Source organism: Lytechinus variegatus, chromosome 13 (assembly GCF_018143015.1).
Source record: "Lytechinus variegatus isolate NC3 chromosome 13, Lvar_3.0, whole genome shotgun sequence".
NCBI classification, from domain to species: Eukaryota; Metazoa; Echinodermata; class Echinoidea; order Temnopleuroida; family Toxopneustidae; genus Lytechinus; species Lytechinus variegatus.
The window spans coordinates 3,425,338-3,562,040 of record NC_054752.1 but is presented as its reverse complement, the minus strand read 5'-3'; the positions used below and the strand labels follow the sequence as shown (position 1 = coordinate 3,562,040).

The following is a 136,703-nucleotide window of genomic DNA, read 5'->3' as shown; positions in this document are numbered from 1 at the left end:
AAACATGAATTGCTGTTCAATCAAATTTTTGTCGGTCATAAATATATTAACAAGATGAAATGCTGTTTGAAATTGCATCCGGCTACTCTGCAGAAAAATGGATGTTTAAAGTAGATTGAAGCAGACATGGTGGCTCAGTGGTAGAGTGCCTGCCTTTGAATAGAAGGTTGTAGGTTCGATCCCTGGGTGAGTCATACCAAAGTATTTCTGCCTCCTTGTCATGCTCTCGATGTACACAAGTTCAGAAGGGTAATAATGACATTATGTTATGCATGGCCCACTGGGAAAAGAGTTCATAAGAGCTGAAGTCACTACCCTGGGTAAATATTAAAGAATTATGATTGAACGCGACTATGTGACAGAGATCTCGATCGTGATTCTGCGATAGGCCTTTTTTCCGGGTCACTATCCCAAAGTGAAAACTGTTTCATGTTTATGTCTTGATTTGGGATTCCTGTTTGCGATCTTGACTCCAAAATTTGATTGAATGTGCCCCTTGAGGGTAGTGATCTCATCTGTAGTTTGTTTTGAGGGAAATTGGTATTTATTTTAATATTTATATTTTCGGCATGAGAGGAGGTTGAGGTTAGGAAGGTAAATACATGGACTGTTGACAGTCTCGAGTCTCGACAGTCTCTAGTATGGTATTTATGATGAAGTAGAATACAAATACACTTGGCTTTATAAACACCACCATCATCTCCATTAAGTCTTTGTGACATCATTAACTTCATTATCATCACTATCACCATATCATGATCATCATCACCATCACCACTACTGCAAGAATCATTATTATACCAAGTGCACTTCCTCCTTCGTATAAACACCATCATTATCATCATCCTCATTATCATCATCCTCGTTATCATCATCTTCATCACCATTATAGTCATTGTCATCATGACTGTCATTATCATCATCACCATCATCACAAATTCACAAGGATCATCTCCATCATCATTATCATCATCGTCATTGTCATCGTCATCATCATCATCTTCATCACCATTATTGTCATCAAGGCCATTGTGGTTGTCATCGTCATTATAATCACCACCATATCATCATCATCATTCATCATTCATCATTCATCATCATCGACACCATCATCACCATCATCACCACCAATAACATCAAAACTTATCTTAACAATATCCAGTGCTACTTCTTTTTGGCTCTGTGCCTTATGATGATGTTTACCAAAGGACGGCGGAGGAGGAGGAGGGGTATTAACAAATTGAGCAATTATGCTCAGGATGGGAAAGATTATTACACATGCTTTCCTGTTTCTTCTAGAAACCGACCGCATAGGTGTTGAGGTATTTCTCCTACGTCATAATCAAGCCCTTATTGTGCTTGCCTGTAGTATGTCGGTACAGAGGCAGTATTATCAGGGAAAATCCTGGTATTATAATACAGCAAAGTCATTTGCTGTACATGTAATAGATTTAAAGTGCTTTTAATTTGTATTTTGAGCCCCCTTTCCCCATGTACTAGTGCACCAAATGCCCAATCAGTTGATAAATCAGTTTATCATCAAAAGACTAAAGATTGTCACTAACATAGGATAAAAAAAATGTTCACTTTAATAGGTTTTATATTGAATCAGAAACATAATAGAAATTGGAAAGCAATAAATCAAAGAGAGAAAAAAATCAAGAAAAAGATGATTTCTTTAAACTTCAATATTCATGTTACAGATGATCTACATAATAAACAACATCTTTTTTTACCAGAGTTGTTCCTTGCTCAACTTAGTTTTTCAAGTGATAAGATAAGTTAATTGCAAAAAAAAATAGATGGCCATGTCCTTTTATTCACATTAAATTCTTATTATTGCTTTTGTATAAAATACTTTGGAAACCTCCTGTTTCTCCCTTCTTTTGCTCGGACTGGATTCAAAAGTAAATGATAACCGGCATTCAATGCAATCCGTGGACTTGTCATGAATGAATTAAGGACAGATTTAGCTTTCTTTGATTTGCTCTGTCCACACCAATCTATACTGAGGTGTGTAAATCATCAAATATGCAGTGCAGACTTTGGGTGTGTTCATACTTCCTATTGGAAATGTATAATGAGCGTTTTTGAAATGTTTATCGTGAACAGACTTCCATGGAGTACTGTTTAACCTGTTTTTTTTTGGCGAATACTGCATTGACTCGGAAAGACAGGTCTAGTTGGCACATACAGTGTATGCTTTTTGAAAAAGGACATTGTGTTGCTCTGATTTCAATCAAGCTGGAAACATGATGATGGCATTTAAACAAATCTAGAATTGATTGTGAGGACGTAGTAGTCGTCCATTACTTTACGACTCTCGTCTTTCAATCAGAGGGACGTGGGTTCGATTGCAAGCCATGTCTTCTTTTCCTACAGCAAGAAATTTACCCACATTGTGCTGCACCCAACCCAGGTGAGGTGAATGGGCGCAAATATAGCTGGGGTAATAATAACATTTAATGAGGGCATGAAGTAGGTCCATGATCAGGGCATATCAGTTGAACAGTTTTCAAAACTGAAGTGGCTAGCTACCTTGGATTAATTTGTTGTTATTATTGTTTGATGTTGCATTGATGCTTCCCCAGAAACAATCATTGTTGAGAAACGTAGAACATAAATGTACCTTTTTGTGAGTTTAGTGTTAACAAAATGAGAAGCATGAAAGTGAACGCACCCTTCCCCATCAAACATGCAGTGGTGACATTGTGTATTCATGAGACAGTTTGCTACCTCTTTTCAAAATCCTCTCAACACCTCTGACTTTCCTCTCAGAGTTATTAACATGATTTGTAGGTCAGTGATTCGTGATGGGGGTGCGTTCAGGGGTGCAGTTTCCCTGGCAAAGTCCCACCCTCCTCTGCAAAGGGGGTAGTTTTGTTCCAATGTTTGTGCAGTGCAATCTATAAAGGTATATTTGTTTTAAATGGATCTTGTTTTTAGTAAAAATAGTGATTTTCCTTTAAAAAATGGTCTTTTCCGTTTCTGAAAATCTGTAGTTCCGTTTCAACTTGATCTAAAAATGGAAATTCCGTTTTGTCACTGAAAATGTACTCGTAGCAAAAACCTGAATTCCCTTTTGCAAAGGTGAATTCCATGAATTATATGAAAAGTATAAAGAACCATTTTATTTTACCGGTAAAACGGAAAATCACTGTCTCTATTTTAGGTTTGTTTGTGAAAAATAAATATTTTATTTGCAATTTGCTGGCTACCATGTCCCCTTTATACATTATGAGTGCCCTCATGATGCAGGAGTCCTATTATAAATTTAATAGCAGGAAATGAAATTAAATGTTCCAAATTAATGCCGGTTATTTTTGTTAGAATTTTGTTGAAATGGATCCAAATATAATTGAAAGGAAAATGACAGCTGTAGCAGGTATATTGGTATCTCAAATGTAGAACTGTTGCACTCTAAATTTAAAGAATTTTATAAAAGACACCAAAAAAATGAATTTAGATTTAAACCTCACAAATGTGAATTTGATATTAAAAGATTTGGATTTAAATCCTTTTAGATTTGAAAGAATCAACCTTCAGGATTCAGATTGAATCTAATGTTCAGCTGGTCAGTGTTTTTAGCTTCTCTGGATTTATTTTCAATCCTTGAGATTTAGAACATAATGCTCTAAGGAAGTAAAAGAAAACTTTGTGGTTGGTGTAGAAGAAACCAACTTGGATGAATTATTTTTTCCCCCTACACTTGGGCCTACTCCACAAATTTGAATAATTCAACTTTGGCCGTGTTTATGCTTCCACTTTTGAGGCCAGAATCAGCGTTTCCAAACGTGGTTAGTCGAAAACACGGTTGCGTCCATGCTTACTTCCATTTAAACACTGTTTCAAAACGCCGATCGTAAACTCACAAAAAGGTGCGTTTGTAAACGTCGTTTGACCAGAATCAGGCTTTCTGGGGAAGTATAAACAGAACCACGATCGTAAACGTGTTTAAATGACGTCATTTGGTACATGCTTCCGGTGAGATGAAAATCCGCGGGCAAATACAGTCGTATTGCTCCATGTCATCTCCACGTAATAACAACATTCGGAAAAAAAACTTTCGAAAAAAGGCGCGCCCGATTTGACCTCGCTTTACGATGCGAAGCCAGCTGGATATCATGATTTGCTCTGAAAAGTTAAGCATAAACAGCACTCCCAGAACCACGTTTACGATCGGCGTTTTGAATCGACGTTTGAAATCGCTGATTCTGTCCTCGCAATGGAAGCATAAACACACCCTAAAATAGAATTTCCTTCTATTCTGTTGATAGGACCTAGCCTGATTGAATGCTATCAAGGCACTGATCAGTCCAATTTTCTTGACCTGTCCGAGTTTGCTTTGGATTTGATAAAACATCTTGCTTCAAAAGCTTCTGTAAGGATCTTTCACACTTGAGGTATAAACTGCAACTAGACTCGGTGAAAATAATATTTTAAGAGATTGTAATATGCATGGAAAATAATATAATGTCAAGTTCTAGTAAATGCCCTTTAAAGTCTCATTATTCAATCAACAGTAAAAACGAAATTAAACAACATGTATATACAGCCTTGTTTACAATATAAATTTCCAGTTCTTAACGAGTTTCAAACAAATGTTCCCAAAATTGCAACAACAATGTTCAAGTTTAAGCAATACATATTACAAATTGAATTTTGGTGTTGGGTTTTGAATATTTTATATAGAATATGGCATAAATTGTTTATTGTTTTTATTCATATTTATTTATTTTATTTTATTTCTTTATTTTTTTGGTTTTATTATAATAATTATTATTATTTTTTAAATTTTATTTATTTATTTTATTTATTAATTTTTTTTATTGGGGGGGGGGGGGGGTAGACATGAACAAGACTATAGGTAAGCAATCAGGTACACCTGTATCATTGGGTAGATCTATGCTTTATAATCAACCCTACTTCAAAAGCACTTGAATACTGATGAGATTGAATGATGAACCTCTGCTCATCTATGTATCTCAGTAGTAGGTAACACCTTGGCCAGGATGGGGTGATAAGAGAGCAATGGATAGATAGGGGAGGGGAGAGGGGTAGAGGGAGGGGGCGAGGGGAGAGGGAGAGAAAGAAGAAAAGGGGAGGGGAGAATGGAAGAGGGAATTTAATAGAGGGGAGAAAGAAATGAGGAGTGAGGAAAAACAAGATGGGGTGGGGCTGTGTATGGAGAAATAATTCTAATGATTTCTAGGAAGAGAATCTTACACTGTAGGTAGTTTGGGGTATGGAAAACAAAATAAAAAGCAAGAAAAAGATCAAGATATAAAAATAGCGGTGAGATGCAGTCAAGAAGAGCAATGCTTGTAGAATATGGCCGAACATGATAAATAATAAGGGGAAGACTAGGGTGAAGAATGAAGGGAGGGAGGATTTAGACACCTGTTCAGGAGAAACATATATTGCATTGAACTTGAAGTGATAAAAAAAAAAAAATGTTAATTGAAAGAAGAGATAGAGAGAGAATGAAATGAGAAATGAAGTGAAATGCCTGAACTTGATGAATAAGAGGAAGACGAGAGAGAATAATAGAGGGGGGGATTCGGACACCCTAGAAGCCTAGGAAATGGAACAGGAAGAAGGTAGCGAGGGGAGCACATATCACAGAAGCAAATACTCCCAAATAGGATGTTTAAGGGTAACTGAGGTTGCAGCTCGTATTAAGAGGAACAGGTCAAGTAGTGGTAGTGATGGTCCAGAGCTTTAATGGCATCTAATGGAAGCCCGGAGTGGTTTTTGACTCTCTAAAATCGGGTTGTAGGCCGGGTTTTGGTCGAATTCTTGCTTCTTTTGAGCTGATACTTGAAGCCAATTGAATTTGTTAACAGAGTTCGATTGAAAGCTATGCTTAAGTTAAGACACAGAATTCTGTTCTGCTGTGGTGTGGAGGACTATCCTAAATTCTAACACTGTTGTTCAGAATTTACATTCATACACAGCAAAAAATGTGGTGTTAACCGGTGTACATACAGGACCACACCAGTTATTTTACACCAGTGTTAAATTGGTGGTGTTAGTTTTACACCTATAGGTGTTATTACAACACCTATGGTTGTTACATTTACACTCTTTGGTGTTATGTTCAATCTCTAGGGTGTTATTTTAACACCTCAGGGTGTGGTCCTCTATTAACACCAATTGGTGCAGTTTTAACACCACAGTTTTTACAGTGTATTGATCATTGATGTATCAAAATCGTACTAAAATTCCTTACATGGATATTGCGATTTGATTGGATTATTTTCTGAATCTTTTTGAAGAAGAACCTCGTGATACGAATCTGCATAAGTCCTGTCTTATTGAAACAGGAAAAGTTGAGCAGAGGAGTATTTTTCCTGCTTTCTCTATTTCAAATAATATGCATAGAATCAGAGAGTTAATTAGAGGGTTATTCAGAAATTACGGGGCTGTTTTGGAAATTATTTTTTTTTCTTGGACGCACTGTATATTATTTTTTGTTTCTTGAAGATGGTAAATATCTGTAGGATGATCACCAGGACAGTCAACGTCCTTGCGTGGTTGAGGATGAATACATTGATTGGTATGCCAAGGAGATACATGCCTCATTCATATTTTGATAATGACCAAAGCCCCCCAGCTGGTTTTTTGCTGTCACTTATCCTGTAATGCATATGATAGATACTCCGAATGATATACTGGATGATGAAAATTTTGAGAAATTTTCATTTTTGTTACAGTTTGGGAGTTGACTCCAATTGACTGTTCTGAAATCAAATGAAATGTAAAATGTCAAACACTGAGCCGAAGTCCTTTTTTAACTCTCTTTTTATTAAATGAATTCACCTTTCATCGAATGGCACCATAAAATTTCCTCTATGATGGTTGTGCAGTGAGTAAAAAACAGCTGTTTTTATTTTTAATAAAGACTCTGATTTTTGTACCAGGTGGTTTGTGTTGAAATGCATAAATGTTTTAAACTTGCTGCGCAGTCTCCGCTTATTGCGAAATCTTACTGTGGTGTATTAACTCAAGTCAAATTTGGCCTTGCTTAAATGAAAGAATTTTTAAAAGTAAAAACTAATGCTATCATCTATTATAGAAAGGTTAAACAAAAAGGGAAGAAAATATTATCGAAAAATGTAACTTAAAAGATGTAGGAAGGCACGGCATCTGTGACCAAAATATTCAGACCAGGATATGCAAACAACATACATAGATATAAATCTTCCAAATTGATTTTCTTCTTTTGACGAATTTCCCCTTTTGTTGAACAGATATCTGTGGCACCCAAAGATTTTCCTCAGGCAGAATTGTTTGTGTAAGAAAATGTTATCAGAAATTTCAACTTGAAAGATGCGGGGCTACGCGGCATCTGTGGCCAAGAAATACTCAGGCATGAAGACGTTGATTGCTACGCCTCATTTTCATTTTGGCATGAGACCAAGGCACCCAGGTGGTACACTGTAGCAGGCTGTCTGTTCACGGTGATTCATCCGTAATACGTGAGGCCAATCAGAGCTCCCTCGTCTATCAAAAGACATTGCAAGAAGCGATCGGCAGCAACGAAACACGTCCTTCGAAGTCAGGATTGTGGTTTGATTTTATGTTGGGGTTTGATAGATTTCCTTGCCTGTTTTGAAATTGAGCATACATGTTAAGGGTCTATTTGGGTTAGTAGCACATTTTACTGAAGCCTATGAGGCCTGTGCTTCATACAGCTGGGGCCCGTCTTGCAAAGAGTTGCGATTGATCCAATCAATCGCAACTATGGAAAGCCAGCAAAGTCAACATATGAAATGCATGTTTGTTCAAAAGATTTTCTAGATATGAATGTTTATCCATGAATTCATTGTATGTTCTCCTTTGTTTACAGAGTACAGTTTGCAAATTTTTGTTTAGAAAAAATTATGGCACTGATGGATTTCCATAGAGTTACGATTGATTGGATCAATTTAACCCTTTGTAAGACGGGGCCCAGATGTGTAAATGACATTGCTGCATAGGATATATAAGATATGATAGAGAGAAGACATGTAGGGGAGGAAGAGACAAAGATGAAATATCAAAAAGCGAGAAAAGGATACAAAGGTGTGGGTGCATCGTGGTCTAGTGGTTCTGACTCTCGCCTTTCAAACAGAGGGTCGTGGGTTCGAATCCTAGCCATTGCATGTTTTCCTGCAGCAAGAAATTTATCCACACTGTGCTGCACTCGACCCAGGTGAGGTAAATGGGTACCGGCAGGAAGTACTTCCTCAAAAAGCTGTGTGCACCAGTATTGGTAGACTAGCTTAGCCAGGGTAATATACAAATACAGATCCTATATTATTTTATGATTATCCTATTATTATTATTTTAGATAGAGGAGACAAATTCACCATAAAAGAAAAGGTGGATGAGGAAGATCAGGAGATACAGAACAACAATGAAAGAAAAGGAATACGAATTTAAGAAAAATAGATACAATGAGAGATGAAAATGAGTATAGATATAGAAAAAAAAATGAAGAAAGCCTTTATAAAACAAAACAAAACATAGTTATGTGGAAGTAATTCACTGGTATTGGATGTTTGTGTTCATTGTCATTATAATAATGTTCCTGGAAATTGAATAAAAATGTTTAAAAAAAGATGAAGGAAAGAAAAAGGAATAAGTAATGAAGAGTGGAGAAGATAAGCAAGGAAAAAAAGGAGATTATTGTTAGAATTCAAAATTAGTTTTGCATCAGTTCATTTTAAGATAATTTGGCTATCTGCAGTAGATGTTAACACATTGCTCAGTTGATTCTGAAAGAAAGTGTAAAGTGCTCTCGTCCAACATGACATGGATGAATTCAGGAACAGATATTACATTCACAATAAAGAATGGAGGGGTGGGGGTGGAGAAAAGATATCTACATGTACTTGATGTCAAGAAAGGACAAATAATGCAGTCATAAATTGCATTAAAAGTCGCTGAAAAACCACAGCTGCAAAATTTGTTGTGAAATGCAAGCTAAAAGGGCACTCGGGGTGGGTTAAACAAACTTTCTGTACATCAGTGGTTCAATACATACATATCTATGTAACGATAGTCCCAATGCCTATACACTGATTCGATATAAAAAGTGCACGTTCCTTGTACGCTGTATCGACATATTTTATACTTGAAGGGGGGAGCTATTCTGGAGGTTAATTGTCGTGATATGGAATGGGCCTTTAGGGTCATTTTGAGCAATTTAGCCTCTGGTTCATACTTAGTCATCTTGGGAGCAATTTGTTTTTCTTATTGAAAGTACAGATACGCTACATTACAACTCAAGGATATCGGGTTTCAAGATGACTGTGACATTGAATGTTTATTTGGTTGCCATGTTGGCTGCTTGTTCTTGTTTAGCCTGTGTTTTGGAAGATTCAGCACAACACTTTGGCAAGCAAAGATGGTATTAGCATTCTATTAGAAAAACTCATTTAAATTAATTTAAAGATCTTTTTGATGATAATAGTAATGATGATAGTAGTAATGATAATAACAATAATAATGATAATAATAATGATGATAATAATGATAATAGTAATAATGATAATAATGATAATAATAATAATAGTTATAATGATAATAATGATAATAATGATACTAATACTGATACTGATACTACTACTACTACTACTCCTACTACTACTACTACTACTCCTACTACTACTACTACTACTACTATCAATAATAATGATAAAAGTAATGAGAATGATAAGAAGACAAACATTTTGTATAGTGCACTTTCCATCTTTAGAATGCTCAAGTCGCTTCAGACCAAATTACAGAAAGGGAGAAAAAATATTTTTGAAGTTGATATGAATGACTATGAATATGCCTGTTCACTAGTGATTTGTTCTCAGGAACAGCCTTTGTTTGAAAAGTTTGCATAAGATTTGAATCTGCCAGGTCTATTCTTAATAATCATAAGATCTTTGTTCATAAATTCAAGCTATTTTTCTTTAAAATACGAAGAGCCATGAGGCTAAAGGGGGGTACAGTGGCTATTTCAACCTTGAATGCTAATTTAATCTCTCTTATATCCCCAAGGAATGTTTGACAGAAGGCATCAGAAGATTTTGGCAACATTGACAACTCTCACTAACATTGCATATTAAAGCTGGTTGTATGCAAAATCAGAATATGGTTACAATAAAATATTCTGTTTCTTGTTAAACAGTTTGTATTTTGATACCCCAAACTTCTCCGTATCCAGTGAAAGGCTTAAGTGCTTGTGTTTATGGCTTGCATGCACAAGAAAGTGCATTGTCATTTTCACAAGCTCTGTATAATTTACAAGAAAGCTGTACTTGCGTCTCCAGGCAACGCTTCAAGTCAACCATCGTTAACATCAATTTATCTCGGTAATTATTGAAAAGAGACTCTCGTTCTTGCGTTCATGTTTTTAACATGGAAGATTTATGGCGACTAAATAGCCTGGAATCGATGTATTCATTTTCCCTTCCACACAATAGCTTGCTTACATCTAGGTGTTCTTCAATCTTTTTTTTAAAGAAAAAATGAATTCTTGGCTGGTATTCAATTTAATGCTAAAGCCAGAATTTTAAGTATTTAATACTCACCCCTGCTTTAAACATGGCTACCTTGATCAGGTGTTCAAGTACTCAAGGATTTCCTTCCTACCGGGTACCCATTTACTACACCTGGGTGGAGAGTGGCAAATGTAGATAAACACCTTGCGAAAGGATATGTTAAACCTGATACACCACTTATCAATTGAAATGAAAATTGCGCATGTATATGTAGTAGGGGGTGTATGTGTGTGGCATTATAGGAGGGAGGGGGGGCTTTATGACTAGTGTGAACAGCTCTTTATAAATAGCAAACACGTTGGTATCCATCCTTCTCCCTCAGGCTCACTGTACTCACTTACCAGTCTCCTTTCCAGTCCCTTTTAAAGATGACTCATCAAGCATCCATGTATCTTTGCTCTCACTGTCTCCTTCAACCCGATCCAACCATTTTCATTTCCAAAAGTTCTTAAGCCATCAAGCGTTGTTTGCGGTAATTAGCCCGGGGCTGAAGTTAATTTACGGGGGGAACGTAGCGAGAAGCGTAGAGATTCATGGCTCGGGCTTGCAGTGTTTGTGTAGTCTCCTTGTAGGCCTACACGTTGTAATATGGCATTTAAATATAATTCTGTAAAGTCTTGAGGCAAGTCTTATTCTGTTGACGTATGGTTATGTTGTATAAAAAGTAAGAGCAGCTACATGTATATAGCAGAAAGTCTATGGTGGTATAGTAGTACCTTATAGGTCAACTAGTCTCTCAGCTCAGACTCCGAGTTACGCTTTACGTGAGAAATGGGGTCCGTGTGTTCAGACTAGCTACGTGTGAAGGGTTGGTTTGTGTGATTTATGTTTCCACAAATCTCGTTGAGCATGGCGGAGATTCACTCCATAGCTGATTAACTTGCGAACATTTCCTGTGCATTAATTATTCACTTGTAGATTTTAGATTGCTGTTTCCCTCCGTCGCCTGTTATCAGATCGGCGTCTCACGACACAAAGTCTAGCAATTGATCATGCGCTTGATTTTCGCCGTAGATTGCACATTGTTGTCAATGTGATTGATCATAAAAATTTGTTTTAAGATCATTTCCAAGTCTTGTGTTATGCGCCTTTAATAAGTACATGTATTGGATGAACTTTCTATTGTACAGAAGGTTATTGAACCTATGATGTGTGCACTGAAATAGGAAGGAGGCGGCATTTTGTGACACAAATGGTCTTTTTTGGGGCTGATTTTTACGATTGATAATCAGTGCAATCTATCACGAAAATCAGTCCCATATAATCTTTATCTTACTTAAAAAGCCCTGGTGGGTGTTTCACAAAGATTTAAGTATGACATAAGTCGCACTTAAATGCCGACGCGTACATGATATGCGACGGCTGATCTTATTGATTGATACGCAGTGGTGCGCGTCCTCATGTCATGATCTTACCAATGTGGTCAAGCCTTTTATACCATACGCAACTCCGTATTTAAGTGCGACTCTAAGTCATACTTAAATCTTTATAAACAGCCTTATGAAACTCCCACCAGGGGGGTGTTTCATAAGGCTGTTTGTATAGTTACCCAAGACTTTACGCACGACTGGTGATCCTTTCTTATGCCACATTCTCCCTAAGTAGCTCACCTAGCACCTAAGATCATGTTCCAGTTGTGCATAACTTTACGAACAGCTTTATGAAACACTGTGTATAATTAACTTCATTTGAAAATATTGGGGAAAAAGTACTCGGGAAGCATTATCTATTCTTTCCCTTTTTATACTTCCTTTAACAAACACAAAAATCTATTTTAACAAATGTGAAACTATCAAATCTCATCTTAGGCTTTCAATTCTCAGAAAGTAGGCATGAATAGTCAACTCATGGGCATTTGAATCCTAAGAATAGACGCCTAATAGTGTCCTTTACATTATTCATTATCCAGAAATCTTCTGTGGATTTCCCCTCTCTGCATATCCCATTTATAATTACTCTCCTCAAACCTACACTCTTTGTGTGAAGTGCAGGTGAATACTCCCATAAAACCTAGACCATCGAGGCCCTGTTTCCTAAGGGTTGGCGATTGATCATGGGATTGATTTCTACCATTGATTACATTCATTATTGTGTATGATCAATCATGAAAAACAAAATCATCACCACAATCAATCGTTATTTTTATGACACAGGGCCCAAGATGCACTTGTAAACTGAAGTAACATAGAGCTTAGCATTTGATCATTGAGTTGATTTCAATGATTGATTGCATTGATTATTGTGTGTGATCACTGTAAAAACTGCAGTGTTAAAACTGACACCAATTGGTGTTAATAGAGGACCACACCCTGAGGTGTTAAAATTACACCCTAGAGATTAAACATAACACCAAAGAGTGTAAATGTAATGACAAATGTTGTTGTAAAAGCACCTATAGGTGTAAAACTAACACCACCAATTTAACACTGGTGTGGTCCTCTATGTACACCGGTTAACACCACAGTTTTTGCTGTGATTAATCGTCAAAAAGCACCACAATTGATCGCTAAGTTTTATGACACAGGGCCCACCCAGGATGGGCTTGTAAACTGTAAAGTAAAAGCAATTGATTGTGGGATTGATTTCAACAATTGATTAGATTGATTATTGTGTATGATCAATTGTAAAACCAGCCCCATAATTGATTTTATGTCACGTGGCTCTGGATACTTGTGTACAATTTATACCCTGCAATCGCAAAAGGAAGCAAGTGAAGGAAAGAACATACAGTCGAGAAGAAACCAATTGTGACCACCTCCCAGCTTGTAATTGAAATACAATGGCCCATATTCTGAAGTCAGGTTTGAAAGTTGTAGTTTAAGAATGGAAGCTAAATCACTGAATTTTTATTAAGTTGTATGTTTTATGTGTTTACTGTGCTCTTTCCTGATTCATCGATGGTGAAGACAATCATCTACTTATACTTCCTAGACAATCATGAATGATTTGAGAGCCAAGTTAGCTGAAGTATGATATCTCTACTGTTAGTGATTTATGGAACAATTGGCTATCCATACTTAAACCACAACTTTAAACCTGAGTTTAAGTTAAACCTGCTATCAGAATATAGGCCAATGTAATTTACTCAGCAATAAGTGATAATAATCACTTGCGGATTTGATCATAGATTACATGTACTAGTAGTGGAAAATTAGAAAGAATGAGTATTTGCTATCATCAGTAGACGTAGAAGTAGTTGAAGAAATAAAGATTTTTCTGCACTTATTTTTTTCTTGTCTGTATTCACTATATCATAATTGTATATGTTTTATCTTTATTTATTTTGACTGGAATAAAAAAATAAAGTAACTGAACTGGAAGTATGGAGTCATCAAATCTGTAATTTATACATGTGGAGATCAGTTATACTGCTGATATTCTGAAAACTGCCTGGATATTAATATAAAGCTAGTCAGAAATGCATGGCCTTTATATTTCATTATCCTACAACTATCGTACTACTACATAGATATAAATTAGTAAATAACTAACTAAATAAATGAATTTGTAAATAAATAGAAATTGAATAATAGTGAATAAATTAAATGGAATTAAAAAGATAAATGAGTAAAATAAAGAATTGAAAAGAATAATAATTTCTGATATGTATTGGAAAGAATTAGATATTATATTGTTGCAATGGCTATTTTCATCTTCCCATTAGAATTTACCATATCATCATGTAGGCTCCTCTTACTTGATTTCCACAAAGAATTATGATTAGTTATTTCACGTTGACTCTGCACAGGAATTGATACGGCCCATTAAACCTTGAAAGGCCCACTGTTTTAACCTCAAAACAAATGCATTTGCTTTTGTTTTTACTCCCTGCATGCTTCGCTTAACAATTGTTGAATATTGGAATAAATATTGCTCTCAATAATCATCCATCCATGTCCCTTGCAATATGCTGCAGCCACAACAACAAAAATGACCCCAGACCAATCAATGCTAATACTTAATTTTGAATGGCATGCCATGGTCGGGTTGGAGTTGGCTTCGTCGGTGTGACTGTCCCTTTATGAACAGTTTGAGGTCAGTCATCTTGATGATAAGATGCGCCCATTTAGAAGAGAAGTTGCTGTTAGATAAGTGTAAGTGACAGTTCGAATTGAGTGGTCAACCGCAGTCAGATAGAGGGGGGAGGCTGTAATTTGATAAGTTGCGCCCGTTTTGGTGAATATAGCAAAGTATGTATGACATTTGAGTGACTAGGTTGGGAAGACAGAGAGAGATGGGGGGGAGCTGTAATTTCATAAAATGAATCCATTTAGATCCATATAGCAAAGTGTATTTGACATTTCAATTGGACTGACAATATAAATCAGAGTGGTAAGGGGGGGGGGGTGTGATATGATGTTAAAATGGATCCATTTAGATGCATATAAAGCAAAATATATCTGCTATTTCAATTTGGACTGATGGCAATCAGGATGGGGGGGTAGTTTGATCAGATGCATCAATTTAAATGCATATTTACAGCAAAGCGTATTGGTCATTTCCATTGGACGGAAAGGACTTGAAGGGGGGGGGGGTATGATTTGCTTATGATCTGTTTAGATTCATACAGCAGAGTGTATTAGACTTTTCTCTAAACCTGACCCAGAGGTTAAGATGAGGGGGGGGGGGGGTTGGTAGTAACTTGATAGGATACGGTCCATTCTCCACCAATATAGCAAAGTGCATTTGATGTTTGATATGAATTGACCCATTAAGTGACAGGTTGAATTGGAAATGGAAGTGACATATGATATTTGTTTATCCCATATAGACTCATTTTCTATGGTGAAGATCTTTCCCAGGCCATCTCATTGAATAAAATGCACAATGACTTTTAAACTTAAGCATGTATTTATATTTTCATGGTACTCCAAAATCAATACCTTTTCTATTAGTTTCTTCTATTAATAGCTTTCTATTTTTACTTTACTTTTGTTTGGGTGTAATTACCTTTGCATTCATTCTTTTAAATTTAAAATTTAAAGAATCATTTTGAAATTTTGTTATTGTAAATGCGGTACCCCTTAAAGACATTGTGGAGAACTTTCCCATGTCAAGATGTCCCTCTTTAACCTGTTATGCAGATCAAATTGAAATACCATTAGGGCCTACACTTTAATTTATTTTGTTAAGATTAATTTTCCTATTTCAAATCAAGAAAATAAGTAGTTTAGGCCTGCATATATTCATTTTCAAATTTCATTAAAGTTAGAAAAAAAATCAATTTTTAGCTTCTGCACATGCATGTAGTTTGTCTTTGACTTTCCCTGTCCTGGATAGAAGATTCCTGTAGTTTATCAAATTCTTGCATATATATTTCATTGTCCAGTGAGTGGTCAGTGGCAGGTCAGTTTCCATCCCTGGAGCTGTCCAGACAGCAAGGCAGAGGTCAAGCCAATTAGTATATCCTTGACCTTTGCGCTTTTCATACAGTGACAGCTATTATTGAATCGAGAGATGAGAAATATTATTCCATATTTCGTAAATGGTAAGGGCAGGTTTATGAAGGGTTCAATGTCACTTTCCCTTTTTATTGAAAGTATTGAGAGAGAATTGTGTAGATCTCTTTGTTGAAAATTCCATACAATGTAATATATGACACAATGCAGTGCAAACACTCTGGTGTTGATTTAACACCAGCCCGGAATCTACGTCCAAACCAAAGAAATATTGAAACAACACCAGTTTGGAATCAAACCAATTTCGTTTTAATACTAATTGATGTTGTATAACACTTCTCTGGTGTGGACATATATAGATACCGGGCTGGTGTTAAATCAACACCAGAGTTTTTTGCAGTGTGCTTGATGTATGCAGAGGGGTTTGAGGGAGGGGAATCTACATGTATAGGAGGAGGCAGGAAAAGATGAAGAAAAATGCGAACAGAGCGGGACTAAGAAACAAAATGTTTAAAAATAGAATATAGAAGGAACAAGAGAAAAATAAAAAGGGGGAGGCCTTTAGAAAAGTTTGAACGAATATCGATTGAATCCTACAAAATATAGTTGATTTCACGGAAAGATGTTGCTATCAAAGGCTTATATGTGACAATTCCTTAATATTTATTTATTCCTACTTACAGTATATAAGAATAGTATTAAAACACAAGAAAATGGAATGGATGTTTCCCCTTAAATATTAATAGCTTTTATTGACCAGAGAACAATGATGATTTATTGAGTTTACTGTACATTTGATATTGAATAGAAATTAACTATATGACTCACAGAAATGGAAAAGATAATGCAACATATGGTATAATGCATATTTTCCCTCAAAAGTACAATGAAATTAAACTCCCTAGTTTTAACATATACAACATGAACCCATGTAGGAAAAGAAATTTGGTTAAAAGGACAATACACTTTCATCACCCTGACTTCCTGAACAGTTCCCAATCAATATCAGAGGTCCATGCCCCCTTGATTCTGTCTAATGTAAATGATTGATGGGGTCCCATGCTTTGTATTTGCTTTCTGATTGCTTCAGCAACATTTGCATGCCAATTTTCATTTCCACCATAGGTTGTGTCCTGTTTTCCAATCAGTTCTAAACACTGTTTAAATTGACGGCTTACGTGAGCAGCAGAACGTAGGAATGTTCATGTTTGAGAAATTCTGCAAGGAGCAATAGAGAATTTCAGTGATGTTTCTGACTTTCTGCAGAATTGCCTTTCAAAATGTACCTTAATATTCAGTTGCATTTTAAAAGACACTTTTTTTCTACCCAACAAATATAGCTTGAATAAAAAAGTGCTTTCAATAAAACTTTTTTGAAAGCCTTCGGTAATGTTAACTTAAAGGTATTGTTTAACTTTGTGAGCAGCCGATTTAAAAAATTCTCAAACCAAGATGAAACGTGTACAAGTGCATGTTCTAGAACTAATAAACCCTGAAAACAACCATTATTGAGGATGAAAAGCTAAAACTACAAGGCAAACCCCGATTTTGGAAATAGGTCTTATAGACACCTAAATAGTACATATAAGTGTATGGGATGAAATTAAGCTGGTGTTTCCGGTCACTTTATATTTCAATTTTTGAAGCCTTAAATAATTATTTCTGGGCTTCATTTTTGTAACATATCACAGACACAGGTGACAATTGTGACCTTCTAGCTTCGATTTTTTGAAAGTCAAACCAATGTTAATCAATCACTCTAATGCAGACTTAGACAAGTTAGACTTGCCTTGCTATTGATTCGCATAGAGCTCCTAATTTTTAAAATACTTTTTTAATGTTTTCTTTTTGCTCTTGATATGTCCAAGACATAAAACTCAGAGCAGGTCTTTATTCAATGTCAGTTTAGACATTTTCTAATGTATGCATATGTTCAAGATGTATTAATGTCTGAACAAGAAATATGAAACAAGGTTAAAATAATTACTGAGTCACCATTATTCCTTGTCTTCATCAAACTAATCCAATTCAGATTTGCATTAATTGGCTTCTATCATTGAGACGGAAATGAGTAAATCATTAGTGTGGCGTCTTAAAGCGGAACGATGCATTGTGGACCATTAATTGTAAAGGATCAAATGATTATAAGAAGATACAGAATGAATTAAAATTTGATAGTACGAGGAATGACCAGGGTCCTGCCTTGCAAAGAGTTGCGATTGATTTCAGGGTCCTGTCAATACAAAGAGTTACGATTGATGTGATAAACCTCAACTATATGGAATGCCATTAATGTCATACTTTACCTACAGGGAATTTGCATAATGTCCTCTAAAACAAAGAGAAGTGCATAATATACTCTAAATTTTTTCAAGAAAATGATGAATGTATGAATATACAGCATATCTAGACTAGATGCCTGTTGCAGAAAGAGTTGCGTTTAAACGCAAGTCAAAAAATCAAACGCAACTCCCAAATGCGCGCTGTTGATTGGTTGAAAATCAAGTTGCGCATGATTTTTAGAGTTGCAATCGATTGCAACTCTTTCTGCAACGGGCTCCAGAACATGCATGTATTTTGAACAAACATGCAGTTTAGAAATTGACGATGCTGGCTTTCCGTAGTTGTGGTTGATGGGATCTATCGTATTTCTTTGTAAGACACTGTCGTGATCACTACTTGAATTTGGTTTGAATTAATTGCAACTCTTTGACCGTACCTTGATATACAAGGTAATGACTTTTGGTGGGGTTATTGATTATTCACAAAGTTAAGATTGCTGCTCATGAATTATTTCAATTCTGATTAATGACAGTAAAATATTAAAGTGAAAGAATAGATCCTTTGCTTCTGTATTCGTGTAAACTGTACTAGGGCCATGTGATTATATGCCAAATCAAATGTTTGTTGAATTGTAATGTAATTTATGAGACATTACTTTGAACCGAAAAAAAAAGTAAATGAGTTTAGGAATTGATAAAAAGAGATGCTTGCAAAGTAAATCAAGAAATACCTATAAGGTTATGAAGTGAATTGTCAAAATATCTACCCCAATGTTTTCATTTGGGATAATTTTCTTATATATTTTCTTTGATTTAATGTTTAATTTATTTTTGATTGATCGATTTTAAATGCAGTCCCTTCTGTTGAGATATAATATTACATCAAATTCTTATTTTATTTAGTAAGCATTCACTTTATTTCAAATTAAGCTGCAAACATGTAATAACATCTTCAGTTATAAGCATCTTCACTCTTCATCAAGTATTTAAGATAAATTCCAGTTTCGGTAACGATCTCAAAATGACTTTTGACAGATTCTAATATAATGACCACCCAAGTGTTTGTTTGTATGAATAAAATATATGTGCCAAAGGATTCTGGAAGAAATTGTGTAATTGCTGAGAAATAAGCAAAATAAGCGTGGATTCGGTCACTTCCGTCAGGTCTTTATTCCAGCAATATAATATACACTGTCCCACGTGTGCCTATCTGTGTGGACATTTTTCAGCGTAGATTTCAAGATTACACAAAGTTCAGTTTATGTAACTGTACCAGATCTAGATCCTTGATGATATTCTGACAATTAAGCCTGGTTTTACAGACTTTCTCATGAAATCAGCGTTTACTGCAACTACTGGCATTTCGCTTTAAACACAGGTGTTTAGTAATAGTATACATGTAACCTTAGGCTCCCAATAGTATGTACATGAACTCTTGAATGGCTGCTATACCAGCTAGTGTTATGAACGGTATAATATTACCTCAAAGCTATGCCCTGTATAAATATACAATCGTGTAGGCCTACATGCATTTGACATTTACCAGACCTGTGTACTTGCATTGCATAGATGCAGACGCATTCATTTATCCATGGGCAATGATATGTCCATTTGAATTGAGTCATGAATATCTATCTTATTGGTCTTTCAATTTTTATTTTTTTCAAGTATTATTATTATTATGACTTATACAGCGCTTTTCCCATAAGGTACAAAGCGCTAATGATGAAAATACTTAAGATAAGTAATATCATGCTAAAAAGAAATATGTCCTCGATAAAAAATTGCCCCTGTCTTTAATAAAAATATTAACATTAAAGGGGCTGTTACGTCTGGATGATTTAGCTGGCCTATGCCAATGTACATAGGGTATATGGCAAGCCATTTTCTTTATTTATATTTGATTATTATAAATTATTTAAGGTATTTATATTTTGTGCTGTTATTAAGGGGAAGTTCACCCTGAAGAAAAGTTTGTAAAAATAGCAGAAAAAAAATAATTAAAAGCAAAGGTTTGAGGAAAATCATAGAAAAATTAAAGAAAAGCTCATAGAAATGTTATACTAGGGATTATATTTTATGGTGTATAGGCCTTGGCCTACTGATATACAGTGAGAGCACAGCGGGAATTCGTTAAAACGGGAGCCTGGTTTACATCATCAGTGGTCTACCAATACCATTTCCTATGGACATGTGCAGGTGTATTTCTAATAGTCTACATTTTCAGGCTATTTGTATGAGCTGCTGAAGATAGATGTTTGACAAATGTTGGTGCCCTTTTCAATTATTTCTTTGTTTGATAATTAAGATTCAAAGGATTTTCATAAGCTTCCACAAAATCATGGAAAAATTATGCAAGTACATTTATCTGTTTTGATGACTGTAATACTGTTTTGATGTTTTGATGACTGTAATACTGTAATAAATTTGCAGTGTCTGTAGGCCTATTCGGTCTGTATAGTGATCTTAAAGCTGTTTATAACAGTTTCTATTACCCGTGATAAAAAGAACACAATGAAAGTTTTTAGACATTTCTATAATTACATATAAGTGTTGATTTCTATTATTTTCATTATCATTCAGAACACTTGACCAAATTTGATGGGGTGTGGAAGACAAGACTACTCTTGAACTTCACTGTGTATGTGACTTTCACTTCCTTCACCCCCTGTAACCTTTGACCTTTGGGGTCAACTCAACTCTTCCTGTTGTTCATGAATGCAGGAAACACAGACAAAAGGAAGATTAAATGAAAACAAATTGAATTCGAGATCGAAGTCTCAAAATAAATCAGAATTGGTCTGCAGCTGTGCCAGCTAAAGTAGCAAAGATAACATTTTCCTTAAGAGTTAAAAACATTTTATGATTCGGATGTGAGAAGATAAGGCTTGGCGATTGGTCAGTAACGATGGTGTTCTATCTGCCCAATAACTCTCGGCAATCAGTTTGTTTTGCTTCAAAATGAGATCATCGGATTTGAATTGACATTAGAGATTGGGTTGTATATCAGGTTTTGAAATGAAGGATTGGATTGGGGATTAGGTCACCATGTGAGGAGCTTGTTTTTTTATCACTCTTTACTACAGACAGATAGTACCACCCATTCATATTCCTTTAAATTTTTTAACACCAATTTTAAGGCTATTTTATCTCTTCGCCATATTGAAGATAAGACTCTGAATTCCAAAGATTTAAAATAATCCAGATCGACTGAGAATAGTGACCAACCAAATATTGGATTTGTTTTTAATCTAAAAAGAATTAAATTCAAGTCTTTGTTAGCTTTAGATTAAAATCAGCAAGGTTAAAATCTAAATCTAATATTCAGCTGGTCACTTTGCACATCACAGCCAATCTAGATTTATTTCAAATCTTTCGAACTTAGAGAGTGTGTTTTCCAACGTGTATTCATGCAAGTTTTGCTGATCTTGTTCAGAATTTAAAGTGGGCAGATTGCACTCTTGCATTGATGACAACAATGGCTATACCATGATGGTCATCTAAGTTAAAAAATTTGTTATTATTTCAGGGAACAAAAATGAGTTAACCTGTCCAATACTGAATTTTGAATGTTCTTTGGACTTTTTGTACAGAGAAAATCTTGTTCTAGGAAGCAATTGCTCAGTACATGTACATGTAACTGCTTAATGCTTTGCGCAGACTGCGCAATAGTAAAAGACTCCTTATTCAGATGGATTATTTAAGCTGCAGGTAGTTGCTTTGCTTGCTTCTCAATATGAATAGGTCCTGTGACGTAAAATTGGACAAGATATCAAGTTCTCATGCTTATTATTAGAGCTACCTATCAAGTTTTAATTCAAGCAAACTTTAGCTAACGACTTTGACGTATGCCTCTGATGACGCTACGTAACCAGAGATTGCGTGTGTCTTTTGAGATGCAAAAACCAGACCCATCGCTGTTGACCATCAAACTAATATTGGTTTTGCGGAGGTCAACGTGGCCACCTAAAGCTAATAAGAACAAGTTAATAGGAACATGTCATTAGTTAACAACACAAACCCCACGGCAAAATCAACTTAAATGCCAGTTTCTAACACTAAAGACTGGGGTGTCTGTCAGAATCATGTGTGGAATTTGTACTTTGTGTACATATGCCATCTGATTAAAATATGAAATAGTGTGATCTTATTTTTTGAAATCATATTTTGATATGATTTACCATACAGTTATAGAGCCCTTATACAGCCATGTCATAGCAAACTGATGGAAATGTTGTTCTGATGTATTAGTTGTTATAATGGCAGAATATTATGTCATGCTTAATTCCTTAACTTCATGTAGTCTTCATCTGAAATATAAATTTAATTCTTACATAATTCAATTTCATACTGTTCATGTTTGCCAGTGATTCCAAACTTTTGGAAAAGCGAAGCTTAAACTTTCATTATTAGCGTTACTTTGTTTGTAGAAGTAGGAAAAGATACCCTCTTGGCAATTGGCATTTACAAGAAAGCTTAAAGATGACGTTAAGTTTTGTCCATCAAAATAGCAAATTCTACTTTTCTCAGAACTGGGTATCCCATCTATAGGTTCTGTGATAGCACATGAAAACATGACACTTCTTGAAGTGTGTGATGCTCTAATACGAGTTAAAGATAAATTCCAGTTTTGGTAACGATCTCAAAATGACTTTTTACCGAATCTAATATAATGACCACCCAATTGTCTGTTCGTATGAATAAAAAATATGTGCCAAAGGATTCTGGAAGAAATTGTGTAATTGCTGAATGATAAGCAAAATAAGCGTGGATTCGGTCACTTCCGTCGGGTCTTTATTCCAGCAATAATTCTACACTGTCCCATGTGTGCCTATCTGTGTTGGTGACCTTCAGTGTGAACGTTTTTCAGTGTAGATTTCAAGAATTCACAAAGTTCAGTTTATGTAACTGTACCAGATCAAGATCCTCGATGATATACTGACAATTAAGCCTTGTTATTACAGACTTTCTCATGAAATCAGTGTTTACTGCAACTACTGGAATTTCTCTTTAAGGCAACCTGATAGGGGAAAAAAAAGTCTTTGCAACATGGTAGAACCTTGCTCGATAATGGATAAGCAAGTCGCACGGTGCAAGAGCTATGACATTATCAACGGTAATACAAGAATTGTGCGACCGTTTTGGAAAGTCTGTCAGGGAATTAAGTCATATACAACGCCTGAAGAAGCTTGCGGAACTAGAGTACTTCCTGAAATCAAGCTACTTCTGTCCTTTTTTAACTCATTGAGGGACAAATCATCACCTCTTACTTGGGTTTGTTTTATTATTTTGTAAGCTATGGTTTGAAGAAGGTTAAAGTTGGTTATGTACAAAAATTTTCTTCGCTAGAATACCTGTGTCTGCATGCTTGTTAATTGTGCAAACACTGTATAAATAGTAATGGTGTTAAAACTAAATTAAGCACTTTATGCATTGCATAAATTTTATGCCTTTCTTTTGTTTAGGGGGGGGTATGTTTTTTCTGATGACTTTATGATTACTTGTAGATATTGTCATTTTCTGTTTTTTGTTGTTTTTTGACCTAATAAAAACATATAAATTAGTTTTAAAAAAGAAGAAGTGAGAAGATGCATTTTACTATGATGGGTATATGACCGAAAACAATATAAAGCACAATATGAATTACCAAAATATGGATTTATGATGCTGGTGTAGTTCTTTCAAAAGTATATTTTGCACCTTTTGAATTTCATTATTCTAGTTAAAATGTGTTGAGTTGAATAGTTGTAGTAGTTCCATAGTTAACAGTGAATCCTTTTCTCATGGTAACATGAAACAAGGAAGAAAGTAAAATTGTTCATGAATTTTGATATTTTATCGATTCAAGCCAGAAGCATTTCCTTAAAAGTAGCTCCAGGAAAAAACACAATTAAGAATTGGGGTTCCTGTCAAATTTTCTTTATGATATCATAATTCTCTGATACCAGTATTGCTCAGAAAAGAATTTATTGTCTTGCCTACATAGCAAAGTGAGACTATATGCATCATTGTCATTTCCTTGAAAGTAGCACCAGAAAGACACACAATTAAGAATAATTGGTCCCTTCCAGCTTTGTTTATGAATTCAGAATTCATGGAATTTCCATCTACCCCCATATTGCTATAAAAGTAGCCTACCCTTTGTTTTGTGTAGTTCAATTCATAGTTCCTTCCGAGGGTAATTTTTGTTTTTTGATACTAGAAAGATTTCCTTTGATAAGGATACCTTTCAGCTTCTATTTGTGTATGAAAAAGAATTACAAAATCGTTATGTTGACCACATACATTAGTTATAATGTTGACTGTAGTAGCCCTTAAGATTTGTTGATTGTAGGGCACTGTCATGTATAGGACACAAAAACTTCAAAGGCCAATTGGGGGGGGGGGGCTGATGCCAAACAATTGGATATCCAAGGTCATGGGTTGGAAGCTCCTTGATTAAAGCCTTACTGTAGCCATGCCCAATATTGCCTCCTCTATGTCAATATCTTCATTAGATCATGCAGTGATAATAGCTATTGCATCTTCTTTATAGTGTCTTCCACAATCAATTAATTTTGAGTGTGATACACTGTGTTGGACAACCAACTTTTGGGTTAAAGGGTGTTTGTGACGTGTACAGTATGTCAAATCGTTCGCTATTTGATGATAATAAATATTAGCCTGATTTATGTAGCACCTTTTGCCATAGATAAAAAGCACAACTATTATTACCCCGGCTTTCGCATGAGTTACCTCTTTTTTCAACAGTGCTCAGTGCATTCAAGGAATAATATGGTTACCCATTACCTCACCTGGGTCGAGTGCATCAAAAGGTGGCTAAATCTCTTGCTGAAGGAAAACATGTCATACACAGTAAAAACGCTGTTTAAGATTTTATACAACACTGTTTACTATATGAACTTTACAGTAGTTGTTTAATAGTTTAAACAATCATGTTTTATTTATTGAAGATTAGATATTGAAAATTAAACTTTGTTGTTTAAAATTTTAAACACTTGTTCAAACTGTTTAAACAATTACTGTAAGGTTCATATAGTAAACAGTGTTGTATAAAAATTTTAAACAGTGTTTTTACTGTGTAAAGCTGGCATTTGAACCCTTGCCCTCTGATAGACGAGAGTCGGAACCACTAGTGATTTATTACGTACATTTCTTAAACATCCAAGCATTGCAAATTTACAACAAGAAATCATAATCATTTCAAGTCAAGTTCTCTTAGAAATCGAGTTCCAATATCAAGAAATGATGTTATGTATATTATGATTATTTTTTTCCTCATAAAGATATATTTTTTTCAGGAAATAATGCATTTATGGTCTATCAAATTTTTCTTGGATATTTCCCCCCAATATATTTAGAAAGTGAACTCTTGATATCATGCAAACCGGGTTTTGACCCGTCCCCCTCATGCACACACCCACACCCACACACATCACGTGGAGCGTTGTGGCCCAGTGGATAAGTCTTCTGACTTTGAAACAGAGGGTCGTGGGTTCGAATCCCAGCCATGGCGTAATTTCCTTCAGCAAGAAATTTACCCACATTGTGCTGCACTCGACCCAGGTGAGGTAAATGGGTACCCGGCAGGATTAATTCCTTGAATGCATGAGCGCTGAAAGGCAGCTCGAGCTAAAGCCGGGGTAATAATAATAACAACGCGCCTCGGAATAGAACATTTCTAGATAGATGGTGCTATATAAATGCCTATTATTATTGTAATTATTATCTACCCAACCACACCCCCCCCCCCTCTTCTCTGTCTTCACTCAATATTATATGGGTGAGCCATGTGTGAATGGTATTATCCATGACCCCAATACTTTCATCCCGCCTTCCCCTTGCCTCCCTTCATCGGCATTCTTGGGGTGCCTGATATTTAATCCCGCCCAGAATAATCCCGATGAAACATGACAGTTTGAATTGATCATTAGGCAGCTCACGTTTAAAGGAGTTCTTTACTATCAGAGGTGCCAGTCAGTCTTCAGGTTTTCATCTCATTCCAGGCCATGACAACTTCCCCTTTCAGGCTTTGGGGATTTATATTGTACAGCATGCATGTACACAGCAGGGGGGGGGTGCTGGCATTTGAAAACTTACATTATTTACAGAAACTTTTTACAAATTCACCAGTATGCACAAAATATAGGCTTCAATTTCACTTAGCTTTCAAGTTTGTTTTGAAAACGTCTACGCGTCCTGCCCCCCAAAACAAAATATTTCTGCATAGAGCCTTGACAGCATAATGGGACTTAAATGTGTTTTGCCTGTTTAAAATTGTATACAACGTTGTTTACTACATGTACTTTACAGTAGTTTAGCAGTTTAAGCAACCATGCTTCATGCTTTATTTATTAAAAATTACATTGTAAATGTTTGATATATTATGAAGGTCATATACATGTATTGAACACTATTGTATAGATATTTTAAACATCATTTATACTGTGTAATGCCATAGGTGGTGATTTATAAAAAAGTATTGGCAAAAACTGACTGACACTACAACACCCTGACTCTAAATATTTTTATCATCTATATCAGTATTGTATACTACATATATGTTATTGGGTTTTTTAAGTACAAAAACATCCTATCACTCTGCTCCTACTACTGCAGTCAATGCAAAATGTACAATTAAACCTTTTGGGAAAAAAAATTGTCCTTCTTTAATGTTTTTCATATTTTTTATATCAAACTGCCTACCATGATTACCATCAATGATATGCTATGCCTTAAGAAGTTCAAAATTACATTCTCGTTTATTACATGTATCATCATATTTGACGCCAAAAGATATTTGATCTCTTTGCATCCACAACTCCCATAATTGTATTATACAGAGTGATTGAGTAAAACTCTAAAGCAGATAGTTTGATGGACATGTAAGATTGAAAAGATTTGATCAAAAGTTGGATGTTTTGATTTTGCATTTGATACTTTGGTGTAAACCACAAAAGCAGGTTGTTGCACAGAGAAAGCCACAAAAACTAATTAACTGCTATATTCAAATGTATTTCTGACTGTGATTTGATAAGGGCGTGATTGGCAAAAGGGAAAGAGGCGGGATGGACTTTGAGTCACAAGGAAGGGTTCTGAAATTATTCATATTTGGGGCAAAAACATGTGATATATAATTAGGTCACGCTTGGAAAATTTAGTGACATTTATTGAGTGACTGTCTACTGTGTTCTGCCCTCCTCCTCTTCTTCTCTTCTTCATCATTCATCATCATCTTCTTCTAACTTCTTCTTCTGCTTCTTTTCTTCTTCTCCTCTTCCTTTTTATTCTCTTGCCCTTTCTATCTTTTGATAGCACTTTGAACAATTTTACCATGTAATAGAAATGTTTTTACAGAAATATCATTTTACTATTATTATTATGATCATCATTATTACTGTTAATTATATTACCATTATTCATTATTGTTATTATTATTTCATTTACTGGAATGAATTGATTAACAATGTAACTTTGATGGCAAGAATTGATACTTTTGGAGAATATCCAATTAAAACCAATAAAAAGCGTACTATATGATAATAGTGTTGTATGCTCAATATAGCTCTTTATTAAAACACATGGAAAAAACATCAAAATGTCACGCTATGTAATCAGTCAGCAAACACAGTTTGTAATAGTTCAAAGCAAGTAGTTTGATTTATTCTGGGCACTATTGCTCACTCCAAAATAATAGCTTTCGTTTTGACTTAAAAACAGAAATAGCCAGAGACGATTTACTGGTCGTATGATTTACAGTTGTGGGAATTACTGACGTCAGTCTAATGCTTAAAGATAAATTCCAGTATTGGTAACGACCTCAAAATGACTTTTTACAGAATCTAATATAATGACCACCAAAGTGTCTGTTTGTATTAATAAAAAATATGTGCCAAAGGATTCTGGAAGAAATTGTGTAATTGCTGAGAAATAAGCAAAATAAGCGCGAATTCGGTCACTTCCGTCGGGTCTTTATTCCAGCAATAATAATACACTGTCCCACGTGTACCTATGTGTGTTGGTGATCTTCAGTGTGAACATTTTTCAGCTTAGATTTCAAGATTTCACAAAGTTCAGTTGATGTAACTGTACCAGATCTAGATCCTCGATGATATAATGGCAATTAAGCCTGGTTTTACAAATTTTCTCATGAAACCAGTGTTTATTGTAACTACTGGAATTTCTCTTTAAGTACTTTTATGCTCTAATGATGAATGCTGGATGCTCATTGTGTACATGTTGGAACTTTTAATTTTCTGCAAGAAGACGTCCTCATAAAGAATAGGTTTTCTAAAATCATCCTTTACAGAAACAGAATTTGTTTACAGGATTGTTAAGCGATATCGCTTGCTGAACATTTATGACTCAATGCCTAGAGACAAAAGCGAAACGAGGAGAAATAGAAAGTGATGCAAAGTATTATAAATTGCCATTCATTGGAGCACATAGAGACATATTTGTTATGTGCTTTAAAAAAACTGAGCATTGGTATTAATATTTTTTAGATAAAAGGATTAGTCATATCGTTATCACTTTGCAAATGAATAACTTTAATACTGGAAGGCAATTAACACTCACTGTCTTTTGATATTATTCATAAAATTGATGTAAATTGACACAAGGTATTGTGAACGACTATTTTAAATTCAGATGAATGGGAATAGTCAATTCTTTTTTTTTCTCCTCATTTTGCAAGTGAATTAGCATTACTTGCTGGGATGCAGACAACAGTAGTCATTCAAGGACATTCAATCCAATCCAATTCTATTTACTGCCTAATATAGCTCATTTTGAGAATGAAAATCTGTTCCAGTAATTCTAATAATGTTATGGTTTCATTCTAACATGGCCATTTGGGCTTGTGATGAAAGTAGACAGTTGCTGCCGTATATTTACCCCATAGCCAACTTTAGCAGAACTGTTTATGACTAAAAGATGTAAATTGGTCGTAATTCTCAGTAGACTGCTTGCCAGCTTTCTCTCCTAGGACGCTCAAAATTGCCATCTATTATTAGTGTCAAACTTTCATGAATGTGCGAGTCCATATATGGATGATTGCTTAGCGTGGAAATATGGAAATATTTCCCCCATATCTGGGATAAAGCCTTTAAGTCTGACTATTCTTGACTTCATGAGGGTGTCATTTTCATTTTAAATGGTATGGTAGGATTCGTTTTTCCTCTTAATGGTTATAAACAACATTTCAAGAAAAAATTGTTTATCCAATACCATTGTTGCCCATATTTTGTGTAACCTCATTCCCGATATAGTATCTGGTTTAAGATGTTTGCACGCTTGCAAACTTTGTGAAGAAAGGCATGAAATGTAATTCTATGGCATGGACAATATACACAAGGGAGAAAGCCTAGATTATCATTCATGGAAATGCAGCAGCACAGATCTGGACACATGGGACTACATGTATGCAATGCAGGACACTATAACGAAAAGCAGTTCAGATATGTGATATAGGATTAATGTTTTTCTTGTATGGAAACCCAGAGTTTCCTCTCACATACTAAATGGATCTGGGGTGCGTTTCATGGGGAGCTTTGTCAGTGATTTTCACTGACATATATGTTATAAGCTACTAAAAACCCTTGCGTCTAATTGGCTGTGATCAAATAGATTGATGGAAACCACTGAAAAAACTCTTTAATGAACTGTTCCCGTTTTATCATTGAAAACTGTATGAAACGAGGGAACTGATAATTTCTTCATTTCTATTAAATTTGTTTTGAAATGTTTGATTCTTTGAGGTATTTTCCAATAATTTTTTTTCCTATTCCAGTACTGTATTCATTGAATCTATTTCTAATTCATTTTCTTTCATATAATCTTGATCTAAATAACCCTTTAATGGTACAGTTGTGTTTAAGTGCTAGCATATTATTAATTACCCTGGGAAGCTTTAGCATGGCTACGCTGCGTCTTGAATCTTTGAGGCTGTTCTCACTACATTCCTAAAACTACTTTACTGGAAACCGATTCAGGAAACCACTTTGGAAGATTGCTTTGTTAACGTTCTCACCTGATCACACGAAAGTGGTTTTCAAAATCACTTCACGTAAAGCGCTCTTGTTGCTATGGAAACGCTCTCAGTGGGGTGACACGTTTCGCGCGAAATTCGAAACCGCAGCATAGGCATTCTACACCTGTCGTGTGGAGTAGCGCGCTCAAAATGTGCGAAGATCGCTTCCCGAAGAACGGTTGTGTCCTCACTTACGCTAAAACCAGTTTAACGAGGCAAAGCGATCTTGAAAACTACATCGCGAGGTGGTTTTCCAAACTGGTTTGGAAGATCGTTTCCAAGACCGCTTTGACCGTTCTCACTACGCGTTAAACTAGTTTCCACTAAACTAGTTTCCAGTAAACTAGTTTCCAGTAAACTAGTTTCCAGTAAACTAGTTGTAGGAACGTAGTGAGAACAGCCTCTTTCTCTTTGTCTTAAAGAATGGGAGGGAGGGGCATGTGATCTCCAATAAACGTTTTCTGAACTCTCTTGATCTCATTTGGAAAGCTGATTAGTGAATAATAATAATCATTAATTTCCCATTACCCTTCTAAGTTGCATTTTCATTATTTCCTTTAGCATTATTGAGCTATGGGCCCACATTCTGAACTCGGGTTTAAATTAAACCCTGGTTTAAAGTTGTGGTTTAAGATCCAATTGGGGCAAAAATCCCATTCATTAACTCATATGACACCCAAACTGATAATAATTGTCTTTGAATGATAACTGAAGTATTTTTCCTCATTATGAAAGCAGAGTTAAACAAAATAGTAAACAAAAACAATATTCAACATAAATATAATTTTTGAATTTCCGCTCCCCATAATTTTAGCAGAGTTAGACCGTGGTCTATTAAAGGTAAACCTGACTTCAGAATACGGGCCATGATGTCTCCCTCAAACAATCTTTTTCTCCATGGCGCTAGTACACTCTATATTTCAAGGATTTAAAAATAAGTCCAGATTGGTTGTTACGAGTGAACAGCAAAAATTTGATTTATTTTGTATCCTAGGGATTTTCTTTTTAAATTGTGAAAAGGATTTAGATTCATATCTGTTACTTCTAAATTCAAATTTACAAGTTTCAAATCAAAAGTTTATGTATATCTGGTCACTCTTCTCTATTCTGTTTTTTTAAATCCTTGAAATATTGAGTATAGTTTTCTGATACCCTTTTCATAAACCCATCCTCCAATTAGCCGCCTAAGAGTAATGCGGATAATTCAATAAAAATTGCGTTCACAAACTCCGAAAATAATCCGCACTATTTTTACGAGCGCCCGTTCTGAAAAAGGCGGATAATCGTCATGACAACTGGACACGCCCCCTCTGATGGCAATTATCCGCCATATTTGGAAATGCGTTCATAAAGTCAAAATCTGGTCCCGATGCTGCTATTAGCAGTATCAAAATAATGCGGATAACTCTGGTCCTCCTCCAATTTTACGACCAAATTATGCTGCTATTAGCCGCATCAATAGGTGGTTTCAAACCGCCTCGATCACAAGAATCCCCGTTAAATTACGAGAACTTTTTAAGGCTGCAAAATACCCGTTAATTATTCCTGCATTCACACTGTCCCGAAACACATCCTTCAGGATAAGTTCCCGAAGTTACGAGCATGCGCAATATGGTCTGATAAGCTGGCAAGGCGCAAGATTCAAAATCACTAGCCCAGCAGCCACCCACGCCGCCGCGCCCAACGACACGCTGGGCTAAAAGTTCCCGTAATTTGCTTTCCCATCGCCAAAATACCTGCGACCTTGGAAAATTCCCCACGAAAGTTCTCGTAATTTTGCCAAGTACCTACTATTTAGCTGGTATTTTCTTTCGGGGAAATTACGCGTAGTTTGCTTTCACATTACCAAAATACCTGGTATTTTCTGATCGGGGTAAATTTCCCGATCAGAGAATACCTGGAACTGGCGAACTTCGAGGCGGTCTGAAACCACCTAATTGGGTTTATGAAAGGGGTGTGAGACAGTTTGCTGCGCCATAATTATGAACATGGCTTTACAATCATTCTCTATTCATTATGCTTTATTAGTTCACTTCATTGATTATTCTCAACTAATTCAGCTTGAACTCATTTATTACTCGTAACTTTCTATTCATTCATTATTAAGCCATTAAATTCCTAATTCTATTTTGGAACAGAAGGGCATTAAACCTGTCCCAAGTTAAATAGATTAATTTCTTCCATGCTCATAACATACAATATTTGATTTATTTTTATGATAGGTGATTTTCAGTTTTCATTGACATTAATCATTCATTCTTTTGTCTTAATCCAGATTGTTGATTTTGTACACATATGCCATTTTAATTTGTTTAATTCATATTATTGATTATTATTTGCTTATTGTTATGATTTGACTAATTTCAAAATTTATAATTTCAAGTTAATTATTGTTAAAGATCATATCACAAGTAAATAATGCTATATATTTTTAAAAGCCACTCACGTTTCATATTGTTTAATAAATGAATTATTATGATTTGTTTAATTTTGATTTGCTATTCAAAATTTATGAATTTTTCATATTGTCAAGTGCTCACCAGATGAATGCTATAGAGATCATGATATGATATTAAATTCTCACATACTTGTGGAATAATTTGTCATTTCATCAATAAAAGAATGAAAATGAATGTTATTGCCACTGAAGAATGAAACATTTGTGCAACAATAAAAAAGTCATTAACATGAGGAATTTGACTTGAGCATTTAAAAAACATGATTATTTCAGATATTTCCTGTAAATCACTGGAATCCATTTCATGTATGATATTTGAATAGTTTTTTTTTCTGCCAACAAGTGAATAATGAATTAATAATGATAACAACTGGATTTATTGTACATTTCTAGAGGATATAAAGTTCAACTATTAACAGTAAAAACGCTGACATTTGAAATTTTATAAACAACACTGTTAACTCTATGTACCTTACAGTAGATGTTTAAACAGTTTTTTAATAGGTATTGAAAATCTCAAACAGCAAATTTCATTTTTATTTTCTAATCCTCAATAAATTAAGCATTGTTGTTAAAGCTGTTATACGACGACCGTAAGGTTTATATAGTGAGCAGCATTGTTTTTGAACAATATGTTTTACTGTGTATCACCCCAGTGTAAGTTTAGGTTCCTGCTTAATAATAATGCTCTTTGCATTCAAGGAATTAATGCAGACCCATTTTATCTTTACTGTAGGCATAGTAAAATGGACAGAGCACTTTTGTATCAATCATGTATTCAAGTCAGCATTCATCTTGTGATCATTTGATCTCATCATAATTATCCTAACAACCGTTATTATTTTTGTTTCAATCACCAATTATATAATTTCGGCTTTCACTTTCACCCGTTTTATTTTCAATTTTCAGCATATGGCTTAGGTACTTCTTCAGCAGACAGTAATCCATTAGAAGGTAACGGTCATGAATGTATAAGTGTTTGTTTTGTGCTTGTTGTCCTTTGGTGTTCCCCAAGGCTGTGCATTTTCCCATTTTTAATCCAAAATGAGTTATTTTTGTGGTACAAAAGATGCATTTTACTGGATATGGCCATTTTCTGATATTCCCATAAAACTCAATTTTCCCCTCCAAAATAATTGCTTACCCCTAAGAAGTCACAGGCTCTATTTCCAAACCGATAATTTAAAAGTTATAGGTTTTAAAGTATTATCATTTTGAAGTATTATGAACTATTACTTTGTTCTAGTTATCTGTTTTAACATTAAACTGTTGAAATGAAAAAAAAAACAGAATGTGTTACCATAGCATGAATGGGGGTTAAATTAATAGAATTAATAATTTACACTTTGAATTTAATGCTAGTGCGAGACACTTGGTGTGGCCCTCAGTAAACACATGTGCCTTAGTTTTAACACAAATGTTTTGTGGTATTTTGTGTCAGTTCTTTGTTCCAAGTCAAATTAGGGCTTTATAGAAATCCTCTATGGGATCAAAACTTCCAAACATAGGGGGAGTAAAATGGGTAAAATCTTTATCCAGTCATCTAGATCAAATAACTCGGGTTTTCTTCAAAGGGCACGCTCCTTCATTTGAAGAAAGCAAGATATTTTTTGTCCAAACTTATCTTGCCCCACCTAAAAAATATCTTAGGTCTTTGCCACTGTTGCTCCTACAGAAGACTTTGAAGGGGAATCTATCTTAGTTGAGAGGATGCATTAAATTGTATTTGAATTTATTTCATCAGCCCTGTATAGATTAACCCAGCCCTTATACTCCTGTGAGCTTGTCACCACTTGTAATCTACTATTAGATGTAGATTACATACAATAGTGCAACTCCCTGTTATTTTATTGTCAGATGTGTTTAAGTTTGCTTCATTGTTGGTTTGCATTTTGCATGTGCATTTAATAGCATGTTAATATCCCATGGGCATTATAGAATGCATGGATTGTATATTTGTTGCATATTGCTCTTTTATTGTCAACATACTAATATTGATGTCTTCTTTAAGGCCTGGTCACACCACCCAAGCGTTGTTGGAGCGGTCGTGGAGCGGTAGGGAGAGAGGGTCGAATTTCACTCACAAAACTGGGGAAAAATCCAAAAAAAAAAAAAACAATCGAAATCGAAAATGGTGAACGGTAGCGAGTGGTGATGATTTTTTTCTCTCCGCTCCAACAACGCTCGGGCGGTGTGACCAGGCCTTTACTCTGAAATTTATTGATTCCTTCCCTCATTCATATGTTCTTTGGTCTCTTGATTCTTGTATGTGAAATATGTCTCCTATTCTCTTTTATGTGTTTGGCCCCCTACCCTTTCTTTCCCAAGTTTTCATTTGCTCTCTCACTCGTTTTCCATCCTAGCTATTTCTATATTTTCTTCTTTCAATATTTTGTCGTTCCTGTATTGTATATTTGTCTTCAGTGTATGTTAATTTAAATTCAATTAAATTCAGTTCAATTTCAATGTAGAAGTGTTTATTCCTCTGGCTATAACATACAAATTGCACTCGTGGATGTTAAATTATTAGTGTTGGTGTCATTGTCCATATTTTCCCATTCCTACACTCATAAGATATTGGGCAACATACTGTCCACACAACAATTGGTTAAAAAAAATATCCAACTCTGGGTAGTTTTCAACCAATACTGTGTAGTTTTCACCCAAAGTATGCATTATTGGTTTAAAACTACCCAGAATTCGATAAAGTTTTAACCAAATGTTGTATGGACAGTATGTTGCCCAAAGAATGTATGGTGGTTTTGCACTTGGATTAGAAATTTGTATTGTGAAATCTGCCCATTTCTTGCATCTACTTGCCTTTGTGGAAAATGTCAAATTATGCTCGCATCCTTCACTCAATTCATATTTCTCTCTCTAAATGTCATATCTGTATTGTAATTCAACTGCTTAAAGGTATTGTTTAACTTTGTGAGCAGCCGATTTAAAAAATTCTCAAACCAAGATGAAACATGTGTACAAGTGCATGTATTAGAACTAATAAACCCTGAAAACAACCATTATTGAGAATGAAAAGCTAAAACTACAAGGCAAACCCCGATTTTGTAAATAGGCGTCTTATAGACACCTAAATACTACACATAAGTGTATGGGATGAAATTAAGATGGTGTTTCCGGTCACTTTATATTTCAATTTTTGAAGCACTAAATAATTATTTTCAAACACAATTTTTTCTGGGCTTCATTTTTGTAACATGTCACAGACACAGGTGACAAGTGTGACCTTCTAGCTCATATTTTTTAAAAGTCAAACCAATGTTAACCAATCACTTTAAGAGCTATTTATCTTGCCCTTTTCATACCCTTTCTCCACCACTTAATGTTAATTCAATTGTAGTTAATTTTATATTGATGTGAAATGAGTGTGTACAGGTCCCTTAAAAAGAAATGCCCTCCGTTGTCGCTACCCCGGCAACGTCAACGACGATATTCATGCGGTTTTCATATTTCAAATGGGAGCTGGTAACCAGATAATAATCATTTTCTGCAAGTCGCCAAAGATGATGAATACTAAAATAATTTCTGACCACCTTCAAGGCTGTTTCAATGATGCCACGAAAGTCGCCAATTCAGGCTGGAAAACCCGTCAATTTACATAGTAATTCATTTTTGCGGATGGGAGAAAGTGGGGAACATGATGATGTGGCCTTTAGTTGTGATATTGCACTTTTCCTTGCATTCTCTCATGTGGATGTGTGCATTCAATTGCAATGTGCATGGATGCATTGGCATGGAATGTTCAGTATCAAACAAAAGTTGACCAAGTTAATTTTTCAAATTATGTTTCCCTCTGCGAAGGTGAAATACCATTTCGTCCACTGCCAACTCGTCCACTCACCACATGGTCTACCTTCATTTAGTCTAATGTCATTCCGTCCAACATTTCGTCTAACAACAATTTTGGTAGAATAGCCTTTTGGTCCAATCATCACTTTGTTTAATCACCAGTTGGTCTATGGCCATTTTGTCTCATAATTAGTTGGTCTAATACCCATTTCTCTTCATTCGTTTTGCACAATTAACAATTCAGTTTAATTAGACCAATTGGTATATGGACTAAATGGCTACTGGACCAACTGGTTAGTAGACGGAATGACATTTGACTAAAAATGAAAGTAGACCATGTGGTGAGTAGACGAACTGATGATAGACCAAGTGGTATTAGACGGGTTGGCAATTGGACGAATTGGCATTAGATGAATTGGAAATAAACCTCTGCTACTGGTGGGGGGTTTTACTGGTTTGTATGAACCCTTCATTCACTCACTTTGCATAAGGGCTCACTTTGCACAAGGGCCTTGTCTTTCATATTATATGCAGATGACACCAGTGTTTTCTTTTCACATAAAAATCCTGATACTCTTGTAAACATAGTAAATACTGAACTCAGATGTATTCATGAATGGATCTGTTGTAACAAACTTTCTTTAAATGTTGCGAAGACCCAGTGCATGCTTTTTAGTAATTCAATCACAGCTCTACCCAGGAACGTCTTTCTTAATAATATTTTAATCGATATTGTCGATTCAAGAAATTTCTTGGTCTATATATAGATAACAAATTTTCATGGAAGCCGCACATTACGTATTTATCAAAACTTTTATCTAGAAATGTTGGCGTCATAAACAAACTAAAAACTTTTTTGCCTCCAAACGTTTTATCAAATTTGTATAATACCCTTATTCTTTCTTACTTAAATTATGGGATATTAGCTTGGGGCAGTTCCTCTAGAAATCAGTTGGATAGACTACTACTTACACAGAAAAGAATAATGAGAATCATTTGTCATAAACACAGATTAGCTCACTCAGATCAATTGTTCTTCTCCAATAAAGTTTTAAAAATACAGGATTTGTACTCTCTTCGCCTGGGCTGCTTTATGTTTCAGTTAAACCAAGGAGAGCTGCCAACTTCCTTAAGTTTACTGTTTTTAAGAAACGAGATTTTGCACAGCTACCCCACCAGATTATCGTCATCTTTCCATCTTCCGAAGCTCAGAACTTTTTACAAACAGAAGACTATTGTTTATACTGGTCCCCATTTTTGGAATTCTCTAGATGAATCTTTAAAACTGACACCAAGCTTATTTTCGTTCAAACATAAGCTTAAGACTACACTGATAAATAACTATAATGTTACACTATGATTTTCCTGCAGGAGGCTGTTCGTTGTCCCATGTTTGTGCTTGAGTTGTTCTGATGTACTTGTCCCGTTTAGTGTAGTCTTGTATCGTCCCGTCTAGTTTGTATCTTTTTATACCATTTTTATTAATTAATGATACTGTAATATTATTTTGGGGAACCTGAATTACAAGCTCCGCTTTCCAAGGTTTCCCCCACAATATACAGCTAGCATTTAAGTTAAAACTGAACTTTCTAAAATTCAGTTATACATTATATCTGTGTACTGGACCTTTGTGAACTATTTCAATATTTCTAATTGTTAATTTATTCTATACTCACATTTCTGTTGTAAAATAATTATCTTTGCTGTTATTGTGGAAATAAACGAAATGAAATGAAATGAAATTAATATAAAGGAAATTAAAATCATAGTGATTATTTGCTAAAGAAACTGGAAATGGCCAGTGTGTTTATTTCCAGGATCATATCTTTCTCGTTAATTCACTAAAGATAGAATGGAAATAAATAATTTAATGGAAGAATTATATCAACAAAAGTAATTCAGGGAATGATTTAAAGGAAAGTGACCCACAATTGTGTATACTAACTTTAATACCAAGATTCCTTTATCATACATATGGTATGACTGTTACGAGTAATCTGCATGATAAAGTGTGTTAATGTTGTCTCATGGATGTGCAGGGGAAATAGAACTGGAATCCATGCTTTCCTTTTACCGTAATTATGAAGGGTTTTGACCCCTTTGTCCGTCAATAACAAATCAATTATTGAATTGGAACATTTATATTTAGCTCATGTAAACACCTCATGCGAATTAGTATCTCCAAAATCATTTTAATGGACTGTAGTTACATAATTATTCCTATTCACTGTGCAGACAATCTGACTCCACATAGCTTTCATACATGTTAATAATGATGTTTGTAATTCAGTTCATTTGCTTCTCACATTGTAGTTGGGTCTCTGTGCTTCTCATAAGATCATCGAATTGAATATTGTACTGATTCTTCTAGTCGAGTCCTTTTGCTTCTCACAAGATAAATCGCAATATTACTTCTTGCAGTTGAGTCCTTTTGCTTCTTGTAAGATTGCCGCAATGAATATCAAACTGATTCTCGGTGCTTTGCTTCTCATAAGAATAGTTGGGTCTCTTTGCTTCTCGTAAGATCATCTTAATGAATATCATACTGATCCTTGTAGTTGGGTCCCTTTGCTTCTAATTAGATTGCCTAAATAAGTATTGTGAAGTTGAGTCCATTTGCTGCTCACCAGATATTCTACATGGACATCTTATTAAGAGAATATAGTGGAATGCCAGACTTTGATATTGTACACATAAAGGATCGCATATACTTTTGACACTAACAAAAAAAAAGAAATTAGCGAATGTGTTTGTATAAATCTAGCTACTTTAATTAAAAGCTTTGCTCCTTTATTAGAACACTATTGCCATGATTGGAATGCCGAAATGTCAAGAAATTTCTGTACCGTTTCTTCTGATTTAGATCTACAAGTACGGGGGATGAAAAATGCATTTGCCATCTGGATGTGAGAAGTTCAATTTCTCTTGGTAAATAGCAGCCCATCAATCAAATGACCCAATACAGCTTCTAAATCGTTTAAATGAAGCAATTTTAATTCGTCCAATTATCACCTTCTATTTTTTGATTGGGGAAGGGGAGGGGGATACAAGTGTTAGGAGTCCGTTACCAGAATTTTAGGAATTTTACATTCCTTACATCTTTTTAATGATAAGTTTTATTATTATTGTGATTTTTATTATTGTTATTGTTATTATTATTATTATCATTATTATCATCATCATCATCATCATCATCATCATCATCATTATCATCATCATTATTATTATTATTATTATTATTATTGTGAATATATTTGAATCGTTGTGAATTTTGTAATTTAGTAGCAGTTTGTTAAGGTAGATAATTACCGGTATTGAAAATCTTTATTTTGATTGTCCAATTTTGCTGGATGATCTTTTAAAAAGATGAATTTATTATTCCTCATTTAAAATGAAATAGTAATGCATATAATGTCGCCACTAGGACTTTTTAATTTCTAAGTTGTATTTATTTATTTTTTTTATTATTCATAAAGGTGTAAATACATGTAGAGCTTGATTTAGTTAGATGTGATTAGGGTCAAACACCTTTGTGTCCGGGGCTGGGGGGGGGGGTGAAGGGAGGGGGTGGTTGTAGTGGAAAGGATGGGGTTTTTAAGTATAGCAGCCTTTGAAGCAAAATGATTCACTTTTAATACGGAACTCTGCACTCTATCTACTTACATGGAACACATCCTTGTCCTTGTATTATAACGCTGATACTAATCCGCCAATTATTCTCTCCATTATCTTCAAATTGCAGCACTACTTATCGAATAAGATGGGAAATATGTTCAAGTAATAACATTAAAGTAATTTCTCCTTGGGTTTTCAATCATTGAAATGGATGTGTTCTCTTTAGTTTCCGAAGCCTTCATTTTAATAATGGGAAAGCTCCTCAACATGCTTCTTGCAACAAAAGATAAATTATGTAGTGTTTTAATATTATTTATATTTGGTTGTTGGATCAGGAAAGAAACTAAAAGTGATCAAGGTAGCACAGAAAACTTTACAGTTTTAGAAAATGAAAGCATGAAAATAAAAACAGAAGGAAATTATGCATAGGTTGATGGAACCAGAATTTATGAAATAACAAAGTTTGAAATGAAAGCAATGTTTATGCTGAGAATTTTGTATTGAAAAATACAGTTGATAATTGAATATAAAAGAAGGAAGTAAATATAATATTCTGTCAATGGTGAATGACATGTACATGTACATTGAAACTAAGCATGGATTTAACCTATATTTGGGAGCTGAAAATTAATTGAAAACTTGACACATATATAGTTTAGGGGCGATAATAGCATCCCTGTTGTCAAATCCGTCATCAACTTTCTTGTGGTTTGAATATATATTGAGTTGAATTGATTTCAAGTGTGCTGTGTAAAAGGGGAAAGTGGATATGCATCCTGTCATATTCCTTTTGGTTTCTGAAGATTTTATTTCTTCAAGCGTTCACAAGGTTTTTTGGAATAAGTGTTTGGAACCGCAAAATCGTAAAATAGCCTTAAAAACAGAGATACTGAAGCTTTTTTAGTAGCATATCCAACTTTTTCAATTATTCAAATGTATAGATGTTGGATGGTATTCCGATAATTTAACCAAGGTTTGACCCCGCTCTGAACTACAAATTTAAACCACCTCTATGGAATGCTTCGTAATATTTCATCCATATTTGTGGCAAACTGGCAATTATAATGTACGATTTAATTTATTACAATTCTCAATATTTTGTTTTTGTATTCCCATTTTGTGACTTCATGCAGGATAAGAATGATTTCAATTTAGTGAATATCATGTTGATAACTGTAAACATAGGTGTAACTTAAAGATAAATTCCAGTTCTTGTTACGATCTCAAAATGACTTTTTATAGAATCTAATATAATGACCATCCAAGTGTCTGTTTGTATGAATAAAAAATATGTGCCAAAGGATTCTGGAAGAAATTGTGTAATTGCTGAGAAATAAGTGCGGATTCGGTCACTTCCGTCAGGTCTTTATTCCAGCAATAATATTACACTGTCTCACGTGTGCCTATCTGTGTTGGTGATCTTCAGTGTGAACATTTTTCAGCGTAGATTTCAAGAATTCACAAAGTTCAGTTTATGCGACTACCAGATCTAGATCCTCGATGATATACTGACAATTAAGCCTGGTTTTACAGACTTTCTCATGAAATCAGTGTTTACTGCAACTACTGGAATTTCTCTTTAACCATGGCTATTAAAATGCAAATTTATATGATTGCGGATATCAATATGATTATTCATTTGATTTCCATAGTTAAAAGTAAGGTATGATTAATACAATTTGGCTCGCTTTCCCTGCCATAAAATTTGATGATCAGTTTTCATGTTCATATAATTAATCTTAATTTCCCTCTATTACCGACTTGGCATTTGAAGAATAGAATGAAGATCTGCCAAACCAGCAGAGCTTTTCAGGGAAGGATTAGTCATCTTGATATTAAATTAATTCTATTTTTTATACAGTTGAAGAGAAATGGGTTCAGGGGGGGGGGGGGTGGGATAGAAAAGTGGTAGGGGACATTAGTATGGTTTTTGTTTTACCTCAATGTAACAGCCTTAGAACAAACTAGCAAGAAAAACAGTATATAACAAAATATGTAATGGTATACTTATTCACAAAATGGAGATTTACACATAGAGATGGAGAACCAAAATTTTCTTTGACGTATACAAATGTTGTATGTCTTATATTGATACCGTATATGATCATTTCACTTTGCAATAATCAAATATCAAATCAAATATAGCCATCGTAATTCCTTAAAAGGGTAGTCCTCAAAAAACTGTCAAAGAATAATTCAGAAGAAGACATTGATATATGCCCAAATATGGCTTTGGTTTGGAGAAGAGTTATGCAAAAATGTAATAAACTTTTTATGTTTGTTTTTGTCAGATTTTATAAGCAATGATACCATCCAAGATGCATGTACAATGTTTTTTTACAATTTTGGAATTCCTTCAACAAACTATATTGTTCATGAAAGTGATCCTTTAAGATAAGGATGAGTCATGCAACAATGGTCTGGTGAAAGGAGGCCCTCGGGAGTTGACAAAGCCGCCAGTGTCATTGTTCTGTGTATCTATGACAGATGAGACACATGCACTCAGATGAATGCTAACAGTTGACGTAAAAAGATAACTTCACTCCTCTATTCTCATAGAGTAATATTATATCCCCCTTTTATTGTTTTTACAATTTACAATCGAATTTGACACGAAATTGTATGCTATTCATAGAGAAGCATTGTTTAATGGCAATTTTAGTTCCATATTATTAAATTTCTCTCTTAATAATGGAAGAAATTGAAGGTTGAGTTGTTATAGATAAAAAATGCATTAATTTTCTTACTTGTAATGGAACAATTCAAGATTCATTTTTTATTAAAGTAGTTATTGTCCTAGGACTAATAAATTCTATAAAGGGGAATTAATTGGCATTCAAAAAAAAAATCGAAAATGTATTTATCTACAAATTTTTATCATACTTTTCATTCATTGATTTTGTATTTCATTGCTATTTTATGTTAATTAACATGATTTCATTATGCCATTTAACAATCAAAACGTTATATGACTATTTCCTCCAAAACTGGGACACTTAATAAACAGTTCAGAGCAATTGGAGCTGATAGATGAAATACTGTGAAGATAATGACGATTCTGTCAGTAGGATTTGAAAAATATTCATATCATCACCAGTAGGCCTAATTATCAGTGATGAATACTTATGAGGTATGCTCTTGTGGTGTGAAACCTCAAAATTGAGTTTTTCAATGAATCAAACATTTGACTTGTTTTATACAGAGAGAAAATAGTTCATATGCATCCTTTTAAAGGCACAAATCCAGAGTTGTAGGTGTGAACATATCAACCATTCATGGTACTTTTTTTCTTTCTTTATTCAAATGAAGACCATATGAGCTATATTCTTTTGTATTGTGGAGCCGCAAAATTTGCAAATGTTTGACTGGCTTTGTACGGAGATGAATTGATTTTAGATGGGCCTCTGTTTAGCACCCATCGTCACCCTTTTCATCAACCGATTCCTTGCGTCTAATGTGACACATTCTGTCTCCCGGATGACTAACATTAACATAATACAGTCATTCTGGGAACAATTCGAATCAAGTCATCACACTATTGTCGTGTGCTGAACAATATCGAATTTGTTCTGCCCTGTAGTGCTTTGACCTCTTTGGAGTGTTTCACAAAGCACCTCGTCAGTGAAAATCACCCACAAATTTGCTTTCAGCCAATCAGATTCAAGCATTTCGGTAGCTAATAACAGCTGTCAGTGATTATCAGTGAAAATTAATCGATGGCCAATTCCATATTTTATTGTTCAAAATATAATATGAAATATTCAGAAAAATTAATTTTGTCCTAATGGTTGTGGACCTGGCAGCCGCTTGTGCAGTACCAGATCGACAAGGCTATATTCCTTCAATTGTTGAATGCCAAACAGTGTAGCAGCAGCTCCCTTCTTTTAATGTCTTTTGGTCTGACACGGTCAAGGCTTGAACTCCTGACCTCCCGGTTGTGAGACGGACACTCTACCATCTGAGCCAACACATAGGTGTTAATTGGCCTTGGAGAATTAGCACTCTGTAAAATTTTCCTCCATTTATGGGGCCATGTGGAAATGTGCCCCTAAGAAATTCGACCATGCCCTAAAATATTGAAATTATATATTAAAGACAAAGAGTAACATATTCTAATCCCAGCCATGGCGTAATTTCCTTCGGCAAGAAATTTATCCACATTGTGCTGCACTCGACTCAGGTGAGGTAAATGGGTACCTGGCAGGAATTTATTCCTTCAAATGCTACTGGCTGTAAAAGGCTTCAGAGTTAAAGCCAGGGTAATAATATCAAATTAAGCACATCGGGACGCATTTGGCAGTGATATGCATGTTGATATTTATTATTATTATTAACATAGTCTTATGTACATGTACCTGAAAGATAAATCCCACCATTATTTTCTTAGACTTTAATCATAGTACATTCACCTCTGATGTGCCAGTTTCTTGTGGTGATGCCGAGGATCATTGCTGGCTCAGAATGTGGATTAAGGTTATGATCTCTTATTAATAGGAAGACAGGAAGAAGGCTTAATTAGTATTACAGCATGCTGCTTTGGAGAGGCGCATCTCATCATCGGCCATTTTAATTAGGCCAAGCTAGGAGGCATGTATGGAATATGACAAACTGTCTTCCTTATCGAACAGGTTGAGGGGATAGTTTATAATATAGCAAAGAATAATATCACAATTTATTGTCTCAACCGTCTGTGCATAGAAGTGTCTTGGTTTAGTGGTTCTGACTCTGGTGTTGCAATCAGAGGGTTTTGTGTTCAAATCCCACCGCTGCCACTTGCTTCCTTCTGCAAGGCATCAATCCACACTTTGCCTCTCCCCACCCGGGAGATAAGTGGACCTGGTAGGATGCATTGTACTGTGCCAGGCAATTGAGTTTGGAAGTCCTGTATTTCTCCCCAGGGAGTGGAGAAAGGTTTTGTTGATACAGCCATGGATGGATGGGCATCAACTTACACATATGGTAGGTGGACTTCATGATGCTGGAGCTTCAGTATGCTTTCTGATATTATTTACATACATAACATGAACATCCATATCTCATTCATTTTTAAACTGCACTTTACTTGATTATATGTGGATTACAAATTGCCCCTCAGACAGGGATATAGTCCTTGGTTTTTAGTCTGTATACCAGTTAAAAGTTAAAAGGTTTTTTTTCCTAGCCTTATGGCAACTATAATTTATATCATATGATCTTGAAACATCAATCATTCTTAGAATTAAAGACATATTCATATTACTTTTAGGATATCATGAGTCTTGCCATCTGTTGTTTAAAATAGTACATTAATTTTAATCAATGCTTCAGTAATTGTGTCCTTTACATATCACCTTCCTAGTGAATGTTCAATAGTTGGATATAAATAGTCCATGTTATGTTTCCAAGTTGCCATAATGAAATGGTTCTTGCTAGTTTTTATTTTTCAACTCTTTTTTTTTTTTCAATGCATGTTTGGCCCCTTGTGTCGTACCACAAACAACGTTGATAACAACACTCTGATATTATTTTTAAATTTAGATATGTTTTCTGGAAACCAGCATGATCCTTCCCATTTTAAATCAAGTAAAACACAAGAGATGGTGAAGTAGTGCTGAAATTCTGCTATTTGAGATTTTATTGAATTATCTGGAGTGGCATCGGAGCCAATGGAATTTTGACCTTTGTCCAATTATGTTGATATTTTGGTGCATTTATTTATGACTTTCAAGGAAAATCTATATTCTCATGATTCTTCTATCAAATGTGGAATACTATTATTAGTTTTTTGAGAAATGATTTGGGGGTTAATTATTCCTGACTTGGGGGTCATGTATGTTACTCTCAAGTCAAGCCTTGTGTGAGAGATAGAATAATTTGATGATCTGTGACTTAAAACAGAAGAGAAAAAAAAATAGTGTGAAGGCCTGGTTCATCACAGAGACTTTTGGTGTTGAAAATGTTTATCCCCGACTCTGCTACCATAGGTCTGCGGGGAGGGGGGTGGGTTGACCAGGTTCTGGTTGGGTTTTTCAGGTTGGGTTTTTAGGGCATTGATTGTAATCTTTCTTGAACCACACTGGCATGTTTGTTGGTCAAAATCATATGAATATTTATCCTCGTCTGTGGGTAAATAGTGCCAGGATTCAATGAGTGTGATAATGCAATGAATATCGATCAGAAATTTTAAGTGGTCTAGTTTTGACCAGCATGGGATTTTGGTGACGGTTTATACTTTCTTGTTCTTATTACGTAATTTGTTGTTCTTACAAAAAATGCAAATTGCCATATAAGTTTTGAATTCATTTCTATTTTGCGAGCAAGAGGGTCTTACATCTTTTTGCGGCTCTGCTCTTCTATGGCTGTTGGTTTGCGGTACACTCCGTTACAAGCTACAACAGGAAAGGGTTGGGTGGGATCCCGACAGGAGGGGGTCATGGGGATTGGGTTACGCAGGATGGGGAGGGGGAGGGGTGCTGACATGTTGGGCTTGGCACCCTATCAAGCCAGAGAGATGACGAGGGGGAATGGTGGAACAAGAAAAACAGTGGTAGAAACCATAAAATGGTGTGGTTCTGAAAAGAAAGGTGAGGCCGTACGTACTCGTCATCTTTAAAGGTAAAACTGTTCTATTGGGATTCATGTGTTGCAGGGTTAAAGAAACTTTTGTTTTGGGGGCGCTCATTTCTTTGGACTTATTGGTTAAGCTTGTTGCATTTAAATATAGAAACCATTGAAAGTTGTTATAAGCCACTATATAGGAATTTTTCAAGTGGATATAGGCCTTTAGAATAGAATCAACACTGTATCTGCGCTTCATGTGACAAACCATGATTGAATACATGGACTAGAAATTTTATAAATATGTGATTAATTTCAATTTAGAAAAAAATGTCAGAGGAAACAATGGAGATATTATAGGCCTACATTTTGATGTAAGTATCATTTATAAGAATCAAATGTTTTACCAAGATCACGACACCATAATCACTTCTCAAAAAAGAACTTAATATGTAAGTCTTTGCTCAAATTGGTATCCTCTTGAATGACAGATGAAAGTGGAAGAGAACATATATGCAAGATAATCTGGGGTGCATTTCATGAAACAGGTAGTGTTATAAGCTACCGAAATTCTTGTTTCTGATTGGCTGAGAACAGAGAAGTCATTGAAAATCACTGACTATTTGCCTGGTGAAACACTCCCCATCTCCATTTACCTTAATATCACGAATATTTCCTGAAGCCCACTTAGCAACAGGAAACTTTGATCACATCCCATAAGTTTTAGTTTTGTTTATGTTGGTCATATCATATCCTATCGTATGAGATAAACACCTTGAGCAATTACCATCATAAATGTGGTTTAATATAGCAAGTGTTGTACAAGTGTTCTATCTTTACTTGTGCCCATATCTTGTTACACAGTGTATATCATGTGTGACCTGCCAAAACCAGCTATAAGGCACCCAAAATGACTTTTGAGATTTTTCTTGAACTTGGTAAAAACACACTTTAAAATGATATATAACTTGTCAGAATTGGTCACCAGTAACCCACACATGTGCTTGATTTAACGGAAATTTGTGTAGTAATTATTGAAAAATGATTATATTTTTAAATACCTTTAATCGCTGCCTTGGAGCGGAAACTTTATGGTCCTGTAAAGCTGTTGTGGTAAGAAAGGTTTGTTTTAACCATTTGCGATATGAATCACGCGTTGGAATGACTTGCAAAAGAAACATTTTAATCTTCAGCCACATATTCCTAACAAGTTGCAGCATCATTGGTTGATATACTTGTGTGGTTGTATATCAGGTGACGTATATATCATTTGACATTTTAAACAGGTCATGAACTTGTCATGTGACTAGATCGTGAAGGGGTTGATGCCTGATACCTGATTGAATCTAATACCCCTTTCATAAACCCAATTAAAATGAATTAGGCGGCTAATAGCAGCATAATTTGGTCGTAAAATTGGAGGAGGACAAGAGTTATACGCATTACTCTGATGCTGCTATTATCCGCATAATAGCGGCATCGGAATAAGATTTTGAGTTTATGAACGCATTTCCAAATAATGCGGATAATTGCCATGGTGCGGTCACAAGGTCACCCTTTTCCAACACAACCGCATCGGAGGGGGCGTGTCCAGTTGTCATGGCGATTATCCGCCTTTTTCAGGACGGGCGCTCGTAAAAATAATGCGGCTTATTTTCGGAGTTTATGAACGCAATTTTTATTGAATTATCCGCATTACTCTTAGGCGGCTAATTGGAGGATAGGTTTATGAAAAGGGTATAAGACACTGTTCTCAATACGGTCTTAAAACTAGTTTACTGGAAACTAGTTTAACGTGTAGTGAGAACAGTCAAAGTGATCTTGGAAGCAATCTTCCAAATTGGTTCAGAAAACCACCTGCCGATGTAGTTTTCAAGATCGCTTTACCTCGTTAAACTGGTTTTAGCCTAAGTGAGGACACAACCGTTCTTCGGGAAGCGATCTTCACACATTTTGAGCGTGTGCTACTCCACACGACAGGTGTAGAATGCCTATGCTGCGGTTTCGAACTTCGCGCGAAATGTGTCACCCCACTGAGAGCGTTATCCAAACTTATTCAGGATTTTGAAACAGAGGGGCGCAAATTGCAAAATTTGGAAGTGGATGGGGCATAGAGCACATTTTTTCTTACATTTAGCTGTATTAATAATTTAATAGTTTGTTCAATTCTCTTATAAATAGAGAGAGGGCGTGTGCCCCTTTCGCCCCCAAGACCCGCCACTGCTTATTTGCAATATTTTTAATGTTCTTTCCCTCATTCTTCCTTTCCTTTCGATAATCGCACCTCCAGTTAACATCCTTTTCATGTACATTTACTATAAATAAAACCTTTCTTCTTCGGAGATGTTGATGACAAAAAGAAGCCCTTATGAGACTGAAGACTTGTTTTAATAACAATTCCCTCAGTTTCTGTACCAAATTTACTATCAGCCAATCAGATTGAAGGATTTCGGTAGCTTTTAACTGTCATTGCAAAGTTGAAAGGGGTTTTGTGAAACAGGCCCCAGGTCACACATGCTGATCATTACAGATGACACTGTGTTATCCTATTTAATCACTCTCACTTCTTAAACAAATAGATTATAAACAAGTGATTAGATTCATAGCGAAACAAAGCAATCCCTGAGCTACCTACCATTAGCCTGACATACAATGAATAATTAACCTGTTCAAGGAATCGAAATTAGAAGCGAAAGAGACTTTGAAATCTGGAGGTGCTCGTGGGGAAGACTTCATTTGGGTTGGATTGTTAATAGTGCAGCTGTACTTGATTTTGATCGTCCGTCAACTTGAAATAGTCATTTTGAAGTTGTATTTTTGAGGACACCGTCTTGAAGCCAGCGTATTGGGGGAGTGTACCTGGATTTAAGATGCTCAGATATTCATTCTTTGTTCCAAGGGTTAACACAGTATATGGTATGTTGTATTTTTTTTAAAATACATTGGGTGATTTCAAGTTCAGTGTTGACCTTTTGGTGTTGGTGTTGGGTCAATTTTTACACGATTATAACACCAAACATAAAATGAAGATTGTCCTGAAAAGTCACTCACTAGTTGTTGAGATGTCAATAATGTGATCTGGATCAGTTTTACAAGCTCTGAATAAGTTTTGGAGCTAGGGGAAGCAACTGAAATTGCAACACTAACACCAACACCAAGGCCAACACCGAACTTGAAATCACCCAATATGATACAGGTTACTTTGATCACATCTCTTTTTAACACTTGTTTAAACTGTTGTACAAGTAATGTTTAGTTAATACAGTAAACCGCTTTGGAAGAAAAAAAACAGTGTTTGTATCGTGTAGGGAGACACTTAAAGGACCAGCACACCCCAACAAAAAGTTGGATTTGAATTTAAAAGAGAATATTCCAACAAGCATGTCACTGAAAATTTCATCTAAATCGGAAGTAGAATAAGAAACTTATGACGTTTTAAAGTTTCGCTTTATTTCACAAAACAGTTATATGAACATCCTGGACTTTATGTCATAACTTTCTTATTTTACATCCAATTTTGATGAAATTTTCAACATAATGCTTGTTGGATTTTTTTTCTATTGCTTCAAATCAACATTTTGCTGGGGTAGACTTGACCTTTAATACATCAACTGTCAAATCCATAGGACACAAAAAGGGAAAGGGGGAGGAAGAGATTGCACTGGAAATCTTCTCATATTCTTCCTGTATTTCAGCCCGCATGATATTGGACACCCATAACATTTCCCACTGACCAAACCCTTAGCCAATCAAGCTCATTTCCAACTGTCGACACCATGTAGGAGATCTTGATAATTAGCACCCATCTTGCATTACTTCCCAAGGAAGCCCCCCTCCCCCCTGACATTTCAGCGGTTACTATAATGCTTGACGATGTCTGTCTTCCTGCCGTGGCATATTTCACAATGACCAAACCTTGGCCAATCAAACTTATTCCCAACTGTCGACACCGTGTAGGCAATCTTGATGATTAGCACCCATCTTGCTATACTTTCCAAGCAAGCCCCCCCCAATCATTTCAGCGGTTGCGTTGCTTGCCGATATTTGTCTTCCCGGCATGGCCAATCTTCCATAACATTCCCACTGACCAACCCCTTGGCCAATCAAGCTTATTTCCAACTGTCGACACTGTGTAGGTGATCTTGATAATTAGCACCCACCTTGCTATACTTCCCAAGCAAGCCCCCCCCCCCCTGTCATTTCAGCGGTTGCGAAAATGCTTGCTGATGTTTGTCTTCCCAGTATGGCGGATCTCATTTCTGATTAGAAAGATTATCAGAGAAATGGAGACAGCCCCTTCAATATCTGTACCACTAATGACAGACAACCCTATAAAGTTTCCAAACTTCCTTCTTGCCATGTGTGGTCATTTGTGTAGTGTTGTATATTTTACATGCTGCATTTTTATCTGATTAGACTAAAAATGACACTATTTTTTGTATAAACCATAAAAGATGAGTGGAAACATGAGAATATTTACAATGCTTCATAGGCCTATCTGGAAATCAGATTTCATGAGGGAAGTGGAAGCATTTTATGCATTAATTTATTTATAGCAAGAAGAAAGACAATTCCTTATATGCTTTGTTTGTTTTGTTACTTTTTTACTTGGTCTATTTTCAACAGAGCGACACTATTATCTATCTTCTTTAGTTTAATAGTACATTTTTTTGCATTGTGTGAATGGGCTTCTTTCTAAACTTGTTATTGTATTGATTTACTGTCAAGCATGATGGGTTGGTTCTCACTAGATGCAGATCTATCTTGACCTTTCCTATCGTGTCAAATGATGCCCACTGTCCGCCATCTTTGGCAATAATGCAAACACTTATTGAGTCAAGTCTTGTATTATCAATCTTGTGTATTTCATTCCAGCAAGAAGGATTGTTAGTCAATTTACTTTACTTTTCTCCTTTTTTTCCTTTCTTACATTTTCTTTCTTTTTTTTTTCTCTGTCTCTTTTCCCTCTCATTTTTCTCCTTTCCTCTTCTCCTTTTGCTTCTTTTCCTTTCTTATCTTTCTTTCTCCTACTTGTTCTTTTTCTTACTCCCTTGTTTTCTCCTAAGTTATCTTTCTACCTTTTCTCTCTTCTTTTTCTCTCTCCAGTTGTCTTTTTCTTTTCTTCTTCTTTTCTCTCCTTCTTTGTCTTATTCTTTCTTCCTCCATTTTTTTTCTTGCCACAACAGGGAAGCAATGAAGTAAAATGATACCTTTAAGAAATGTGAATTTACCCTAGTATACTTCTCTTTTTTTGTGATAAATTATGATTAATAGTCAGACCTCTCATCCACATCGAATACGGAGGAAAGAATATGAATTTTGTTTCTTGATAACTTCACTTTACAATCCGATGGGAACTGTTTCTTTAATTTTTTTTATTATTCTTTGAGAAATCCTTACTTTTGGGAAGTTGTTGTTATGGTAGGCAGTTTACAACTGGTTTTCATTTCAACTTTCGGTCTTCTATCATGTCTGTTTCTTTATATGGCCATATGTTTCCTTCTTTATATTATTGTGCCTTATATTGTGGCTGCCTTATGAATTAACTTTCACTTTAAAAGTGAAAGTTAATTCATATTTGGACAATTTATGTTCTTGTAATGTAAAATATAAGAAGTGGGATTTTTGAAAATAATATTTTTGCCTATTTTGCAGACTGTTTGAGAGAAACCAGATTAATGACTGGTGAATTCACTCCTTTTTATCAGTTAGCAGTTACATCAAATTTCATTTTTATATTGTAATACTCACTTTTAGTATAACCTCATGCCAATAACTCACATTCTCTCAGAAACTAAATCGTTTTTTAGTGGTCAGCCAATAACATATCTCACATTTCTCAAATTCCTCTCGGCAAAACTGTTCAAATATTGTTTAATTGATTTTACATCATGCACACCATATATTTCCCAGAGCACACATGTACTGTATCCTAAATACAGCAAGTCAATATAATGTTTGTCACCCTATTTGGCAAATGATCTTTATTTGTGTCGGTGTTAATTTGTTGAATGAAATCATACTTATTCTCCAACTTGTGATGAAATGTTAATGACTGTTGATAGCTTATTAGTCAGCCATCGCAATTAGAGCATGACCTGCTTTAGTGGGTGAAGGATCTACTGTACTAGATTGCATTGGTTTAAAAAATAACCCTTTGGAGGCTTACAAATTACATATTTTCTATTTAAGATGCATTAAGGAATTTATGCTTCACTCAATGATTAAAGAAAAAACATAGTTGAGTTTCAATTTCTCAACTACAATTTATATCATGAAAATCTCAAAAACCATGAAACAGGTTCCTCAACATATAGGACTACAAACGTAGGTTAAGGACTACTGATTTCAGTGCGATGTAATATATTTCTATACTGTATTATTAACTAAGCTATAATTGTTTATTGTCAACCAGCTGTACTACTTCTCTTTTACAAAACTTATTTGATTTCAGTGTGATTCCAAAATATTTCTGTAATATATGGTTTTTTTGTCTCACCTGCGAAGCAAAGTGAGACTATAGGCGCCGCTTTTCCGACGGCGGCGGCGGCGGCGGCGGCGGCGTCAACATCAAATCTTAACCTGAGGTTAAGTTTTTGAAATGACATCATAACTTAGAAAGTATATGGACCTAGTTCATGAAACTTGGCCATAAGGTTAATCAAGTATTACTGAACATCCTAATAGAGTTTCATGTCACATGACCAAGGTCAAAGGTCATTTAGGGTCAATGAACTTAGACCATGTTGGAGGAATCAACATCGAAATCTTAACCTGTGGTTAAGTTTTTGAAATGTCATCATAACTTAGAAAATATATGGACCTAGTTCATGAAACTTGGACATAAGGTTAATCAAGTATCACTGAACATCCTGCATGAGTCTCACGTCACATGACCCAGGTCAAAGGTCATTTAGGGTCAATGAACTTTGGCCGAATTGGGGATATCTGTTGAATTCCCATCATAACTTTGAAAGTTTATGGATCTGATTCATGAAACTTGGACATAATAGTAATCAAGCATCACTGAAAATTTTGTGCAAGTTTCAGGTCTCATGATTAAGGTCAAAGGTCATTAGGGTCAATGAACTTTGGCCGAATCAGGGGTATCTGTTGAATTACCATCATAACTTTGGAAGTTTATTGGGCTAGTTCATTAAACTTGGACATTAGAGTAATCAAGTATCACTGAACATCCTGTGCACGTTTCAGGTCACATGACCAAGGTCAAAGGTCAATGAACTTTGGCCGAATTGGGTGTATCTGTTGAATTACCATCATAACTTTGAAAGTTTATGGATCTGATTCATGAAACTTGTACATAAGAGTAATCAAGTATCACTGAATATCCTGTTTGAGTTTCAGGTCACATGATCATGGTCAAAGGTCATGTAAGGTCAATGAACTTTGGCCATGTTGGGTTTTTTTTGTGAATAACCATCATATCTCTGTAAGTTTATTGGTCTAGTTCATAAAAAGTGGACATAAGATTAACCATGTATCACTGAACATCTTGTGCGAGTTAGAGTAGTATTCAAAGTCAGCACTGCTGCTATATTGAACCGCGTGATGCAGGTGAGACGGCCAGAGGCATTCCACTTGTTTAATGATATGCTCTGTTTGGAAATCTGATTAACAAGGCAAATAGTGCAAAACCACAGTGGTCAAAGCACCTTGACCACAATAATAATGATTATTGGGATTTTTCTGCCTTAGCTAGGCATGGAAATGATGTGTAATTCTGCAGATCATGGATGACTGGCGAGAGAGGCGTGCATTCCTGTACTTTGTTGATGGGTTTCTGAACTTTTTCACATTTTTATTGCAATATAGGCAAGGGTTTAGTCTTTCTGACATTGAATGGGTTTTGCTCTATCATGTCTTATTTTATATTAACTAGCTGAGGAGAAAAAAAGCAACAGTGAGAAATAAGCACAGCATTGTGGGGGGGGGGGATTTAACAAAACTGTTGCACATACACATCCATCCCAATTTAAAAAAAATAGCATTTTTAAATCAGATATTATTGAAGAATTTCAATAAATTTTCTTGGGAGTTAGACTTGATAAAACAAGACCCCTTTTTCTGATTTTTTGATAACATTTTTGGGCACTTTTAATGTCTCGTGCGCATATTGCACCCAACTAGTAAAAAAAATGATGCCTTTCATGAGTGCGTGTGTGTGTACAGCAATCCATGGATAAAAAGAATACATTTAGAGAGAGAGAAATGATATAAGAAATAGAGGAGATTCCCTCTGTTTAAACAATGGAAAAATTGCTTCAAAATTAATCAATTGAAATAATGCAGATATATGGCCATTAAACCTTACATGTGGTAAGCATCTCACATTTTGATACAGAAAAAACCCTAAATTATGAAGTTGGATTTGGTTATGATATATATTCCTGACAATAGTGTAGTTATTCTTATCACAACACATGATAACAACAGGCAAAATACAATTAAACAAAAGAGAGGGTATTTAATGGTGGAGGGAAAACAAAAGTGAAGGTTTTGTTGACACCGGTTGTTTTTCATGGTTGATCACAGATTTATTTCTCCATCCTGTTTGAATAAACTGCTGGGCATGAGGTATTTTCAAAGGATGTAGGTGGAAATTAGCTAAATATTGATATTTGTTTAATGTGTAAATAGCGAGTTAAAGTGGTTGTTTTGGATAGTGATTTATCTTTAAAAGTTTTTTTTTGCGATTTCGGAGCTGAATAGCCCTGAAAAATGCCACAATTTAAGTTCATGGCTGATGTTACCTTGTAATCAACTTCCTACGCATTTGTCGCTGCTGTATCGTACTCATCTGTAACAAGTACATGTAAATGGCAAGGAAAAGGGAGATGTCAGCATTTCAAAAATTCAATAAATAAGTTGTTTTTCTCTTTGTAAAAGAAAAGGTGCTTTTGTAGGTCTCCATATTTTGCATGAAGCTTCTACAATAAGTCTTTGTTTTGTCTTTATCAAATGTTATCAGCGCACAAGTCTTGCAATCCCCAGCTCTGGCCTTTTTTTGTATTACCAGCTTTTGATGGTGATAGACAAGCCCTTTGGAATAGGTCTATTTTCATTTGCTTTATTGCCAATTTGTCCAATTACCAACTCTTCTACTATCATTTCATCTATCTTCAGTTCGTCCCCTATCCACATGGTCATATTGCCATTTCGTCCACTCACCATTTCGTCTAATAACCAGTTGGTCCTATAGCCATTTAGTCCATGTACCATTTGTTCTAATTGGAGTAAGTGTTAATTGGGTGAAATGAGTGAAAATAAAATAGTTATTAGACAAAATGGTCATAGACAAACTGGTGATTAGACGAAGTGATGATTGGACCAAATGGTTGTTAGACGAAATGTTTATGGACGGAATGGCATTAGACTACATGAAGGTAGACCATGTGATGAGTGGAGGAATTGGCAATTTACCTTGGAATTGACTTACTCAGGGCTTCAACATATAATGCGAAATTACCTTTCTCAAATTTTCCTTAAAAAAGAGCAATAAAGGTCACACTTTTCAGTCTGTTATTCTATTCTTGTTCTTTCAATGTGCCTTGAGAAATAAATAAAATTTAGAAATGGCAGTATGAATATTGGATTGCCATGATAGTCATTCTTGGGATTTTCTTTCTGTTACATATTTGATATGTGACAACAACTCTGATATATATTTCTATATTCTATGAAATATTGTCCTATTACACAACAGCCATCCATAGTAATATACTTTTCTTTGTTTCTGTTTTCTCTTTCCTATTGTAGAAGACCAAGATGTTGATCTCGATGCTTTACTCAACGACCTCTGTAAAATGGAGAATGACCTCAAGCAGAAGATCGATGAATCTGGCGGAGACTCGAGCACCAAGAAGTTATCGGCGCCACCACCGACATTCAAACCCACGCCACCACCGGTGGAGACAGACGCCGGCGATCTACCCCCGCCGCCGCCTATGCCAGATGAAGAAGAGAGTGGGATGATGGGTGACCTTCCACCGCCACCACCCATGAACGGTGAGGCCAGGATGCCGCCACCGCCAGAGGACTTCCCCGCCCCACCACCATCAGATGAAGATGCGACTACACCGGTGTCGCCAACACCGACATTAACCCCCACACCCGGTGCTCCAGAGTCGCCCATGACACCAACGACACCCACACCAAGACACACAGCCCCGGTGCCGGCACCATCGGTACCGGCACAGAAGACGGTGCTCCACACCCAGCCACCGGCACCATTAGACTTCAGCGCTGCCAATGGTAGCGTTAAGACTCTTCCTAATGTCAGTGTGACGTCACCGACAACACCGTCACCGAGCCCTATGTCACCATCTGGTTATGCATCATTTGGAATACCACCCGTAAGCTTATATCTGGATACATTTCATGAATTTAACAAGTGCTCATCAATGTCATGTTCAGTATTCCCTTAATGTCCTTCAATCAAAAACAGAATGGTCACTAGAAAAAAATTATATACATTGTAAGCAAAAATCAAAGAATAAGAAAAGTTATAATGCTCTTGAATAATCAAGGCTTGAGCAGATTTTGAAATTAAGTGTAAAGAATGAAAATTATTGTTACATGTATATTATGGAATAGCCTGCCTGTGGTTTGCGAAACAGAAATGCTTTAGTCGTTTTCAAAGTGACAATTGAGGGGATAAAAAATGGGGGTTCGGTTTGGGTACAAAAATGATGATTATTCTATGGGATAGAGCCCTTCTGTAGTAAGGGGGAGCAAATTGACCAATACTACATGTATGTATGGACTTTCATTGACTGTGTGTTATATATACATGTTGCTAGTCTCTAGATATACCTTTTACTTGCAGTGTGAATGAATTGTATGAATGTATTGAGTAGAAAATGGGTCTGTATTACAAGACTACACTACTCAAGATGTTGCATTATTGGTAAGGAACTCCTGAAGGAACCTGGCCAGGGGTCTGTAACACAAAGCTTAGCAATGATTGTTCAACATTTTTCTACGATTGATTGCATTAACTACAATGTACAATCAATCTAGAAAATCGGGCATACGATTAATCGCTAGCGTTTGTGTTACGGGACCCAGATTTGAGTAGAGGAGCTTAGTTGATCCTGTCAATGTCTGCTGGTTCGTATTTGCTTCACACGGAAATAATTGAATGAGAATGTTATCCTTTCTTTACAGGATCAACTTACACAGAGCGTGAGGGTTAAACTCAAGGACCTGGAGTCGCAGCTGGAGCTGGATCCCAGTCTCTCGGAAGAGGAGAAAGCTGCCAAGCTGAAGTCGGAGAAGATTAAGATTGCCCTTGAGAAACTCAAGAAGGCTAGGGTTCAGAAGGTGAGTGATATGTAGATTGGAGGGAGCAGGAATCTGAGATGGAGAAGGAAAAGGAGAAGGAAGGAAAGAGGTGAACTTATTTGTCTCAATGGGCTAATCTACATGTATGCCTTAAAAAAGCCAGTAGTGAGAGTGATGGAATAAGAGAGAATGTGTGGACTTACCCATAGTTGAAAATTGAGCACACACAAGCTTCACATTTGGACTGAGGACTTGCATTGGTACCTTGTGGAGCGTTGTGGCCCAGTGGATTAGTCTCCGGACTTTGAAACAGTGGGTCGTGGGTTCGAATCCCAACCACGGCGTAATTTTCTTCAGCAAGAAATTGATCCACAATGTGCTGCACTTAACCCAGGTGAGGGAAATGGGTACCTGGCAGGAATTTATTCCTTGAAACGCAGCGCGCGTAACAGCTGCACTGCTAAAGCCAGGGTAATTATGCTGCATATACTGTATAGCGCTTAGAGACTTCTGACAAAGTAAGTATTAAGCGCTTTCTAAACCTACGCGTGTTAGTAATCACTCAGCCACTCTCCTTGACAATATTTTATGTAACTCATTACCACCCCCAGAATCCTTAATAGTCCTTTCTGATATTACTGATCATTATCCAATTATGTCATTTTTCAATCTTAAATGTTCCTTAAATAAAGTATATCCCCTACCAGCTAGACGTAGGGCCACCCCAGAAAAATTAGCTAGTCTTGGTGTCAGTTTAGATAGAGTTGACTCGTCTAGCGTTTATAACACTGACGATGTTGATTTATCTTTAGGCAATTTTTTAAGTATATTTAAAAAACATCTAGATGATCATATTCCTAAAAAGAATGATAATCGAGTTAATTATAAAACATCACCCAGACTTCCCTGGATTTCTAACTCCCTCTTGCGCTCAATTAATAAAAAAAAACGACTGTACTATAAATTCAAATTGAAGAAGAATGAACATTCAAAAATTAAGTATACTTCTTATAAAAATACATTAATAAAAGTCTTGCGTGCAGAAAAAAAGAAATATTACTCGATTCAATTAGAACAATATAAACATGATATGAAAAACACATGGAAAGTTATTAAGCAAGCTTTGAATATTTCAAAAAAGAAATCAAATATTACTAAAATAAGATTTAATAATCGGAATATAGAAGATCCCACAGAAATCGCCAATGTTTTGAATTCTTACTTTTCTACGATAGGGGAAAATTTGGCACAAAAAATTCCACAATCCAATAAGCATTTTTCTAAATTCCTGGGACAACCTAATGCCAATTCCATTTTCTTCTATCCGACTACTATTTATGAAGTGACCGATATTGTTTCCTCCTTAAATAATAAACACAGTGCTGGTCATGATGACATAAGTAATTTTATATTAAAAGGAACCATATCGTCTATTGTTGAGCCCTTGACACATATATTAAATAAATCTATATTAAGTGGTATTTTTCCTAAACAAATGAAAATTGCGAAAGTTATTCCCTTATTTAAAAAGGGAGACGAGCTTGATGCTGGTAATTACCATCCTATATCCTTACTCTCTTCTCTTTCTAAGATTTTAGAGAGATTAATTTTTATTAGAACAACTAAATTTCTTAAAATCAATAATATATTCACTAACTTCCAATTTGGTTTTAGACAAAAACATAGCACTATCCACGCTCTTTTAAATTTTGTGCATAAAGTAGCCCATTCTTTAGATGATCATTCGCATCTAATTGGTATATTCCTGGACTTCTCCAAGGCATTTGACACTATTAACCACGACATTTTACTTTACAAGCTTTCTCATTATGGAATACGTGGAATTGCCTTGGAGTGGTTCAGGAATTACCTTAAAAATAGAAAACAATATGTTTATTTAAATAATCACATCTCTAATCAACATGACATTAATTGTGGTGTCCCACAAGGTAGTATATTAGGGCCTCTTTTATTCATTATTTACATTAACGATTTTCATAGATCATCTGACACTCTTTCTTTCATTCTTTTTGCAGATGATTCCAATGTATTTTTTGCTCACAAAAACCCTCAAACTCTAGTTCAGATCATGAATTTAGAACTGCTAAATTTGACTCAATGGATACGCGCCAATAAACTATCTCTTAATTTAAACAAAACCAAATATATGATATTTAGTAATTCTATTGAATCTTTACCTTCTGACATTATCTTTGATGATACACCTTTACAATGTGTTTCCCAAATTAAATTTTTAGGAATTATAGTTGATAATAAACTTTCTTGGAAACCCCACGTTCTTCATGTGAGCAAAATATTATCTCGTAATATTGGTATAATTAATAAGTTAAAACACTATTTTCCTCAGGTCACATTACTCATGTTATATTCCTCCTTAATTTTACCGTACCTTAATTATGGAATATTAGCATGGGGAAATACCCATAATTCTTTATTGGACAAAATATTAATTTTACAAAAGAAAACACTCCGAATTATATGTAATGCACCAGTTCGTCCTCATACAGATCAATTGTTCCTGGAACATAAAATCATGAAAATAAAAAATTTATATTTATTTCAATTAGGTCAATTCATGTATAGATACAAAAATAATTCGTTGCCATGCATATTTGACTCTATGTTTCACCAAAACCAATCCCTCCATAACTATCCCACCAGGCAGTCAAATGAATATCACTTGCCCCTCCTCAGAACGCATCTAGCACAAAATACTTATTTATATACAGGTCCAAGATTTTGGAACTCCCTTGGCGATGAGATTAAAGATGCCCGTTCTTTACTGTCCTTTAAAAACAAATTAAAATTTATGCTCCTTATTTCCTAATGAATTATATTCACTGTTTAAACTAAAATTTTGTATCATTTTTTGCTAATCTATGTTTATACAGAACATAAAGCCTTATTATTATTTTTTTTTCCAGTTAGACATAAAATTTGAAAGTTATATCTTGTCTATACATTATATTGTACCTTTTTTATTGTATGTGTGTGTGTGTGTGTGCGTGTGTAATGGTGTATTTGTATATGTGTGTATGGTGGGGTGTGTGTGTGTATGTTTATGTGTAATGTGTATATGTATGCGTGTATGTATTTGTGTGTATGTGTGTGTATACATGTATATATATATATGTGTGTGTGTGTGCGTGTATTGATGTGTATGTATGTGTAGACATAATATAATTATATGCAGCAAATTAGCTTTGCATCCCTCTCCCTATCTCTATTTTCTTTCTATATTCTAGGCAGTTGTTATCGTACTATTGTCCACCTCATGTTCATGTGTTGTGTTGTTTCGTGTTATTTACTATTATTACTTGCCTTTTCGTTATCTTCATGTATTACTTTACGTATATTTCTATATTCCTTGTATCTATTTTTTGAGGGGTCCACATTATACAAGCTTTGCTTTTCAGTGGACCCCTCCATTCTTCTTATGATATATAATTGCGTTGATTCAATTATATCTAATGATATTGATTATATTGATTTAATTTGACATGTATGTTAATTTATATTTAGATTACTTTCAAATATGTATTTTTTTTTTCTTCCAATATTGAATTTTGTTCATGCTATTGTTTATTTAAATTGAATCAATCTATTTTGTACTTATTTGTATCATTTTGAAGAATGAAAATAAATTTGAATTGAATTGAATATTAAGCGCTATATAAGCAAGTATAATTATTATTATTACGTGACAATGGCAAACGGTCCATCAATAGACTCTTGCATATAGGGGTGCAGTCACTTGGAGAAATGGGAAGTGTGTTTGTCTGTATTTTGGAATCTGAGAGAGAGAGACAAACAGAGTCAGAGAAAGATAGAGAGAAAGATAAGAGAGATAGACAAAGGAAAGATTGTGATAGAAAGAGTGAGATGTAAAGAAATATGGAGATGGATAAAGACCTTGAGCAAAGAGATGAGGAAGAAGAAAACAAGTTAACTGAGAGAGAAGAAATAAAAGATAAATGAAGGAAGAAAGAGATAGAAGAAAGGTAAGAGAAATGTAAGCAAGCAATCAGATAAATGAGAAGTTTAATAAACAAAAGACATCATTGTACATCAATAGAGAATACTCGGATCTGATAGCAGAATAAGGGCACGGTTCCTAATCAAGCTCACCAGGCCAAACCAAACGAAGACCACAGCAGGAATTGAGACTGGAAGTCCCTTCTCGGTGGCCAAAGATTTGACAATTCAATCATCTGATTCCAAAAAAAGAAGTTTTGACAGCAGCCATTGTTGCTAGCTGCCTCCATAGCTCAAGACAATCAAACTGAAACTGAGAGTGAAAGCTCGGTCTCTGCCAACGAAAATCAATTATCGGATGACGTTTGTTCAATTGACAATTAGATGAGATTTTTTTTCAGTTGGCAATTGTCAGATTGTCTTCCATTCAGTAGTATTTGCCTCAGTGGCCTGTCCAGAGGTGGTAGCGATGAGTTTTTGTGGGGGAATGCTCGGTCTATGCCAAAGAATATTGATGATTTGATGGCATTTCTTCACTTGACTGTTAGATGAGGTTTTGGGGGAATTGGAAAAAGTCAAATGATCATCCATTCCATATATTTGCTTTGATATCATATCCGGCGGTGGTAGCGAAGAGTGTTGGTGTGGACAAGACCTCAAGGACATGACTGTGTGTTTGAAATAATAATGATAATTGGGTGACTCTTCGTCAATTGACGATTGGATGAGGTTTCTGCAATTGAAAAATTGTCAAATCATCATCTATTCAGTGGCATTAATTGCCTGAGTGGCCTGTCTGGAAGTGGTAGCTAGTGAAGAGTTTTAGGGGAGAAGCTCAGTCTCTGCCTAGGAATATCAATTATCGGACGTTTGTTCAGTTGACAGTTACATGTTTCTTCCGTCAATTGTGAAATCATCCTAATCCATTCAGTAGTATTTACATCAGTTGCCTGTCTGGAGGTGGTAGCGAAGAGCGTTGGTGTGGATTAGATTCAAAGACCTCAAGGACACATCAGCATGTATTATGTTAATACTATAAGGAGAGTGAAGTGCACCTGTGTCTGTACCTGTTCATGGGTGGGTTCTTCATCGATCAAGGAGAATGTTCTTGAATTCTTCCTTAGTTGTCAATTTTACATTGTGTTTGTTCTCTATCGTATTATTTGGAAGGGATCCATATCAAGAAGCAAATCAACATCTTCTTGATCCAACTCCTGAAGTGTCATTGATTAGTAGAGGACAGGAAGCCAATGGCAGATGGTGTTTGACACCATGAAACTAGAGTTCTGGATCTGGTGTTCAGTGAAGCAATATTATTTATTCGGCAAATAATGCATAAATACATTTCAGTATAAACAATGCAAAATAAGAAATATCAACCATTGGAACGCCAGGGACAGAAAAAGTTAACTGAATTACTGTAGCATAAAGCCTCCTGTCTCAATACTGTATTTACAATAATTAGAGGACATTGCAAAAATCCCTACTCAGTGTCGAGGTTGTGGTTGCACCATGTAGGTGACATTGTCCTGAAAAGGGAACCTACTGAGTACACTCCTCACGAAAAGTAGAGAATACTGCTAGAAACATCGAGACAAACATTTTTTTCTTTGCACCACTATCACAGAAAGATTTAAAACATCAATCCCTTTCAGAACCACTTCACCTCCAGGATGCAACTGCAAACCTCTACACCTAGTCTCACCACCATGCAAAGCAGCCTTCAAAGCTCACAAAATCTTAACCATTTTCCTGTACTTATCCCCTCTTTCCAGCTGATCGTGCGGGTGTACATGGAAGATGGAAGCTCCAAGACGATGTTTGTCGACGAGACGATGAGGGTCAGGCAGGTCTGCCACATGCTGGTGGAGAAGAACCACTTGGATGAGAGACCAGACTGGACAATCGTTGAGCAGATTCCAGATCTCCTCATGGGTAAGTTAGTGTGTTTTTTTCTTAAATATCAAAGTTTTTATTAAAAGAAATCATCAATAATTACAATATTTTTTAAGGATTTACAAGATTAAAACATAAAATCATGGAACATAAAAGAAATAAAGAAGAAAGATTGAAAATAAACAAGATAAAGCTTCCAAGGGTGAGACTCTGAGACGGGAAAGAGACCAACTTTCGAGTAGACAGGAAAAAACCCAACCAGACAACATAGGAATTATTAGAAAATCAGATTAGGAGAGGATGTGAAGCTGAGAGACCCCCTCCCCATTGGTAAGTTAGTTGTTACTTCTTGTAACATCCCACTTTACAGAACTTTACTGGCCAAAAATACATTCTTATTCAACGGTCCTAAATTCTGGAACTCACTCGCTAATAATGTTAAAGACAGTGTCTCCTTGAATTCATTCAAACGTAAACTCAAACGTATCCTGCTTAATTCCTATAATTCTTCTCAACGGAACTAACACTTCATTATCTTGATTATAATCCTTACATTTTTCACTTTTATTTTTATCTTTTTTCATCTATATTGTCCTGTCATATCCTTTGTTATTTCACCAGATCAAGCTGGTTCATGGTCAGCCCTTTCCCATTCTTAGTTTTACTCCTTTTAAAAACTAGTTGTCTTGTACTGTCCTGTCTCTTGTTTTGTCTTGTCTTCTACGTCTTGTCATCCCCTCTCTCTGTTTTTTCCTGTCTTGCGCAACATATCCTTTACAACGAAGACCTCTTTGTGTGAAAAGCTTTGCATTTGTTCAGTTTTTATGTTTCCGTCAATATGATTTCTTTTTCTCTTTTTCTTTCCTGTAATACATGCATGTACGCATATAGTAAGTCGACTATAATTTCTTCTTTTCCAAGGGGGATCCACAATTTTACAAGCTTTGCTTTTTAGTGGATCCCCCTCATTTCCATTTCCATATCCATTTATGCTCTATATTATACTGTGTTTTTTTTTTACGAAGTAAGAATGCCCTTCTGTAAAATTGTATTTGATTTATATTGTTTTATATTACTTTGTATTATGTTTTGAATGGAAATGAAATAAAAGAATTGAATTGAAATTGAATTGAATTGTTGAAGTACCATACCTCAGGATTGATTGATTGATTTTATTTATTCATTTATTTTTTTTATTTATTTTTTTTTATTCACCAATTTAATTATCAGGCAAGATACATGTAATAACCAACATGACAGATTTCATATAAACATTACGATAGAAATATGAAATTGAGCACCAGCCATTGCCTGGGGATCACCTAAAGAATTTAAAAATTCTGTTGAGAGGTTCTCCAAATTGGCTGGATTAGTAAATTATGAAGAATTATTTATCTGCTGTTGATTTCAGAGAGGACATTAGAAGATCATGAACACCTGGTCACCGATGTGATGCTAAATTGGAAAAGAGAAACGACCAATAGGATCCTCTTTCAGGAGAGAAGGGACAAATACGCCATCTTTAAGAATCCACAGGTATGTACATGACTCTGGGGTCTTTTCCGTTATACTTAAGCCTGCCTACTACTCAGCTTTCCACTCCTTCTAGTCCTTTTAAGGACTACACTAATTTTGAAGAGAATACTCTACTTTCAAATCTTCACTTTCTCACCTGTCCGTTTCACCTACATTTCTATCCACTATTATCTCAGTCCTTCCTGGACTTTAAACATGGTTTACCGTAAACCTCTTCTGCGATTGTTCATACCACCATGCAAACCTTCAGATTTCTACTGTTATACTGTTTTCATAATATTCATTTCTTTGAGATGCTTTTCTGCTTTGCTTACAGTCGAGTGTAGCAGATCCCAATATACTCCTTACCTTTCACATTGCTTTAATTACTTTTTTTGTCTCTTTCTACCCTTGTCCAGAACTTCCTCCTATCCCAGCATGCCTCAGAGGTGGCGACGCAGTTTGCGGAGAAGTCCAAGCAGTCGCTCATCGAGGAATTCTTCAACGCGGGGAACAGGATCCCGGAGATAGAGGGCCCGCTCTATCTGAAGCAGGAAGGAAAGAAGTCCTGGAAGAAACACTACTTTGTCCTCAGAGGATCTGGTCTTTATTACTCCCCCAAAGGAAAGTCAAAAGTAAGTTTTGAATTTTGAATCCATTTCAGCATTTCTAGAATGTGCAATAAAATGATATATGACAATGTTAAAATACATGCATCTCTCTTTTGTCAATGTTGATATTACACATCAAAATCTCACTTGCATAACTATGTTTAATAGTTTTTTTTTATAATTTCAGGGGCCTGTTGTAGAAAGAGAGAAAGAGTTGCGTTTAAACGCAAGTCAAAATATCAAGCGCAAGTCCCGAATATGGGTGCTTCATTCGTTGAAAATCAAGTTGCGCAAGGTTTTTTGAGTTGCGTTTGATCACAACTCTTTCTGCAATGGGCCCCTTACCTTCTTCCAGACTGTTTTTTTCTTTTATAATGTCAAAAGAGAAAATAGATTTTGTAGATTAGCTAGTTTCAGGCAATCACTGACATTTCCAAGTGGATGTATGACACAAATTATATAAAAAAAAAACATTTGATTTGTGGTTTCTGGATAGGACAGTATTTAAGTTGTGTTCCTTTGAGATTTATTATTATTTTTCCCATATAATAAAATGAAAAAAAGATCTTGTATATAGATCAGCTTCTTTCAGCCTCTCACTGACTTTGCCAAGTGGGTGTGTGACATAAATTTGACAAAATATTTGAATTTTTACCTGTAATTCTAGAAGCGTTAAATGCCAAACCACAATTTACATCATTAGAGAAGGGGGAGGGGGGGAGGAAGGAGGAAGGGGAGATAATCTCCTTGAGCAATTTGTCTATGAAGTCTGGAAAAAAGTAAGGCAGGAACAAAAAGCAGTCACTTCAGCCAAGTTTCGTGATCTCAGAAACCCTTTTCCTTTTACCTCGTTCATGCGGTTTATGGATGCCATTCAATGAGGAAAGAAAGACAAGAGAGGATTGCTATGGAACCCTGAAATGGTTTCATTTATGCCAAGTTTCTTGAGCGAGCTTGGAGGATTTTGAAGCCAAATAATGAAAGACATTTCCTTCTGATAAACATTAAGTCCCTGCTGTTTCATCGCTGTACTGAATGTTCTGTCAAAATCCAGAGATACTGCCCAAGAAACACATAAACATCACTATAATAAAATAATAAGCATTAGTTATTTTTGCAGTTCTAATTCTGTTCTGAAGGGGTTTATCAATATGAATTCATAGTGATATTGTTTTCAAATTTTACTGATTGTTGCTAATGAAAGCTAAATATGGTGATTACATCTGTGAATTTAAAGCCAATAAAGCGTGTTTTAAAGTTTATTCCAGTTGCGACTTTTTCCTTTGTTTATTATTTGAATATGAAACAAATCATCTTCACAGAGATTTATGGGATTGAAAGGTTACCTTTATTTTAGAAGTCTTGGGATCTTTAATCATGCCAATGTAGAAAAAGATGTCATGTGAATAGATAGTAAGCAATAATGTGGTATTTTACATGCATGTTTAAATGTTACAGTCTTTTTAATGGATAGGACTTACATGTACATGTAGATTTGAAATATCAATAATTGATGAATTATTTTTGATATAGCTTTTTTACCATGGTATTAACATTTTATTATAAACAATGTGCATGAATTTATTTTTCTTTGATATATTTTTTATTTCTTTAAATTTGACATGATAAGATATGATACTTAAAAAAGCAAATACCGTTAGCTTTATGTATCATATTTCTGTATGGGTTGATTTTAAGCATAAAATAATTTTTTATCAGAAAAGCTAGTTTAAGAAGATGCAAAAGAAAGTTTGGGAAAGAATGGAATAAACCGAAAATCATTACATTGCATTGAAGTTTAACATTTTATTGTTTTTATATATGAAAAATGTTGTACATGTAATTAATATAAGACTCATCATCTCCTTTGCAATCGGACCAACTCTCTTTATCTTCTTTTGTTTTCTTCACAGTCAACCAAAGACATTGTATGCCTGGTTCAATTTGAACACACCAATGTATACAATGGAATGGGATGGAAGAAAAAGTACAAGGCACCCACAGATCATTGTTTTGCTCTCAAGGTAAATTGACCATTCAACTAGTTTTCTTTCGTTGTTTTTCTTTAAAAACAATGTCATTCAGAGAAATGTGCATGTAGTGGTACAACAAAACCATCAAACTTCAATTCATTTTTATGTTCATAAATAAATGTCATTAAAGGAGAATGAAACCTTTGGACCAAGATAGCTTGTGTGAAAACAGAAAAATCAAAGAAACAGATCAACGAAAGTTTGAGAAAAATCGGACAAGTAATGAGAAAGTTATGAGCTTTTGAATATTGCAATCACTAATGCTATGGAGATCCTCACATTGGCAATGCGACAAAGATGTGTGATGTCACTCTTGAACAACTCTCCCCATTACTTTAGTATATATTTCACTTAAATTGCCTCTTTTATTACATCTATCAGTAGAACATGTATTCTTTCTATAGGAGGGCATGTAATACAGAATTTTAAAGAATACATCATGGATAAAGAGTTTGTATCACCATACGAAAAAGCAAAAAGACACATTTTCAGGGTATTTCATAGTCCATCAAAGGGAAAGTTGTTCATGTGTGACATCACACATCCTTGTCGCGTTGCCAATGGGAGGATCTCCATAGCATTAGAGATTGCAATATTCAAATGCTCATAACTTTCTCATTATTTGTCCGATTTTTCTCAAACTTTCTTTGTTCTTATTCTTTGATTTTGCTGTTTCGACACAAGCCTACTTGTTCCAAAGGTTTCATTCCCCTTTAAATATCAAACTTTTTTTAGCTGCACTTCACACCAGACCTCCCAAATGTAGTACAACAATACACCAGTCGGTGGACTGTACTTTATCAGAAGAAGAAGAAGACTTGTTTTTCAGTTCACAAGCCTTATGGATATTGTGCATAAGATGGAATAACTGATAATCTGAAAATAATACTTAAGGATAAATTCCAGTATTGGTAATGATCTCAAAATGAATTTTCACAGAATCTAATATAATGACCACCCAAGTGTCTGTTTGTATGAATAAAAAATATGTGCCAAAGGATTCTGGAAGAAATTGTGTAATTGCTGAGAAATAAGCAAAATGAGCGCGGATTCGGTCACTTCCGTCGGGTCTTTATTCCAGCAATAATAATACACTATCCCACGTGTGCTTCTCTGTGTTGGTAATCTTCAACGTGAACATTTTTCAGCGTAGATTTCAAGATTTCACAAAGTTCAGTTTATGTAACGGTACCAGATCTAGATCCTCGATGATATACTGACAATTAAGCCTGGTTTTACAGACTTTCTCATGAAATCAGTGTTTACTGCAACTACTAGAATTTCTCTTTAAAATGAAAATCAAAGAATAAGAAAAATGATTGATGAAATTCTGTAAAGATCCAAATACACACAAATAGTGATTTTTATTTATTTGATGCATAATAATTACTGTGGGTACCGTTTCATGTTTAGACTTTTGCCATTTTAAATTTGAAATGCAATAGATGTTTATGTACTTTTTTCATGGTTGGTGTTATCTAAACAATTCATCATAAAACTTCTTGAATCTTATGCCAACAAATGCTTCTGGGGATTATTCAAAGAATTGCTCTTTGCTGCAAACTTGCGCGAAGAACAATATAAACAATGATAATGCTAATTAAAAACAATTGAAGCCAAGGGTAGGTTACCTGATACAGACAGTTCCAAAGGAGTGTTTTCTTGAAGCACATAGTGATTTGCACTGATTAATTTGTTCTAAGCCAATCGGATGCAAGTATTTTATTAGATTATAACAGTCATCACTGAAAACCCACTGAATATTTGTTTCATGATATGCCTCCCTGGAATTGTTTCATGTTGTGACCTCAAGAGTTTGAATCAACAATGGAGAATGGAAAATGCTCAAGGTAAAACCGAAAACCCCGGGGGAAGGCACTGATGTCATCTTGCTCCGGGTCGCTTCCTGTTTTTGCGTGCGGTATCTCTTTACCCCCCCGGTAGCCACGAGCGCTCTCTCCCCCCGAGAGGAACCCGACAACAAGGAACATCTGGAGAACATTTCTGGTGGAAATCTTCTTCGTGCAAGATAACATGGTTCCGTTCTCCTTCGGGAATCCTACAGCATCTGGCATGATTGACATTCAAGTATGCCCATGCGCTTTGGTTGTGGTTGGAACTTCATTGTTTTTGTGTTGGCATTGTTCAATATTCTCTCACTTTTACTTTCCATTAGACAAACGTTATATATATCTTGTATTTTTCCAGATTATTTTCTTGTCCATTTCTTAGTTTTCTGTATGTAATAGCTGATAGTTTGTTTTTCTACCTAAAAACCTTTGTACAGGGGAGGCCAGGGCCCCGTCTCACAAAGAGTTAAGATAAATCCAATCAATCTCAGCTCTCTGGAAATCCATCCATATCATTATTTTTTCTACAGGAAATTTGCACAATCTTCGTAGCTAAAACAAAGAGAATCACACTGAATCTTCAGGAAAACAACAATGTATGAATATGTTTACTGTACATCATGCCTAGAAAATATTTTGAAATAATTTGCATTTTAGATGTTGACATTGCTGGCCGTCAATAGTTGTGGTTGATCAGATAATTTGCAACGCTTTGTGTTTATGGGGTCTTTATGTGCAGGGTTTTTTTATGAAATAGGTTCCAGTAAAAGAATTGAACCTGTATAATAAAGACCGATCAAGGGAGACAAGAAAAGTGGTCTTTATGAGCAGCAGGTCTTGATGAACAGGTTACTGTAATACACATTTCAATAGGAAATACCAATGAATGGAAACCAAACTTGTGGTCATTATGGAGATGTTGTGGCTTGGTGGATATAATTATTCAGACTTATGGCGGCACCTGCGTCCTTTGGCAAGGCATTTATGTACATTTGCCACTCTCCACCCTGGTGTAGAAACATTGCATCAAGCGCGATATTAATGTTTCATATTATTAGTAGAAGCAGGTGGTCCTTCTCTATAGACTTTATAAAAAAATATATACATGTTCCATTGGAAAGCTATCTAGAAAGTTCTTTTATTTACCATTATTTGTATATTTTCTTTTCTCTTAATTTTTTTCAGCACCCTCAAATTCAGCAGAAATCCAAATACATCAAGTACCTGTGCGCTGAGGACTACAGGACGTGTCAGAGATGGATAGCTGGATTAAGATTAGCCAAGGTAAGAGCATTTCTCCGCTCTTCATTCATTCATCCGTCCTTAAAGCCCAAGAAAAAATTTGGTAAAGGGTCAGTTATCTCAAGCATCTTCTAACATTTTAATCTTATAAAAGTGGAGTTTTTTTCAGCCATTGATTCTTTGTGAGAATTTGAATTTTGAATTCTAGGACATTGAGCACCCTTTAGTGATCTTTTTTGGGGGCTTTGAAAAGTATTTTTGAGCACTTTGATATAACACATTTAGTGATAAGATATGAGAAAGCTACAGTAAAAGATGATGCCTATTCTGTGGTTGAGAAGTGGCTTGATATAACAAGAAAAATATATATTTTGTTTCATCTAGCTACCGATCAAAATGTTTTTTCATGAAAAATTGCAATACTGTCAAATAAACACATTTTTATGATACACTCTTTATGTACATCCTCTGCATCATAATTTTCTGGGGTAGACGCATTTGATATAATCTAGTAATGAATTTGAATAGTGATATGCACTTTTGGGAATTTACCAAAACTTACTTCAGGTCTTAAAAGAAGTTCCTTCCTAGATCCTAATGTTGCATGCTTATCAATTATCATTTTAACGAGTTAAAACGAAGGTAACAAAAAGTAGGAAGCTCGTCAAAGCCAGTCCTCCTGCTGTTTTCACACTGCTCAGGATATTATTGAAATCCTTTCCAATTTGCAGATTCTGGCAGTTCTGTCATAATTATTTATTTCAATTATTGTGAAATCTTATCTTCACAAACTTCACACCTGTATTAAACAGGCTGTAATGCTTTGTGCATAGGATTTTATTCATTCTTTAATCCTCGTGTGTGCATGTATCTGAGTTTTGTCAGACGTGTATCGATCAGATATGTACGTCTGGGACTGACCTTTAACGTCACCATCCGAAAGACGTGACCAGGACTCGAACCTTTGCATCAATTTGAAACCTCCCCACAGCTTGGATTACAGGGGCATGCCACAACTCCCAGTTTAACCCAATCTCATACATGTAGGTGTATGATTTAAACATTTTTTAAACAATTACAGTGTTAAGATAGTTTGGAAATTATGGATATTGATAATAATTCACACTACAAAAAATTGTTTCTTTCTTTGTAGTACAACAAGGTGCTACTGGACAACTTCAACGACACGCAGCGAGAGATGACAGAGTATGCTTCGAGTGCGGAGAGTATGTCGCAATCAAGCAGTCTGACTGATACAGCTTCACTATCAAGCATGCAGTCTAGTTCTAGCTCACAGAGCTCAGGCAGTCTCCCCGCAACTCATGGTATGTGGTGGGAGCTGTGTGTGTGGCAGACAACATGTCGTAGGTGTGGTTGTTTAGAATGTGGATGTATGTGCCTTCATTTCATGTTATGTCATTAGTATGCATTCCAGATTGAGATAACAGAGCTGTCTTATGGTAGGTGGTTGGAGCTAAGTATGTGGCAACAACATGTCGTAGGTGTGGTCGTTAAGAATTTGGATGTATGTGTCATTTCATGTTATTCCATGGGGATGTCTTCTAGTTTTAGCTCACAGAGCTAAGGCATTCTCCTTCCTACTCATGGTACATGTAGGTGGTAGGGCTGTATATGTAGCAACAACATGTTGTAGGTGTGTTCGTTGAGATTTTAGGTGTCTGTGTCGTTATTTAATATTCCATTAGCATGTGTATTAGTTTTAGTTCCTCGAGCTCAGGCAGCCTCCGTGCAACACATGGGAGGTGGTAGGAGCAGAGTGTGTGGCAACCACATGTTTTAGGTGTGGTTGTTGGATGTATGTGTCATCATTTCATGTTATTCCATTAGTATACTATCTTGTTTTAGCTCACAGAGATCAGGCAGTCTCCATACATCTTGTAATAGGCGAAAGGAGCTTAGTTTGTGGCAACAACATGTTGTAGGTGTGGTTGTTTAGAATTTTGACATATTAGTCATCATTTCATGTTATTCCATGGGAATGTCTTCTAGTTTTAGCTTGCAGAGCTCAGGCAGTCTCCCTGCAACCCTTGAAAGGTGGTAGGAGCTGAATGTGTGGCAACAACATGTTGTAGGTGTGTTTGTTTAGACAGTGGGTGTATGTGCCATCATGCCATGTCATTCCATTAGTATACTATCTTCCATTCACGAGTGGATACCATGCGCGACCATGGGGTCTCGAAAAGCACCCTAAACACGTAATTTCCATATTCTGAAAATGTACCCCTTAACAAGTACTGGCGTGTGAAACCCTTCCCTTAACAAGTATTGGAAACAAAACGATAGTCTTGGCAAATGTTACCTGAAATGAACCCCTAAACAAGTACAGGAATGTTTTATTGTTATGGGTCCTTCGGTCGTCGGCATTACCTTATTTGGTTTAGTATGACCCCACGTCCTTCTACACGTCGCGCAAATCGGACTCTAAACATGAAGTGTTGGGGCAAAAAGGACATCCTTTTAAAACATTTTAATTTTGTTTTATCATCCCCGCAAATTCGACCCTAAACACGTAATCTTCCTAGCGAAATAGATACCCTTTTTTCATTATTTTTGTGTTTTTGACACCCTTATCACGTTACGTACTTAACGTGCCCTAGCGTGAAAAAGACATCCTTTTTACATGTTTTTTTTAGTCACGCATGGTATCCACTCGTCAATGTAAGTGCCCCCCCCCCCGGGTTCCTTGGGTAGTATTTGAATCCATGATGTCTCGTTTAGAGCTACTATGCCACTATACCTTGACGCTTCCATGAAAGTGTTTAGAACTATTTATCATGTGTTGACTGGCTGAATATCACAGCATTTTTCTTAAAATTGTTCATCACTTGTTTGTATTCTTATCTGCCGCAGGGTCGAGCCCAAGCAATAGCATCACCGCCAATCTCAACGCCCCCCTGGTCTTGCCCCAGATGACTGCCCAGTATCGCAAGAGCAGCATGGGCAATATGTTCTCCAACGCATGGAAACGAGGGCAGGAGGCCGAGACGCATCACCAGCAGTCATTGCACAGGGTAACTATAGCGACCTGGTCATGTGACTGGTATCAACCAATCACACCAAGGCATTTTATTTGTTTTCCTTGTTTGATTTTTGTGTAATTATGCATTATTTTTTATTTTTGTGGATTTAAGTGAACAGCTAGAATTTCAGTTTTGTTTCAGTTAATGCATGTTCTTATAAGCATTTGTATCTTTAAGGTGAAATTGATGTTAGTGAACTGTGACCTACATACAGTATGTGTCGATATTGTTTTTATGGTTTAATTATATTTTTCGCTTCAGAGGAATTGGTGAGATTGTTTTTGTTTAATTTGCATTTGTTAATTGGGATTACTTTTCCTTTGTGTTTCTATATATGTTGGCAAAAATTCAAACATCAAAAGTTAAGATTAGTGGAAAATTCATTTCTGTAATATGACTTTCATTAAAGTAAAAAAAAATCAGTCATTATCTGTAAATGATCATAATGTATTGTTTGATGACATTTTAAAAATTGTTTTCTGTGTAAAAAATTGAAATGCCCATGAGCTTACACATAGCTCCTGACAGTCCCGAATTTCAACTGGCCTCCCTGCTTACATTGCAAAATCATTATCCGAAACATTAACATTTACTCCAATCATTCAATGCTATCATTTCATTCTGTGGGCCTTATTTATTTACTACTTTATGTAATCAAAATCATTAGATCATTGTATTATCTCATACCATTTTAAATTCAAATTTTCAAGTCAAATTTGATGTTTGTTATTATTTCCATCAATTCAATCATTTTGACATCTTTTCACATAGATTCCAAATCAGTGGGTCACATAATTCTAATATCATACTTGATTACTATTTATTCATCCTAAAAATTTGATGTTCGTTTTTATTTCCATCAATTCAATCATTTTGACATTTTTTCATATAGATTCCAATCAGTGGGTCACATATTATATACCTTATCATATCATACTGTACTTGATTACTATTTATTCATCCTAAAAATTTCATTAAATGTGAATTTTTACTGTTTTTCAATTTATGCCTCCCCATTTTTATTGGAATTTGTTATTTACTTGTTTGATTTATGACCATTTGATCACTTTATAATCAATATGTCGCATTCTTTTTCAAATTTCATCAAAAATAGGGTTTTTACTTCTATATTTCAACCAATAACTTTCTTGTATAATCATATTTAATGTATACTGTTTTTGTATTCACATCTTTATCATACTTTTACAATTATTATCCACCATTGCAATTCAAATTCTGTTAGATCTGATAATATTTTTGTCAAAATTTCAGCCATTATCTCCCAAGTTTGTTGACGTTTTCATTATTACTTTCTTTTGTGTATTTGTTTTCTCTTTTGGTCTTAATTGTTATCCACTATTTATAATTCAAAATAAGTCAGATGTGATTTTTTGTGGTCAAGATTTCAACCATTATCACCCGAATTTATTGATATTACTTTCTTCGTGCTTTGTCTTACCTGCATTTGATCTGTCTTCTACTCTTTGACATGTGACCAAGTTCACAATTGTCTGGATTTCTCATCATGATTTATCACATGACTTGTCATGTGATGGGTCACATGACTGTATGTCCCATTATTCCATGTGCTTTGTTATGATTTTTGTTTTTCGTCAGTGCTGTGTTTCGCATGTGTCTTCATTGAATGTTGTCGTTATTATTTAGGAACGCTACAGCACCCGATCCTCTTCCCTCCCGTCAGGCAGAATATTGGATGAGGTTTGTCTATGTTTCTAACTTTGTTGGGCAATATTGAATAATAATCTACAGTTCTGGTAATGACAGGGCCTAAATTAGTCCAAGACAGCCAAACAGTGGCAATGGATGCCCTTTTCACTGGCTTTGATGCCATTTTCAGTGACTTTTTATCTATTTTTTTTTTGTCTTTAAATCCCCCCCCAAAAAAAAAATAATGATCGAAAAAAATAAATAAATAATGAAATAAAAAAAACAAGAATTGAAGGAATATATAAATGTATATGTATCCCATAGAAAATTCACATTACATAAAAAAATATCAAAATTTAAGTTTTGTGCCATATGTTTGATAAACCATATGATCAATAGTTCCTCAGCATGTGCGCTGTACAGTAATCTTAGTAATTACGGCTGCCAAGCTACAGCTGGGGTAATAATATCCAAGTCCTTTGGAAGCGCATAGAGACATTATTCATAATGTGATATGCGCTATACAAGACCTGTATATTATTATTATTATTAGTTCAACGAAGCCTACCTGTAAAGTCGTGTACCAGAACTGTAGATCACTTGTAGGATCTTACCATGCTTTCAAAAATGCAATTACAAGATTTGATAATAATAAAGATTATTGCCCCCTTTATCTTATTCTGGCTTGCCTACAGGCTTTCTCCACTCCCTGGGGAGCATTTTCGCAAATCAAAAGCAGGAATTCCTCTATTATGGCTCATTATGCGTTTTCTAATGATATAAACATATAGAATGATCACTCTTTAAGGTTCAGAGTACCGGGGTAACTATAGTTAATTATATTTAGCATTTGGAATGGCCAAATGGGTTGAAATAATGCTAGCTAATCGTATGATTATATGACTTGATTATGATTCTGCAGTGAATTCACTTAAATACCTATGAGAAGAATGATATAGTCATACATATTCATATAGATTTAGAAATTTGGATGCTGATTTGTTCGTTTAATTGTGATAATGTTATATTCCAAATTTGGATTATAGGGCAAGAGTAATGTGATGGCCTCAAGCCAGCACCTTGTATTATTCTTTTGAGAGCATGGTAAAAGGTGAACTTTAAAATTGTCTTTATGCTATCTGGTTAACGGTTCATAAAGGTCTTACAACTGTTGTTACTTTACGATTGTTGCAACTACCATGGTAACAGGGCTCAGCAGCCAATCAAAATCAAGGTTTCCATGGTAGTTGCAATAATGGCAAAGATACCATAATTGTGAACTTTTGTGAAATGGGCCTTTTGTTTGTGGCATGCAGTAAAGTCTCTTGATGCATGACTGTTTTTTTTCTAACAACGTCAGCTTTTGGTTACCGGTATGAAGTTTTTCTTGTCACAGAGGACTTATTATCATGTCAACGATTGCCGATTACGTTTGACAAGACAAATCTTTTAGCTCAATAAATAAATGAATATGGCTCCCAGAATGGACTAGCCTGTACATGTATGTCTATGAGACACTTTAGGAGACTATGAAAGCAATGGCCTTATTTCAGTAAAGATGATGCCACGATGCCAATTTGTTGAAATCCCCCATCTTTATCACGCTATAAACAGCAGAAACAAATTCTTAAAAATATTGTCATCTTTATCATTCAGCTGGAAATTGTTGCCTCCTTTTCAAAAGAGGCTCTTTAATTTGAGGAAACATGAATGAATAAGTTCAAGAAGAAATTTTTTGGTACATAGCTTGTGAGTAGATGAATAAAGTGATTTCCCTTCATCAAGTAAATATGAATATAGAGATATTGAATTGAATTATTTACACATCTTCATGAAAAACATATGCAAAAAAAATGTTGTTGGAAAAGAAAAAAAAACATTTGTGATGATTGGAATGTCTCTTAGGAAAATCCCCAAATTATGTTTAATAAAATCAAACTATTTAGATATATTATTATTCATGTAGTATTTTGCTTTCTGAATCTTTATGTTGACATTTTTGGCCAATTCACACAAAATACTGTACTTTATTTATCAGAATAAACAATAAAGTCAATTGCATTCTATTTCAGGAACCTGCTCTTGATAACCGGCCCCAACTCGGCAACCAAACGAAAGCCAATTCTGGCAACACGTTTGACGACCTGGATGTCCAGAAGGCCTTAAACGACCTGGAGAGCGAGATCTGTGCTAGCCAACCGTCTAACAATCCCACCCCACAACCTCCTCCTCCTACAACACAGCAGCAGGCAAGTAGTTCTAGTTCACCTGCATCCAAAACTATCACTGACAATAGCAATAACAGTAACGCCCTAACCCGGGTACAGGTGGTCGCGTTGCATAACAACGCAATCTCGGTGACGGTGGCCGATTCGGCGGGCGCACGCACCTCCACAGCGTCCGACGAGCCCATCTGGCAGTGCCAGGCCCCCATGAGGTCGAGCATGCGGAGGAGCTCGGACACCCAGATTGGTTGCAGGGGAACGCAGGGGATCATCGTGTCTGGGAGGCAACGGGGCGGAAGCTTGGCCAGTGCATGCGTCAAGCGGGTCAAGTTTAAAGAAGAGCTTGAGGAGAAGATACCGGACAATAGTCCGGGTTTCGAATCAGAGCATGACTATAGTTCCCCGCCACCGTCCCCTCCCTCGCACCCCCCTCCTCTGCTTACTACTAACCCCTCATCAGCTAAACCCATTCCTAACCATTCTGCATGTTCATCATCTCACCTGGATTGCTTATCACCTCAGCAGCACGCTACTGCACGCTCCCCCAGTCCTCCCCCACCTTCTTTCTTTACCCAATGCATGGCACAAACACCCTCAACCAGTGACTCCCATACCTCCTATTCACAGCAGCTAGGAGCTCAAACTCAATCCAGTGACTACCACCACCCCTACACCCACACCGCCACCTCTACCAGGGCCCAGCAGGATGATATCGTCTATGGAAGGCCCATGACCTATGCCGGGGGACCGGAAAACTACCACACACAGCCGCAGGGTAACCAGCAGGAGATCGTCGCCAAGCAGCAGAAGCTGATGGAGCTGCAGCAACAGCAGCAAGAGCTGCAACAGGAGCTGCAGCATCAGAAACTGCAGCTGCAGAAGCAGATTCAGCAGCAGCAGCAAGAGCAGCTCAAGCAGCAGCTGCAACATCAGCAGCAGCTGCAGCAGCAGAGGCAGGAGCAGGAGCGAAGGCAGCAGGAGATGCAGAGGCAGGCTTCTGAACGAGCCTACCAACAACAGCAGCAGCAACAGGTTCAGAGACATATGTCGATGGAGAGATCACCACCGCAGCAACCGATGCAGAGGCATGTGTCCTTTGATACAAGTACATGTAGGTCACCGCCATCACCGCAACCACAAATTCAGAGGCATGTTTCTTTTGAACGGCCTCAGCAACAACACCAGCAGCAGCAACAGGAGCCACAGATTCAGAGACAGACATCAGTTGATCGGGCACAACAGGGACAGAACTTGAGGCAAGCCAATCCTGTCTTTCTAAATGAACTCAGTAATGCGCTTAAACCCAGACAACCTGTTCCATTGCCTGGCAACAGACACACGATGGCTACCACCCAACCTTCACAGCAACCCCAACAGCCTAAGTCTCCACCCCGATCTCCAGCCCACCACAGCCAACACTATCAACCCCAATCCAACTCCTCTCCTTCCTCTTCGTCCCCTCGCCATCATTACCAGTCCCAGCAGTCCCACCCTCCTAGCAGCCACCAACCTGTCGGTCAGAGTTACTCCCAACCCTCGCCACAACCGCACTCCCAACTTCAGCAGTCTTTCTCTCAACCACTCTCTCCCCAGCAACACTCCCCACAGCATCAGTCTTACCACCAGCAGTCCCCCTCCCATGCCCATGTCAACATCCGAGACAAGCCCCCTCCATCGCCCAAACCCACCGTGGCGAACAAGGTGCCTCCCCCAATGTCTCCGAAGCCCATGTCGCCAAGACCCTCTGTCGCCCAGAAGCCAGTTGTCCCTCGCCCGATAGTCTCCCCCAAACCTGGTGCCCAAGTGGACAGGCCTTTCCCTATGTCGCCCAAGCCCTCTCCGAAGCCTTCGCCGAAACCCATGCCCAAACCATCCCACGTAAACAATGTGCTCCCTCAAGGTAATGCCTACCCTCCCAATTCATACGGTATGCCCATGAGCCCGAGCAACTCCTCCATGAGCTCAACGTCCACCCCCTCCCCGTCCCCCTCTTCCAGTTTTAGATCGCCCCCGTTCCCCAGCAACAACAATACCCCACCCCAGAAGGCCTCAAGACCCCCTCCACCTCCAAAGAGAAGTGACACCACGAGGTTAAGCACTGTGGGATCACCAACTAAAGCCAAGAAGATACCCCCTACCCCACCCACGAGGACCACTTGATACTTTCATCCTAAAACTCCCCCCTCCCAACCCCCTCCCCCCATTTCCTGCACCCTGACCATTCCTTGTAACCAAATCTTCCTGTCTTGTTTTCATATTGCTACAGTGTAATGTTGTTCAGTGATCCATTGTCATTTTTACATCTTTTCCCCCCTCCCTTCACCCCACACAACCCACTGAAACCTAGTCTCTGCACCCTTTAAACAAGAACCTTCCAGCTTTCATGACCGTATACCTCAGAATTCCATGAAGCCCAGCCGTTTGATGTGATCCTGCCTGTTTATTGTGCTCTTATAATCATCACAATACAAAGATGTTTTTCATTTAAAAGGAGAAAAAAAATCATTTGTGCAAGAGTGATCTATATATTGCAGCACTCAAAAGAACTCAGTATTCAACTCACCCCATCTGAAACTTTGGCAACAAAACAAACTGAAGCTTACACTCGCAGCAAGATGTTACATCATTTGCACGGCTATTAAAGAGTGTGGATTTGGCAGAAAAAGAATATGACATTTATCACAAATTTATCATTTATGTATTTTGTTTTGTACTCATTGATTAGATCTAGAACTAATAGTGTTATTTTTAAAAGATATATTATTAATATATGATGATGCACCCATTGCAATGTATAGTAATCTACTCAATACACTGTACTCACATGTACTTGCCATTTCTGTTCACAAATGTGCAATTTTAACAAGGTATACAGGTTTTAGTGATTCAGTAAAAAAAAATATTGAATTTTGTTGAAATCAAAAGTTTAATGAAATGTAAAGAGAATGTTATTGCAACTTGGCAAATGGATGCCTGATTTTTTTTTAGCAACAGATGTGAGACCAAATCAGGCTGATTTCTTGTTGTGGAAATTAGGACTATTTCTATTTATTTGTGTTGTGAATAAAAATTTGTTATCATTATATTATTTTTGTAGAATATGAAACCTCAAGTTTTGTTGACCTTGGGTTATATTTTAGTCAAAAATATTTTTAGATCCTGTTTTGCTATTTTTCAAATGTTAAATTATTTTAAGAGGACTTGAATTTCATTGGAATGAATATTGATATGTGCTTTCTCAAGTTCCCTTTTTGAACCATTCATCAGAAATATATGGGTCAGTTGAAAAAAAAAAACTTTGATTTAAAAATTCAGATTTTACTTTATATCATATTTCATTAAAAAAAACTACTACGAATTCAATACAAATTTATGCACTTTAAAAAGTTTTTTTTTGCTAAAAGCAAGTGAAATTTCATTCCTCTATATTCTATTGAGATCCAAATATTGTCCTCCGTTTTAAAATACATATATTTTTCTGTTATTTACAAAATAAACTAATTAAGTTGCTGAAATATTGCACATTGTGTACTTGCAACAGAGAAAGGGTTTTATTTAGTATATGAAAACTTTTTTTTCTGTACGACATGCAATTTTTAGGGGGCTTTGCATAATGGCATTCTGCAAATGATGAGAGGGGAACCTTTCACCAATCAGTTTGAGGGATTTTGATGTTTGAATTCCCATGGAAACCGATAGTTGGGCGTCAACATAGTTGATACAGAAACTGGGCAATTTCTGCATTAAATTAAGCATCTTATCATTTGCAAAATTCAATTATTTTTTAGTGTAAAATTGCTTCAAGTTCTTGCTTAATATCGTGCAGGGATTGGTGAGGAATGCTTCAAATTGATACAAAGGGTGAAATAGATACATGTATTGACGTCAAACAATAAAATGATAAATGAAATGATGATATACTGAAAAGATAAAAAAGATAATAAAAGGCAATACAAGAAATATTTTGCTTCATGCTCTTATTAATCCAATGCTTCAAAGTTCAAGGTTTTTAGGAAAAATTGGGATTTAATGAAATTAATTGAGTTTATAATGGTACTGCATTCATTTATTGCACTTCATGTAATCAGTTGGTATTGCCATCTTTGATTGTTGGCAAAGGATTATTATATTGAACAGATTATTATTGACATCCAGTTTTACCATGGAAATTCCCGTGATCTCATTGATTTATCTGAAATTATCTTTTTCTTATTGTCTAGCTGATACCTCTGTCACCTTTTCTGGAGAAATTTATTTTTCTTATCGTTATTTTATCATCATCATCTTTGTCACAATCATCATTGTTGACTTCATCGTCATCATCATCCTTGTCATCATTGTCATTGCTATCACTGTCTTCATCATCATCACCATCATCATCGTCATCATCTTCACCATCATCATCATCATCATCATCATCATCATCTTCACCATCAACATCGTCATCATCTTCACCATCATCATCATTTTCATCATCATCACTGTTATCATCATCATCACCATCGTCATCATCATCCTCATCATTTTTTGTCATTATCACTTTTGTTATCTCCATCACCACCACCACCACCACCTTCATCATCACCATCATCATCACCATCATCATCACCATCATCACCATCATCATCTTTTTTCTCATCTTCATCATCATAATTACCGTTGTCTTATAGTACTTAGGTACGACATGTAGTTTGTCCTCACTTCTGAGTTCTAACTATCAAAAATTCTTTGATATATTTTTTCCGAGTGTAGTTGGAGACGGCTTACACTATACTGCTTCTAATAGGTGCTATATCGTAGTTTGTAATTAGGTTTGGAACCGTGGTGGGCCCAAGAATTACTTTGGTTGGTCTTTGAAAGGCTTATATGTTGATTACAAAGTAAGAAATAATAATAAAAACAATAGCAACAACAATAACAATAGCAGCAGCAATAATGATAATATGCATTTGATATAGGGCTATCTATCTAGAATTAACCTCTTTCTAGGTGCACTTTTGTTATAACCAGGCGCGTATCCAGCATCAGATCGTACAAAACATTTCATGGGCCAAATTGTCTGGAGACAATAGTGACTATCATGATTGTACATGGGCCCATTCATTTCTTTGTCATAGTTGAAGCTGGACACGCTAGTGATAACTCTGGATGCCAATGCATTCATCTACCTGGGTTGAGTGCGGTACAATGCAGGGAAATTTCTTGCCGATGACAAATCACACTTTAGATTCCATTTGAGTGTGGTGTATATGGCATCAATACAATATTGGTGAGATTACACTAGTGGGATATAGTCTCCAATGTTCTGATTACATGTTGCGCATCATTTGCACGTTGGAGTCCAAGCGTGACTTAAGTCAAACTTAAGTTTTTGTGAAGCACATATCATTGATGGGGAATACAATGTTCAAACCTTTTTTCCCCATTTAATTCAAAAGAAAGTGAAGAGATTTGTATACCCTTTGTTTATAATTCCTCTTTGGAGTTCATATTTTTAGGTTACACTTATGGTATTTGGAGAAATTGATTTCATTTTTTTTCCTGATTTCATTATGTCATTGAACTGAAATTAAAGAAAATTGCTGCTTTCTTTTTGAATAAATAAAGTAATGGACTTAATGCTACCTTTAAAACCCCCACCACATGTATATTTCATACACAGATTTGTCTCTCTATATTTACTTGCATAATTATTGAATGCAACCCCCTTTTTTGTTCCCTAGTCCCACGCATCCAATCGCATGTTTGTTTTCCCTCAAGACAGCAACTAAATTTAAAGATTATATATACCTGTGTCTGTGTGATGAAAATATACCCCTTAAAAACCAACCAAAGTAATTTTTTGTACCACCATGTTAAAGTTTCCAAGAATGATATTTTCTATATGTGTACATTGTACATACTGCTTGTATATACTATGTATTTTCTATAAGAACATATCCCTATTTTAGATGTACATGTATACTGTTAACAATGTAAATTTAATGTTTGTTTGTGTGTAAAACCTATGATGCATAAGATCCTAGTCAAAATTTCCATTTTTTGCATTGAATCTTTGATCCATGGAGAAAATGGTTTATGATACTTTCTTTGAAATTCAAGAAGATATTTTATGGGAAGATTGGTATATTTGGACCATTTTCTTTTGTTTTACAGAAAGAGTAAGTTAAATTCATGCAGTTTCGCAGCATCCAGTCACTGGTTTGCAAGGGTGATTGTTTTTGAAGAATGAAGAAATTTGAAAGTAGAATTACTATATTTTTATCTTGAGAAACATTTTATCTTTTATTGATTTGGATAGTGACCCACTATCTGCTTTCTTGCTAAGAAATTTTGTATATTTTATTCTATTTTGGAATTGGATTTAATTCATATAGCATTGGCAATGATACTTAAAACTCCTATTTGCTTTTGAATTTTCAATGTCGATTTTGGAATAGTTTTTTTCTTTAAACCTTAATAGTGTAATAATTTCACCTTGTAAAAATTCACTTCATGTTTTCATTCTGGAAGTAGATAGAAGTTGTTATGTGATGGTATGGGATATGAGAGTTTATCCCTACAGGAGAAAGAGTTTGTGGGACTGTAGAGTAATTCTAATCTGATTTTTATGCAAGAGTTATTTTTGGTATATTAATATATATTACTTTGAGTTTTAAACAACTTTTATATTAAACTATAGTCTGTAAGATAATGTATATAGTTGTTGATGAAATATATATTCTCCAAAAATATTATAGAAAGAATTAATTTGCGATATGTTAACATTACAAACGAACTCAGAATCGGAAGAGAAGCTGCAATATACCTTTTTAATCTCTTATCTGAGGAGTCATTATATTAATCATGAATATGATATTCCAATAACTATTGATTTTACTAACTGTGCACATCGAGGGCGTGCTTCCCGGCAAGCTCCGATATATTTCTTATCAGATCGCTCTTCTTTCAATGTTGAAAATAAATATGTATCTCATCATGCAATTTATGTAACTTTTTATCTTTAAACCACCACTCTTATAAATGCAATGTACCTATATTAAAATTAAGATATAGGGGAATGGCAATGCAATTATTCGCTTTTATGACAATTCATTTGAAGACAGTTTTAAAATCAATCCAAAGAATTTGGAACAGAGTTGAAAGTGTACTCATACCACGTGATCGATATGGATGATTTCGCGGAATGTAGTCACTACTCGTCTATTTTCTTCATAATTTGTTACCAGTAATATGAGATCTTCTGAATTGGTATGCTATTCCTGTATGATACAATGAAAATATATGCCACCAGCCAAGATAAGATGAAAAAAACACTCTTGCATTCTTAAACTTTTGTTTTTATTTCTTGCCTTGGGTTTTATTCTTGTTTTTTCACCCATTTTATACCTGTTTTCCCACCTCTCATGTCATCCATCCTTCATTCACGATTTGTGTGTGTTCCCATGTAATCATTTTTATGTTGGTTATTTTATAACAGGTTTCACTGTCATGTTTGTCCTTGTTACATGTTCGTTGATATTTTGTTTGATAGCAATGATGTGGTGATGTTCTCAATTTCAGCACAGGAATGAAGTCATGAAGTATTCCTCTCAAATTTTTTTCAATTTGAACTTAATATTAGCATTTTTAAATTGGTAGGAACTTGAAATGTCAAAATACAGTTGGCATTTTTTTTCATCCTCACACACTTTTTGTGTGCATTTCAATGCACTCACTGTTGGATGACTAATACTTGTTCTTTATGAAATCAGTTGTAATGTGCTGGATTTGGGTAACATTCTCACAAATTTGCTGGTTTTGTTACAATTTATGTGTGTTGTTTGCGATGTTTTGAATTCTTCGGTTTACCTAAGTTACAATCTCGTCAAGAGGCAATATCAGATGATGAATAAGCCAGGGGGGGGGGGTTATGTAGTCATTTCCAAATACATTGTCCATCATCGATAAATGTCTATCAGCAACATGCTGCATCTGTGCAATTTGAATACCCAACCTGGCAAACAAACTTGCAGGCTATATTCTATTGTTGGAGCATTCATTTTCTGTAATAGCCAACTAAAAAGCATTATGACCCATCTGCAGAAAAGTGACTTGTTTTCTGTGTCATATAAGGCCTTTTGCACGAAACTTGGATTGATCTCAACTTTGGGAAAATCAAATGCAACTCTGATTTTTCAGCCAATCAGAAGAATGCATTGAGAATGTGCAATGGATTGCTTGAGTTGCGATCAAACGCAGGATTGTGCAACAGGCCCCTGCAGCTAAATTCATCCTATAACGTTTCTCCTTTCCATACTTGAAAATCTGCTTTATGTAATCAGTAGTTCAGTACCCACTGTCCTTATACAATTTTAGCTGTTTTTAAAATGTACAATTTACATTTCATAATTTATGTTTATTTCCATGTTTTCATAAATCAGAGTTATCGGAATTTGGTGATATCATATTCTTTTACACACTACAAACATGGATGTGTACCTGTTTAGACACAACAAAATATATTAATACATCACATTGCCTTCATTTAGGTAGCATATCTGTAAGTGCACAGTAGATATGATTTCACAAGTATACACAAAAAGTACTGTTTTCCATAGATTAATTGCACAAAGCAGATTCCCTTCTTCCTACTGTTCCTTCAATGATAAACGTTCATTCCACCGAGTGCGAATGGTTTGTGGTGTGTGTGACAAGTGAGAGTGTGAACGTATCAATGATTGATATGAACTGATATACAATTAGTAAACAAAACATTAATCACTCTTTGTCTTTGTACAGTTACCTAATATGCTTTTGGTATTACGGTATCTAATTTTCTTTTAAATGAATTCTAACAACTGATTGAATATTTTATGGCAGTTATGTATCTACATTCTCTTTTGTTTTCTTGCTCATTTAGAGACTGAATTTGTTATTTCCCCCCTTTTTTAAACAAAAATATGAGATTTGATATGGTTGTTGAAAGAAGAGTCATTGATATTGGAAAATAATCGCTCACTCTGAAATGAGAAAAGAAAGATGATATATTTTTTTGAAGAGATAAATGTGAGATATTGACAAACTGTCGCAAAATGAACCTGAAGTGCAACTGAATGAGTGATGTTTTATTTACTGAATGTTTTGTCAAATTTATTTTTTATCTAAAAGATTGTTCTCATAACATTTCACTCCCTCTCATTACACCATTTAAATTGGTTCAATTTGACAAAATTCTATAGATAATTCTTTTACTTCTGCATGTAAGTAGGAAAACCAGCAAATTACAAGATATAAACATAGAATTGAATGGCACTTCGAGAAGAGTTTCAATATCAGCCGTATTTTAGCTAGGTATCTTTTTTGTGCATTTTTTTGCTCTCTCTGTCTTTGTCTTTCTGTCTTTCACTGTGTCTGTGTGTGTGTCTCTCTCTCCTTCCGCCAATATCATTTGTCTTTTCCTGCCTTTGTCTCTTTGTCTCTCTTCTCTGTCTTTCTCCTTGCGTATGCCGATCTCTTTCTGTCCCCCTTCCCTTTGTCAATCTTTTTGTCTCTATGTCTCTCTCTATTTATGTCTCTCTGTATGTATGTGTCTGTATGTCTCTCTCTCTCTCTATCTCTTCTCTTTCATCTTTCATTCTCCCTTCCTCCATTTCTTTCTATATTTTTTCTATCTTTGATCCTCAATTTCGATCTCCAAATGATGGACTTCACCCACCTAAAGCAGCAAGAAACCTAGATTATTAACCAACTCGATTATAGTAAGCATAAAAAATATTATTCAAATGATTTTCAATGGCAGATGTTCATTTGTTCATGCACCGCTGCACATGAGTAATGTGTTAATATTGCACTGTACGGTATCGCAACTTGACTTGTGTCATTTGTATTTTTTTTTCCACTATTTCTTGTCTTCTCACACTTTGCGGTCACTCAGTATCTGTCCTTGCTTGCTAGAATTAATCAGTATACTACAGTATATCTATGAGTCTTTAACAGCAAAATAATATATTCAATCTTGATATTCAAATATATTTTCCAAATTAACCACTCAAACACTTATTTCTATTTTAAATATATCAACTCAAATGAGCATTCCTAAATGTTGACAACTTTTGTTTGGAATTATTCATAGAAAGATATATGCTCCCTTTGGAAAAAGAAAGGCAAGCTGTAAAAAGGAAAGAAAAAAATCTTAACAACTCGATTCTACAGACAGAGAAAATTGCAAAAACCAAATCACCTGGTCCATAATCATGCTGATACTTCAAAACAAATTCTAGTTCGTCTTGCTTCGATACTGGTATGTTATCCAACTATCACCAAAAAAAAAATGAAATAACTCATAACTGGATGGAAATTTTGATACCTTGCCGCCTGTTTTGTATTCTGCACGTGTCTGCTACCTTGTATTGCACTCCGCCCTCTATACCTTCGCATTCCCGCCACATTCCTTGCATGCTTTCATCGTTTGTGCCATGTAAGTTTCCCCTTTTTTCAGTTTATTCTTTTCTCAGTCTTTTGTTCAATGCATTTTGAATGTTGGCATGTGGTATTATAAAATTGTATTGATTTTTCATTGTTCTGTGTATGTTGTATTGATTTATCATTTCTATTTACAGAGTTTACGTTGTGGGTGATTCAAATACAATCTTGATCATTCCATGTTTTTTATTTCTATTTTATTCATAAGAGTGAACTTAAATACAAAAGATGCTGTGTTTCAATACTCCTGTTAGAAACAACTAATTTCATAATTTCTAGCACAGTAAAGCATTAATGAAGTTTTAATCAAGTAGGTAACTCTAATGAATAAAGCAGCTCGGCAAAATATTATGTTTATTTAATGGGGTTTGTTGAAGAAATGGTATATCCAGTTGAGACTTAGATGTATATAAAGCGATATTTTATATACATGGAAATTACCAATCTTTGGGATTAATTAGTTCTTATTAGTTCGAATTTGATTCTTCAGTGTCCACATTGAACAGATTCCCATATGTTTTGAACAATACTCCCCCTCCCACGAGACTTCCCCCTATCCACTAATCTTGTGATTTGATTGTCAATTTTAACATGATTTTATAGATTTAACATCTCCCAAATTTAGAACTTCTGCAACTCCCTTATTATTGGACTATTTTTTTCTTCAAAGACTCGTTATTTTTCTCTGGTTTTCTGTTGCCAGAGTGACAAAGCTTCGACAAATGGCTGGGTTGCCCCTTTTAAGTACTTAATGTAAAAGTGTATTCATATTAAAAAAATCAAGTAAATGCATTATTTTTATTCTAGATATGTTACTGATTTTCAAATACATGTAGCTCTTGTTTGGGTTCATCCATTGTTTTTGCTAAAAAATAATTCTTAAAAACTATGATATGTCAAATGAAAGTCAACTTGAAGGATTTTAATAGTGTAACATTTTCCTTTGATACAGTTCCAATGATTCTTATGCATATATGTTTTTTTGTTTCAAAGTTTTATCTTAACCTGTACATACATCTTTATGTATGTGTATCTGCGCTTTTTGAGAGTTTATTTGCTGCAATAAAATTGCATGGTTATTTGATATTACGTTCTTATGTATCCATGTATTTTTTTACCCAGAATACATTGTTGGAGTGAGGTTGCATCATTTCCTGTTCGTTCAACCCCCCCAAACTGCATTGTCTATGTCTATTCTTGGTTCCAAACTCTCTTACTTATCCAAACTCTTCTTTTTAAGTTTTTCCTTATTTCAAGCAAATTCAATTTAAGTTACCCAGAGACAAGATTTTTCACCGAAAAACTTGCATTTGGAAAGGAAATATAAACCATTACAAAAAGCCATGAATTTGTTTGATAAAATGATGTGGAATTACCACAAATGCAGAATACGTTCGGGCTGCATGTATTACTGCAGTAAAATATTGGTCATATATTTTCATCACTTTTTCCAAACTTGACATTATTTAGTCAATCTAAACGACACTGCATACATATTAGCACGATAATGCTTTGTTTTAATCTATTCAAGTGGATGATAATTATGCAGTTATGATGCCATGTAAAATGGATGATTATTGACGATTTAGGAATTCATTTTGATGTAACCTCACTCCATAATTTGATGTTGATTTTGAATAGTTGAAGAGTTATCAGTGGAATTGCAATGCAAATGAACAAGTCTATTCTCTCCAAATCATGCTATTAACAGGATTCTCAAAAAGTGAATAAATAAGGACTGATATGATGATTGTTTTTTAAAGGAGTTTGGGTCATTTTGGTAACCTTATCAAATCAACTAGTACCCCTTGTATTAGGGCCCTGTATTATAAGCCTTAGTGATGCAATCAATTGTAGAAATTAGCCATATGAGCAATTCAGGTCCAGGAAGGTCTACCCTAAGTAAATAAAACAGAAATAAATTTACACATATCAATGATTGATGGATAAAAATTGTATTATTAGAGAACTGTTGCATAACTAGAGTGTTGGGCATCGCTGTGTTAATACCCGTCCCTGTGGCCAAAGAATGTTTGGAATTTGCCACTAAGTTCAGAACAATGTGTTATTTGTCCAGAAATAGATAGACAAATTGCCCCCAGACCCCCTCCCCCCATCTTTCCGACAGTGTTTCATGAAGGTGTTTGCTAGTTCCGCAACTCTTCACCTTAGACTTTGCAATTCTGCTGATATATTAGAGCTTTGTATGTTCAAGGAATGGCTATAGTTATGTGAATTGCATTCATGTAATGTATGATAATGCTTTACAAATGTTTAGTATGGAAATGTATAGTTTTTCATATGAATGTCATGTTTTACAGTAGTATCTAACAAATATGAAAAGTATATTCAATAATTTTGCCTAATTTGAAAGAATTTTGAAGCCTCGATTTTCAGAAAATTACACAAACCTAGAATTAGATTATTTTCAGGATATTATTGCACTGATGCTTTGGAGCATTTTTAGACAAATAAGACCCTTTACTTATTCCAAATAATAGCATGATTATGTGTAGTGATTGTATTACAAGCAGGTATTCTAGAAGTTTGTTTATATTCCCATCTGAAAGATAGTTATATTTCCATCTGAAAGATATGCTTACAGTTGCATTTTTCTGCTTTTTAGAGCTAAATGTTTCCAAAGACATAATTATTTTTATGTTTACTGATACATATTTAGACATATGATTTTGTATCTGTACTAATCATTTGTTTTTCTTTTCCCTCCTTCTTACCCCCTACTTAATCCCTCCCAACTGAATCTCAACCTCCTAAATCGCACCCCTTTTAAAAAATGCAGGAATCCTCTTCTGACTCGGAGGCGAGTGATGGAGAGGCAGCGTACTCATCAGCAATATGATCCCTGGTCGATGATGTCAAGATCGACATCGTTGTCCCCATCTTTCCCGACATCGTCATCCACATCATCCTTGCGGTCCATGTCATCACCTCCACCATCACGTTTCCCCCCATCGCCGACTTCGATGATGTCTCATCATGCGACGGCATCGTCATTGACGTCTTCTCATCGATCCTTGCATCAGCCAGTGTCGCCGTCATCACCGTCGTCATTGCCGTCCACTCCTGTGTGGGAGCCATGGCAGTATCGCTCTTTAGATAGGTAGCAGGAAGTTTGAGAAAAGGAAGTACTTCTGAACAAACCCATTTTCACCAGCAGCTCCACTTATCCCTTTCAAAGGGTCATTCACACATGGTGCGGTATTTACCTCAGAAGCGTACTTATTATCAGCATACATGAAGCATGCTCTATATTGCACAACAATTAGGAGTTGGCGAAAAAAGCACTCATAATATTGGTATATAGTTTGGTAACAAAATTAGCAATCGGAAATGATATGTGATGTTATGTGTGATATTAATTGACTAATGAGGTTTTGAGTTATTTATTGCATCATGTGTGAATGTACCTCAAAGGGAGGCTGAAATCTTCTTGACTTTCTCCCCATCTGAAATACAATATTTATATTATTAGCTTACCATATACCTCCCATTTATGGAAGACTTCAATATTCGAGGTTGTATGTTACTCATTTATTACAATTACCACCAAAGCTCACATTAATAATATCCATGTATTTTCGATTAGGATGGTAATTTCTTCAGTTGTCAACCTGGGTTTTGGAGTGACGTGTATACCGACACTAGAATTTGACATCCCCACCCCCCCCCCACACACACACAATTGTTTAGTTTGTCATAATTATTGTTGGAACTCAAATTTAAAAGCAAACATTACAAGAGTACAATGTAAGTACACTATTAATGATACTAGATAATATTTTCTACAAGATAAAAAGCGCTTTTAGCACTTTTAACACTATTATACATGTAGTGTCTCCTTGATAAGAAACTTTTGCAGAACCGGTACCTCCTTTCACAAATGGAATATGAAGAGAAAGAAAAAAAATTCTGAAATGTGATACCATTTCTTTCTAGTGTAATATTTTACATTGTTTCTGAGTATTGTAAATGAGCTAGTTGAATACTCAATACAAGTGTATATTTGCAATCACTACGAAGATGCCGATTTTCGACGAAGGGCTGTTTTGTCATTGAAGTGCTTTTGACAAAATATTGTCTGTGTCATTGAAAGCGTCTGCTTAGTCAAAAATTTCCTACTGGCAATGCAATGTAAAGAGTTGATGTTGTTGATAGGTAATACCCAGTTTGCACTGTGATGGTCTCTTTATGACTTCAAAAACATTGAGTGAAATGCGATGTATGAAGAAATGGTTTTGTTTGGATGACGTGAATTTAGATTAGAGAAATGGTATCCCCTTTTCCCTAGAGTTTGAGCAGTTGCAGTGAGGATCGTAAAGATATATTCTGAACTTGGGTTTCTTTTTTGATGCTGGTCTAAAATTAAGGTTTAACTATGGAAAGCCAGTTGAGACACAGATGTCCACTGGTACAAGTTTACTCTATTAATCAATTCAACACTCAAATCATTCAGAACTGCCTGGGAATAAGAATACAAATATTTGGCTTCACCATTCACGCATGAAAGCGTGGCTATAGCGAGCTCACGCTAAGCAAATGCATTGAAAATACAAGTCAAAGCACAATGAAGTCTTTGTCAAGGGCTGTTGACTCAAAACAGTAGTTTCGTGCGACATTTCAGAGCTGACATAATATATGTTGTTTGTCCAGAGTCACCGATGAAACCCTTGTTGCAATTCACCGACCCTTGACAAAGACTAAATGGTCATGGAGGGTGATTGACAATAGATAATCTATGTTCCAGAAAGCGTCTACATAGCTGTTGTGAAAACTCCCCATAATGATCTTTCTCCAGGCCTGGGGGCCATTTCATAAAGCTGTTCATAAGTTAAGAGCGACTTTAAGAACGACTAGTGATCCTTTCTTACACTTTTAACCATCGCCAATGAACATACCAATTACCACAAGAAAGGATTTGAACAGTCGACCCTCTGATTACAACACATCTATCAGAACCACTAAACCAGGTGTAAGAAAGGTTCACAAGTCGTTCTTAACTTATGAACAGCTTTATGAAATGGCCCCCAGGTCTGGAGAAAGATCATTATGGGGAGTTTTCACAATAGCTACGTAGACGCTTTCTGGAACATAGATTATCTATTGTCAATCACCCTCCATGACCATGAAGTCTTTGTCAAGGGTCTTACTTACGAACAGTTTTATGAAACACCCACCGGACAATTTAACTTTGTTTTGATTGGTTAAGAGGCACAAGTATCTAAATGTTACTACGGTAATTGTCTGAGAATGGCAACAAGTCGGTGCTGATAAGTTTCATGAAAATCTTGAAGTATGTAGTCTAATTCCAGCTCCTATTATTATGGTAACCATCCGATAATGACAATTTGTTGGTGTTGACAACTTTCATGAAATGGTCCTTATTTAAAGGAAAATTTTGAATATCTTTAACTCCAGCTCCTAATACAAATTTATGCAATTTAGATGTTAAAAGTGCACTTGTTAAAGATTCTGAAGTTAAACACCTTCATGAAAGATATGGTATAGCATGCATTTATGGATGAATTGACTTTAAAGTTTGTGTAAATTTCAGTAATATATACTTACTCCATTAAATCATGATGCAATAATAAATTATGTATTTAGTGATTAGTCCTATTAATCAATAGCACAAGAATTATCATGTATGTACATTAGTGTGTAAATGATTTGAGTGGGGAGATCTTTAATTTAACCTGTATATATCTTGGTCTCATTAGCGATTGGCAGTAGTGATGTTACCATTGGAAAGAATGAAAGAAATACTTAAATTTCATGGAGTTTGACAAATTTACATCCCCAATGGATCTGGCACTGCACAGCAGCTGCCGGGCCCACACTCAATTGTGCACAGCGAATTTTTTCTATTTCGAACAATAAAATATGGATGGATGGTGCAAGCATGGACCATGATTCAAGTCACCGATCAGAAACTTCATCTCAAATTGTAAAAGATAAGAAGGAACATTATGGATTCCTTTAAAAAACACACATAGATTAGCATACCATCGACTCAAATATTAGGGAGTTTCAGATTCCCCCCCCCAACCCGGTAGATTAAACTTTCATCTGGTATATATATGTGCCAATATCATATTTGCGTTTTTGTTGTTTTGCATCATTAAAATGTATAATATTTTTTTATATTTTATTTTGTCAAAGGGTGCTACTGATACTGATAAGTTTCTGAATAACAGCAGGGATGCATAAGTAAACAAAAAAAATCTTGCCATCAACAAAAATGTAGTGCCATAATGATGATTTGGTGTGAATCAAATTCGATTTTGGCTGCTTCTTCAAATTAAAGACATTCATGCAATGGTTATAAGCAACTCTGTAAATTCCTTATAAGAAAAAAAGGGATTATAATTTTGTAGTTAAGGCTTTACTATTCTTTTTTAACATGGCAGTGTATGTTTCGTTTTTTAAAATAATTATGACCTTATATCAGTGCACATTCATTATATTCTTGACTCTTATAGTGTCGATCGTGTTACCTAATTCATTTCTCCATTTCTGTTTTTCTTTTTGAATTTGTCTGTTCAGATATACCTGTACATGTATAGAAAACAGGTTCAGTTTATCGTATCATCTTGAGAAAAAAGTGAAAGCAACATTCATTTCCAGATGGATTAGTAATTTAAGTAGACTTCAAATGATATAAAGCATTGAGTAATTATTAAATAGAAAACAATAATAGAGATACATGTATGGCAGCTATAGTGTTATCTCAAAACTTGGTTCGTTGTTCCGTCTTGTATCTTGATATTTCTACGCAATCTTTGGTAATATATTGCAGAATATTGTTTCTCCCTCTTAATCAGTCTGACCTAAGTTTAGATTTTCGGGATACTAGTAGAATGGATATGTTCGCAGCAAACTCCTATAGTGTATCAAAGGATCTTGTTAATAATTTTTGTTTCATTTTGTGTGGGTAGGTTTGAACATGATTATAAACTATTCATATTTATCAGTAGTAATTATCTATCTAATACTACTCATGCAGTTGTCTCTAATAACAGTACTTCTGGTAGACATATTAATAGATCTATATTATCATTATTGTGTATCATAAATTGATGTTAACCTCTTGAAATGATTTTGAACACTGATTATTATTTCATTCTTGTAGAATTTGTGCTCTCCAAGACCCTCCAAACGTTTTTGTATTAATTTCGTGTGATATATTCAGTTATATTCTATTCCTTAATTTTATGATATGACATTTTGTGGTTCACCATTATCATTGTACACCATGACTTTACATACATATGATATAAACGTACTGTATACATTATCCTACCCTAACTATTATCACTCTATAGAAATAAATATAATTCTATGCAATAAATGTAATTTATAGATGATAGGCACAATATCTATGCAATAAACGTTAGATATTGGTAGTGTATACACGTACCTTCATTTAATAGGCCCCGAAAATAGAAAATATGACTAACATTGTGAATTGATATGAATTTATTTGATATTTCCTTGTATGTATATGTGTATACATATATGAGTGTAGTTGTCTGGGCAATTCCATAAAATTTAAATATCTAACCCCCTATAGATAAATTTGACTTCAGAGCTCTGTAACTTACGGCGGCCGGGGGGGGGCTCCAAAGAAGAATAAAAGCACATTCAGTGGGTTATACAATGAGCCAGGTGCGTTGCTATGTCGGTGCATGAATTGTCTTTTGTAAGGAATTCTTGAAGCCCCCCCCCCATTAGTAATAACTATAACAAAACAGCACCTGGACCGAATGGGTCTGTAGAGCACTCAGATGCCCATCTGTTATTATTCACAGTAGATTGATCAGTATTTTTATATACCGGTAGTGGTAATTACAGTGTATAGAATTGTCTTCTTCTGTTTAGGAAGATTCCACTTGAAATGTTACTTATTTATTTCAATATATAGATCGGAGATGACATCATTTGAGTGAACTGGTATGTCCCATATACGCACAGGGTCCTTGCATGCAAATTTTAACAGTTTTAATAGTAAGTCTGTTTTATACTGCTATTAACAAATATGTATTGTGATTTAGCCGTGTTTTATTAATAGGCCTATGTACAGTTATGGTAACTTACCATTATTGTTACTACCATGGAAACCTTGATTGTGATTGGCTACTGAGCCCTCTTGTCATGGTAATTCATTTAATGGCAAAATTTTCATACTTAAACCAGTTACACGTCAGGTTGATTTAGTCCTTTAGGTATTGATGTGTGGAACTTGGATGTTTTGTTACAATCTTGAGCATGGTACCCAATTAGTACACCAAAGAATTGAAAGCAAAGAAAGTTTATATTTAGGTGCGTTGATTTTGTGTGGAATGTTTTATATTGATCATGAATGATAATCGATGGATCATTTTCATCAAATGTTATTGAAAATTCAAAGAAGGTGGGCCTGTGGTTATGTGAGTTTTAGAGAATGATAGTAGAGAGTTTCCGCTTTTACTCCGGAGCCGCTCTCTACAACGCACCAATTCCTTTGAAAATGCAAGTCAAATCACAATGGAGAGCTGCTTTCGTCGAAAGTTGGTGGACCAGGCCAGGACAGCAGCGTAGTGTCTTGACTCTGGACATATTCGCAATTGTTCGTCCGGTGCAAATCTACGGATGATCTACTGTCCCGGTCCACCAATTTTCGCCAAAAGCCTCTCAGCTCTCCATTGTGACTTGACTTGCATTTTCTAAGGAATTGGTGCGTTGTAGAGACCGGCTCCATAGTAAAAGCCGAAACTCTTTGTTGACATTAGAGAACTGGGCACATTTCACAAAACTGTCATGAATGTAACTTTGTGGGCACTCATGAATAGAATGTGTGTTATCGGGGGAATTACACAATGGTAAGGGGGCAGCTCACAACCAAAAGGTGTAAAATATTAGCCCTTTTTAGTTGTAGACGTGCCCCATGTTTTTTTTTGCTGGTGTTACTTGTACATGTTTCCTCCGTTACCTTAAGACAGTTCTGTGAAATTAGCCCCTCCTTTCATTAGATGTGTGTGAATATGATGTATGTATGGATACAAGTAAATGAAAAACGTGATTTTTTTTCTTTATTCCTGATTGTTCTAAAACTTGTAACAGAAATTTTTCAAATATGTGCAAATATCAAAACAATAACTGATTTACTATGAGAGTGAGTAAATGTGTGTTGGACGTACATATATACATGTATATGTGCATGCAAAGTGAGACATTTGAAAATACCCTTTATTGTATAGACCAGCCATTCTCAATTACTTTTTTTGGAGCGCCACATTTCTTGTTGAGAATCTGTAATGCTCCACTATCCATTACGTAAACCAGCAATGTATCAGCGTAGTGGGTCCAGGGCCCCCTGGTGGGTGTCGAGGGGGCAGAGCCCCCAGAAGTTTTGGAATATGAAGCCTTTTAAATTGCCCAGAGGGGCTCTAATTAATATCAACAGAAGAATGCAAATGTCAACAAACTACACAATATTAATATTAAAAGAAAAATGACCAGTGACTTTTTCACATCATATACCAATGATACCACTAGTTCAGACTGTTCAGCACCAGATATATTGGCTAAAGCAAGTGGCGTAATGAGTAAAAAAAAAATGAGGGGGCTAGATATGGCAGCTGAAGCAAAAATATTGAACTTTTCAATACAAAATTCTGTATTTTGACATATTTATGAAAATAATACAATGTTCAACTCTTTCCCTTTCCTTTTTTTTTCTTGGCCGTGAAACACTTGGGGGTCCCCAATCCCCAGCCCAATGGGTGATTTCAAGTTCGGTGTTGGCCTTGGTGTTGGTGTTAGTGTTGAAATTTCGGTTGCTTCCCCTAGCTCCAAAACTTATTTAGAGCTTGTAAAACCGATCCAGATCACATTATTGACATCTCAACAACTAGTGAGTGACTTTTCGGGACCATCCTCATTTTATGTTTGGTGTTATAATCGTGTAAAAATTGACCCAACACCAACACCAAAAGGTCAACACTGAACTTGAAATCACCCAGTCTGTACGCCAGTGGCTGAAGAAAATTAGGCGTTGCACCGCACTAACGCCCCAAATTGCCCCTCTACAACTCACGTGCGGTATCATTCATTCAGTTCGTGTTAAGCAAGAGTGCATGCAGGCAATACATCTGAGCATACATGTATTTCACTTTTACAACATTGGATTTTAATCGGCCCCGGAAACAAAGTTTCTGCTTGCTATGTCCCAAATTCATATTCTTTTATGATCAGGATGTTCTTTGAATATCATATTATTTGATGTTTAACTCTTAACCAAAACGTATACTCAGGAAATGCAAATTTTCTCACCGTTGAAGTAGAAATCCTAAAAACGGGGTTTTCAAATCACTTGTGTGGCACATAAACTTTGTACATAGAATAAATAAAAAGGAGAACACCATTGATCCTCCATAATAAGGGGTTATCGCGGTGCTTACTTGGACAAAATTTGAAGAAATCAATTAACAATTGAGTGTCAAAAAAAGAGTTTTTGTTTTCTCTTTGCATTAAAATGATCACCAAATCCTTATTTCCAGGTTACTGGTAGAAACATTTTTTCTCCCCAATTTTTCCTTATTTTTTTTTATACCGGCTCCCAAGCGCCACTCCGCAAGGCTCGGTGCGCCACAAGTGGCGCGCGCGCCACCATTTGAGAATCCCTGGTATAGACCCACTGTTTCTATATAGAAAATAAAAAGATTCACACTGGAGGTGATTCACAATGCACCTTAAAAATATTCAAGTGAGAAAAAGGATTAGCTTTTAAAATTTAACAATCTGGTTTTCGGAAGAAGAAAACTTGCGCAAGAAGCATTGAACAAAATGACAGCAGTTGGTCTTTAGAAATCTACAATGATAAGTGTTATTATGGTGTAGTCGTCCTTTAAATTATTGAGTAAAGCAAATCCAATCGCTTTATTGCCACTTTTTGTCTATACTCCATTTTTTCATCTTTGTATAAAAATTCAAAAACCTGTGATCATTACTGGCATTACACCAAACTTATATTTTGTTATTTTCAAGTAAAATAATATCAAAAGCATGTTTTTGTGTTCCAAGTACTATATGTTATGAACATGTGAAAGATGCACTGTATAAGGGGTGTTGCAAGAAATTATTTGCTACAATTGCAAATTACTGGCGGTCAATTGTAAATTTCTGATTCAAATTCATAACTGATGTATTGTAACTACCGTGACATGCAACTGATTTTTAATGCTTTTTGCAAGAAGCAGACCTTGGCCCAGTCTTACAAAGAGTTTTGCATTTTATCTAATCGATCGCAACTATGGAAAGCCAGCAATGTCAACATCTATTATCCATGATTATTCAAAATATTTTCTATGATGTATAATCATACATTCATTGTTTTGTTGAAAATTCAGTGTGCTTCTCTTTGTTTACAGAGGACATTTTGCAAATTTCCTGTGGAAGAAATGACATTGATGGATTTCCATATAGTTGAGTTGATCGAATCATTCGTAACTCTTTGTAAGACGGGACCCAGCAATCAAGTGCAAATTGCAATTAATTACGGACTTATGGTTGATTTTTGAACCAAAATTGACCTACAATAGATAGCAAGTTTCTTGCAATGCCCCATAAGATGTATCATTACTAGCTACTGTACATGTAATATGCTCCAGTGTCTAGATTTGTTTTGTAAATATTATACACTCTATTATGCTGTCTCGACCCCTGATTATTTGTTTTATTTAATTGTAATAAAGATCAAAGTATGACTAATCAATCTATGTCTCTCTTCTCTGTGTGTGATTTGAAGTCTAACAGTGTTTGACTTGATATCGTAAAAAGGAAATGCTTATCAGAGCTGCCAACCTGAACAAGAACATTTCAGTATTTTCAAGGCTGAAAATCAGTATTTTGGTGAGGAAATTAGCATTTTCACAAGAATACCATAGGACAACACATAAACTGAAACTTTAGAAATCAGTATTTTGCATGAAACCATCAGTATTCTTCTCTATTTTCAGTACTAAATGCGGAAAATCAGTACTACTTGGCAGCTCTGGCTTATGCATCATAAGGAGAAAAAGTAGAGTACTAGCAGATGATACCAAATACACCGACTTTGTGAAGCTACTTAAAGATAAATTCCAGTTTTCGTAATGATCTCAAAATGACTTTTGACAGAATCGAATATAATGACCACCCAAGTGTGTTTGTATGAATAAAAAATATGTGCCAAAGGATTCTGGATAAGTAAAATAAGCGCGGATTCGTTCACTTCCGTCGGGTCTTTATTCCAGCAATATAATATACACTGTCCCACGTGTGCCTATCTGTGTTGGTGATCTTCAGTGTTGACATTTTTCAGCGTAGATTTCAAGACTACACAAAGTTCAGTTTATGTAACTGTACCAGATCTAGATCCTCGATATTCTGACAATTAAGCCTGGTTTTACAGACTTTCTCATGAAATCAGTGTTTACTGCAACTACTGGAATTTCTCTTTAAGCTACTTAAAACTGCACAATATAGCCAGTTATGTCATTGTAATCGAATCAGAGGCATGCGTGTGACTTACATATCAAGTATGTTTGCTTCTTTTTTTTTTACTCTGAAAAGGACAGTTTTGGTTCCTATAAACATTTAAACCTTATTTAGTCATGTTCCAAATTTCAACTATCTGATGAGAAAGGGGTTGGAGAGAGTGAGAGAGAGATATAGATAGACTGGCAGACTTGCAGAGATAAATAGGATAGAACGAAAGAAAGAGGTGGATAATATTAAAAAGGAGGGAGAGAGAGAGAGCAAGTGGTAGGTACATACATCACATTAAATAAATCATTCATATTTGCTAAATATACTATTCATATTGTGTTTATTATATATTTCAAAAGACTATATACATGATGAAATAAAATACACATTTTAACATAATGTGTTATTTTATTTTATTGATAATAAAATATAATACACATACAATGCCTTTGCGCAAAGTACACAGGAAAATATGGCTATTTACAAGCAAATAAACAATATGTACACAATTATTGATATTTCCAACCAGGCAAACAAAATGTTTTTAAATTTGGGTGCTACTTTTCACTTACTGCCTAAATCCACCACATTAAGATTGGCTTTATCATGGCAATGAATGGATATTTTGAGCATATCGGGGGCTAAATCGCCCCCAGTAACTGTTTATTTTTCCTGTTTCCAACCATTTCCATGAGAGTTTGAATCAACTTACTGTTAATAGACAAATTTAGATTAAACTAAGTTGATAAATGGAGTTTAGACCAATCAGCAAGTCACCCATATTTCAGGGTAAACTTTCAGTTTGAGATCAAAACTTTACACCCAAGAAAATTATATGAATTCACACCTTGAAGCACTGGAGTAAGAATATTGTTTTCTCATTTACAAAACTATTATGTAATAAACAATTTTATTGTTCATCATGTTCACAGCCACCCGATTTGGCTCCCCATAATTAGGGCCCCATAAAATGAAGCTTAGATTGATTTCTGCAACTGATTGGACATATTGATTGAGTATAATCAATCCTAAAGATCAGTCCAACAATACAAAAGCTCTAAAACACAGGATCCATTTTTGGCTTCTAATAATCACCCCCCCCCTGGAACACAAAGCGCAAAGCTTAGCAACTAATCATAGGTTTGCTGATGTGGTTTACGGTACACCATGTGGAGTGTTATAGAAACAGTGGATAGAAGAAGAGACGAAGTGGATAGGCGAGAAAGTGGAGATTTGAGAGTAGAGTATTCTTTCTTGAAAATAGTCCTGAAAAGGACTGTAAACCAGAAGGAATGTTGAGTGAGAACAGCTTGAGTAGTGGAGCTCCTGAAGACGGACAGTCAACCTGTCCGAAACGTCGAGTCTCTCTACTACTCATCATCTCTACTCGCCGACTCAAGCCAGCATCTCCTCATCAGCTCCACTACTCAAGCTGTTCTCACTCAACATTCCTTCTGGTTTACAGTCCTTTTCAGGACTATTTTCAAGAAAGAATACTCTACTCTCAAATCTCCACTTTCTCGCCTATCCATTTCTTCTCTTCTTCTATCCACTGTTTCTATAACACTCCACATGGTGTACCGTAAACCACATCAGCAATTGTACATGCCACCATGCAAACCTTCAAACAACATCTAATCATAGGTTTGATTTCTACAATTGATTGATCATTGTGTGTGATCAATTCAAAACATGATTGATCACTAGCTAAAACTTTATCTTACACGTCACCCTTATGGACAAGCAGTGTTCTGTTTTAAAAAAATATTACATATGATTCATAACAATTTATAATAATAACGCAGTTCTTGTATAGCGCATATCACATTATGTCATAACGTCCCTATGCACTTCCAAAGGACTAAGATATTATTACCCTGGCTATAGCCCCGCAGCCTTTTATAGTGCGGTGGCATTTCAATAATAATAATAATAATAGACAGTTCTTGTATAGCGCATAACACATTATAAATAAATAATAATTTCAAGGAATAAATTCCTGCAAGGTATCAATTCATCTCACCTGGGTTGAGTGCAGCACAATGTGGATGAATTCCTTGCTGAAGGAAATTACGCCATGGCTGGGATTCGAACCCATGACCCTCTATTTCAAAGTCAAAAGACTAATCCAATGGGCCACAATGCTCCATATTTTTAGACACCATTGGCCTTGGTTTTATGTTGAATTACAGAAACGAATTGTTCAAATATTTTTAATTTTCTATCTATCACGTTAAATACATCCTAATACCATAAAATCCACATTACAAAATGAATCATACATGTTGATTTTACGTGGTCGTAAGCTTGAACTTTTTTCTCGCTCCCACAACAAACTGCATGAGGTTATTCGTCTTGTTCAGCTCACTGAGCATATCTGGAATTCCCTCGATAGCCGGACAGCAGTCGGTCACTAAGGGTTTTAAAGTATATTTGAAAGAAAGGAAAAAACGAAATTAAGAATATGAAAGTAATCTAAGAACTAGACAGTAATAACTTTCTTTTTTTACAATTAGTTCCTATGTATCATTGTCTGCAAATGTAACACTAATTTTTTTGTCAATGTGAATATTACTTTGAATGGCGAAAAATAAAACAAACAATTACTAAAGTGTTGCTATTGGAAACAAAGTTCAGAGTGGGTAGTGGAATTTAGTTGATGTTCCCTTGTTGGGAAGTTTGAATGTGAGGACCTTTTTTTGGCTTGCACCCAGATTGCACATTTTAGCTCTCAATTCAATCTGTATTGAACTTGTGCATGAAATCATGTTTTTAAGGATTTCTTTTTTTATCATTACAACTACGGTAACCCTGCCATTATGACAACTACCATGGCAACAGGGCGCAATCGAAGTTCCCATGGTAATTACAATGGTGAAGTTGCCATAGACAAACTCTTAAAATTATACCAAGTGGCATTCATCTACATTGGAGCTGCCAACCTGAACAATAACATTTCAGTATCTTAAAAGCTGAAAGTCAGTATTTTGGTGAGGATATCAATAACATAGGACAACAAATAAAACTATAGAAAATTAAAAAATCAGTATTTTGCAGGAAACCGTCTGAATTCTTCTCATTTTTCAGTATACCCAGTTGTTGTGTGTCCGGACTGGTTGGGTGTCCAGACAATCAATTTTCAGCAGCCATTGGAAAAGTCAACAACAAAAGTTCCATCAATTTGTAGTATTACTGTTATACAATATTATAGAGAACCAAACTAAAGAAGATGACAACTATTGAAATCATATTATTTTGTGTAATCCGAAGCCAAAAAGAAGGCTTCAGAATTTCAAAGTGTCCAGACAACCCACCCCCAACCTACTAAGTACTGAAAGAACAGCATTAGATGGAAGCTCTGCTACGTACATACCTTGATATTGGTTGTTATCAATCTTAATGGTTAGATAAAAGCTCCTATCATGGTTCTTCGAGTCAATGTTGGTGAAGACAAACTGCAGATGATGACCTGATCAAAAGCAAACACAAAATGAATAATAATAATTATAGGCATTTATATAGCACCACCTAATTAGAAATAATCTATTCTGAGGCGCATTGTTACTATTACATGTATTACCCAAGCTTTAGCTCGAGCTGCCTTCCAGCATTCAGTGGATTTACAGAATTGACACTGCAAGAGTACCCATTCACCTCACCTGGGTTGAGTGCAGCACAATGTGGGTAAATTACTTGCTGAAGGAAAACACGCCATAGCTGGGATTTGAACCCACGTCCCTCTGATTAAAAGAGGAGAGTCATAACCACTAGACCACGATTCCCCCATAATGAGCACAGACTACAGAAGAACAACAAGGAACACTTCCCAGGGAGTAGAGGTTGACGTTGTGCACGGATCGCAAGCGGGCCAGCCAGATTCCGAAGACTAGGATAATTATATATCTGTTCAGCCACATTCAGATGTTTTCCAATGTGATAAAAGCGCTATTAATATCAATTCACAAAACCACATTTACTGCCAACTGCATGAATCAATTGTTATAACCACTTTTCTTGGCTAATCAAATTATGACGAATTATGGAAAAAGCCAAATTTATTAATGTATATATGACTCTCTGGGCAATGTTTGGTTTCAAAATCAAGCCCCCCCCCCCTTCAAAAATGTATTCTTGAAAAGGCCTCTGAAATAGAGCATTACACAAAACTGGGATTTACAATGCAACCAAATGCAAAGTAAATTCCAGTACAGTCTCAAATTCCTTAGCCTTTACAAAAGTAGAGAATGCTATAAAACGACGCATATTTTATTGCCATACTCATCAAAACGGCCTTTCCGCCATCATTGACCGACTCTGACCATTACTCTAGTGTGAGAACACCTTTACCCACCATCAATCTTCCTAAACTCTAAAGCCATGATATCCTTGAAGTAATGCTCAGCTTGCTTCAGGGCCTCCAGTCTCTGTCTGGTCGCCTTCTCTTGTGCCTCGATCACTGAAAGAAACAGAATTAAGGGATACTCTGGGCTGAAGATATTTACATCAGAATAAATTTCACAGAGCAAAATGCTGAAAATTTCATCAAAATTGAATAACAAATAACAAAGTTATTGAATTTAAAGATTTGCATTTTTCCAGTGAAACAGTTCTAGGCATGTCTTCATGAATATTAATTAGGTGGGCTGATGATTATCCGATTTTGATCAAATTTTCAGAAGGGGAGACCGGGGTTAGTTGGAACATGGGGTAAGTTGAAACATTGTAATTTTCTTTAAAGCCTGTAAAATAAATTAATGCAATATTGCCCTCAATTTATTGCAATTAATAATACAACAGTGTTGAATTATTATTGCAATAAATTGAGGGCAGTATTGCATAAATTTATTTTACAGGCATTAAAGAAAATTACAATGTTTCAACTTACCCCATGTTCCAACTAACCCCGGTCTCCCCTATATTGCTTTGTGAATTAAATACTATCATACATATAACCTTCATCACTGTGAAGTTTCACAATTCCTTTGCTGAAGTAAACAAGGAATTCCAAAAGCCAATTCTATTTTACATCCTTATAACTGATTGGAAATCAAGTGAAATAAAATAGGGATTTCCTCATACAAATCTATACCATATTCTCACCATCTTTCAGCCGGTGATACGCACAATGAGCCTATTTTTTTTTAAACTCGCCATTAGTTTTTCTACAGCAAAATATTTGGCTGCCAAGCAGCAAATATACAGGCAGAAAACTTGCATTGCTGTGTTTTTTATTGTAAAGAATCCTTATTAGTCAATTTCACTCTTTAGCTTCCTTTTGGATGCGTCAATAAATATGCGAAAATTGCACAATTAACGCATTCCTATTGTCAAATAAAACACAGCCATGAAATGCAGGTACGTTTTGAAACGTATCTTTTTGTGAGTTTACGATCAGCGTAAGCATGGACGCAACCGTGTTTTGGACTAATCACTTATGGAAACACCGATTCTGGCCTGAAAAGTGAAAGCATAAACACGCCCTTGCATTGCTGTGTTTACAGGGTCCTGATTAGTCAATTCCACTTTTTAGCTTCCATTTGGATGCGTCAATAAATATGCGAAAATTGCACAATTTACGCATTCCTATTGTCAAATAGAACACAGTCATGAAATTCAAGTTACAGAAGAAAATGTAAATAGAAATGTGTTCTTTACAGGACAAGTCCACCCCAACAAAAATTTGATTTGAATATAAAGACAAAAATCCACTAAGCATGACACTGAAAATTTCATCAAAATCGAATGTGAAATAAGAAAGTTATGACATTTTACAAGTTCACTAGATTTCACAGAAGAGTAATATGCACATCCTGGATTGTATGCAAATGAGGACACTGATGACATCATCCACTCACTATTTCTTTTGTAGTTTATATTATAAAATCATATGAAATATTCTCCTCTTTGTCAAGTGAACTATTAATTTCTCCTTAAACACGTGGAACTAGCATCGTTTGATATTATATGGTTCAGTCAAGTTGATCCTTATTGTCATATACTATATAATTCAAACAAAATAAAACAAAAGAAATAGTGAGTAAGGGACATCATCAGCTGCCTCATTTGCATGTCACTGAGTTGTGCATATCACTGTTTTGTGAAAAATAAGCAAAACTTTAAAATGTCATAATTTTCACATTTTACATCCGATTCTGATGAATTTTCAACATTATGCTATTTTGATTTTTCTCTATTTATTTAAATCAACATTTTTCTGGGGTGGACTTGACCTTTAATATAGGCTTACGTTCCTTCTGCTCCTGGCATTGCTTAGTCTCATCTACCAGCTGTTTTTCCCATTGCTCCTTCTGAAAGAGTAGCTGCTCTGTAGTAGTACGGGCTTGTTCGATTGCCGCCTCTATTTCCTTGGCTTGGGACTCTTGATTTGCCACAGCTGAGAAAGGAAAGGAGAAGAATTTTTGAGAACTAAAAACTGATGTGTGACTTATGAAGGGTTTATATCCAGTTCCTCTAATGCCAATCTTGTCTACTGTCATTTGGTCTACCATTAGTTCGTCCACTCACCATTTCGTCTACTAACCAGTTGGTCCAATAGCCATTTAGTCTAGGTATATACCATTTGGTCTAAATGGACTATTAATTATAATAATAATAATAGGCATTTATATAGTGCCATCTATCTAGAAATATTCTATTCTGAGGTGCGTTGTTATTATCATTATTAAAGTGTTAATTGTGTAAAATGAATGAAAATGAAATGGATGTTAGACCAACTGATTATGCTACGAAATGTTTGTTCAAAATATATTCTAGCTATGATGCATATTTCATGCATTCATTGTTTTCTTGAAAATTCACTGTGCTTCTCTTTGTTTACAAAGGACATTGTGCAAATGTCCTGGAGAAAAAAGTATGACACTGATGGATTTCCATAGTGTTACTATTGATCGTAACTATTGGTAAGACGGGGCCCAGGATTAGACCAAACAGACCAAGTGGTATATCTTACCTAACTGATTGCTGGTTGCTCGTTGCTTTAGCGTTTCCATCTCTCCTTTCAGAGCCTCAATTTTATCTGGAAAGAAATTGCAAATAGTATCCAAGTGCATTGTAGTTAGAAGTACATCTTGATTAAATACAATTTGATTAGAAATAGAGTTCATGATTAAAGAATGAAACTGAATGTGATGGGAATGAAAACTAATGAGGTTGGTTGGTTGGTAAAGACAAGGGACCGTTGATTTTGATCAGCTGGTGAGCATTGCTAATAATTGTAGTTTTGAAATGAGAGCAAAGTTTATACCATATGTATGCAGTGAGGCAATACAGCCCAGGGGGACGTTTCATGAAAGGACTTGTCGGACGTTTTATCCGACAAGTCCTAATTTATCCGACAGTTACCATAGGAACAGTGCCTCTCAGCCAATCAAAATCATGGAAAGATGTCAGATCTGACAACTTGTCGGATGAAAATATTGATGAAACGCAGCCCTGATCTGTTGTTCCCTAATGTTGGAAGTAATTGGATTAATTGAAATGTCAAGAAAACTTCTTTTTTTAGATTGGTCTTTGGACCTGATGTTGCCATCATAAAATGATGAAAAGTGGCACAGGAAACCTCTTCTTTGGTCAAAACCATGGTATCTTTTCTCTCCCTTTTATTTTTCAAATAGCTCTACTTTACAACTTATTATGATTTCAAATTCAAATTTTATTTCATTAGGAGTATGCGGGAACTATACCTTCTGCTTCTTTAATGAACTGCCGTAGCTGTGCTTCATTGTGCTTGAGATACTGTAGAAGGCTTGGGCCTGTCCATTGGTTGATAAACTTATCACTGGCCTGGTTCAGCTTTGCAGAGAGATTGGCTATCTCTTGGTCTGCGACGGTTCCCATCATCTTTACAGTTGGTCCGTGTTGTGACTCTTGGCTCTAGGAACGACAAATCAAAATTCAACTGTAAATAGAAAGCAAAGACAAAATAAGTAGATCTAGCTAGTTCTACTCTATTAATGAAATTATAAAAATTTCAAACCATTTGGCATTTTCCAGGCATTACAAGGCCAATGGAGTTTCACTGCAACATAATACCGGTACATAGGCTGTGTTGTAATGCTATACTATTATTATTTTCAATCACGTTTTAGATTTTATTTGTTAAATAATCATTTTTATCTGTAAATTTTTCTTCAAAATGGCTTGTAGTAACATCGTTAATCGAAGGCACGTCATTATAAGCGGTTCAAGCCTATGGTATTTGCGTTCTAATACAAATGGATCGAGGGATCTTTACGAGATCGGTCTGGTAAGAAGCCTTCAATTTTTCAACTTTATATTATTTTTGGAACCTTCTTACGCATTGGGCGTATGACGGTGTAAAGATAAGTAAAATCACAAACATTTATGTGACTTCTATCTTCAAACATGGATTTCCTAGAAAAATCCATCTTTGTTATGTGTCTCTTATGGGCACTTGTTCACTGCTACCACCCTGCCTGAATAATTTTTATATTCACCAGAGCGCTCAAAAACTAGAATTTTGGGCATACTTTTGTGTATGCCCTCTATTGGTGGAAAGTGATATGGCAAGAAAATTTTCATTTTTTGATCTCTATTTTTAATTAAGAAAAAAATGATTTAAAGAATCAAATCTAAATAAGAGCCAAGTTGTATGAACAATAGGTGTAATCAAAACTGTCAGTGTAAAAAATAAAGCATTTGCCCCAAAGAAAAGGAGAAAATAAGCCAAACATTGCCACCCTTATTTTGCCACACATGGAGATATAACTAAGAACAAGGCTATATCATAACCTTGTTAATTGAATGAGTGCTTATCAGTAGAGGCGCACGGCCAATATGGGAGACTCTCTCCAATAGGGGAGACAATTTCCCACATTGGAGACTTCCTTTGCAAAAGGACAAAAGAAACAACACCAACAAAAGCATGATTTTTTCCACCCAAAATTTTGTCTCACTGAGGTCAGAAGCCTATTTGTTTTGTGTGTGATTGACAACAAAAATCCTTATCAAAACAAAAGTAGACGGGGGATTTTTAAAGTAGACGGTTAAAAGAGGTAATTTTTCATGAGGAATCTGCTTATCACATTTTTATTTGCCGCCCATGTAATCCTCTTGCCGCAAATGTAAACAAAGGAAATTAGTCTCCAAAACTGGAGACTGTCTCTGAAATCGGATACCCAAATTCTTTACAAAAGTCTCTAATATTGGAGATAATTTCCCACATTGGAGACAGTCTCTAATATTGGCCGTGCGCCTCTACTGCTTATGGGAGTCGGTTCAGGCTCCATGTCCATGATGATGTCATTTAATTTAAAAAATATATTTTAGGGGGCCTCAAAATATCATCATGTAGTCCTCAAGGCTACGTGAAGCCACACAAACATGATCTCTTGCTTTCTATCTGGTAGTAGTGATTTCCCGGACTGATTTAATACCCTTTTCAAAAACCTATCCTCCAATTAGCCGCCTAAGAGTAATGCGGATAATTCAATAAAAATTGCGTTCACAAACTCCGAAAATAAGCCGCATTATTTTTACGAGCGCCCGTCCTGAAAAAGGTGGATAATCATCACGACAACTGGACACGAACCCTCCGATGCGGTTGTGTTGGAAAAGGGTGACCTTGTGACCGCACCATGCCAATTATCCGCATTATTTGGAAATGCGTTCATAAACTCAATTTTACGACCAAATTATGCTGATATTAGCAGCATAATTGGGTTTATGAAAGGGGTATATTCTTCGTCTGTCTTGAATTGATTGGAAAGCTCGAGTGCAAAAAGACAGTATGGTCAGTTCCCCCATGTCTGCGCGGTCTCCCAAGTCTGCGCACCCGCGTATCTGCGCAATTCTAGTAAAAAAAGATACGCAATGAGCACGAACTTTACACATGCAATAGACAGGTATTCATAAGTGAATGAGTGCGCAGACATGGGGTAACATTATTTTTTTCAATCTGAAAATGACAGCCCGAGGTTTTTTCCAGGAAAATTATATACCAGTAGAGGCGCACGGCCAATATTGGAGACTGTCTCCAATGTGGGAGATTATCTCCAATATCAGAGACTTTTGTTAAGAATTTGGGTGTCCAATTTCAGAGACAGTCTCCTGTTTTGGAGACCAATTTTTTTGTTTACATTTGCTGCAAAAGGATTACCTTGGCAGCAAATAAAAATGTGATAAGCAGATTCCTCATAAAAAATTACCCCTTTTCACCACCTATTTTAAAAATTCACTGTCTACTTTTGTTTTGATAAGGATTTTTGTTGTCAATCACACAAAACAAATGGGCTTCTGACCTCAGTGAGACCAAATTTTTGGTGGAAAAAATCATGCTTTTGCTGGTGTTGTTTCTTTTGTCCTTTTGCAAAGCAAGTCTCCAATGTGGGAGATTGTCTCCCCTATTGGAGAGCACTTGTTCACTGCTACCATCTGGCCTGTGGAGAATCTACAGGTAGGACTATGGTATGCCAATGCTGTATAGAGCACCCACTTTAAAAAAATCATTAAAATATCACTTTTGTGACCAAAATTACTAATTTCAATATAGTTTTAATTTATTTATCATTAGTAATGTGAGAATAATTTTTGTATTCACCAGAGCACTCAAAAACTTGAATTTTGGGCATATTTTTATGTACGCCCTCTATTGGTGGAAAGTAATATGGCAAGAAAATTTTCATTTTTTGATCTCTATTTTTAATTAAGAAAAAATGATATAAAGAATCAAATTTGAAAAAGAGCCAAGTGGTATGAATTAACAGGTCTAATGGAAACTGTCAGTAAAAAAATCAAGCATTTGCCCCAAAGAAAAAGAGAAAATAAGCCAAACATTGCCACCTTTATTTTGTCACACATGGAGATATAACTGAGAACAAGGTTATATTATAACCTTGTTCCACTCATTCAATGAACAAGGTTATAATATAACCTTGTTCTCAGTTATATCTCCATGTGTGGCAAAATAAGGGTGGCAATGTTTGGCTTATTTTCTCTTTTTCTTTGGGGCAAATGCTTGTTGTTTTTACACTGACAGTTTTAATGACACCTATTATTCATACTACTTGGCTCTTATTTCAATTTGATTCTTAAAATCAGTTTTTTCTTAATTAAAAATAGAGATCAAAAAATGAAAAATTTCTTGCCATATTACTTTCCACCAATAGAGGGCGTACACAAAAATATGCCCAAAATTCAAGTTTTTGAGCGCTCTGGTGAATACAAAAATTATTCCCAAGTTACTAATGAAAAAAAAATGCAACTGTATGGAAATCAGTAATTTTAGTCACAAAAGTGATATTTTAATGATTTTTCAAAGTGTGTGCTATGTACAGCATTGGCATACCATAGTCCTACCTGTAGATTCCACTGATCTCTCCCCTAACTGGATATGCGGGGAGGGTCCTTTGTTTGAAGCCCGCAAGTTCTATTGTCCGCCATACCAGTTCCCCCAAAAGGAACGCGATCGCTCCATTAGCATGTGCATTATGAGTGATACGCTAGCTGTCTGCACACTGAAGCACTCATTGCTTTTTATACAAAACTTCATATATTTAAGGTGCCAGAATTCGCAATTTTCTTGAAACAATGGTACTTTCCCAGTATACAATTCGGAAACATAATTTTGAAGGGGTTGGTGTTTTTCTCACCTAAGGAAGAATGGATGAAATCCTTGACTTTTCTAGGGGTATTTTGGAGGTTTTCCAAATAACCATCTTAGGATCGATATGGCAAGGACTTTCTAGGTTATGAAGGCTTATAACACTTGGCTTGAACCCCCCCCCCCTTTAATTTAAGTCTACCCCACACCCCCCAAAAAAAAAAATCAAACAAGTGTAACACCGAAAAATTCATCGTATTCAAACGTTGAAAGCAGCGTTCTCGCCAGAAAAAAATTCACCCATGTCGGGGACTTTTGCTGCCACTCCCGGGGGGTGGGTGCGGAAGCGACGGCCTTTTCATGAAATAGAGACGCCAAGGGAGCCCCATTGTGGCGTATTTTTAAGCCCACACAAATGCACATAAATGCTAGGCCTGGGAGTAAACATCGATTGATCAAATGGTTCGATTGGCATGCCGCCAATCACCAATCGATAAGCAAAATTTACACAAATCGAATGTTCGGCAGATCCCGATTATGACATTGGGAGAACTCAAATACCCAAGTAATAATAACAAAATGACAATAAAACAATGATGACACTTCATACAGGTTTAAAAATTATGTTACCGAGATAATTTTTCAAAAATAATCAATGATTGTATTACATTCACAGTTACACACCAACATGAAAGCGCTCCGATTTTTTTTTTATCCCACCCAACCTTGCCCTCGATACACAAAATGAGTTCATTGTCTGCGTGCACAAAACAATAAGAAATCACACAACCAAGCTCACTTGAGCTGATTGGACCTTCGGATAGCCAATGAAACTTTTGGGGAAACAAAGAAGGCAGTGGTTCCCTTATCAGGAGAGGTCATGACTTCAGAAATAAATTGACCCCTCCCCCATCTGTGTGTGTGTGAGGGAGAGCTAGAGAAAGATAAGGGTGGGAGCCGGAGAATTCCTTTGTTTCAAAACAATAATTCAACCTTTTTTCTATCCCCCTCACACAATGAAAACTACATTCCAACATGCGCCTGTACTTTCTCGACTAGTCTCCAAAAATAGACCCAGTTATACATGTAGGTTCAAATGATAAAAAAATCGTAATTTTATAAGGTATTTCAAATTAAATATTTTGCAAAATATTTTTTTGAAATACATGTGTAGAATCGTGGGCAGTGCCACAAGTGGGGGCGGGGACATGGTGTGGGCAAGGGATGAAATTGTTCAAGAAATGCTCCACCTGGGGTCAGTCTCAAAGAATAGTTCATGAATGAGTTGTTTACATCTTTGGGATTTGGACTTTGCACTGGCTGATGTGGGCTGATTCATTCATATGCAGGGGTGTGGCACTTGGAGGGATGCATGCATAATACCAGAGTACCAGCATGGATTTAGGAAGGATTTTCATAGGAACAATAAACTGAAAGTTTTAATCTCATTTCATGTAGTTTCTTTTGATATAAATATCATGGAGAAGGGGAAAAAGGTCCTACTTTCATTTATTCTAAACATGTGACTTTGATGGAGATTTCACCATAAAGTAGGTCAACTATTGTGACTTAAAAGACCTGATTCCCGACGAACAATCGAATCATTCGATTATTTTTCAGGAAATAATTGAATGGTAAAAATGACAATCGTCCCAGGCCTAACATCCATGCACCATAGCGGTCACGCACAGTTCTCAAACTCCTTTGCTATTCGTTCATTGTGTGCAGAGAGGGCGGGATAAAATGACAAACACAGTACAACTCCTTTGCTATTCGTTCATTGTGTGTATAGAGGGCGGGATAAATGACAAACACAGTACAAGTACATGTTCCTTGTATATACAATGCATTTATTCCAAGTTCCACTCCCATCATATCAGTAAGCGCAGCTACCGGTAGGTCATGGAGCATAGCCGGTGTGATGTGCGGGGCAGACGGGGGAATAGTCAACGGAACGACCGTACCGTGCCGTCATATGCCCGCAATAGCAGCCGCGAGCTAGCTGGGCGCCTTGCCACTTTCCTAGCCGTAGTAGGCCTGTAAGTGGTCTTAAGTTGGTGGGACTTCGGCGCAACCCGATAAATGAAGTTGCTATCACTAAGATGAGTTCATGGAGTGTATTATTTTTTTCTGAATATTTCCATTTAATTTTTCCACGCATGTCGCCACGCATGTCGCTGAAATTTTACGCATGGTTCCACTTGGTCTCCATTTCCGCACGCATGGTGTTTGCACCATGCGTGTTATACACTGGCGAGAACGCTGGTTGAAAGTATAACTTTCATATTTTATTTCTGATTTTGATTAAATTTTGAGCATTATTGTGTGTTTTTCTCTCTATTCAAATAATCATTTTCATGAGGTGGACTCGCCCTTTAAAGAACAAGTCCACCCAACTAAAACTTGATTTGAATAAAAAGAAAAAAATTCAGCATAACCCTGAAAATTTCATCAAAATCGGATGTAATATGAAAGTTATGGCAGTTTAAAGTTTCGCTTCATTTCACAAAACAGTTATATGCACATCTCGGTTGGTATTCCATTATTTTAACATTTTGTGCTTCCGGCAAGGAGGTCCTAAACGTCAAATTCGTAAAAATTGAAATATTGTATAATTCAAACTATAACACACAAAGAAATAGTGAGTAAAATCATTGACTCTCTCATTTGGATGTAACTGGCTCGTTTATATCACTATTTTTTTTAATAAGCAAAACTTTGAAATGTCATAACTTTTTATTTTACATCAGATTTTAATGAAATTTTTCAGCATTGTGCTTGTCTGATTTTTCTCTATTGATTCAAATCAACATTTTTCTGAGGTGGACTTGACCTTCTCTCTCTCTCTTTCCTTCTGTCACATCGATCGACCCTCTTCAATTATCCTCTACCCAGTTTGTTCATATACACTGTAGGTAGCGGAAGCGGGGGGGGGGGGGGGGGGGGGGTCCTGTACCCCTAAATTTTAGGTGGGGGACAGACCCCCCAAAATTTATGTTGACAACTTTTTTTTTCTTTTTGCTTGTCAATTTTTTTCCTGCATCCCCCCTAAATTCAGGTGGACCCCCCTAAAATCGTTGTGGTCCGCCCTGAAATTCTGGTTGATAACCCTTTTTGATGCTTGTCAGATTATTTCTTTTGTTTTGCATCCCTTCCTAAATTTTGGGTTGATAACCTTTTTTTGCTTGTCAGATTATTTTTATTGCGTCACCCCCTAAATTTCTGGTTGATAACCCCACCCCCCCCCTTTTTTTTTGCTCCACCGAGACATTTTTTCTTTGAAGACATTCGGCATCTCAAAATAAGTTCTGTGAAATTTCTGAAGTCTGTAAATCCGTCTCTGTAGCTTAATGTCTTTTTTTACGAACTTAAAAAAAGGGTTCTTGGAAAAAATAATTCGATCTATTGTTGACAGAGAAATATCACAAATTCACATGCCACAAGTTACATAAGCCCCCTAAAGTCCTAGTCCTATACCGTACATGTACCTATAGCTTGTAAATTTTATTATCCTTTCACAAATAAAAGATAAATAATTTTCAGAATACCTTGTAGATCCAGTCCTTGTCCCAGAAATCAGTCTATTTCGGTCAGGATCTATGCTTGCAATTTTTTTTTAACTCCTCCGAAACGGCAGATTTTCAGTCTTAACTTAAGTTTCACAATACATGCTATACACGGTCAGTATTTTCGTGTCTCAGTCGTGATATTCTTCTGTCCAAACATGATTGATAAACTCATAAAACTTGGTGACATTTGTGAATATTAATAAACAGAATATTTATTTGAATCATGGTTTGAATTCATCACGCTTCCAGAGAAATCACAATCGATAACCCCCCCCCCCCCCCCCCGGAGTTTTAAAGTTTTGGAAACTTGCTCTGGTAATTTAGAATTACCACACATGTATTTGAGCACATGGGACTACATAAAGTCTACAACTATGCAGTTCACCAGCTTGTCTTATCTGTGAAAAGTAATCCCATTTTCTCTGTTTCCACGGTCGTCACAATAAGTGCAATTATACGTGGCACAGGACGACATCTTAAACTTTGTATCAGGTATAAATTCACATTGAAAAGTGCTGTTATAAGAGTTGATTTGGTAAGTATAATTAAGAATTGACACTATTGCTGTGTACCAGACTCTACTCCGATTTTGGCTTTTTTGGGGGAACTCGGCGTGCGGAGGTACCAACTTCCGGTGCTTCAACACGGAATAGGCCAATCAGCGTTATTGTTCCCATCCAGGTAGGGGAGAGATCAGTGGTAGATTCCCCACAGGCAGGATGGTTGCAGTGAACAAGTGCCTTGTTCATTGCACTCTAGGCGACACCGCAATACTTACCCGTGTTAAGAAACTGGGACTCCACTCACGCGCATTTGGGCCGCCCTAGCTTAGAACTAAGCTTTCTTTCCGTAAAAAAAAATTATTCTTATGATTAAATAAATATTAATTAATACACGAATACTGTTAAATCGGTACTCACCGGTTCTCTTCTTGAATTTTCTGCCAATTTCCCACGCTGCTGGCTGCAATTCCGCGGTAAATTTCGTCGCCATAGAGAGCTGTTCATGCAACGTTATTTATAAATGGAGCGCCCTTTACGAGAGTTGTTAATGCCGCGGAGAAATCGTTAGGCATTTTGGCCTGTGTTCAAGGCGTAGCTGTTCTATTTTTTTTTATAAAATTATGTGTGAGATCGAAATCTCAGCGAGTAAACACTCTTCCAATATGGAAGAGTGTATACTCGCTGTGATATGATCCCGATAGGGAGGCGCAACACCCCCACCCACATGGGCGCAAACCCCAGGGCCGGGGGACATGTCCCCTCACCCAAAATAGTAGGGGGCACATTATGAAATGTCCCCCTACTATTTTTGGTCATGTCGTTCAAATTCGAAATGTATTTTGGAAGAGACGATCTTACTTTTGGCATGCCCCTTTTTTTTGCTTGTTTGCTTGTCAAATTTCTTTTGGTCAAGATGACCTTCTTTAGAGGGTGATAAACCTTCTTTTTTTGTTTGTTTTTTGCTTGTCAAATTTTCCAGCCCCTGGTCCCCCTACCTTTGGGGAGAGATTTCCGCCCTTGCAAGTAGACATATACTCTTGATATTGTTTGCGAATCTGCACGGGCGTCGATCGAGGGCTGGGGATGAGGAAAAGCGGTGAGACGAGAAAAAAAAATAGAACTTAGAAGGGGAAAGGCGACAGAAAAAAAGTGAACGAAAGAAAAATTAATGGAAAATAAAAGGGAAGAGTAAATAGGGAGAAATGTGATGGGTAAAATAAATTATGGGAAAAGAGGACAGAAAAAAAGTGAACGAAAGAAAAATTAATGGAAAATAAAAGGGAGGAGAAAATAGGAGAAATGTGATGGGTAAACAAAATTATGGGGAAAGATTCTGGACGCACTATTCATGTTTTATCATGAAAAGGATAAGTTATTTATCCGCGAGCAGACACTTTTTGATATTGTGATCTGAAACTGGATAATGATTTAAATAGAGAACAATCTGCGTATCTGAATTAACGTGTGTTTTAGATTTCGACCTAGAATTTGGGTATTCTAAGTAACTTTCTTATCATGAAAATCAATAAAGAGAGCGCAAAGCGCGAGCTAAAAATATATGATATAACAAAGGGTGAATTTAAGCTCTGTAATGCAAACACTTTGTGGGAAAATTGTGAATTGTGATGGATCACAGTTAAAAAAGAGCTGATGTATTTTATTTTTATTACTTTGAGTTTTTACATAGGACCGGAACATGCTATGAGGGCATTATGTCATCATATGAAATTGATGACCATCTTCCTATTTCTCTCGCATGGGAGCGCGAAATGTGTTAATTTTATGGCCTGAAAACTGGACATTTAAAGCACTTTGTAATTATGCATAAGAGGCATTATATATCTATCAATGCGAGCAGAAATCGCTAGTCGAAGTTTTTGATAAACTGTCATCAAATTAGTTTGATTTAGAATTAATATTGGGATATACATAACCGACTAATCCAAATGCTATAGCGTGCGGCGCTAGCTGATACGTTTTAACAATCTGACCTGAATAGGGAACTTTTTGAGAACTTTATGGAATACAGGAAAATAATACGTACCTGAAAATTCAAATTTTGCGAGCGCGCAGCGCAAGCAGAAAATGATAATGTTCAGATGATATCACAGACATTTTTACAGAGCACTTTTTAAAAATCAATTTGTAAATGAAACAAAATAATGAAAGTTCAATTTCCCAGCTGAAATATGTTTTGTATAATGACTTCAAAGTTTGATTTTTCAAGCTCCATATTGAGCAAGATATGCAAATACCCTAAAAGACAATAAGGCGCGAAGCGCGAGCGAAAATTTTTTATCCTAACAAATAGATTTAAAAAAAAATTATTTTCAGAGTCTTCCCCTAATGTTATTTCATTTAATCATGTTCCTCCTCTTATGTTTGCCTTTCTTCTTTTTTCCTCTCTTTTCCCTTCCTTTTCTTTTTCCTTTCTTTTTTTTTTCTTTTTTTGCTCCGCCAATAGGGGGGCCCGGCCCCTCGGCCCCCCTGGATCCGCCTATGTTAGCGGTTGTAGGTATAAATCGCGCTCTAACGCTCTAAAACTGTGTTCTCTATCAAAAAGCTGTCTTTCATATTCATTTTGTTCGCAAAAGAATATAAAGTTAATTTCAATCATTGTATATAGTTATCCTGTTTATGATAAAAATACTTAGAAATTGGGTTAGGTTAGGGTTATCAAATTATCAGGGCAGAAAATATATATTTTTTTCTCATTTTGCGCGTCGAGCTGGCACTATTTGATCTGTGTTATTATGTTTTTGATGACATTCATTGTATTCACAACAATAATTATTAAACATTGCGCACGCGCCGTGCGCCGCATGAATTATGTAGATCAGGTGAATAACTTACCGCTACACACGAGCAGTTGCTCTATATATTCTATGTAATATAATATATAGAGCAACTGCCCATTTTTAATGGTCCATAATATACCCACTTTCTTCTTTTTTTGGAACGAGTATGAATTTATCTACTGATATACTGAATGTACAATAAAAGTCATTATCATGTATTTCTTGGCATTTCATTTACTTTTTTTACCATAATTATATCACACAGCTGTTCGCATAGGCCTACGCCGTCACAAATAACAAAACAAAATCTCACTTTTTTTCTTTTTTGGTGGGGGATAGATTTTCCATACGCATACGTACAATTTTTCAAATTATTTTTTTCTGCTATTTTCATAATAAACTTTAAATGATTTCGCCTTTGCACTATTATTTTTTTAAAGACAAAATTACATCATCATCATATCATCGTCACCAACTTCATTCTCATCTTTATCACCACTACCACCATCATTATTATCATCATCATCATCATCATCACCGCCACCATCACCACCACTATCATCTTCACCAAGATAAATCCTGCTTTTTTTCCTTCCTATTTTCCTCTTTTTAGAGGGCACACCACCACGCCCCCTTACTGGATATCCGCCTCTAACGTTTGTTGTTGTATATAAGTTGGCGGATGCCTCATGAAATGAAATGATATAAAATAAGGAAAGGGAAACTAATTAGAAAAAGGACTGAGGAGAAGAAAAAAGAAAGCCAAACAAACAAGAAAAAACAATATCAAAATTTTGTTGTAAAGTCTTCTACGTCAGTTTAATAATTATGTTTTCAATGAAATGAGAACATAAAACAATGAAACAAGTAAGATGGGCTATACATCGTAGCAAAGAAATAGAGGGAAGCTCCGAGACAATAAAAAGGGTGAGAAAAAGAAAAGACTTTGAAATACTCACAACACGAGCATAATAAAAAAAATTGGAATAAGCAAGGACAAGTAGCTGAGGGACACCCCCCCCCTCTCTCTCTAGTTATTTATGTATCAAACTCGCATACACAAGAATTTCTTACTAATCAAAATATTGCGAGCAAAAAGCACGAGCTGACATTTTTTTAAATATTCAAAACTGATAGAGAGACACATTTTAAACAATTCATGAATCATAATAATTATACAACTAGCTTACCAATCGAATCATTCGATTGCGACAAATGATCTGAGAATTAATGCTTTTAGGAATTCATTAAATTAAAGCAAAGTATCTCAACATTAAAATAATTAAGGCGGGCGCAAGGTATCAGCTACTACACCGATAATTTTTTTTTTGACATTTGAAGTATTTTCGGTAATCATGAAAAAGATCGGATATTTCATGAAAGCTCAAATCCCGAAGAGCGGAATATTTTTATTAATTGACTTTTTAAAAAAATGTTCTAAGCCCCATTTAATATTTGATTATAAGTCGATGCATTAAAAGCTGAAAAAATAAAGTATTTTGTGTTCCTCTATCATAATTGTCTTTCTCTTTAACCCTGGTTCTTTTTTTCTGGGGGGAAGCATTTTGGTTAAAAAAAGAGAAAAAAGATAATTGCTGGCTTGTGGACGCCCGGTGTGGACGGTGGTAGGGACACCCCCCCCCCGTAGTTACGCCAATATGGGACCAAATGATCCTAAATGTCCGAGGCGAAACTTGTGCAATCAAACGTTATTTCTGAATAAATTAAAGCTTGCGCTGTTCAACTTCAATCTCTTTCAGCTAAATTTGCGATGAACGCTGCGTTATGAAATATATAATTATCAACATCTGGCGAAAAGAATAACCGACCGATCACCTGACGAGAACGCGTATACGTGATCTGCATATCAGGTCCGATCGAGAGTCAGAAGTGAAGGACAACTGCCAAGAAAATCAGGAAAAAGTCGTCAAAATGTAAGTTCCCCTTCATTTCTTTCAATTTTTTGTTACTTATTGAAGCATTAATGTATCATTAAAGCAAAATTTCAACAAAAGCCTCAAATTTAGCTAGTACTTTTGTTGAAATTACAATAAATTTAGATCCACATAAATCTCTAACCCAATTTTAGCACTGATGTCGCCTATGAGGTCCATACATGTAATGTTTGGACCTCATTGGTACTAGGAGTGGTTCATTGAATGAGTGTTGGAGAGAGTCTCCCATATTGATATTGGCTGTGCGCCTCTACTGTATACCGGTATTTCTTTCAATTTTTTATGAGATATTTGGCACACTAACTCATTATGATGTAAGGAACATTATCAACTGAAAGATTTTGTGAAATAAAAAGAAATTCACTTTAAATCTTAACTCAAATCGTTAGGTGCGCAGACTCACTCTAGGCGACACCGCAATACTTACCCGTGTTAAGAAACTGGGACTCCACTCACGCGCATTTGGGCCGCCCTAGCTTAGAACTAAGCTTTCTTTCCGTAAAAAAAAATTATTCTTATGATTAAATAAATATTAATTAATACATGAATACTGTTAAATCGGTACTCACCGGTTCTCTTCTTGAATTTTCTGCCAATTTCCCACGCTGCTGGCTGCAATTCCGCGGTAAATTTCGTCGCCATAGAGAGCTGTTCATGCAACGTGGAGCGCCCTTTACGAGAGTTGTTAATGCCGCGGAGAAATCGTTAGGCATTTTGGCCTGTGTTCAAGGCGTAGCTGTTCTATTTTTTTTTATAAAATTATGTGTGAGATCGAAATCTCAGCGAGTAAACACTCTTCCAATATGGAAGAGTGTATACTCGCTGTGATATGATCCCGATAGGGAGGCGCAACACCCCCACCCACATGGGCGCAAACCCCAGGGCCGGGGGACATGTCCCCTCACCCAAAATAGTAGGGGGCACATTATGAAATGTCCCCCTACTATTTTTGGTCATGTCGTTCAAATTCGAAATGTATTTTGGAAGAGACGATCTTACTTTTGGCATGCCCCTTTTTTTTGCTTGTTTGCTTGTCAAATTTCTTTTGGTCAAGATGACCTTCTTTAGAGGGTGATAAACCTTCTTTTTTTGTTTGTTTTTTGCTTGTCAAATTTTCCAGCCCCTGGTCCCCCTACCTTTGGGGAGAGATTTCCGCCCTTGCAAGTAGACATATACTCTTGATATTGTTTGCGAATCTGCACGGGCGTCGATCGAGGGCTGGGGATGAGGAAAAGCGGTGAGACGAGAAAAAAAAATAGAACTTAGAAGGGGAAAGGCGACAGAAAAAAAGTGAACGAAAGAAAAATTAAGGGAAAATAAAAGGGAAGAGTAAATAGGGAGAAATGTGATGGGTAAAATAAATTATGGGAAAAGAGGACAGAAAAAAAGTGAACGAAAGAAAAATTAATGGAAAATAAAAGGGAGGAGAAAATAGGAGAAATGTGATGGGTAAACAAAATTATGGGGAAAGATTCTGGACGCACTATTCATGTTTTATCATGAAAAGGATAAGTTATTTATCCGCGAGCAGACACTTTTTGATATTGTGATCTGAAACTGGATAATGATTTAAATAGAGAACAATCTGCGTATCTGAATTAACGTGTGTTTTAGATTTCGACCTAGAATTTGGGTATTCTAAGTAACTTTCTTATCATGAAAATCAATAAAGAGAGCGCAAAGCGCGAGCTAAAAATATATGATATAACAAAGGGTGAATTTAAGCTCTGTAATGCAAACACTTTGTGGGAAAATTGTGAATTGTGATGGATCACAGTTAAAAAAGAGCTGATGTATTTTATTTTTATTACTTTGAGTTTTTACATAGGACCGGAACATGCTATGAGGGCATTATGTCATCATATGAAATTGATGACCATCTTCCTATTTCTCTCGCATGGGAGCGCGAAATGTGTTAATTTTATGGCCTGAAAACTGGACATTTAAAGCACTTTGTAATTATGCATAAGAGGCATTATATATCTATCAATGCGAGCAGAAATCGCGAGTCGAAGTTTTTGATAAACTGTCATCAAATTAGTTTGATTTAGAATTAATATTGGGATATACATAACCGACTAATCCAAATGCTATAGCGTGCGGCGCTAGCTGATACGTTTTAACAATCTGACCTGAATAGGGAACTTTTTGAGAACTTTATGGAATACAGGAAAATAATACGTACCTGAAAATTCAAATTTTGCGAGCGCGCAGCGCAAGCAGAAAATGATAATGTTCAGATGATATCACAGACATTTTTACAGAGCACTTTTTAAAAATCAATTTGTAAATGAAACAAAATAATGAAAGTTCAATTTCCCAGCTGAAATATGTTTTGTATAATGACTTCAAAGTTTGATTTTTCAAGCTCCATATTGAGCAAGATATGCAAATACCCTAAAAGACAATAAGGCGCGAAGCGCGAGCGAAAATTTTTTATCCTAACAAATAGATTTAAAAAAAAAATTATTTTCAGAGTCTTCCCCTAATGTTATTTCATTTAATCATGTTCCTCCTCTTATGTTTGCCTTTCTTCTTTTTTCCTCTCTTTTCCCTTCCTTTTCTTTTTTCCTTTCTTTTTTTTTCTTTTTTTGCTCCGCCAATAGGGGGGCCCGGGCCCCTCGGCCCCCCTGGATCCGCCTATGTTAGCGGTTGTAGGTATAAATCGCGCTCTAACGCTCTAAAACTGTGTTCTTTATCAAAAAGCTGTCTTTCATATTCATTTTGTTCGCAAAAGAATATAAAGTTAATTTCAATCATTGTATATAGTTATCCTGTTTATGATAAAAATACTTAGAAATTGGGTTAGGTTAGGGTTATCAAATTATCAGGGCAGAAAATATATATTTTTTTCTCATTTTGCGCGTCGAGCTGGCACTATTTGATCTGTGTTATTATGTTTTTGATGACATTCATTGTATTCACAACAATAATTATTAAACATTGCGCACGCGCCGTGCGCCGCATGAATTATGTAGATCAGGTGAATAACTTACCGCTACACACGAGCAGTTGCTCTATATATTCTATGTAATATAATATATAGAGCAACTGCCCATTTTTAATGGTCCATAATATACCCACTTTCTTCTTTTTTTGGAACGAGTATGAATTTATCTACTGATATACTGAATGTACAATAAAAGTCATTATCATGTATTTCTTGGCATTTCATTTACTTTTTTTACCATAATTATATCACACAGCTGTTCGCATAGGCCTACGCCGTCACAAATAACAAAACAAAATCTCACTTTTTTTCTTTTTTGGTGGGGGATAGATTTTCCATACGCATACGTACAATTTTTCAAATTATTTTTTTCTGCTATTTTCATAATAAACTTTAAATGATTTCGCCTTTGCACTATTATTTTTTTAAAGACAAAATTACATCATCATCATATCATCGTCACCAACTTCATTCTCATCTTTATCACCACTACCACCATCATTATTATCATCATCATCATCATCATCACCGCCACCATCACCACCACTATCATCTTCACCAAGATAAATCCTGCTTTTTTTCCTTCCTATTTTCCTCTTTTTAGAGGGCACACCGGCCACCACGCCCCCTTACTGGATATCCGCCTCTAACGTTTGTTGTTGTATATAAGTTGGCGGATGCCTCATGAAATGAAATAATATAAAATAAGGAAAGGGAAACTAATTAGAAAAAGGACTGAGGAGAAGAAAAAAGAAAGCCAAACAAACAAGAAAAAACAATATCAAAATTTTGTTGTAAAGTCTTCTACGTCAGTTTAATAATTATGTTTTCAATGAAATGAGAACATAAAAAAATGAAACAAGTAAGATGGGCTATACATCGTAGCAAAGAAATAGAGGGAAGCTCCGAGACAATAAAAAGGGTGAGAAAAAGAAAAGACTTTGAAATACTCACAACACGAGCATAATAAAAAAAATTGGAATAAGCAAGGACAAGTAGCTGAGGGACACCCCCCCCCCTCTCTCTAGTTATTTATGTATCAAACTCGCATACACAAGAATTTCTTACTAATCAAAATATTGCGAGCAAAAAGCACGAGCTGACATTTTTTTAAATATTCAAAACTGATAGAGAGACACATTTTAAACAATTCATGAATCATAATAATTATACAACTAGCTTACCAATCGAATCATTCGATTGCGACAAATGATCTGAGAATTAATGCTTTTAGGAATTCATTAAATTAAAGCAAAGTATCTCAACATTAAAATAATTAAGGCGGGCGCAAGGTATCAGCTACTACACCGATAATTTTTTTTTTGACATTTGAAGTATTTTCGGTAATCATGAAAAAGATCGGATATTTCATGAAAGCTCAAATCCCGAAGAGCGGAATATTTTTATTAATTGACTTTTTAAAAAAATGTTCTAAGCCCCATTTAATATTTGATTATAAGTCGATGCATTAAAAGCTGAAAAAATAAAGTATTTTGTGTTCCTCTATCATAATTGTCTTTCTCTTTAACCCTGGTTCTTTTTTTCTGGGGGGAAGCATTTTGGTTAAAAAAAGAGAAAAAAGATAATTGCTGGCTTGTGGACGCCCGGTGTGGACGGTGGTAGGGACACCCCCCCCCCCCCGTAGTTACGCCAATATGGGACCAAATGATCCTAAATGTCCGAGGCGAAACTTGTGCAATCAAACGTTATTTCTGAATAAATTAAAGCTTGCGCTGTTCAACTTCAATCTCTTTCAGCTAAATTTGCGATGAACGCTGCGTTATGAAATATATAATTATCAACATCTGGCGAAAAGAATAACCGACCGATCACCTGACGAGAACGCGTATACGTGATCTGCATATCAGGTCCGATCGAGAGTCAGAAGTGAAGGACAACTGCCAAGAAAATCAGGAAAAAGTCGTCAAAATGTAAGTTCCCCTTCATTTCTTTCAATTTTTTGTTTCTTATTGAAGCATTAATGTATCATTAAAGCAAAATTTCAACAAAAGCCTCAAATTTAGCTAGTACTTTTGTTGAAATTACAATAAATTTAGATCCACATAAATCTCTAACCCAATTTTAGCACTGATGTCGCCTATGAGGTCCATACATGTAATGTTTGGACCTCATTGGTACTAGGAGTGCGCAGACTTGGCGCCCACCATCATACATTCAACACTTACACGGTTTTGAACATGTGGGGCAATATAATAATGCAGCGCGAATTTACATTCGAAAAGAACTTCAAAATCAACATAATTTAACATGGCTTATTCACGAAAATGAAATCAGTATGAATATATTTATACTAATCTTACGTTTCACAGATTTCACCCTCGAATAACTGCAAAAGGCAGGAATTTATCACAGTAAAGGGCTGAGGTCTTTCAAACTTTCTGAAGTCATATTTTACCGGGAATGATCGTTTACAGACCTAATATTTTTAATTAAATTATTTAAACAATAATATGAACTAATTTTTCAATTAAAAATTTATAGAATTTATACAAAATATATATTTTATTATTTCTTGTTTTCACTGGCTAGCAATATTTTATACGGAAAGCAAAATTATACGAATGATAATGAATATACTGACGGCAGCGCAGAAATATAGTCTACTAAAGGTGTACGTGATTATCGACACAGCTGCATGGCATCTCATCAACATTTTGTCCCATTTTGTCCTCTGACAAGCCATGGCCGTGGGAAGCGGGGTGCAAGAGCACTTAGCGTACGCAAGGGGGTACAGGTGTTCACCTCCCCTATTTTTTTATACCCAACTGCTCCCCCCCCCCCCTTAATTTGTGTTGAATACCTTTTTTGCTGCTGCTGCTGCTAGTACGTATGAAACATAGTCATAGAGATATATACTTAATTAGTATACATCTCTTGTCGACCTCAAGAACTTTTTTTTGCTTGTCAACTTTTCATTCGGCTTGACCCCCCCCCCCTTCAAAAATCCTGCGTACGCTACTGGCTGGGGGTGCTGAATTACCACCCCGAACATTGGGATATGCTCCCGGAGGGGCCACTTACATTGACGAGTGGTTACCATGCGCGACCAAAAAAACACGTAAAAAGGATGTCTTTTTCACGACAGAGCACGTTACGTACGTAACGTGATAAGGGTGCCAAAAACACAAAAATAATGAAAAAAGGGTATCTATTTCGCTAGGAAAATTACGTGTTTAGGGTCTAATTTGCGGGGATGATAAAACAAAATTAAATTTTTTTATAAAGGATGTCATTTGCCCCAACACTTCGTGTTTAGAGTCCGATTTGCGCGAGGTGTAGAAGTGGGGTCGTACTAAACCAAATAAGGTAAAGCCGACGACCGAAGGAACCGTAACAATAAAACATTCCTGTACTTGTTTAGGGGTTCATTTCAGGGAATATTTGCCAAGAGTATCGTTTTTGTTTCCAATACTTGTTAAGGGTAGGGTTTCTCACTCCAATACTTGTTAAGGGGTTCGTTTTCAGAATATGGAAATTACGTGTTTAGGGTGCTTTTCGAGACCCCTTGGTCGCGCATGGTATCCACTCGTGAATGGAAGTGGCCCCCCAGGGATATGCTACCTCTATATTCTCCATAGGCGGCACCCCTGGAATTCTGGTAGGTACGAGTGGCAAAATGGAGAAATGTATTAATGACCTTCAGTTTGCAGTGAAATCCTTTCTTGATGATTATTTACTAGTTAGCGTTAAGTGCCAATCTTGGTATTTTGATGACTCAATGATATAGATACAGATTTCTTCTTATTTTATTCATTTATTTATTTTGGGGGAGGGGGCTTGTCAAATTTGGGCCTACATCAGCACCTACCCCCTGTACCGGCCCTCTCTAGTTTTCGATTATAACTGTGAACCTCAGTTATTAACTGATAGCAAATATATATCATCAATCGTTTGGAATTGAAGCCCCCGGCCCCCCACCCTCTGGCGCATCCAGGTTGGGGTATATCCGGTCCGTGCCCCCCCCTTGCCTCTTTTGAGGGACCCAAAAGTTATTTTTAGGGGCATTTGAATGCATAAATATGCAAGTGATGAGGTATCTTCTTTCTTTTCTTTTCATTTTTTTCCTGTGCAAAAATGACCCCCTTCCTTTAGAAAATCCTGGATCCGCCCCTGCTCTCCCCACGAGTACATTGTAAATTACTAGTTTTGAATTTTACACCCGCTTTTCTTTCAGTAGCATCATCAATTCAATACTTTTATTACGTTTACATTCAAAATATAATCCAGGACCAAAATCCAATTGAAACCAGTTGGATTTCCAACTGGTTTCAATTGGTTTCAACTGGTTTCAATTGGTTTTAACTGGAATTTAACAATTTCCAGTTGAAACCAATTGAAACCAGTTGGGCAACTGGAAATCCTAACTGGAACCAGTTGGGTAACTGGAAATGACTTCCAACTGGAAATGATTTCTAACTGGAACCAGTTGGGTAACTGGAAATCCTAACTGGAACCAGTTGGGCAACTGGAAATCCTAACTGGAACCAGTTGGGTAACTGGAAATGACTTCCAACTGGAAATGTTTTTTAACTGGATCCAATGGGTTGGAAATCCTAACTGGAACCAGTTGGGCAACTGGAAATCCTAACTGGAACCAGTTGGGTAACTGGAAATGACTTCCAACTGGAAATGATTTCTAACTGGAACCAGTTGGGTAACTGGAAATCCTAACTGGATCCAGTTGGGTAACTGGAAATGATTTCCAATTGGAAATTTTCCAGTTACCCAACTGGATCCAATTGAAACCAGTTAATTTGCATATTTTCTGCCAGTGTGCACAGATTAATGTTTTATGAGATTCATCATAATTTACAATGTGTCTATTTAATTTTTTTTTCAATTTTAAGTACCACACTTTTTTCAGATAAGTGTTTAAAATACTTATCAGTGAAAGCCATGTTCATAAATGTTTTTTGATTATAATTAAAACAGATTAAAAGATAATTAGTACACCATTAACTGTTACCAAATTACATCAAATGAAAATACATATATTATTTGAAGATCTCCCTTATAAATATATACGTATGAAAGTCTGTATGTTATCAATGCCCTTTACATTGGTATTAATAGACAAATAACACTGCTTCTGTGTTGGCATGAGCAATTGTTAGTGCAAATTAATTTGTAACTAATTAAGTTCATGCCAACTGGAAGTTCCAATTGGATCCAGTTGGAAACCAATTGGTTTCAACTGGTTCCAGTTGAAACCAGTTGCCTCCAATTGGTTTCAACTGGAACCAATTGAAACCAGTTGCCTCCAATTGGTTTCAATAGGGAAATTGGAACAACTGCCAATTGAAAACCAATAATTGCCAACTGGTTCCAGTTGCCCAATTGGTTTTAACTGGAACCAATTGGCAACTGGTTTTCAATTGGAACCAGTTGTTCCAATTTCCCTATTGAAACCAGTTGGCCAACTGGTTTCAATTGGTTTTGTTCTAATTGGTTTTAACTGGATTTTGGTCCAGGGAATATAAAACAATACAAATCAAATACAATGTTACAGAAGGGCATTCTTACTTCGTAAAAAAACCCAACAGTATAATATAGAGCATAAATGGAAATGGACATGAGGGGGATCCACTAAAAAGCAAAGCTTGTAAAATTGTGGATCCCCCTTGGAAAAGAAGAAATTATAGTCGATTTACTATATGCGTACATGCGTGTACTACAGGAAAGAAAAAGAGAAAAAGAAATCATATTGACGGAAACATAATTACTGAACAAATGCAAAGCTTTTCACACAAAGAGGTCTTCGTTGTAAAGGATATGTTGCGCAAGACAGAAGAAAAAAAAACATCCTAGATTGTCTAATCATATTTGGTCTTTAAAGGTCAAGTCCATCCCAGAAGAATGTTGATTTGAATAATAGAGAAAAATTCAAACTAGCAAAACGCTGAAAATTTGATCAATATAAGATGTAAAATAAGAAAGTTATGGCATTTTAAAGTTTCGCTTATTTTTCATGCACAACTTAGTGTCATGAAAACGAGAGAGTTGATGATGTCACTTACTCACTATTTCTTTTGTTTTTTATTGTCTGAATTATACAATTTTTCATTTTTTACAGATTTGACAATTGCCAACTTGACCGACCCATGACCCATGTAGTATTAAAATGATGGTAATTCCACTGACATGTTCAGGGAGGGATTAATCTTTGTTTCACTTGACAACGAGGTGAAAATAAGATTTTTCAGTGTTTCATATAAAAAAAATACAAAAGAAATGGTGAGTGGATGGTGTCATCAGTCTCTTCATTTGCATACCGACAAGGATGTGCATATAACTGTTTTGTGAAATTAAGCGAAACTTTAGAATATCATAACTTTCTTATTTTACATCCGATTTTGATGAAATTTTCAGTGCTATGTTCGTTGGATCTTTCCCTTTTTATTCAAATCGACTTTTTGTTAGGGTGGACTTGTCCTTTAATTGTCATGTAGTGACAGGGGCGTCGATCAATTTTTCAGATTGGGGGAGGGCAAAATCATGAATCAATTTTCCAAAGGCGCTCGATCACACCCACACACATATGCCTATATATGTGTACATATATATGTATATATATATATATACACACACGCGCGCACACACACACATATCTCACTAGCAGATAAATGCGAGCGCGAAGCGCGAGCTGAAAATTTTGATATTTCGATCTGAAAAAAAAATTGAGTTTAATGGACGTTTTTAATAAAGAACAAAATATATATATCCAACAAAAGATTATTGCAAATCGAAGTGGGAGTTCTTTTGAGGTTTAGAACTGAAAACGGGACCATATTCACCTATTTAATCATGGAAAGTATGGCTTTTTGTTACAAAAATGATGCCAGCGCTAAGCGCGAGCTGAAATTTTTTGATATTCCAATCTGAAAAGTTGACATTTTGAGCACGATTTTAGACGAAGAACGAGTTGTGTATCTCAATCTCGCTTGCTGATTTATGTGTAACATTACAATCTTATTTTATTTTTAGCACATGCGGAATTATGGGGGGGCAAAATGCTATGTTTGCCCCCAAATATTTTCATTGGTGGGGCGATCACCCCCCCTGCCCCCCCCCCCATAATCGACGCCTCTGTGTAGTCAATACCATTTTGACTGTTGGAAATCAAACATGTCAAACATGGAAATCAGACTATTTTGGGGGACTAGGTAAAATATTTCAAGCAGCACTGATAGATCCATACACTATTTTCTGACCAAAAATTAAAACTATCGATAAGGCATATCATATGAATATTCTCATCTGATTGATACGTGCCTTGAAATCACACAAACACAAATGAAAATATTAGACTAAGTGGGTATCACCAAGTTTAATGTACACCAAACGGCGATGGGACCAGTATTATGATATACGGGGGTAAATCCTGCATTATCCGAGAAGTGCCAACTATACTTGTAGACCAAATTTATATAATCATGAACCTACTCCATGAGGTAATCACCAGTATAATGAACTTGTAGGCCCATTTTAAACAATTAGGGGGCCCTTATAAATCCGAGATATATTTTAAGACGAACACATGGAACTCATGGCAATGATTATTTGACTGGGGTGATTATTATTAGAAAATACACAGTTTGCCAATCCCCCAATCATTGCTCTTACTGAAACTTGGTTCACGGAAACACCGAATTCCTTATGCACCATCCCGAATTATGATATTGTTATAAACAATAGGAAAAATAAAATTGGAGGTGGACTAGCATTATATATTCCGTCTTCATTTGATTATGCAATTAGACATGAATTTGAACATATGAATGATATCATCGAATCCTTATTTGTAGAAGTAAAACTTCAAAAAGATAAGAAAACTCTAATAGGTGTCATCTACAGACCTCCTCAAACTTCTTGTATAGAAGATTTTTTACTTGCTACTAATGAACTTTTGCAAAACGGAGAATTGATAAATAACAATTGTATCATCACTGGTGATTTCAATATTAATCTCTTGACCAGTAATCACTCTGCAACAAACGATTTCCTTGAATTAATGTTAACTTCTACTTTTTTGCCGATTATTTCTAGACCAACCCGTATTACTGATCATTCTGCTACGCTTATAGATAATATATTCTGTAACTCTCACCCTCTTCCGAAAGCTGGCATTGTAACGACAGACATATCCGATCATTTTCTTATTTTTACCCATATCCAAACAATGCAATCACTCGCAAAAATGGAAAAGAAATATAGGATCTGTCGCAACTTTAGTGACAAAAATATTGAACGCCTCCAAGAAGATTTAAGCTCTGTTGATTGGTCTGACGTTTATAACTCGAAAGAGAATGTCGATGACTCATTTGACATATTTTTGAAATATTTCAATGATTGCTTAGATTCTTGTGTTCCTTTAAAGAAATATCGAAATTACGACTATAAACGTGTTCCAAAACTACCATGGGTTTCAAAAATGATATTAAGGTCTATCAATCGGAAAAATAATCTGTATGTTTCTTATATATCAAATCCAAATGATGTTTCACGGAATAGATACACGTCTTATAAAAATACCTTAACAACTACTCTCCGAATAGCAAAAAAGAGGTTTTATTCAGAAAAATTACAATCATATAAAAACGACCTTAAAAATACATGGAAAACAATAAATGGGGCTCTAAACAAAATTAACAAATCTAGTGCTGTTAATAAATTATGTGTAGATGGAAATATGGTTGAAGATACTCATTCTATAGCAAATGAATTTAATTCATATTTCTCTCAAATTGGACCAAAGTTAGCTGGAAATATTATCCCTGTAGAAAATTCGTTTAAGGACTTTTTGGACAAACAAAATGATAATTCAATATTTCTTACTCCAGTTCATAGAGAAGAATTACTTGAGATTGTATTTAATTTGAAAGCAGGAAAGACACCCGGATATGATGGCATTACAAATAAAGTATTGAAAAACATTATACATTCTCTTGCTGATCCCCTGCTTCATATATTTAATTTATCATTGCAGCTTGGCCAGGTCCCAAAGAAGATGAAAATAGCTAAAGTTATACCCATTTTCAAGAAGGGGGATCAATTAATTACTAGTAATTATCGCCCAATATCTTTGTTAACTTCGTTCTCAAAAATTCTTGAAAGGATCATTTATAAAAGGACAGTTGCTTTCCTTAAGAAATATAGTATCATATGTGATAATCAATTTGGTTTTAGAGAAAAACATAATACAACTCATGCTATATTGACATTAATAAATAAAATATCTACTTCTTTTGATAATTCTGATCATACTGTAGGATTATTCCTTGACTTCTCAAAAGCGTTTGACACAATAGATCATGAAATACTGTTATGTAAGCTATCAAATTACGGTATCAGAGGGACAGCTTTACAATGGTTTAGGAGTTATCTTACTGATAGAATTCAGTTTGTTACAGTAAATGAATCAGAATCTCCAACAAGGCCAGTTTCCTGTGGAATTCCACAAGGTAGTATTCTTGGCCCCTTGTTATTTATACTTTATGTTAATGATATGAAAAATTCATCTCATGTTCTTTCATTTATTCTCTTTGCTGATGATTCCAATATTTTCTATACACACCATGATCCACATGTACTTGTGAGCACTATGAATACAGAAGTTAAAAAAGTAACAAACTGGATTAAAGCCAACAAATTGTCACTGAATCTGCAAAAAACTAATTATATGCTTTTTAGTCATTCATTGAAACATCTACCGCATCAAATACTTTTAGATAATACTGAAATCAAAGAAGTGCAAACAACAAAATTTTTAGGTCTTACTATTGATAACAAGCTTACGTGGAATGCTCATATCAACAATACTTGCAAAACTGTGTCAAGAAATATTGGAGTCATCAATAAGCTTAAATACGTTCTACCAGCACAGGCGCTATCCATGTTGTATTGTGCATTAATTCTACCATATCTTAATTATGGAATTCTGGCATGGGGTAATGCCTCTCAAACGAGACTAAATAAAGTCTTGCTACTTCAGAAAAAAGTACTGAGAATAATATGCAATATGTCCTTTAGAGCTCATACGGATGAATTGTTTCGTCAGAAACGTATCCTTAAAATCAATGACCTGTACCGCTTGCAACTATTCCAATTCATGTATCAGCTAGATAGAAATAGTGTACCTAATGTCCTACAAAAGAAATTTATGAGAAACAATACTTTACATTCATATAATACGAGACAATCAAATGACTATCACTTACCTAAAAGTAAAACAGTATTTTCTAGCAAAACTGTATTTTTCACAGGACCAAAACTCTGGAATTCTCTGGACAGAGAAATGAAAGAGGCAGCTAGTCTTATACGATTTAAATTACTCATCAAAAAATTTCTCCTGAATTCTTATTGATTCAATCTAATATTTGTGAACGTCATACTTATCCACGGTAGTATTGATTATTTTTTAAAGTCAATATTTAATTTTGTATATAGTGTAAATACATTTGTGTTACAGTGTTTATATCTATATAATTTTATAAAATTTTGCTGATTATTTTACTCTATTTGTATCATATTACCCTTGTATAAAGTTTTGATAGGGGGTCTACATTTTACAAGCTCTGCTTTTTAGTAGGCCCCTCCACTTTTTTAATTTCATTGCTACGTTTCAATCCTGCATATGTTATGCATTTTTTTTCATTGTAAACATGATTACGAAATGTACTTTGATGATTGTGGAATATGAATATATCAATAAATAAATAAATAAATAATAAATGTGAATTGACAAGCAAAAAAAGATTTTCTCTATAGAATATGATAGTTATTTTGGTATAGAGAATTTGACAAGCAAAAAAAAAGTTTTCACTACAAAATGAAGGGGGAAGGGTTTTTACCACAAAATACAGGTAATTTGGCTAACATTTCTCAATTTTTACCACCTTCCAGAAGTCCAATGTGTGCTGCCTATGGAGAATAAGCCCCCCCCCCCAGGAAAATCTTGGTTCTCCCGCTTTCCAGGGTCATGGTAGGCATACGGGAAGTGATCAGTGCGTGGCGAGCCCAAATATTTGAGCAAAAAACGATGACAGTTTGAAAATTAAATTTTGGCCCTAGATGAAAATCTAATTCTGTAAAAGAGTTAACGTAATTATTAATGATATATACCCCTTTCCGTCACTTGGTCGTGGAAATTCGAGTAAATTGCCAATTCGTCTATCTTCTGCCAACTCGTCTTATCATCACATGGTCTACCTTCATTTAGTCTGATGCCATTCCCTCCATGAACATTTCGTCTAACAGCCATTTGGTCCAATTATCACTTCGATCTAATTTCGTCATATGACCATTTTATCTCTTAACCATGTGGTCTAATATTTCATTTTCATTCATCGCCCAATTAACGCAGAGATTGATAATATTAGGCCAAAAGACTGAATGGCTATTGCGGACGTACCACTAAACGAAATGGTGAGTGAACGGAATGGCAATTGGGCCATTTGAACAGGTGACGAACTGATGGTATACCAACGAGTTGGTAATTGGACGAATTGCCATGTATTAGACCAATTGAAAATAAACCGAAATTTTATGGATAGCGAAACTTCCATTTGTAAAAAGATCACTATTTTAGAATGTTGTGATTTTCGTTTTAATGAATGCAACTCACTCTTCTTTTATGCACTGGCTTGACTGGCGTATACAAATGGAGGTTTCTTATATATACATGTAGGGATGTCGGTGCACAAGCTGGCTCCGACCCAACCCCTAGCCCCCCCCCCACACACACACACGCCGAAATCATCATAACATTAGTTATTAAATAAAAATATTCACGATTCCCCCCCCCCCAAACAATACAATCCACGTACTCAATGATTCGAAATCCGACCTCATCCACTGACTATTCAAACTTTTTTTTGCCTCATTATTTTCACCACTGTCATTCTTTTTCCTTTACATTTAGTCTAGGAGCCAGGGGGCTTTATTCAGAATTTTTGGTGGGGAAGGTTTGACAAGCTTATCCGGGGTAAAATTGTGCGCTGATTCCAAAAATGCCACTCTTATTGACCGTACTCACGCCATTTTGGTCATTTTGGCCAAATTTTGGCCAAAAATGACCATTTTGACCACTCTTTGGAAAATGGTCCCTTAACAGACTGCTTTTGTAGCCACATGCAATTAAAAGGGTCTATCTTAAGTAAAAATGCACGCAGATTCCAGATAAAGTGCTTTCATTTGCCAAATCACAATAGCAGTGGTCATTTTGGCCATAATTTGGCCAAAAATGACAATTTTCATGATTTTTTTGGCCGAAATGTGTTACAAA

The 136,703-nt window shown here is 35.7% G+C and overlaps 2 protein-coding genes across 6 annotated transcripts; one reads left to right on the top strand and one right to left on the bottom strand.

Annotated features, from left to right (window-relative positions):
* The first annotated feature begins 44,732 nt into the window (after positions 1-44,732).
* Positions 44,733-80,341, top strand: LOC121426521 (histone-lysine N-methyltransferase 2D-like). 5 transcript variants are annotated; one of them, XM_041622860.1, is made up of 13 exons: positions 44,738-45,092; positions 56,448-57,043; positions 57,858-58,013; positions 63,746-63,905; positions 65,278-65,402; positions 65,801-66,016; positions 67,906-68,016; positions 71,061-71,159; positions 72,271-72,442; positions 73,989-74,149; positions 75,824-75,877; positions 77,899-78,075; positions 78,682-80,341. In XM_041622860.1, exons 1-13 carry the CDS (start codon positions 45,062-45,064, stop codon positions 80,209-80,211), a joined length of 3,588 nt encoding a protein of 1,195 aa, XP_041478794.1. In that variant the 5' UTR covers positions 44,738-45,061; the 3' UTR covers positions 80,212-80,341. The 5 variants fall into 5 exon arrangements, with proteins under 5 accessions (XP_041478791.1, XP_041478792.1, XP_041478794.1 ...); XM_041622859.1 differs by having other exon boundaries at positions 78,679-80,341; XM_041622857.1 differs by having other exon boundaries at positions 44,733-45,092; positions 77,899-80,341.
* Positions 80,342-103,117: 22,776 nt separating this feature from the next.
* Positions 103,118-126,828, bottom strand: LOC121426242 (kinetochore protein Spc25-like). Its single transcript, XM_041622463.1, has 7 exons — positions 126,721-126,828; positions 108,747-108,936; positions 108,014-108,079; positions 107,291-107,437; positions 105,395-105,499; positions 104,417-104,512; positions 103,118-103,456 (listed from the first exon to the last, which is right to left on the bottom strand). The coding sequence occupies exons 2-7, from the start codon at positions 108,901-108,903 to the stop codon at positions 103,335-103,337; spliced, it is 693 nt and encodes a 230-aa protein (XP_041478397.1). The 5' UTR covers positions 108,904-108,936; positions 126,721-126,828; the 3' UTR covers positions 103,118-103,334.
* Between the last annotated feature and the right edge of the window lie 9,875 nt (positions 126,829-136,703).

Excerpts from the sequence above, each read along its gene's own strand:
- LOC121426521 (XM_041622857.1), top strand. The coding sequence starts at position 45,062 with ATGGATGGATGGGCATCAACTTACACATATG. Across the intron at positions 57,044-57,857 it reads CATCATTTGGAATACCACCC|GATCAACTTACACAGAGCGT; the intron begins GTAAGCTTATAT and ends CTTTCTTTACAG. Across the intron at positions 63,906-65,277 it reads GATTCCAGATCTCCTCATGG|AGAGGACATTAGAAGATCAT; the intron begins GTAAGTTAGTGT and ends TGTTGATTTCAG.
- LOC121426242 (XM_041622463.1), bottom strand. The coding sequence starts at position 108,903 with ATGATGGGAACCGTCGCAGACCAAGAGATAGCCAATCTCTCTGCAAAG. Across the intron at positions 108,080-108,746 it reads GTTCATTAAAGAAGCAGAAG|ATAAAATTGAGGCTCTGAAA; the intron begins GTATAGTTCCCG and ends ATTTCTTTCCAG. Across the intron at positions 107,438-108,013 it reads AGCAACCAGCAATCAGTTAG|CTGTGGCAAATCAAGAGTCC; the intron begins GTAAGATATACC and ends TTCCTTTCTCAG.